The sequence below is a fragment of the Pan paniscus genome, chromosome 1 (genome assembly GCF_029289425.2).
Source record: "Pan paniscus chromosome 1, NHGRI_mPanPan1-v2.0_pri, whole genome shotgun sequence".
NCBI lineage: Eukaryota > Metazoa > Chordata > Mammalia > Primates > Hominidae > Pan > Pan paniscus.
The window spans coordinates 135,992,201-136,136,379 of record NC_073249.2 but is presented as its reverse complement, the minus strand read 5'-3'; the positions used below and the strand labels follow the sequence as shown (position 1 = coordinate 136,136,379).

At 36.8% G+C, this 144,179-nt stretch overlaps 1 protein-coding gene and 1 pseudogene across 20 annotated transcripts; one reads left to right on the top strand and one right to left on the bottom strand.

The window, feature by feature from the left end:
• Positions 1–24,137: 24,137 nt before the first annotated feature.
• On the bottom strand, positions 24,138–137,227 carry ZNF644 (zinc finger protein 644). Of its 20 annotated transcripts, none has more exons than XM_063606970.1 (9): positions 136,874–137,169; positions 136,157–136,230; positions 134,867–135,124; positions 91,099–91,159; positions 47,100–50,137; positions 46,313–46,918; positions 44,237–44,359; positions 26,884–26,986; positions 24,138–25,824 (listed from the first exon to the last, which is right to left on the bottom strand). In XM_063606970.1, the coding sequence occupies exons 4-9, from the start codon at positions 91,140–91,142 to the stop codon at positions 25,632–25,634; spliced, it is 4,107 nt and encodes a 1,368-aa protein (XP_063463040.1). In that variant the 5' UTR covers positions 91,143–91,159; positions 134,867–135,124; positions 136,157–136,230; positions 136,874–137,169; the 3' UTR covers positions 24,138–25,631. The 20 variants fall into 20 exon arrangements, with proteins under 20 accessions (XP_063463040.1, XP_054972211.1, XP_008958734.2 ...); XM_055116236.2 differs by lacking the exon at positions 136,157–136,230 and adding an exon at positions 135,521–136,085; XM_008960486.6 differs by lacking the exon at positions 134,867–135,124 and having other exon boundaries at positions 136,874–137,227.
• A 1,232-nt stretch (positions 137,228–138,459) lies between these two features.
• LOC100973462 (large ribosomal subunit protein uL18-like) lies at positions 138,460–139,731 on the top strand (annotated as a pseudogene).
• Positions 139,732–144,179: the final 4,448 nt, after the last annotated feature.

The window sequence follows — 144,179 nt, the reverse complement described above, 5'->3', positions numbered from 1 at the left end:
TTTGATTTCTAGGCAGAAACACCAGCCATTTGGGCATTCAGGCACTGGAGAAGTTAATGCCTTTTGTTTCCTTTACATCAAGACTGAAGATATGAGAGATACATTTCCTGGAGTCACAGAGATACATGTAGGTCCAAGAATGAAGATAGGAGGTGGGCCATAAACTGACATGTTAACTGAAAGTTCTACTCTTTCAAAAAATTGGCAAATAAATAATATCCTGTAATGGCTATGAAATGTTTCTAGTCGGGCTTTTATCGAATGGTACGTAGTATTTCCCAATGTGTTGAGTTTTTAAACACCTAAATACTAAAATCCAAAATAGAACATCCAAATTATTTTACTTTGAAGGGTGGGCTTACTGCTTCTAAGAATCAGTTCTTCTGCTGACTGGTAAACTGATTTTTCTGTTTATATCAACCAGAACTTTAAAGGCCTGAGTGACACACTACAAAGAGCAGTATCACGGGGAAATCTTTTTGAGAAATATTAGTCTCTATGATTTAAAAAACATAGCTCTGAGAAGTCCTGTGTTTGGTTTGCCCAGGCTGGAGTGCAATGGCGTGATCTTGGCTCACGGCAACCTCTGCCACCCAGGTTCAAGCGATTCTCCTGCCTCAGCCTCCCCTGTAGCTGGAATTACAGGCATGCGCCACCAAGCCTGGCTAATTTTGTATTTTTAGTAGAGACAGGATTTCTCCATGTTGGTCAGGCTGGTCTCGAACTTCCGACCTCAGGTGATCCGCCCGCCTTGGCCTCCCAAAGTGCTGGGATTTACAGGCATGAGCCACCACGCCCGGCTGGTTCACTTTTATAGTTTGTGACAACGTGGGAGGGAGAAGTTCTACTTGGTAATGACAGTGGTAGCTGTCACTGAGTGACAGTCAAAGTGATGATTCTGAACTTTGGTGTTCTATGTATACTTGACATAGGACCACTGGTGTGCTGGAGCAATGAGAGGTGAGTGTGCACAATTCTTCCCAACTCTGCTTTTGGTGACTTCATTTTGGTAGCTTGCAGTCAGCCACAGCGAGAGCATTTACATCATAGAAATTGGCAAATGCTACAAATTAGGTACCTGTGCACATAACCACCCCCAACCCTTGCCTGGAAAACCAGTTGTTAAACACTGACTGACACATCATTGCATCGGAATAAATTTTTTTTTGTTTTGTTTTTTGAGACAGTGTCTCACTCTGTCACCTAGGCTGCAGTGGCGCAATCTCAGCTCACTGCAACCTCTGCCTCCGGGTTCAAGTGGTTCTCTTGCCTCAGCCTCCTGAGTAGCTGGGACTACAGGTGCACACCACTGTGCCTGGCTAATTTTTTTATTTTTAAGTAGAGACGGGGTTTTGCCATGTTGGCCAGGCTGGTCTCAAACTCCTGGCCTCAAGTGATCCACCCGCCTTGACCTCCTAAGTGTGGGGATTATAGGTGTGAGCCACTGCGCTCGGCCCAGACTAAACTTCTTGAATGCTATTCTTACTGATATTGAGTCTATGATTCTTAAAGTACAAGAGGGTACAGTTGTTAACAGGTTGTTTGAAGTCTTAAAATTTTAATCTAAAATACCACTAATATCTTCCTGGATCTGTATCAGCAGAAGTACTTCAATCTTAGGTATCCTAGTTCCCCAGAATCCCAGCCTTCACTGTAATATATTTGGTGCTGGTCTAATGCCCTAAGGTTCTCAGTCTCTAAGACAGTTTGACTCTTCTGGAAATCAAAGGCTGTTCTATAGAAAACAGACAGTTTGATTAAAAAACATTCTATTGATGCCAAATGTTTGTTTGAAAATTCTCTCCAGGAGAAGGCTCTTCCAGAAACTGTATACAGATCAGAGACGCCAATGAGACTCAGGCTCATTTAAAAATTGTGTCAACTGACAAGGCTAAAAATGAAGACTCCCTTACTATTCCAAGAGCACTGAGAAAATTTCCAGTTTAGTTAAATGCTGTCATTACATTGATACATACATATTGCTCTCTTATTTGTGTCATTATGTATTTTTGTGCTTCTATCTTGTTATTTGATGTTTGTACTGATCATTCTCCAGGTTCGGGATTCTCATTCTTGTGTAGCTCATCACATTTCTTACTACAGGGCTACCCGTGTCACAGATAGACAATAAATGTTGTGGGAGATAGTAATGAGTTTTTAAAAGACTTCCATAGAATAAGATTCACTCGGTAACCCACTTCAGTTTACAAGATTGTTCCTCATTCCTTGCCCAAATCCCTCACACTGAGGCTTATATCCATTTATTGTTTGGAACGCAGGGGAGATAGAGAACAGCTGATCACCATCTTCCACATAATCGCCCTTCATATTTGTATCTGGGTGGAGCTTACATTCAAGACAGAAGCTTAGGGCCCAGTATGAGACTGGCTGAATAGGCTTTGTTCTTTAAAAATGTTAAAACTGCCATCACTTGGCCTATTGCTCTTTTAAATGAGTTTTCTTTTTTCCTACACCAGTTTCAGCGGTTTTCCAGGGTAGGAAGTCCAAGAGACTAGACATCTGAATAAGCATTAATATGTTTTGCAGTCTTCATTCAGCTCACAACCCTTCAATATCATTTTGTTCCACAATAATTCAGGTCAATTCTTGAAACACAGTATGAGACATGTTATCAATGCCTTTAGCCCTGAAGAAGTCCAGCTTAAGTAGGCTTTTCCCAGAATCGTGTATTGCTTCTTACCTTACTAGTCATATGCACCATTTTCACTCTGGTTTTTAATGAACAGTTTACCTGAAATAAATTGGCAATAAAATTTATTAACATTTTTTGTTCTCGTATCATTTTGAACTTTGCTTTTCATTTATCAGACTATTTTCCTTCCTTTTTGAGTCTGTCTAGGCTGGGTGTGGTGGCTCATGCCTGCAATCCCAACGCGTTGGGAGGCTGAGGCAGGAGGATTGCTTGAGGCCAGGAGTTTGAGACCAGCCTGGGCTACATAGCAAGACCCCCATGTCTACAAAAAATAAATTAGAAGAGTCTGCTGTCTAAAGAATGTTGCTTATATATCCTTTGTATTAATTGCAGCTCAGTTCTTAGCAAGGTTTTCTCATTTTATTTCAATAAAGGGTCATAGTTTTATAGAACTTGGTGAGAAAATGATTATTTTTAATTTTATTCCAACTTCCATATCATGCTCCTTCTTTAGCATCTATTTTTATCAGAAAGAGTACCATAGACCACCAAAATTTTTTCTTACTATTTACAGGGTTCTGTAAATTTAGGGTGCTTTTGAAATATGAGATATCATCATCTCCTTCTTGCCCAACAGCCAACAAAATATTTAGCATTCTGAGGAATGCCAAAGAAGTACTAAAGAAAGAATATTTTCCATTTAGGCAAATCATATCTTGCTCCTGAAGTGTAAAATATTTCCAAAATAATACAGAATATAAGACACCCAATAGACTCTATCTTAGAGACAGGATGTGATTGCCTTTATTTTGAAACATGCCTGAAATCTCAGTTTAAAGTATAAACTAAGTTAAAACCTTAGAAATTTCTCCTGAGTAGTGCTCATTTGACACACTCTTCCCAGAAGGTTCTGACAGAGAACAGACACTCTAATTTTTGGAACTCTCTGCTCAAACTCCTGTGTTTGGAAGGCCAGATTACCTAGTTAGAAACAGTACTTTAGTTTTACTTAACTAAAAACAATGTTATTCTCTATTTTACCACATAAAGGATACATTTTGAAAGATATCTGGCTTCTCAATTTAAACTGAAATTTGTAGTATTTTTTTTTTTAAATTGTGGCTTCAATAAAGGAAAAAAGATCAGTGAATGTTTACAGGACTACCCAGAAGACAGTTGTTTTAATAATTTCCACAACAGAGTTTACAGAATATAAAATTAGGGTCATATTCAGCTTTTGTTATGAGAAGATGATGTGCTCATGGTTAAGCAAATTTGGTGCATCCCACTGGGTTATGTGTCATTCAGTGAGATGTGTTCTTAGTCTGGGGCCAGATGGTGGATGCAGAAGTCTTTTGCTAGAATACATCTCTATAGAGGAGGGTGTCGCATTGGACTTGGTGACCAGGCAGATACTGAATGCAACTCAGTCACGGTATTTAAATCACATTAAGACTGTCTTTTATTTATGGCTCTCCTTGTGATTTTGTCTGGCTTATGTCTAATTCGCTAGCTTCCATGTGGCAATATGATGTGCTACCAGTTCTGCTTTTTATGTTTACCAAAATGAACTCTGCATCCCTGTCAGAGGTATAGTTTCCAGAAAAAATTCATTGTTGCATAAACCTATTAAAATAAAGCATAAACTTAATTAAAACAACACCTTATTTTTACATGCTATTTTTCATCATCTTCATACTGTTCAAACAAATTTTATTAGTGTAAGTGTGGATACTTTTCTGTTGTAATTATATAATTTTAGAGGTGGAAAAACAAGATCAGGTAGTCTTTCTAGTGATAAGAAACTAAATCAATTGTGAATTTAGGGTCTTGTACTGGATAAAGCAGGGCAAAACCCAGGCGCAGACCTCAAGTTTTGATACCTGGGTTAGTATTCTTTCCACTACTACTCCCTAGCTTCGCTCTAACAACCACTACACTTAAACATCGCCTTCATCATCATCACTGTCATCATCATCTGACCACAGTAGGACATATCATTTGTTTCTTTTTTAAACCATGAAAAAAGGTCTTCTATTTGCATAATTTTATTCTTCCTATAGTCAGGGGGAAATTATATTTACTCAGTAAAGGAAAAAGCCAACTATGGTTTTATGATTTGGGTGCTTCTCAGTGTTGTAATATCAGAGACAGTAGCTGTGTGAAATCTGTGGCAATGACACATAGAGCTCTTCTCAAAACTGAAGCCTTCTTCCTGCCTTCATCAGTTTTAACGAATGTTTTCTGGAACACCTCCTTCTCCCTCAGCCCTCATCCATAGGAAGCAAAATTTGTTTTTCTTTTCCTGGCTGGCACTTCCAGCATATCCACTGTGTTGAGTCTGAAATTGCTTTCATGGAAGTCTCCTTTCTAACACCCCCTAGTGCTAGTTCTAGAATCTCTATGTTCTTTTAGAAATTAGATTCTCTTTGACCTGTCCAGCTTATCAAATCTCTCATCATGTTCTTGTTCAATTTATCTTTTGTCCTCACCCACACCACTGGCATCAACCTGAAGGACCTGTTATAAGATTAACATTTACCTTTTACAGACATAAAAAGCCCTTTCCTGTAGTAGGAGGTGGCATTATCCAACACAGGTACAACTGTATTTACCACAGTAAGACCTTGGGTCACAGATTCTTAAATTACAATCTTGGTCTTCATAATCCTTGATAATATTGATTTTCTTTAAGCTATCAATATGAAAACGCTTTATTTACTAGAATTAGTTAGGCCAAAGCCCCAGGATAGATGTCTAGTAAAAGGAATCAACTCACTTAAAAGCATATAGGATTTACAATTCTTAAGTCAAATCTCCCCAACAAAGTTATACATTTTCTTTAGAACCAAACAGATAAATGTTTCAGATGTCACTCCTAAAGGACCAGTGGGGTTTGTTCATTAAGTTTAGGCCAGTTTGACAAAATCACTCAGCTTTATCTTTTTTTAAGAAATAAAACCTGCACAATGGAAAGTAATCACTTGGGAAATGGTTGGATTTTCATTCCATCATGGTAGTTTTGTAGGTCAATTCTTTTTTTAATTATTATTTTAGTAATTTCATATTAACATCAGTTCCTTTTGTAGAGACTGGACCTTTCAGTGTAAACTAATAACATTTCAACATTTTTGGTACTGGAATGTAACTAAGACAAGTGGGGGTTCAGAAAGGTAGAACTGTAATGGGGTAAGGGGGATAACAATATGGCTGAAAAAAACTTGCCTGCTCTTTATAATAGGAATTTTAAACTATCTCTGACAAGAGTTTAACTTTTAAGAATGAACAACAAAAAAATCAATCAAACAAAAACCAATAAATAAAAAATACTAACAACTCCTCTCTAGGTATGGTAATAAACTCTACAATTTGACGCAGAAAAGGATTAAGACAATCATAGTAATCCCTTGCCAGTGACTGTTTAGGAAAGGGCATCTCTGCTGTGTCTGCCAATGACAATGTGGGAGAGGTCACCCAACGTTATTCTGATTTTTCCTTGCTCTTAACACTTAAAAATTGATTTTGAGGATTTACTGTTTAAAATTTTCTAAATCAATAGTTACAAAACATACATGCTAAATGTTTAACTGAATTTCTTCCGCTCCCAAAGGATAAATATAACAAAGAATATAAGATAAGTACAAGAAAGGAGTGACAAATAAATAATGGATTACAGGCAATTATTTAAGAAAGAAGTTCCCTAGGGATATATCAGATTAAGGTCTATAGAAAACAACTCCAATTGAAGGGTTTTAAAATTATGTCACTGGTAGGGGGTAACCCTTTGATAGAAAGCACAGGTGCCTGATTAAAAAAACAAATATCTACCACCTATTGCCACCACAGATTCCAAAGTAGCAATTGCAGAAGCAGCAATTCAGACAAAGAAGTCTTGCTGGTTACCAATCTGATTTAGCTTCAGGATTCTTTCTGGACTAGAGATCAGGGTGAAGAGTCTTCTCTAGAACTTCTTTTCCTGGGACCCCACTCTGGTTCTTGTTTGGCCTACGATGTGGTAGGGATAGGATGAGGTAGAGCTTATGCTTTTATCGGAGACAGGCAGTGTTGAGCTGAACTTACAGGAGATGTAAGCGAGAGATGAAAAGCATAAAGAAACCAGAAAGCACTAAGGTTACAAGAGAGAAAGAACGCTCAGCCTAGAAGCAATCACTTTTTAACTTTCTGATAACATGAAAAACTCCACCTTATAACAAACACAATGCCCAACAGCCAGGACCTATTAGCCCTGCTCCTCATGAGGAATGAGAACTGCAGTAGGGTATACTCGCTCTTGGGAGCTGGAGTGTACTGCTAGCTGCCTGCAGGAGAACTGACATTTAAAACACATTTTGCTTGAGATCCTAATAGTAAAGGGCATAGGCTCTGATGCCAGACCACCTGGATTTTTAATTTCGCTTACTATTGATCAGTTACTGAGAAAGTTGGTCTTTATGCCTCATTTTTCTCATTGTAAAAATGCTATTTTCTACTTCACTGGACTGCTGTGAGAATAAAGATTAATATATGTAAAATATTTAGAATGATGTCTGACACATAGCAAGTGCTCAATAAATATTACCTATAATTATAAATTTTATCTCTATATCATAATGCTATCTGGTTATGGCAAGAAGTTTTGCTTTAAAAGGAAAAACAGAAATGACTGATAGCTGGAGAAGGCAGGGGTCAAAAAAAAGGTTTTTTGTTTTAAGATGGAGGAAAGTAAGTGTGGAGAATGGTTTAACTGGAGTTGGGATTTTGCCAAGAGAGCACAGAAAGTGAGACAGACAAGGGAAGAGTGATTATAAGAGAGTGATCTTGATGACAGACCAACGAATTTGGGTAAGGAACTAAGGGAAAACATGGAGGGGGTGGATGGCAGCTGAGAGTCAGTGAAAAGGTGGTAACATCAATGGACTGTTAGGCCCTGGTGAGGTTGAAGAATTACTGGAGTCAGGGTTTAAGAGACAGTAAAATCAGAAGGATAAGAAGTGGTAGTTCAGAGAGTAGGAATATTGAAACTGAGAAAAAATAGGCTGCAGTTTCATGAAGACAGACAAGGTTTAGAGCATCATGATGAGAGTATGAGGCCAAGAAAGCGTGAAGACTAAGTCTGTTAGAGACATCCTATGATCTTACATTTCTTACAATGACACAGGCCCTACATGACCAGCTCCAAATTACTTCTCTGACTCTATCTCCCACTTTTCCACTTGTTTCTCTCCAGCCACGGTGGCCTTCTTCCGGTTCCTTCAGAACACCAACCATGCTCCTTTGCACTTATCCTTCCTAGAGCCCAATACTTTTCCCCAAGACAATTATACTGCTAATTACATCACCTTCTTTGGTAACTTGCTTTAATGGCACTTTCTCTTGGACGATAAAATCTCAAGATTTAGAATGGGGTAGTGTTGTAGAGAGTAACCGGGAGCTAAAAATGTTCAAGGCTTTGGTATACTGGGGAATTGTCAGTGGTATAGCCTGAAAGCATGAGCTTCAAAGCTGAGGATTTTTAAAGAAGACGAAGAAGAGTTTAGAAATAACAATGAAGAATAAATACTATCAGAACTTTCCTCCCTCTCATATGAATTAAATTAAATTTACTGTTGTGTCAGCATTACCATTTAGAACCCTTTGGTTTTAGCAGTAACTGCATAAGAAAGTGATTTCCTTTTAAACTGTGTGGGCCCAACACCACACAGCAGACTGTATACTAATGTTCCCAATCACCAATTCAAATAGCCACATTAGCTCCAGTCTTAGACAGAAAGGGGCTGGGGCGATGGCTCATGCCTATAATCCCAGCACTTTGGAGGGCTGAGGAAGGAGGATTGCTTGAGGCCAGGAGTTCGAGATCAGCCTGGGTAACATGGTGAGACCCTGTTTCTAAAAAAAATTTAAAAATTAGCCAGGAGTGGTGGTACATGGCTGTAGGCCCAGCTACTCACGAGGCCGAGGTGGGAGGATCACTTGAGCTTAGGAGTTTGAGGCTGCAGTCAGCTACGACCATGCTGCACGCAGCACTCCAACCTGGGTGACAGAGTGAGACCTTGTCAAAAAAAAAAAAAAAAAAGAAAAAAGGAAGGGAGGGAGAGAGGGAGGGAGGTAGAAGGGCAAGGACAAGGGCATTTGCCTGCCCTATCAGAAGAGAAAATATGACACTAACAGATGTCTAACAGAAATAATAGACCTTTAACGTTATACATGAGCGAATATAAGTTCCATCTTCCTAGTGAATGGCCCTAAGTCTTCATTGTATTGGCCTCCTAAGTGAGAAGAGGGCCCATGAAGCTATGATCTATGATGTACAGACTTAAACATATTATACGAAATATTAGGAGGGTCTGCAAAAACCATGTTCACATGATATCATTCACCTTTGGTAAGTAATGTTTTACTTCTGAAATGGTACCATAACAAGTATTCCAAATTAGCAGCTTGGTTACCACCTTAAGCAAAGAGAAATGAATAGCAGTAAACATCACCTTCTAAAAACAAACAAAAAAAGCAGAATGCAGAATATACAACTTAAATCACAGGGTAAAAACTGTGTTCATTTAAATCACTTTATGTTTTAGGTTAACATATTACAAAAATACTTTTCCTCCTTATCTTTTTCTACGTATCTCATAAAAAATACATATCCAGTGGTTGCAGAGAGTAGAAAGACAGCATTGTTGTGATAATCTGAAAGGACTTTAAAAAGTTAGGCACAGAAAAAAAAATAGATTTGAGGCAGCTGAAAAAGAACACTTTTGAAGCATAACTACCATGACTTAGACTTGACTTTACAGTGGTTTAGGGAAATAATGTATCACTCATATTTACATGAACAATTCTTCAATCAATTAAAAAAAGAGACTATACTGCAGGATCCTCTAATCCCTAAAAACTGACATAAAGAAAAAATTTAAATCTGTAACAGGGTTGGGGGAAAAATAGCATATTTTGGTTAATAAAAAATTGTAATAACTGAAGAAACAGAAGGCAAAAGAAATCTAATAAAATGAGGAAATTAACCCAAATGATACATGGGAAGATTGCTACAACAGGTGGTAAAGGCTCTGGAGGCTGGGGTTCTCTTAGTTCAGACGTGGCAAGGCTATGACATTGCTCTACAATACCAAAAACAGAAACAGCCTCCATTTCTAGAAAACTCAATATTTATATGTTGTACTCTTTCCCTACAATCACCAGAAACTGGCTGAATTAATACAACGTTTGCAGAAAGGCTAGCAAGGAACCTAAAACATAAGATGAGCAAACAAGCACGAATCACCAAATATGTGAGGAAAACCTAACCCCAAGAAAACATTCAATAGAGTAAAGAGACTTAAAAACATGTATAATTCTTGAGGGCCAAGAGGAAATCATATCCACAAAACAAAATGGATCCTTAAGAAGAACAATTAAAGATCTTAGATATAGAAAGTGTTGAGTGCCAATAAACAAACAAACCAAAATATCAAACCCCAAAACAACTCATCAGATAGCTGATGAGCAGAATGCCCAGAGCTTTAAAGTCAACCTGTGATGGAAGACTGAGCTAAGGAATTCTCCCACAGGACAGCACAATAAAAAACTAAGAGAGACATGGAGGATAGATTTATAAGTCCTAATATACACCCGGAAAGAAGTGCCACCAAGGACAGAACAGAAATAATTAAGGGAAACAAGAAATGATAAAAATAAGTATCCCAGAACTGAAAACAGACATTGGTCCTCAAATTGAGAATGCCTACAAAGTATTGATCAGGATGAAGGAAAAATGACACATCTTGGTGAACTTTCAGAACATTAAGGATAAAAAGATAATCTTACAACTTTCATGGGGGAGGGTAGGAGATTGCCAAAGAAATTAGACCAGATTGGCACCAGACTATCCACAATACTAGATATAAGACAATGGAACAATCTTCAGAGGCCCAGGGGAAAATCTATTCTACCCCTAGACAAACTGGAAGTACATTTTCAGATGTACAAAGATTCAGAGAGCATACCACCCATAAGGTTACAGCCCTTTGTGAAAAAAGCTCCTTGAGGTTGTATTCTAACTATTCTAAGAGTAAAACATGTATAAAAAACCATGGAAGGTGAACTTAAGAATTAAATTACAAAATACTGATTAAAAAATAATATGGAAGTACAATAGGTAAACCCACGGAGACAAAATAGACTGGTGGTTGCCAGTGGCTGGGGGTAAGGGAAAATGGGGAGCAAGTGCTTCCTATGTACAGGGTTTCTTCTTGGGGTAATGAAAACATTTTGGAACTAGGTAGAGGTGGCTGTTGGACAACAGTGTGAATGCACTAAATGTCACTAAATTTTTTACTTTAAAATGGTTAATTCTGTTATATCAAGTTTACCACAATCTGCAAAAATGTTCCATAAAAATAGTAACTAGTTCAGCTTGGAACTCAAACTGCATATAATTTTCTTTGAAGCAACCACTACACTTCAGTATGCAGCAGAAATGCTTTATGCATTTTTCCCATTTCTTCACACAGAATATTAAGTAATAAAGGGTCAAGACTTAAAATTAATAAATTAAAAAAATATGGAAGCCAAATTTCAAGTGATCAAAAGGAAAAAAAAGTTGCTGAACATGAGGGAAGTAAAGCATACTAAAGTTCTTGTGTTGCTGGAGAAAAAAGATAAAATGCATGGGTGATTTCAATACAGGTTCCCTTTCCTCTACTCTTCTCCTAAGCCAGATGGTGACTGGGACTTGTAGTAGCTGGTGTAGATGTGTATGAGGCTTGGCGCTCTGCTGGGGTCCTATTAGAGAAAAGAGAACCAATATGCAACTTTCTTCTTCAAGTGTGGGAAGCTCAGTGTGGAGGACCAGAAGATGCACCTTGGGAGAGACTGAATATCAGGAATATGTAGGCTCCAGGGAAGAAGGTCAATTCTGGCCCACAAGTAAGTGTACTATGTATTTTTGAAAGAGTAAGTGGACTGAGTCCCCCTTATCTTGAGACCCAGAGATTATCTCCCAGAGAGCTCAGGGTGATAAGGGACCAGACACATCCTTCAGGTACTTCAGCAGGAACTGCCACTTCACTATCTACTGCTTGGTGGATTACTAACATGTAGGACACCACAACAAACGGGCCAGAATTCAATGAGCTGAAAAAGAAAAATAACCCATTTAAGGAGGCCCAGCAATAAGAGGAAAATGAGCAGAGTAATCAGAATACACCTTTAGTAAAACAGAAATGCTAGAGAAGATGAAAACATGAATAAAAATAAGAGCATTTAAGGTGATTCACGTGCAGCACATACACATACACGCACAACTTCCAAAAGTTTAGTAACGTTATTTTTTAAATAGATTTTTAAATGAGGGCTATGCATGGTGGTTTGATCCCAGTTACTTGGGAGGCAGAGGTGGGAGGATCACTTGGGCCCAGGAGTTCAAGGCTGCAGTGAGCTATGATCCTGCCACTGCACTCCAGCCTGGGTGACAGAGCGATACCCTGTCTCTTAAAAAAAAAAAACAAAAAAAATTTAAATGATAGTTTTAAAAGGAGGATGGTCACTAAGCACAAGAAATATCTCAAAGTACAAAGCAAACATATGTAAATGGAAACTGTGAGGGAAAAGATTTAAAGAATGGATCAAAGAAATCTAACATACAATGGGAGTTCTAGAAGGAGACAAAGGAATAAATGAAAAAAATAAAATTATTCAGCAGGTAATAGTAGAAAATTTTACCTGAGTTAGAGAAAGACTGAAATCTACTCAGTAAGTCCCAAGCTGTACATTTAGACATGGTTGGTAAAGTTCCTGAACTCTAAACAGAAGATCTTATAAACATCCAGGCAGAAAGAACAAGTTACTTATAAGGAAAGAGGTTACACTGGCAATGAAATAGCCAGTCTATCCACCCTGAGACAAACAGCATCTATCCACCCTGAGAGAATGGACTGCCTCCAGTGATCCTTTACCTGGTCAATTAATTATTCATCTTTCAGGGCAAAAGAAAGTAACTAGAAAAGAGGCCTCAAGATGGAATTAGAGAAAAGGAAACACTGGTTACTCATGTAAATTTAAATTTAATTGGGGAGGGATAGATTTCTTAGGATTATGACAATAAGGACGCAAAATTTAGAAGAGAAGGGTAGCAAAATCATTCTGAAGTTCTCACTGTGACAGCAGTGAAGGAGGTAAGTATATTCTCAAGAAGGACAGGGAACTGTTCTGCCATTATTAGAATATAGTATTAACTCTGCAATCAAATAAATATGGTATTGATTAAGAAAAAGACAAAAAGAATAGTTGAACAGAATAGAGATTCCAGATGCAGATCCTAGGTTACACAAGAATTTGATATGTGACAAAGTTGTTTAATTCTGTTAGACAAAGAAAAACTGTTCAGTAAGTGGTGTTGATATCCATTTTTGGTATAAGAAATGGACTCCTATATAATACTGTAAAAGCAAAAGTAAATTCCAGATGGGTTAAAAACAATTTTTTAAAAAAAAATCTAGAAAACTACATGTATTATCTAAGAAAAGAGGTATTTCTCTCTGTCCTATATTATTCTATACAAATATATGCATAAAAATTAGCCAAAAACTCCTCAATCAATCCAATAAAAGTTGGAAAAGGAATCATTAAGAAAGCACAATACATAGAAACCATAATATGTTAAGAGTAAGTGTAAACATATGCACAAAAATATGAATCGTTGTATTTACCTACTCATCTTAACTTGGGTGAAATAATAAGAAAATCTAGCTCTACGTCCAAAATAAACTGACATTAGGAAAGAAGGAAAAAAGATATCCCTCCTTTTTTTTTGTATTTTAAAAACTGAACAATCTACCAAGTAGATATAATAGCAACGAACCTCTATATACTTAAAAACAAGGTTAAAAAATAAACTGCGGTTTAGCAGAAACAGATACAATAACAATCACACTGAGATCCTGAACTATCTTTCATAGAATCTGACAAATTATATAGAAAATAGATGAGTAGGCCGGACACAGTGGCTCGTGCCTGTAATCCTAGCACTTCGGGAGGCCAAGGCGGGTGGATCACCTGAGGTCAGGAGTTCAAGACCAGCTTTGCCAACATGGCTAAACTCCACCTCTACTAAAAAATATAAAAATTAGCCACGCACGGTGGCAGGCACCTGTAATCCCAGGTACTTGGGAGGCTGAGGCAGGAGAATCGCTTGAACCCAGGAGGCGGAGATTGCAGTGAGCCAAGATTGTGCCACTGCACTCCAGCCTGGGCAACAGAGCGAGACTCCATCTCAAAAAAAAAAAAAAAAAAGAAAGAAAGAAAATATATGATTAAAATATAGATAATTAAAACAGCATCATTTAAATCCAGACTATATATATGATATAAATTATATTTTAAAATATATGTAAATAAACTATATATCATGTATATATAAAATTCTATACCAAAAAAACAGATTATACATTATTTTCAAACACATTAAACACTACCAACAAGTAATTACAGATCTTAGACCACAGAAAAAATTTCAACAAATTCCCAAAAGTTCTGTAGAAATTGGTTAAAAAGTAAATCAAAGTTGAAATATTATGTAAAAAGTAAATAACAATAGCTCTAGTATATCTACGCCTGTGGGATATCAAACTGACATGGACAGAAAAACATGTAGCCTTACATGTAATTACTAGAAAACCAGAAAGGTGGGAAATAAAATTTAGGTTGGAAGGTAGAAGAGTTAATAAATAAAATACCAAGAGTAAGTTCTTGTAAAGACTGAAAAACAAACACCCCAGAAAAAACCTTCAGTAAGTTTAATTAAGGAAAAAGAGAATCAAACATCAGTAAATGAGGAAATGACAGAGATTAAATAACTTTTAAGAGGATATTATCTAGAAGTTACTCCAAAATTTTGGAAAATCTAGGATAGACAGATACTCTTCTAGGAACGTATAACCAAAATTGGCTCAAAAAGAAGAAAAAAACCCTAACAATCTATGATTATAGAAGAAACAGTAAACTTCTCCAAAATATTGATCTCTCAAAAGGTAACAGGCTCAGATGAGTTTATGGATGAGTACGATCAAATCTTTAAGAAAGCAATATTGTCCATGATATGAAAACCCTGTCAAAGCATAGACAAATTTAAATTTCCTAACTCATTTTCTTAGGCTAGCCCAACTTAGATTCCAGACAAGTAAGGCAGAAGAAAGGTACAGGCCAATATTACTAATAAACATATATGAAAAAAATTCCTCAATGAAATATGGATTGAGTATCCCTTATCTGAAATGCTTAAGAACAGAAGTGTTTCAGATTTTGGATTTCTTTAGGTTTTGAAATATTTACATATATTAGATTTATGCAAATATTCTATATTAGATATGCAAATATTTCAAAACCCAAAGAAATTATTAGGTTATATACATAATCCTTATATTATTTACATAACATATTGGGGATGTGATCCAAGTATAAACACAACATTCATTTGTTTCATATACACCTTATACACAGTCTGAAGGTAATTTTATACAGTATTCTAAATAATTTTGTGCATGAAACAAAGTTTTGACTGTTTTAACTGTGACTTGTCACATGAGGTCAGGTGTGGAATTTTCCATTTGTGGCATCATGTCAACACTCAAGGGAGTGACTCAAGGATTTTGGAGCATTTTGGATTTTCAGATTAGGGATACTCAACCTGCAGAAACAAATCAATTGTACAGTATTAACCAACACAGCATGATTATAAAAAGGCATTTAAGGATGACTTAATGTTTAAAAGCCTATTAATATATTTTATTAGTATCAACCGATTAAAGAAGAAAAAAATCACATGGCAATCTCAACAAAAATTAATACTTATTAAAATCGATGTTTCCTTTGTTATTTGAAACAAAAACATGCAAAAACTCTTATCCAACAAGAAATAAACTCTTTTCAACTCAAACTGTTTACAAGAAACTTTCAGCAAAATTACATTCAATAATGACAGCAGTATCCTTGTTATAATCTGAAGCAAGAGAGAAATACCTGCTAATATATTGTTAATACTGTACTGGGGATCCTTCATAATATAAGAACACAAGAAAAAGAATAGGAATAAAATTGGAAAGCAAGAGATGATTTTTTGAGATGATTGGCTACTTAGAAATTTCAAGATAACTTACAGAAAAAATATTAGAATATGGGTTCAGCATGATAGGATTGAATGGATTCCTTTGTATCAATATTGAATTAGAAAATTCTGGTATAAAAACCCCTCTTTCACTAGCAACAAAAACAAAAACTAAGATACATAAAAATACATTTTAAAAGAAATGTGCAGTTCTCTATAAAGAAAACTATAGGACTTTCCCATAGGACATAAAATACAAAGATAAATGGAAAAACATATCATGTTCCTAAGAGGGAAGACTTATATTTTCCCGTTTTCCACAAATTACAGTGTAGTTCTAAGCCAAATCTCAGGATGTTCCCAAATTTGACAAACTAATTCTAAAATATACGTGGAAGAAAAAAACGCAATGCTTTAAAATAGCTAATTCACAGGCTGGGCGCAGTGGCTCATGTCTGTCTTCTGAGCACTTTGGGAGACCAAGGTGGGTGGATCACTTGAGATCAGGAGTTTGAGACCAACCTGGCCGATATGGTGAAACCCCATCTCTACTAAAAATACAAAAATTAGCTGGGTATGGTGGCAGGTGCCTGTAATCCCAGCTACTCAGGAGGCTGAGTCACAAGAATCGCTTGAACCCAGGAGGCGGAGGTTGCAGTGAGCTGAGATCATGCCACTGCACTCCAGCCTAGGCGATAGAGCAAGATTCAGACTCAAAAAAACAAAAAACAACAAAAACAAACAAACAAACAAAACTCAATCATTCGGTAACTACTGGATGCATGCTATATACCAGTACTCTTCTAGAATAGAAGTGAACAAAACATACAAAATGCCCAATCTCAGAAAATTTATAATGATTTATTAAAATGTTGGATTAATAAAAACAAAAACTTCATATAGGCATCAAAGAACTAATATGACAGTGAAGGATTACTGAGCCAAAAATCCAAAAGATACTTCTCCGCAGAGTTCACAGAAAAAAAAAAAATCTTAAGACAAGAAACTCAGTGAGGCCATCCAGCAGGGATACATTTTAGTTTTGCCCAGGGGGAAATGTCCGATCTGAATAAATAGCTATAAAACTAAATTGCACTTTCAATGGCCTCATGGGGCTAGAAGAACAAAACTATACCCACAGGGCAAAAGGTGAACCAGTTGTAAAACCAGCCTTCCCATGAGATAGCTCTTATAGCCTGACTTTGGGTCATCTTAGTAGGCCAGGTAAATGCAAGACATGAACTTGGATTAGGGTGTTCTGAACTAGTAGCACCCCTAGACACCTGGCAGAAGTAAATGAAAATCCTATGGGAGAAGATACTGTCCTAGGCCTGAAAATAGTTCTATAATACATTTCAAATACAATGTCCACCACATAGTCAAACATATGGGCATATAAGAAAACAAGACGCCATGAACAAGCAGAAAAAATCAACTACTAACAGAATCTGACCCACATTTTGGAGTCCCAGAACTATCAAACACAGAATGTAAAAATAACTATCTGCACCATATTCAAAGAAATAAAAGCCAACCTAGGGTACTAAAAACAATAAAAAGTATATCTGAAAAAGAGCCAATGGAAATTCTAGATCTGAATAATAGTATAACTGAAGTAACAGTCGCTGAGAAAATCAGGGGAAGAAACTAGAATGCAGCACAGAGAGACAAAGAGAAAGAAAACAGAGAAGACAAAAAATCTAGAAAGCACAGTGAGAAGGATTTAACTTATATTTAGAGTCCCAAAAGAACCAGAGAGAGAAAATGGGGCAGAAAAAACAGTTGAGAGATAAATAACAGCCAGGAAATTTCCAGAATCCCAGCAGAGATCTCAAACTTGACAACAACAACAAAAAATTCCCACAGACAGAGGAAAACTTTAAAAACTCGAGATTAATATAAATGTCTAAAAATCAGCCAGAAAATAGAGAACAGATTATTTTAAGATGAGCAACAACTGAACTTCCAAGAACAAGGCAGAAAATGATGGAATAGCCTCAATCTGTGAGGAAAAAATAACTATCAATATAGAATTCCATACCCAGTAAAAATATCATTCTAGAATTAAGTGAATATCCATACTAACTAAAACATCAAATAAACCCTAAACAGTGAAAAAAAAAAATTAACCAAATAAAGGCATCACCAGACATACAAAAGCCAAGAACATGTGCCATAAAATGACTAAAAAATTTAAAAGGATTTATTGGAAGTCACCATAAAGCAAGTGAAAAGTACAGTCACAAAGTAGAGGATATCTGCAATACATACAACCTAAGGATTAATGGAATTGCTAAGAGTCAATATGGAAAAAGACAGACACCCCAATAGAAAAAAATGGGCGATCAGTAAAAACATTTTTCAAAAGAGAAACATAGGTGGCCAATAAACCTAAGAAAGAATAATCAGCCTTATAGTAATCAGGGAAATGTAAATTAAGTTCACAATGAAATATCATTTATATGCACTAATGAGTAAAAATTTAAAAGTCTGACTGTATTAGTGAGAATACAGAGGAATAAGAACTCTGACACAGTCCTTCTGGGAGTAAAAACATGCACAATCATTTTTTAGAAAAGTTTGGCTTTATCTAAGAAGCATAAACTATATAGTCTATGACTAAAAAATCCCACTCCTTGGCATGTACCTTAAGAGAAACCCGCAGATGTCATCATGAGACATAATAAAAGTGTTCATAGCTCCATAGCTTTTAAAAGCCATAAGCTGAAAACAACTCAAATGTCTATCAAGAACAAAAATGGATAAATGTGTCATATATATATAATAATATACAACAATGAAGCCGGGTGCGGTGGCTCACTCCTGTAATGCCAGCACTTTGGGAGGCTGAGGTGGGTGGATCATTTGAGGTTAGGAGTTCGAGACCAGCCTGGCCAACATGGTGAAACCCCATCTCTACTGAAAATACAAAAAAATTAGCCGGGCATGGTGGTGGGCGCTTGTAATCCCAGCTACTCAGGAGGCTGAGGCAGGAGAATTGCTTGAACCCGGGAGGCGAGGGTTGCAGTGAGCCAAGATTGCGCCACTGCACTCAAGCCTGGGCAACAGAGAAGACTCCGTCTCAAAAAAAAAAAAAAAAAAAAATACAACAATGAAAATGAATAAACTATAGTTACTAACAAAAACAGAGATGAACTTCAAAGATGGTATTAAGCAAAAGCAACAGGTCACAAAAGAGGACACGCAGTGTAATTCCATTTCTATGAGGACAAAGCAGACTGCATGCTTTCTAAGAGGTCAAACTATTAAGAATGGTAAACAAATGATTATTAGAAAAGTCAGAATAATGGTAAACAGAAGAAAGAGAATTTAATTGGGGATGCTGGCAATGTTCTACATCTTGTCTTTAGGGTAATTAAGGTTATTTCTTTAAATATCAGAGTAATATATTTACGTACTTTATCTCACAATAAAGCCAATTTGGTAAGTGGCAATTTGTTCATACTTTAAACATTTTGAGTATTTATAATATTTAAGAATTATCTGGTCTATTAGCCTGACAGTTCAGCCTCCTAAATCCAATCTAAAAATGTGTAAATGAGTAATCAACATGGACTTGTACTAATCATTTTAAAGTAGAAATCTTATTAAGTTATCTGAGGCATTGAAATAGCCAAGATAATTCAAGGTTCTACATATTAAGACTAATTTGTTCTATTTATAAAAGATACTTATGTACTTGAAAAGGTTTTAAATCAGGGAACAGAGGTTCTTGAAATAGAAACTGAATATACTGAATTTAGAAATGCACTTTTAAATGTTTTTAAAATTCTACTAAGGTTGTAAATGTGACTACACATTATCTAAAAGCTCCTTACTTCAAAGTATTTGCTGAAATTTGCTAAACTCATCAATAGAAACAAACAAACAAACAAAAAACCACGAGTTTGACCTTAGAAACTTAAGAAAGAACTAAATCTCTGGATTTATATCCTTAAGAAATCATCTTTTTAGAGCAAACTTCTAAATAATATTTGTCTACCAACTTGTTCAGAAGACACAAAACAATTCACATTTAATGCTATTTTTCACATTATATAAAAGCAAATGAAAAAACCTATGCCAGAAGTTTTTTTTTTTAATTCCCAAACACCAATTTATATGCCGGAAGATTTTGAGGGTTAATTTTAATTAAAATTTGTCTAGGATTATACTCAAAAACACAAAACACTTGACAGTTGATATGGTGACATATGCTACTTTCAAAGAAGTTATTGTTTACTTTTTTGGGGGTAGGTGGGGGTCACAGAGCAATTAAGTGCTATGGAGCTCCCAGAAAAATGTATAGACACACCACACAATACAATAGTCAAAGATCTCTTGAAAAAGACTACAGGTTAAGGACGCTTAAAACTCTCCATTATCCTGGTGGCCAATTATGAAATCAGAGCTTAAGTTATTTTAGACATATTATCCAGCAAAATATAATTGTATGTATTATGTTATTATATATAATTATATTCATTTTAAATCAGAAAGGTAATGTCTTTAAGAACAAAAGTTCACATATTTTGTTTTCATTTACCAGTTAAAAATGAACACAATACCACTTTTTACATACTAAATAAGCAAAGTTTTGTTTCGTTTAGAATATACTGGCAAGGATGAGAGGAACTGAAACCAGTCTCCATACATTGAAGTTAGGAGAATATAGTTATATAACCTTTCTGAATAGTAATTTGGAAATGTATACATAAAGCCTCAACTGAGGAATATTCAACTCTTGATTAACTCTACTACTAGAAATTTATTCTAAGGAAATAATTTTGGATGTGTACAATTTACTGCAAGAATAATCATCAAAAACATTTTTTTTTGAGACTGAGTCTCACTCCGTTGCCCAGACTAGAGTGCAATGGCACGATCTCAGCTCACTGCAATCTCCACCTTCCGGGTTCAAGTGATTCTCCTGCCTCAGCCTCCCAAGTAGCTGGGATTACAGGCGCCTGGCACCATGCCCAGTTAATTTTTGTATTTTTAGTAGAGAAGGAGTTTCACCATGTTGATCAGGCTGGTCTTGAACTCCTGACCTCAGGTGATCTGCCCACCTCAGCCTCCCAAAGTGCTGGGATTACAGGCATGAGCCACTGTGCTGGGCCGACAAAAGTATTCTTTATGATGCCCAATCCTGGAGACAATATAACATGAGTAATAATGGAGGAGTAAATAATGTATAGGATAATGGAAAATTGTAAAAAATTTAAGTATATTTAAGATGAATATTTAGTGGCATGAAAATGCTCATGGATCTACTGCTAAGAGAATAAAGGGTCAATTTCTACATAGCAAATTCTTTTTTTTTTTTTTTTTTTAAAGGAAAAAGTCTACAAACAGAAAAAAAAGACTAGGGGGCATATGATGAATTTTTAATGTGGGGAATTATAAGTATTTTTTTCTTTTTCTTATCTAAAATTGTAACAAGAAATAAATCAATAATTTATTAGATTATATGCACTCTTTGTTCACCTTGACTTCTGGTCTAATCTAAGAACCATGCAGTATGAAGAATCAATTCTGTAAATTTTATTTATTATTACAGTTGTCGTTTGCCTAAACAATTACAGGTATTATTCAATAATTTGTGATAAGAAAAACCAAGGTTGTAGTAAAGGTATGGCTACTGATGAAAGATCTATAATTGAATGTGGCTGGCCCTCAAAATAAGAAAACAAGTTCCCATTGTTGAAATAAATATGATAGCTATCTTCTGCAGTGGGGATGAAAAGTGATTCTAGTCTGTCATTTGAAATATCACAGATGGGGACTGGCTTCTGTCACATTCAAGGGTTAACATAAATTTATGTGGTATTCAAAGGTTAATCTATACAATACAGCAACTGAATTTAAAATTAATGGTAAAACAAGATACGTTATAATACATTCTGATCATAATTATATTGAAATAGTAAGATAGATAAAAGAAATAAATGTATCAAGCTATTTAAAAGTAGGTATCTTTGAGTGATACTATCACAGGTGATTTCCCCAATTTTTATTTTTTTGTTTTTCTAATATTTTTTAAATGGGCATAGATTACATTTTTTTTTTTAAGAGACTGGGCCTCACTCTGTTGCCCCAGTATGGAGGGCAGTGGCATGGTCATAGCTCACTGTGTTCACCTTGAACTCCTGGGCTCAAGCAATCCTCCCACCTCAGCCTCCTGAGTAGCTGGGACTACTGGTGCACACCACCATGCCTTTTTTTTAAATTCTTTCAGAGATGGGGTCTTACTATGTTGCTCAGGCTGATTTTGAACTCCTGGGCTCAAGTGATCCTTCTACCTCAGCCTGCAAAAGTGCTGGAATTACAGGCGTGAGCTACTGTGCCTGGTCTATTACATTTTCTTAGTGAGGAAAAACCCAGAGTGATCCTTTGGACTTTGTATTCTAATTGGACAGTCCTTGAGAAGTTATGTATATGTCCTTTAAAAAAGTTTGTCTAGTAAATTACTGAGAAATCATTATCTCCCCAACCCATAATTAAATAAGTAAAATCTAAAATATAGATATGAGTTATGCCACAGTTCTAATATACTCTAAAGAAGTATAGTGGAAAATAATACATAGAAGTTAACCTTTTTGTCTTGAAGCCATTAAATAAATCAACACTTCAGCCTGGAATTTTTTTTTTTTTTTTGAGACGGAGTCTTGCTCTGTCACCCAGGCTGGAGTGCAGTGGCACCATCTCAGCTCACTGCAAGCTCCACCTCCCAGGTTCATGCCATTCTCCTGCCTCAGCCTCCCCAGCAGCTGGGACTAGAGGCGCATGCAGCAACGCCTGCTAATTTTTTTGTATTTTTAGTAGAGACGGGGTTTCACTGTGTTAGCCAGGATGGTCTCGATCTCCCGACTTCGCGATCCACCCACCTCGGCCTCCCAAAGTGCTGGGATTACAGGCGTGAGCCACTGCGCCTGGCCCAGACTGGAATTTTTTAAAGCCCTAATTTAGCATTAGAAGCTTGCATATCTCAGGCAATGGTAAAAGAATTAAAAGAAAATTAGTCAATACTGAATGATAAATCAGGCCATATGCTGACATAAAAATCTATCATGTAAATTGAGACAATATTTTATACTTTTCTTCTAGTGGGAACCAAATGAAAACATATTATTAATTTTCTAGTTGCCAAATAAAAGATGAATTTTGAATGCTTCCTAAAGAATTCTTTAAATTTTGTAACCCAAATATCTTTACTATGGAAAATGCTCTTTGCTTAATTTACTTTTCAGGAGTCACTCTAGTCTACTGTTTCTGATATGAAATATTTTATTCTGATGACTGAATTCTTTATATAACTAGAAGGAGAAATAATTGTTTACATATAGTTCAACATATTTTAAAATTAAATGTAGTTTTGATTCCGAAACTTGTGGTCAAACTAATTCTTCTACTTGTATTCACACATGTTGGTATTTGGCCTGATAAGACATCATAGAAGTGTAAGAATTAGGAGGCCAGGTGTGGTGGCTCATGCCTGTAATCTCAACACTTTGAGAGGCGGAGGCGGAAGGATCTCATGAGCCCAGAAGTTCAAGCACAGCCTGGGCAACATGGTAAAACTCTGTCTCTACGAAAAATACAAAAACTAGCCAAGAGTGATGACATGTGCTTTTAATTCCAGCTACTTGGGAGGCTGAAGTGGGAGGATCACTTGAGTCCTGAGAGGTTGAGTCTGCAGTGAGATATGATCACACCATTGCACTCCAGCCTGGGTGACAGAGTAAAACTCTGTCTTTAAAGAAAAAAAAAAAAGAATTAGAGTGGAAAGGGGCTCTAGTGATTACTAGCCTTCCCACAAGATTCCTGCTATGATTTTTTTTTGTTTGTTTGTTTTGTTTTTACTTCTGGACTCCACTTGCTATGTAGTATGTCTTCCAATTTAAAAATATATATTCAAAGACATATAACTATCAACAAAACTTGTTCAGTAAGAGATAACCAATATATACAGACTTGGTATATTTTCAGTCAAAAGTAAAGAAATGGGATGTTTTAGTTAGTTTTGTCACTATAGACAAATACATAGTTTTTATTGGGACTTTTGTAAAATTGAAAATAACTTACAAGTACTATTCCCTTATCTATTAACCTAAGGATCAGGAGACCCTTGGTTGGGAATGATCCAACTAGTCCAACCTTCTAATTTTGCATATAAGATGGCTCTGAATTTAGAGGTTTGATTAATCATGAAAGGGGGAAAATGATTTTTCTCACATACATTATATTGACCAATGAGGTGATTCTAGAAAAACTATGCTCTGTGATCCAAGTAACCTGGCAAGTATAAACAATTTAAATCCAATGAAACACAACCTGAAGTGAACTATTACCACCAATGATAAAAATAAGAAATGTTTCACATTTTAATTTTCTTTAAACCTTTTTTTATTTAGAGATTTTTCTGGTAAGGAGATATACCATAGGAAAGCAATTTCACTGGCAGTGAGGTATGTATATACTCTACCAAAATACTCCTTATTTTAACTGTTTTTAACTTTATTTACATACGAAGCAAAGAATCAATGCATATCCTTGGTTCAACTATAGTATTAGCCATACTACATGAAATAAAATGGTGCTTGCATACAAAAACTTGTTGTTTGTAAAGGAATCTGATTTCAGATTAAAATACCTAATTGTTTTTGGAAAAAATTTTTAAAAAGAATCACAATTTATCATGACCAAGACACCTGCACCATATTTTCCATTCCTCACAGCACATTTATTTCAGTAATTCTGTTATGTCGGTTCTTAGCATGAGCATAGTGTTACACGATTTTCGTACATATAATCACATCCAAAACAAGTTCTAAAATTTAAATTGTAAACATTCTCATATGTAGAAATATTTTAATTGGTGTATTAAGTTTTGCTAACTGATCAAATTTGGAAGATAATATAAATGAGAACGTCTATTCTAAACTGTGTAGTGAGCATTGTTTATTAATTACATTTCTACAATGTTAAATAAAGTAAGAGGCAAACCTGTCCTGTAAGCATGTCAAATTTTAGGTAAAACATTAAAAAGAAACAAACCTGTTAACAAAAGAATGTCTTGCAATAAAGAACATTAGATTTTTAAAATCTATTATGATACAAAAATGTAAAGGGTAAATAGCATCTTTGTTGACAAAGTAGGAGGTAGCATGGATGCACCACTTTATTGTCTGAGAAATGCAACTGGAGTAAAGAATATTTCCTTACCACAAATAATTTCCAGAACTATGTACATATTTCTTTTAGAAATACTTGTTTAAACAAATCTCCCTCCACTTTTTAGTATAAAAAAAACCGTTCCATGTGATTTTAAAAAAAACACTTACACATCTAGATAGAATAGTACTCTGCCCTATTTGAGTGAACAGTCTCAAACTATGAAGTACATGATATTTAATGCCCTAATTTGAGTAAATTTAGTCAGCGGTTCTTGGTATTATACAAAACACTAAATACATACAAACAAAATATAATATCTTATTTTTCTATGCAAGTCTTGTGGGGAATAAACAGAGCCTTGATTCTGGTAACACTGCAAAAAACATAATTGTCCAATAAGTCTGTCTATAAGTATCCATGTGCAACAGTTTATTAATGGCTGCTTACATGTACTGCTCTTTTATTGAGTGAACACAGTTAACCAACAAAACTTCATAAACCTTAAAAACACATCTTCCACCCTATATAAAATATATAGACTACTTACTGTTTTAAGTATTCAATTTGCTCTGATGTCACTGTAATTCACTTTCCCCCCATTTTCCTGCTTTAGTATTTATAAACAGATAATTTAATGTGGCTTAAAAAAAAAGAATTTCAAATTTACATCCAATTCAAATTGGCTATTTAAAAGGTTTCCTGGTTCTATGAAGCTGCTTCGGCCATTAGTAGAGAAAATGAAGTTTCTGTAATGGAGGCAGGCTTTTTAAGTAGTGACGTGACTTCCACCATGCCAGCTCCAGTCCGTGGAAGATTAGCGTTTACAATATGTCGTTGTAAGTGCTTAATCCAGTCTTCCTGAACAGACAAGGGTCCTCGAAAGACTAGGCCACAAAACCTACAGAAAGATAACAATTCTCTTAACATGACCAATTCTCTTTAAAACTAATTCACACAAAATACTAAAACATAAGGAATAAACTTTATCATATTTTAAAGACAGCAATTGATAAAGTTTCTAAAGTCAAATGATTTAATAAAACATCAAAACTCCCAATTCATATGTTTATTAACAGCTATAATAAACTCCAGTAATCTTTGTATAGGTGGGAGCATTATTATTTTAAAATTAACATCTACACATCTTAATTCACTTGAAACAACAACTATTACTCCAAAATATGTCATTCTTTAGAAAAGACCCTTCCCCAGTTTAGCATTCCTTAAATGGCATTGTGTCTATGTTTCTTCATGTGTGTTGTGTGTGAGTGTGAGTACGGAAGAAGGCGTGACTATGAGGGGAGAGAAAATGTGTTCCCAATAAGCGAGAACTCAAGACAACAAAACATCAAACCAAACAAAATTAAACCATACAAACCAAATAAACACAAGGAAAGCCAGTTTTTTTTTTCTTTTTTCTGAGACAGAGTCTTGCTCTGTCGCTCAGGCTGGAGTGCAGTGGCACGATCTCGGCCCACTGTAACCTCTGCCTCCTGGGCTCAAGCAATTCTCCTGCCTCAGCCTCCCGAGTAGCTGGGATTACAGGCACCCGCTACAAAGCCTGGCTAATTTTGGTATTTTTAGTAGACACGAGGTTTCATCATGTTGGCCAGGCTGCTCTTGAACTCCTGGCCTCAAGTGATCCACCCATCTTGGCCACCCAAAGTGCTGGAATTACAGGCATGAGCCACCACACCTGGCCAAGCTACTTTAATAAATCACAGTATAATAGATTTACATTACTATTGGCTAATGTAAAAAACTTGATTCATTAGTTGTTGAAGTACAGGATATTGTGAGCTGAATTAAGATTTTAAGCCTATCTCCAAAAGTTCATTTATAACTTGATTGTTGAGAATGCACTCTGCCACAAATTAAAAATCCCAAATGAAATAGCTAATATGTTTCAAAGCAAAGTATGAAGAAACTGATCAGATTTGGCAATATAGGCATATACCTGCATCGGAGAATGTAAACCTCGTCAGCACCATGAGGTAATGTTAGCATTTTCTTCTTGCTTCCAGATCTTGACCTTGATTTCTTTTGCTTACAATCTAAGGCTAAAAAGGGGAAGAGAAAGACTTAACATTCCTTATATATTTCAAAATATACATACACACATATTTTTCTAGAGAGGTCAGACAGACCATCTAAATCAGTTAGAAAAAGTCTGCATTCATTTCCCTATTCCCTGAAGCATGCATTCAACTTGCTGATTCTGTAATAGCAGTAATATTATCTGTACTGTACAGCGGTATTATCTGTACTGAAGAATACTATCTGTATTCTTCCTATACTGCCTTTTCAAATAATGCTTTACCACACCAAACTAGAACTGAGAAAATGTAACTAAATAACTTGAAAGTACTAAATTGGTCAATTATTACAATAATGGTAATCTTTACTTTTATAATCATACATAATTTTAATATCTGGTTTAATCTTATTTCCAGAAAAGTAGAACCTTTTATTTGAGATCATTAAATTAAGTTTGCATTTGATTACTGCTCCATTAAGTAGGTCTTCTATACTTGGAAAACTTCGTAAGGGAATATGGATAATGTAATTAAAAGCTCAAGGAAAAATCAATTTTCATAGTGATTCACCATGAATTTTATAATAAATAGCTCTTAAAATTGCATGCTGGCCCTACATTTGAAAGGACAAAAAAAGCTCAACTTTCATTTTTGAACTTAACTTGTATTGCATATACAATAATCAATTATGCAATCATGTTTTATTTTACTAGAAAATAAATATAAATCCATATTATCTCACGTAAGTTTACAATTGGATCTGATGTTCAATGCTAACTATTCTTTACATATTTTTCATTTTACATTTTCTCCAACTGCTTATTTTAAAATGTGATTTGAAAAGGTAAAAAAAAAAATTAAAATAGACCAAAATTTTATGTGAACTGTTCTTGAAATTTTTCCATTAATTGACTTTTCTTTTATTTATTCTAAAACAACCTGATTTTAAAAAGAAAAAAAGGTATTTTTTATAGGTAGCAATAGATAGCACATAACATTTTATAGGTCTTTGAATACAGCTACACCATTTCTTTGGACAAAGGGATGATAGCAATCCAGGGTGCTGCTGGTCAATTAGCAGGAAGAGAAGGTAAGAATTTATCTGTAGGGATCCAAGGGGGGAGGGATACAAATGTAACAGAAGAGTTACCCAAATGGCTTTTCTTCCATTATCCTGCCATGTGAAAAATTCCCTGGAAAAATTCTAAGTAAGAGAGAAGGAACTGGCTGTTCAATGACTCTGTGAAACGAATTGTTCAAAGTCCAGATTCCAAAAGAATAGATGCTACTATTACAAAACCAGTAAACATAGTACCTTAGTCAAATGGCAATGATAACAGAAATGTCATATAGAAAATTCAAAACCACAAGAAACCTAAATCTCATTGAAGCCACTGGTTTCAGCTTCCTGTCACCTGCCTATTCAAAAGTAAAATCTAGGACACAGTCTTTTTCTGTTTATCCTTAGAAGAAGAGTCTAATAAGTAAAGAACTACTAGAAGTCAAGTTAGGTATTAAAGAATGGGTAATTCAAAGCTAAACAACCAAACTCTGGAATAGAAAAATCTTACAAGGATCTTATTAGTTATCTCAGTCAAGAGCCTCGCATGTAGTAGGAACTCAACAAATAGTTCTGGAGTAAAAATAAAGCAAAACTCAGTAATTTAACCATTGATATTTAGACAGCCTATGAATGAAAATGTTTTACTCCTATTTAATACAGGTAATATTCCTGTACAACACTGTGCATCATTTGTTTAAATATGTTGCTGCAGTCACACATACTTCATTATCCTAGATATAAATCACTGACCAGCCAGCTTATGTACAGAAACTAGGTTATTCACAACAACTACAAGAGTGAAATACCTTATGCTTTGTACCCAGTAGGAAAAACCTTTTTCCTAATCGCTTTGGTGAGCAATCTGAATTTAAGTGGGTTATGAGTGATTCATACACTAGAAATAGAGTTCAGGGAACTCAAAGAGTAAGTGCTACTAGATGTCAGCTATTCTTTCCATCTGTAAAGATGGATCCTTGTCTGTGTTAGGCAGAATAGAGCAGGCATTTGGTGTATCATAAGATTACAGGTAGAATCTTACTTTGATGAGCTTGCTGGTTGTCAAAATTGCCACACTGTATTCAAACTCCTTTTAAAATGCAAATAAATTACTGTAGGATACAAATAGAATACATTATAACAACCCTTAAAAATTTGTTCACAGAATGTTAATGTTAGGGGTGTAAAGCAAATTGAGGAAGAAGGGCAGGAGGATGGTAGGGAAATATGCAAAAGAACATTTTATCAGTTACAAAAGCATTTAAATTTACATGTTGTTAATATTTTAAAAATGGAACTGGAAATGTTTATTCTAAAATACAGAAATATTTTTGGCTTTTTCTTTAATAGGGAAAAAAGAATTATTTTATGGCTTTTGATGCTTTATGGACTGTGGAAACTCTTAAGTTTAGGCTGTTTTATGAATGATCAGATCTAAACTTGAAATGAGAATGCCATCATTTTTGTAGCAATGATTATTTGAAGGTATTATAACCTTGGAAAGCAGGACAACTCTGCCAGCATATGACTGATCAATCATCCCTAGAACCCAGGGCTCCAAAGTTAAGGTTACAGAATCTCATGCACTGAGAATCCCTAGAAACTTATTCACAAAGTTAAAATATTAAAAATCTGGGAACTTTGGAAATTGAAATCTAAATGCCTCAGTGTTTTAATATCTTCATCAATTCTAGATTTATTATCTCCTGAAATGTTATATTTTTGAGCAGGTGAAACATGAACATATTTTACAATAGTTTTTCTAATGCCAATATCCAAACCCACTCCTGTGATATTGCCCATACCTTTGGGAAAATCTGTTTAAAATTGAGTATTTAACATATTAAAACTGCACAAAAAGGGGACATCCATATAGGATCCTCTACATAAAAGGATGATTTACACAGAAAATTTCAATAAATGAAAAGGATGAGGTAGAAACATGTCTGTTATACCAATATTCTCACTTAAGAGATTTTATTATATCTAGAGGGAAAAGTAGTTTTGTTCTGGACTGTACCAGGAGCCACTAGAACATTAAATACAGATCACTAACACATTCAGTTTTAATATAATGCAGCCCATCAGTATCTGTGATAAACAGCCAAAGCTTTAACAGAGTTGTTTATATGAATAATCTGCCAAATAGATAACTTTGTTACACAAAGCCTTTTTTTGTAATAGGATTTTATTTGCACTTGTTAGTGACCAAAAAACTCCAAGGAACTTAAAAACAAAAAACCCACACACTCTTTTCTCTTTACAAAGTATTTTAAATCTAACATTGTTTCTATACTTTAAATATATTAAAAAATTATTTTTAGAAAGTATTAATTTTCTTCTCAAGCATAAGCTTCTATAGAAAGAAACAAATCCAGTCATCCAAACCTTCCTAAGATTACTATTCAGTGGGCAGAAACTGTTTAAGTGATCGATTTCAACCAAAAGACTGTTAAAAATCTTTCAAGTTACCTGATTTATAAAAGATCTAAATTGCTACTGAGAATATTTTACTCATACGGAGAATAAATTGAGCTGTAAGGTCAAATGCAAAAAAAAAAAAATAGAATATACCTTTCAGTAAGATATTTGTCTTGGTCAAATACAAATATGAAAGAGAAATACAATAAACTCATGAGTCCTCAAAAAGAACACCACACTGCTATGCTATGAATACGACGACCAATGACCATGACGACAACAACATGCCAAAGCACTAAACCAGACTGGTGCAAAGCAAATAAATAGATAACACAACACATAAAAATTCAAGTCTGTTTTCTGAGCCATTATTTAGTTTTATACAAAGAAGATTAAGAATTTACTTTTGACTTTGACATTAAAATCTTTTGCTCTTTCCACCTTTCTGCTCATTTTATACAATAATTGCTTCAATGAGTTTCATTTTCTTTTTCCTTCACGATATAAATGACCCAAGAGAATGAGATTTCATAAAAACATCTGGAACTTCTTTGATAAAGCACACCATAACTAAATTAACATTCGCCACCAAAGTATTTTTATTTGTAATCATTCTCACCTGCCCAATAACTTAAAAGTCTTGTTTAATCCATTTCTTTTCTAATTGGTTGCTGGTATCTCTAGGACAAAGTGAAACAACTGGGGTATCTATATCCAAAGTAAGAGGCACAGTATACCCCTACGAGAGGGAAGAAAATTTCTTCTCTAAGTGGTTGGCCTGTGTAAGTTTGGTGGACAATATTAGCTATGAGCTCATTCAGAACTACAGTAGGAATAAACATGACACGAACAGGTAAATCATCATTCTATCACTATTAAAAAGTTGGTGCTGGAGGTCGTGCTGGCAGTGGTGAGGTGGGAAGAGGATGCACACATGCCAAAGAATACACAAGTGTAAGAAAAATAAACTCAACTCTTTTTTTTAAACCTTTATTTTAACTTCAGGGGTACACGTGCAGGTTTGTTATATAGGTAAATTGTCACAGGAGTTGGTGTACAGACTATTTCATCACCCAGGCAATAAGCACAGTACCTGATAGGTAGTTTTTTTTATTATCTCCCTCCTCCTACCCTCCACCCTTAAGGTAGGCCCCAGTCTGTTGCTCCCTTCTTTGTGTCCATGTGTTCTCGTTGTTTAGCTCCCATTTATAAGTGAAAACATTCAGTATTGGTTTTCTGTTCCTGTGTTAGTAATAAATTCAATTATAACTGTTGTCACTAATCCTTCAAGGTTCATAAGCCCCAAGCATATAAAAAGACTGCAAATATAATTTTCTTTCCTTTGGCCTCAAATGAAAAAGAATCAGGGCCTTTTTTTAGAAAACAACAACAACAACAACAAAAACATGCTAGCTTGTGTAAAACAGGAATGGGGTAGAGAAAGCCAATTGCTGAGAAGCCAAAGTTTCATTTATTCAGCTTTTATCTTTCTTTCTGTACAAAGTGCCTAGGAGACCAGCTTCATGGGTGTCCAACTTACACAGTCACATAGGGAGAGCCCCACACTCAGTTTAATGCTCTACTGTTGCAGCCTTGAAACTATTAATTTTTGAACGAGGTCTACCACATACTCATTTTGCACTGGACTTTGCAAATAGCAGCCCTGGGACCTGAGTATCTACTATCATAAATGAGAAAGGCTGTATTCAGTTCCGCCCCTCAATCTCTCGGCCCATTCAAAAAAGGAAAAAAAAAAGGCTGAGAAAAATTGTTAAATCCCCATTCTACACAGTATTAAAATTGAAAAGGACTCCCCTACTCCTATCAACATCAGTTCTTTGCTCCTAGCTATACCACTTCATTATTCCCAAGATGAGTCGTTTACATTATAAAAAGCAATGTTTCCCTTACAGTCAGGCATGAAGTATAAAGATACACATTTGGTCACCTCAAAAGTATTTATTTTCATCAACATTTTCCCTTGATATTTTCACTCTAAAATTGGGTAATTTTTTAGTACCCTAAATAACTTTCATTAATTTTTAGAGTTTCCACTCCCAATGACTGAAAAAAAGATAAGTAACTCAATCACACAGCAATCAGTGGCAAAGTTAACTAGTTCCTGCTTGTTTTAATAATTTACCTGGAAGAGGATGAAATGCAAAATACCTGGAAAGCAGATTTCCTTTGCTTTAAGAATTAGGTTTGTGGTTTTACAATTATTAGTCCACAAGGACTGGTTGCTTGAGTTTGTCCTACAAAGTAGGAAGTTAAATTAAGTATAGTCAACAGCCTTATAGTTCAGAGAAAGAGTTAAAGGAAATGGAAGTAGCCTTTTATTTAAACTTGAATGGATTCAGTTAAAGAAAAAGTACAATTTGTAGAAGACTCCACTATTTCAAAGTAGAGGGGATGATTACTAAAGGGTATTTTGAGCAAGTATTCTCTATGTAAAGGGAAAAGCTGGACATAAATATGATACTTCATCACACATTTTTATAAACAGGAATTAGAGGCAGGCTAGTTTTATCAGCTTACCCAAAGCTAAAAAAGCTAACAATATCACAACTACAAGTGGCTTACTGGTCAGTTGAGTTGATAGGATAGCAAACGTATTACTTCTTTGTGGTAACAGGTAAGAAAATAACATTTAAAATTTTCTTTTCAATTAAGTTGGACTTGTATGCCGTTTTATTAAGCAAAATAGGCATTAGCCATCAACATCAACCACTTTTGTAAGACACATCTGAAATCAGAATAAACATTAAAGTACATAATGACAATCTGCTTTAAGTCACTTTTGTTTAGAATTACAAACAAAATAATCACAGTCCCTGCCCTCTAAAATCTCCATATTTCTGATATATCATTTCAGATGTAGTAACAATAATTAAATTGTTCTTGATCATAAAATTAGCTAAGAAAACCACCTAACTTTAAAATTTCCTTTAAATTATTTTCAATACAATCATATTTACCTTAAATTAGATAGGACTCACAACAATATATTAGTAAATCTAAATGGCACAAATCCATGGTCGCAATGGATCTGATTTGGCTTTTTATAGTTCTCAAGAGCCTTACACATTCCAGCCAAAATTCAAACTATAACCAAACATGGTATTGATCAGATATTTTCTGTTTTAGCCAACTTCCAGCTAAGCTACAATTAAATACATAAACCTTGGATAACAAGAATTAACCTCATTCTTCAAACCCTAGGCATACCAAAAAAAAAAAAGTAAATTCTACTTTTCTACTTTTTTATACTTCTGCAATAAGTGAGGAACTACCTACAGCCATCCTTTTGCCCTAACCTCCAATAGAGAAAGTCTGAGTGTTATTTTATTATTTCCGTAAAGTCAATTAAAACATTACCTAAAATTTAGCTCTGGCCAACCACATGCCTTGTTATATTATAAGGGCTAATTCTATCTTAATCCAGATTACAAACCGCATTCAAGAAATTCATGTTACAGAGAAGGAAAGCAGCTCAGCAGTCAGCTATGCACAGTGTGCAAGATTTACCAGGCCCAGAAAGACTGGAGTAGGGGACTTCAGTCACTTGACTCTCATGCCCCCCACTGAGGGGAGGGCAATTGTTTAAACTAGGCATTCATTATGTTCCTGACCTGATGCCTCACCCATTATTTTTATGTTCCTGAAATCTGTGATACAAAGAACAATGTATAGCCAATCGATAGCTTACGTTATCTTAATGTAAATTCTTGGTAAATAAACATAGAAACCACTTTTTTTCTTAAAAACTCACTTGTAACTGCTGCTAATCACAGTGTATATCCAGGGCAACTTGAACCTATGCTCCCAGGTGGCCATCCTCAAGCTTTGGGCTTGAATAAACTCTATACCTAATGATATTTTCTGAATCTCATTATTTAAGGCTTAGAGAATAAAAATCATAGCAAACACAAACATTATAACTGAAGATAGAATTAGATATATTTAAAATTCCCAAACATATATTAAAAAAAAAAAGCAAAACCCAGAAACTTAGTAAATAATTAAACCAATAGTAATGCTAGGAAACTAGGTAAGACTTGCATGAAAAACAAGATGTCAGTCAAAATAGATCACCTTCCTTATGAAACCAATGAGCAGCAAAAAACAAGCATCATAAAATTTAAGTATTTTATGCTACAATGGTGTAACTCTTAGGCTATATTCTCCTAAAAACAAACTTACTGATTCAACAAGTGTGGTTATTTGCTTTTGAGAAATAAAAATAAAATTCTAAGTTCTACAGCAGACTGAATGGACACCCTCCTCTTTGCCAAGGTGACCCCAGAGAAACCTTAAAAATTGAGTTCCCAGCCATGATGGGACAGGAGGTGAAGCAAGTCTCGTTAGGTCCCCTCCCTCACTAACCACCATAAAACTTTCCTTCCTAAGAGTTAAAAAGAAACCAACCCTTTCAAAAGACTTGCTCCCCACTGATATCAACCAATTGCCTAACTCAGAAGCCAGACTCCTCTCTGTTTTTGTGGTTTTGAACTGACCAGCATTCCTTACTGATTAGAGATCACCAACTGGTTCTAGCTGGTCCATGAAGGCTGCACATAGGATGCCTATGAACTCTGTTTCACCTTTTGACATGTAAACCTTAATTTTACTATGATTAAATGTTAGGTCTCCACCTCAAAGTGAACATGGGATGTATGTAACATGGTGTGTGCACACTAAGCATGTGTGCACCCCCCATGAATATTCATAGCTCCTCCTATAATCTGTTGAATATGTATACTTAGCCAACCCATTCAACGTAACTTCCTGTCTCACCGTTCCTCCTTTGAAGGGCTTGCTTTTGGTCTCTGTCTGAGGATACACTTCCAAGCCTGCAGGCTTCAAGCTTCCTAAGAAATAAAGCTCTCTTTTCCAAATTTGTAGATCTCCTGCTTTTAAGATGACACTTTGTTATAGTGGATAGCTGGATGTTGAAGTGTTGCTAGTAAATGACAGAGAAGTAATGAAGCCTGCCCTTCTACCAGACAGCATGGTAGCAGATTGATTAACTGTACTGGTATAACCATCCTCCTCCCACTCAGATTTAAAATCTTGAGTCATCTCTTAACTCTAATCTACCATATCCTGCTTATTTTATTTCCATAATATTACCCATACATCTAGTACCCCTCCTTTACATTCTTAATATCACTGACCTGGTACAGGACCCTTAAAATGATCTACCCTGCAATTTTTCCTCCTCTCTGCCAAATCCTTTATTTAAAAAGCAATTTCAAAAGCATTACACAAATTCTGCATTCAAATAGTTCCCCACTACAAAGTTAATTCCAACATCTTAGACTAGCATTCTACGTCATCTATCTGACTCACTTTACCAGTCCAACTCAATTCCCTTACCTCCTACTTCCTAGTATTTCCAATAAACTTCCCACATTGTTCCACCTTGCTCCCTCCTTCAGGCATTTCTCTTCCCCACCCCTGACCCCCATTTCCATTTCAGTTAGCTATACATCAGGGTCCATTCAAATGCTAATTCCAAAAGCCTTGGGAGATCCTAGTCTAGCTGAAAGTGTCTTCCTCTTTCTCTGAAATTCCACAGTATTTCACGCATACCTCTCCAATGGCACTTAACAATTTGTCTTGTATTACAGTTATGCATATATGTGCTTCTACTGTATTGTAAGATCCAATGTATCTCTGCATACTTAGCACAGTTGGAGGTGGAAAAAGTGCTTGTTGAATTAGTGAAAAAATCAGCCGATCATTTTTTTGTATGGTGGAGAAATAGCCTAATTCTTGCTGGAATAATAAAACAATTAGTAGAGTATCTATAAGGGTTACCCAAAATACTCGATTAAATTACATCCAAGCTACTCAAGGCAAAAATAAGAACAACATTTTGGAGCAATAACCACCAAAATGGTTAGGAAAAATCAAGTTATTAACAGTTAAAGGACTATTCTTCAGTCACCTAGAGAATTTACTCAACTCAGATAATTCGTTACCTTGCTAATCACTTATAAATGATATGTTACTGTGCAGATAAATGTATACACATATATGCTCTTAATGAAGAACAATACTATAGAAATAAGTTATAGCTAAGAAATATAAAGACCCATCTTTTCTCTGTCTCATGAATGGCTTTTTAAAATATAAGTTTGACCATACCATTCCCTTATTTTTCTTCTCTCTCTCTCTGCCCTCCCTCTCTTCCTCCCTCCTTCACTTCCTTCTTTCCTTCCTTCCTTCCTTCTTTGGAGATGGAGTCTTGCTCTGTTGCCCAGGCTGGAGTGCAACGGCATGATCTCAGCTCACTGCAATCTCCACCTCTCAGGTTTAAGCGATTCTCCTGCCTCAGCCTCCTGAGTAGCTGGGATTACAGGCGCCCACCACCACGCCTGGCTACTTTTTCGTATTTTTTAGAAGAGACGGAGTTTCACCATGTTGGCCAGGCTGGTCTCAAACTCCTGACCTCAGGTGATCCGCCTGCCTCGGCCTCCCAAAGTGCTTGGGATTACAGGTGTTGGCCACGGCGCCTGGCCTATTTTCCTTTTGTATTTATTTATGAGACGGAGTCTCACTCTGTCGCCCAGGCTGGAGTGCAGTGGCACAATCTTGGCTCACTGCAACCTGCACCTCCCAGGTTCAAGCAATTCTCCTGCCTCAGCCTCCTGAGTAGCTCAGATTACAGGCGTGCACCACCACACTGGGCTGATTTTTTTTTTTTTTTTTTTTGAGGAGTTTTGCTCTTGTTGCCCAGGCTGGAGTGCAATGGCACAATCTCGGCTTACTGCAACCTCCAGCTTCTGGGTTCATGCAATCCTCCTGCCTCAGCCTCCTGAATAGCTGGGATTACAGGCGCATACCACCACGCCTGGCTAGTTTTTTGTATTTTTTTTTAGTAGAGGCAGGGTTTCACCATGTTGACCAGGATGGTCTCACACTCCTGACCTCAGGTGATGTGCCTGCCTCAGCCTCCCAAAGTAATGGGATTACAAGTGTGAGCCACCACGCCCGGCCTCCTTATTTTTAAAACATCCTTTAATGACTTCCTAATTTTTTTTTACCAAGCATTCAAAGCACCAACCCCACCTTTCTGGCACTACAATTTTACCAAACATCTGTAACCAAATCTTCTGACACTTGAACTCCAAGTTCCACTCCTGACACTTGAAGTCCAAATTTCATCCCTTTGTGTCCACACTATGTTCTTCTCTACCTGAAATATTCTATACTTCATCTCGTCTTCCTAAAACTCTACTGCATCCTTCAACTTCAGGGTCTGGCTGAAACCATATAAACCCTTCTGTAATGGCATACTTGATCTTTTCCCACTGGGTTATATTATGTTTATGCAGCTGGAGTGCAGTATCTTTACTGGCTCAGCGATGAACAGTCTTGGTACAAGAACTCAAACTTTTGTTGAATGAATAAAATTTTGTATGGCTGCTAGTTTTGTTGTTCTCTTGCATTTAAAAAGTGACAAGAAGCATACCAGCATGAACTACTTTTATTTATTTATTTTTTCTGTTTTTTACAAGCTCTAATTCAATGAGACAAACAGTAAGGGCATCAGAAAAAAAAGGAATCTCAACTCCCAGCTCCCCTCAAAAGGAGGCTTAGACTAAAATAATCAACCTGAACTCCTACAACACTTAAAGCCGATATGCCATTTAGTTGTATACTATCTTGCACAGTTTTCAATTTTTGATAGTTTTATGTATGTTGTCAACAATCCTTTCCTAATTTCTCTGACAGCAGAGACATGTCTCATACTTTTCACATACCCTCCTCAGCCCAGTCTGGAAGAATTATCAAGGAGTTTGCTTTAAGCAGAAGCAAGTTTGCTCATTTGGAGTTTAATCTTAATAAGAAGATCAAAATTTTCTACTTACACTCTTTCAGTCTGAATGAACCACTAAGAAAACATGCAATTTTTCAAACATGCAATACTATATTATTTTTAAAAGACACTACAGTGACACTCATGAATGAACAAATAATTTAATGCACATTGGGAAGCTTTCACAATACTATTTTTTCTATCACATCAGAAAGTGCTCCCATAGCACTTTCCACAACATAAGAATGACTTTTCTAGTGGCTTACAAACCCATTCAGCACTTGATACTGTGCTATATGTTCACTAGTACTTGTTACAGTCCTGTGTGGCCAATTATATCATTAAAGCTGAAAACAGGCAAAAGAAACCTACTACGATTACACTTAAAAGTAGATGGTATGAAAAATAAAACACTGACTTGATTTTTTAAAAACGTTAATATATTGCACTAGTGGTATTGACCTCATCAGAAAAGTCAAATAATTATGATGGATAAGTCATTTGTTGTAGAATAGCAACAATTGGGCTTTACTTCCAAAACGTATCAAGAAAGTGTTCTGGGCTGGGTGCAGTGGCTCACGCCTGTAATCCTAGCACTTTGGGAAGCCCAGGCGGGCGGATCACCTAAAGTCAGGAGTTCGAGACCAGCCTGACCAACATGGAGAAACCCCATCTCTACTAAAAATACAAAATTAGCTGCGCGTGATGGCGTGTGCCTGTAATCCCAGCTACTCAGGAGGCTGAGCCAGGAGAATCACTTGAACCTGGGAGGCAGAGGTTGCAGTGAGTCGAGACTGCACCATTGCACTCCAGCCTGGGCAACTAGGGTGAAACTCCGTCTCACACACACACACACACAAAATTGTTCTGAAGATAATGAAATGAAGCCCCTCCCAAATATAAAAATATTTTTCTTGCATTAATTTTAAATGAGTAACTAGAAATTTCCAATTACTTTAAGTCCCAGAGGTTAGCATTTGATTTACAAAAGTGATCTAGAGAGAAAAATGTGGATAGAATGAGTACAGAAAATTCACCTGCTGCCACAGAAGAGTTATGACTTCTAAGATACTACTACCATTGGTCAGTACCAACCCCTAAGAGAAAGAGGCAGTTAGGGCAGTGTCTTCAATCTATGATAGTGACTTCTTAAGTGGGTAGCAAATCAATTTACTGGCTCATGACCAGCATTAATTTTTCACAACAAAGAATATAATAAAAAAGAAAATATTAAAGTACATTTAGGTGAGTACACAAGGAATTGTGTGTTTGTATTAATGTAAATTTGTACATGTGGTCAAGATATAAAATAAAGTCTCAATTAAAATGCTGACTGCTACCATCATTGTTTCTTCTTTACAAAAGATAACAACATGCTATCTACCATAGAAAAGCATTGTGGCATTCATCTGACAGATCCACTTCCTTTAACAACATTCTCTCTACTCTGTATTTCCCTTTCCCTACCTGTTGAAATTCACTCTTATTTTGACCTCAAAATATATTTTTTTTCCTGATTGCAGATTAGGTTGATAGAATATGCTTTACCTTAATTTTAAATGCTTTAGCAATTTTAATAACCAGGATGATTAATTTATTATTCAATCCAGGACACTTATGAGAGTAAAAGAGGCACTAGTACTTAGGTGTGGCAACAAGGTAAACCAGTATGTATAGTCACTCCATTAATAACTTAATAGAACTATGTTCTTAATATGGCTAGCATAAAAATACATCATTTAATTAAAACATTAGGCACAAAAAAAGCTAATCAGTAAAATAAAAAGTCCAGAAGTAATTAATATAAGCTACATTATAAAATTTCAATATTTAATGAAAACTATATAATGTTCTCATTAAACTGTATGGAAAATTAACCAGAAAAAAATCTGTATGAGCATGTAAAACATTAAAGAGAACAAAATCTCAAAAAAAAAAAAAACCCTACCATTACTGCATTCCATAAATAACTAGAATAAACTCTTGAATAAGAAGTCTGCCTTAAATTTACAATATAGGATATAAAATAAACCCTTTGATTCTAGTCTATTTTGATAAAGATTGATCGGGGAAAGGAAGTAAAACAGCTTCATAAATTATCTACAAGTGAAGACAGAGAAAAATTATTAAACAATTTATTTGAACCTACCCAACAGAAGATAAACTGGGACAGTTCTGGGCAAAACTTTAATCTGTGAAATTATTCTTTTATGACAATTTAACTCTCCCAAGTCTGCCTACCTCTTCCAAATCTTCAATTCTAAATCTTTCCTATTTCCTCCATCGGTTCCTTTTACAAATATTAGGGAAGATAATGACCCCACAATTAGTTTTGCTATTATGCAATTCTTGCATTTTAAGCATCTTCTGCTCTTAAAAAAAAAAGAACTTCTTAAGGCTTCTGATTCCTAGTTCTGTTTCTACTTTCCTTTTATTCTGGCATCTCTCCTTTCTCAATTTGCCATCAGACAAATTGGTGATAGCCTTCAGGAGATACGCAAAGCCTATACACACAAAAATTTTTATCTGAGAACAAATAAGTGCATGTTTCTGGGATGGGGCCCACAGCTTTCATGAAATTCTCAAAGATGTCGGTGACCCCAGTAAAGATTGAGAACCATCACATTAGAAGTATTTAAGTTACCAGTAAACAGGTATTTTGGGAAGAAGAGGGATATCCTTTTCAGTGTATTCAGGATACTTGAAGAGATTATAAGTTAGAAGAAATATTTTTCTTCCCTCAAAAAGTCACCAGTTCCCACAGAAGAGACCAGGAGCTGTGGCTTCTAAGAAGGCTTGAAAGTTTATTCTATCACAGGTAACCAAAAGCAGGCCTTTACCATTTAGTCTGAGGGTATCTAAGCTTTGTATTCAACAGTGGACCACACAACTTAAAATCTACATGAATTAAGATTGCTTAAACTAGAAATACACATACTGGACATGGTTAGGGAGGCTTTATTCCTATCTACTTTCCCTTTACATTGTTCCAATTTTGTGATATACTAAGGTAAGATTTTATAAAAATGAATTTGCATTTTATTCATTAAAAGATCATGTGTTCTTGAAAAATGATGCCTGTTACTCATATGAATTAATGAATCACTTATAATAACCAAGTGGAACCTTCTAGGGCCATAGGTTTTTAGGAACACTGCTTTATAACAGTGATATTGATATGGGGGACAATTAGTATGTGGAGTTTGTAAATACAATACAGAATTCTCTATCTGGAAAACAGAAAAGTTAATAAAGCTTGAAAAAAAACTTCTTAGTTGGCATGAATAAGCAGCAAAGACATCTGTATAGCTCTACTGATCAAGAAGATTTTTTTTAATGAGGGAAAAAATGTTTCAGAATTTCCAAGAAAAAGAAGCATTAGTTTTTAAAGTTTCTCAAAAGTGGCTACTGGGTGTGGAAAATAAGACCCTAGGCTTTCTTCAGTTTCTCATTTTCCTTTTCTTTGCCTAGGACTGCCAAACACACGCTTTCTATTTCCTAGTACTTCTAATATTTTGGTAGTACTTAATCATATTTTTAAAATAACACCCTCTTTTATTCTTCAGGACCTAAACATATTCCCAGTCATCCTACATTACTTTTCTCTCTGATAATGAAGATTTTTTAGATAATCTTCATAAGTGCATTCTTGGTAAATGGAGATTTACTACCAGTTATTTATAAGTAATTAATCCTGTGTTTTGCAGAATTTTCAGATGAAGTAAAAGCATTTTTTTAATGGACTAATAAAATCTGGACTGGAGATATCTTGCCTTATTGGATATTTGCATAATCTGCTTGAATAATCAGAATGGAACATTAACTCCTCTAAAGTCTAATTTAGGCCTAAGCACTTCTTGGATCTCTGCTCTTTTTAATCAGACTCTTATTTATTCAGTCTTCACCAGAATAGTCCCCATTTTAAACCCACCTTCAGGCCAGGTGCGGTGGCTCACGCCTGTAATCCCAGCACTTTGGGAGGCTAAGGCGGGCAGACTGCCTGAGGTCAGGAGTTCGAGACCAGCCTGTCCAACATGGTAAAACCCCATCTCTACTAAAAATACAAAAAAATTTGCCAGGCATGATGGCGTGAGTCTGTAATCCCAGCTACTCGGGAGGCTGAGGCAGGGGAATTGCTTGAACCAGGGAGGTGGAGGTTGCAGTGAGCCGAGAGCGCGCCACTGCACTCCAATCTGGGTGACAGAGCGAGACTCCGTCTCAAAATAAATAAATAAATAAACAAACAAACCCACCTTCATTTTAGAATTTTCCATTGCTTATTTTTATTTCAATTTCTTATTTTAAAAATAAGAAATTCAAAAATAGGCCGCCTGTGTAAGGTAGAGAATAGTGATTAAAAACAAAGATTAGGTAAGATAGCCCTGATTTGAATTACAACCTTGCTACTTATTAACTGTGTAAGTTTGAGCAAATTAAGTTCTCTAAGTCCTAGTTTCCTATAAAACGTAAGAGAATTCCAGTACCTACAACTTGTATGGCTGTTGTAAAGATTAAATGTTATGCATGTAAATTGCATAGCATAGTGCCTGACACATAGTAAATGTTCAATAAAAGTTAGCAAGTATGGTAACAATAATGATTTCCTACTTGTATAGTCTCTTATTTTTATTGTTCCCCACCTCTAATGTCTGCAATCACTTGTCATGCCTGATAAAGGTGAGGGTATATAAAAATTATAATCTCAGAGTAGGAGGCCTAATCCAGTAGACTAAAACTCACCCCACTCCTCTCTTTTTAATATAAATTGTCAACATTCATCCCTGGTCATTTGTATATCAAGTTAAGGAAGAATGCAAAGAAGCAGAAGAAAGACACTAGTATAAATATAAGTGGTTTTTTGAAAGCAAGAACATATTGGATCTAAGTTCTAGGACATGAGGAAGAACAAAAAAGCTGGGAAAACAAGTAGAAGAAAGCAGGAGGCAGTGATCTAAAAAAGAGCAAGAGAAATAAAATGATTGGAAAGAATTTTAGGCAAAAGAATTTATGTAGATCTATGTCAAAAAGAGGGTATATTTTAAGATGTGAGGGAAATGAGATTTGCTGAAGCAGGGTAGCTTAAAAGACTACAAATGAAAGTGCAAAGCATTTTGTAGGTTATAAGAAGCGTATTACATATAAGTAAGCGAATAAAATTTTCACAGATGAGCAGTATTAAGAGGTATCTGCAAGGCTGGGCTAACCAACCAAAAATAACACAGAAATGTGCATGTTAACACTTATGTGCATAGCTAAATTTATTAATCCTTAATATATTTAAGAAGTATTAAAAGAAAAATCTATTCACTTGTCAACACAAGCCATTATTAAGGCTCACCCCTTCAAAGATCTAATCTATAGACTAATGAAAATTCATTAGTTTGCTTAGTTTCCTAATCAAGTCTACATTTTGAAATTTCCCTATAATTTCCTTTTCTAATAAAGGATTTCCCCAAGCTAGAACTACAATATTTTTATGCTATGTTGCCCAGGCTGGAGTGCAGTGACTATTCACAGGCACAATCATAGCACATTATAGCCTCTAACTCTTGAGCTCAAGTGATCCTCCTGCCAGCCTCATGAGTAGCTGGGACTATAGGGACACACCACTGAGCCTGACTAGAACTATAAAGAGAGGTGTTTTACTGGAATCTAAAATCAATTTAAAAATCAAAAATAGTATTCTAAAAAAGAAATGGGATTAAGGTAGACTCAAAAGTTCCACACCTCTTGGGTTAATTTTTTTTTCCCCCAAATTAAGTCAATAAGAGCCAAAAGAAAAAGATTAACTTGCTTAGAATTACATCTAACAGTTTACAAGTTGCTGAAATTCAATGTGTATTCAGACTCAACTGCAGCTTACCAAAGAAAGCTATAAATATGATCTGAATTAACACCAGTCTGGTGGGGAAAAAAAAAGTGTATTGTATCAAACAGACTTGCTGTGATATCTGTTCAAACATACCTGTACCAGTCAAAAGTCCAGCACTCTTCTTTCGTGCATAAGCGCGTAAGTGGTTGGACAGGCTAACAGCACTTGTAAACGTCGTATTGCAATGCACACATGTTCTAAGCTTCACAGGCATACCTATCATTCAAAAGAAAACTATAATCCAGTTCTCACTTCAAAAAGTGAAATTTTCTTAGCTTAAAGAGTGTAGAAAAGCACCACAATAAAGATGGTTTTCAAAACGTTCAATGAAATAGGTTAACTTAAAATAAGGAGGGGAAATTAAGTTAACTGTTATTAGTTTGTAGTTAGTATTTAGAGTCAACTCATGCTCTTTGGAAAGGTAGAAGAGGAGTGACTTGAACCTTTGAGCTCCTCTGGATATACACCTATTATTACTTCCTTGCAGATTTCTGTGTTACGCAGATTATTTCTTAAACCTACTACAATACAATCCTGTGATTTGAACACCACGGTTCTGTTGAGAAGTTTCAAAGCTTACAACATTACCAATAAAAAGAATTAAAAAGTCTAGTTGACAAAGTGGTAATTAAAGTGTTTTACCCACAAAACCATAAAAGTCTCAATACTAAATTAGGCTTTCTGATGAAGGCTGGGAGAAAAGGTGGTAAAACACACCACTGAACAGCTGTTAGACACAACATTTTATTTAGGGTATTTTATGTTCATTACTCTGAATGCGCAATCAATAATGAAAGTTAATGATTTAAAGTTTTTTGCTAAAATCTTTGTGCTAAATAAATGATCAACAAGCTAACATCTTAGTCATCACAGGAAAAACATGTTCAAACAGTAAGAAACTCCTAACTTCTCAGACAATCCTCACTCCCCCAACACATTTCAACTGGTTTCTTCAGCATTACTGTGATAGCCACAAATATGCTTTCCATCTCTGAAGTATACTACCCCTTGGTCAACACAGCTAACACATCTTCCCTGCATTTTATCCTTCTGAAAAAATTTTGAAAGCTATTGACTTTCAGAGACTCTTTATTCGAAAGAAAAAGCCGGATTAAACAGAAGCTCATACAAGATAAACTGCTTTCCAGACCACTTACAATACAAAGTTATCTTTCCTTAAATCAAAATTGCATTACAACTATTTGGGATATCACAATGTCTGCCCCAAAGCAAATAAACAACATTACTTTACAGTAATGTTAGTCGTTATTAATCCATTAACTATTACCTCCGACACATTCAACTTAGAGCTCTAATCATGAGACCATTTACATAAACCTTCAACATTAACCTTCAAAAAGAAATCTAGAAAAAACACTTAAAATTTTTCTAGTCTAAAAGTATAAACCACACTTGGCAATACTGAATAAAGTTTGGCTACTTTATTTGCCACATTATTTGCCAATACATACAAAATATTCCTTTCAAAAGGAAAAACTATTGGTGCACAAGCACTAAGCTAAATCATCTGTTCTGTTCCATTAGAGCACTATCTTAAAACCTAAAACCCCAAACAAATATGTTTTATGTTCACAACTGTTCTCCAAAACCAAACTATTCCGCAATACCATGAGGAATTGGAGAGGGAGATGTTTCTTTGGGTTAATCACAACAGACACCAATCCATTCAGCTTTAAGAGTCTGTTTTGTTTTACCTAAGCAGTGGAAAAACCAACAGCTAAATCTTGAAAACATGATCACCTTGGAGAACTGGCAAAAATATGACAGAGGTATGCCTTTTCAATAATGCTATGCTTTTGAACATCAACCTCCCATCCACAACCATCCTCCAGCCAGAGCAAGTTTTATTTTTACAGATCAGCTTTTTGTTTGTTGTTTTTATTGTGTGTGTGTGTGGTTTTCTTCTGCTTTTGTTCTCACCTTACATTCAGACCAAGAAAAGAGGCACAGAGAACTCAGTGCTAATGAGCATCAATTGATGAGTTATACAGAAATGACAGTAGAATAACCAATCTGTGCTCTGTAAAAAAAAAAAGCAGCTTAAACAGGAAGATTGTGAGAAAGTATTTTCCACATAGATTCCATTAAAGAAGGCATAATTGAACTGCATGTAAACTGTGTATAGCATAGTCATAAACGTCCTCTTACCTGAGTGCATAGTCAAGTCCATTTTTTGTGGCTGATACATCAACGGACTATCCTCATTTAATGGAAGAACGCATTTCTGAACGAATCTCTTTCTTGCTGTCTGATTATGGATCTTTTGAGGAGAAATAGCAGAATTCCTTTCTTCTCCCATCCTTTTATTTTTAAGAAGTTCTATGAGTGTAAGAGACTGATTCTTTTTCCCACTGGGCAGTTCTGGTTTTGTTTCATCATATTCATTTAAGAAATTCAGCCCTTCTTCTTCTGATGCAGACACTGACAGAGCTTCAGTCTTTAGGCCATTACGGTATGCTTCAAGAGGTATAACATTTTGAGATATAAAGTCATCACTTGATGCAAGTTTTTGAGCTACAAATGGTCTGGGAATAATACGACGACTGTTCAATGCCTTTAAGATTTTTTCGTATTTTTCTTCATTTTGCATCATCTCATTCAGAACACAGATTGGAGATTTGTGAGCATCCCATTTCGTCTTTCCAAGTCTTTTCAAGTGGCCTCTAACATGATTTGATAATCCAATTTTAGTATCAAACCAACCACCACAGAGCTGACAAGTGTGTTCAGAAGTGGTTTCAGACTTCTCTATAGCTAGAAAAAAATTTTTAAGAGTAATATCAGACTTTCTTATATAAACTGACCACCCTAAAATGAGTTAATTCTGAAACATAAAATTATGATTCTAATAAAGACTAAATTCAAACAAAACTTTTAAATCTTCAGAATTAGAACACAGACCTATCAGCCCAAATCATCCCCATGGAGAACTTACCTTTTCTAACTCGTTTAACAGGTGTTCCTGTGCCAGTTCTTTTGAAATGCTGCATTTTGTCACTTGTGGCTATTTGTTCCGGTGATACAACATGACGGGCTTCATAGCTTAATCCTGCTCTGTGAAGATGCCCCCGGACATGATTTGATAACCCAACACCTGTTTCAAATGTTGCTGGGCAATAAGGACACGATTTCTTCTCAAGAGACAAATCAGTCCAATGAAAAACAGAACTATGCTTTGACAATGAAGCGTCTGCAGTTTCTAAATGCTGAGGATCATGTATCTCATGCAAAAAGTTGTTACTTCCAGCATCTTCATAGTATTCAAAATAAAAGCCATCGTTTTGGTCATAACTAAGAGTAGCATTTTCTCCAGGCTCCTGACCTTCCACTTTGCTCTTAAATAAAGGGAATAAATTTACATGCTCTTGATTAATATCACTATAGGTTTCATCTTCTATGGCCTGTGTAGTGTAGTCTCCTAACTCAACATTATCCCAGGAACTTTCATCTTCTGTTTCATAACTATCTTTCTTTTCAGCAGAATTAAGTTTTTGCAAAACGACAACAGTCATTTTATGCAAAAAATCCGGATAGCTATCCAAGTCTTCCCCTCCCACAGAACTTTCCTTCTTAGATTCCTTAACTACTCTCTTTACAGCTACACGTCTGTGATCTTTGAAGCTTTCAGGCCTTTTGGTGTCAGGCTTATGAGGGTCTGAAATAAAATTGTTGTGAGAATTACTTGATGATGAAAACAGGTGTAAAGAATTTAATGAACTAGCTTCTTCTTTTTTGAAATGCACAGGATATGATTCACCTGATTTTTTGATCATCCTATAGTTTTCATATTTGTGTCTATACAAATAGTGGCTATTTGCCTTGGCATTAGACTTTTCTTTTGCTGCTTGATGGAAATACTTAGGTTTTTGGTCAACGCTGCTTTTAATTGTAACATTCTTATGAGGAGAGCTGTTTTGATTGCACATGTTTACACCTGATTGGGCAATGCTTTTCCGAGCTTTCTGTATTCTGTGTGGCCGCTTATGAATTTTTGAAAAACTACTTGATTGTGAGGTTGATCCAAATGTTCGCTTCACATCTTGTTTTAAAGCAGAGTTCTTTGGAAACGTGGTTGACTGTTGTTTAGTTAATGGTTTAGTGCTATCACTATCTACAGGTTCTTCAAGGATGTCATTTTTTCTTTTATCAAGTCCAAGAGGACTACCAAATGAATCAACACATGATGATGAATGCAAGTACTCCGTGTGCTTTTTTAAAACACTTTTGGCTGAAGTAGTAAAAGGACACATCTTACATATGTAGGTAGCTGATTTTTTGGATGATCCTACTACAGAGTCTTTCATGAAAGTCTTTTTTTGTGTTTTTCTCTGGGCAATATCAGAAGTGACCATAGGGCATTTTACCACTGCCCCATGTGCAATGCCTCGATGGCATTCCAATTCATTTTCTGTCACTGCCATGAAGTTACACTCTTCACAGCAGTAGTACCTTTTATCTTTTTCATGGGTTTTAGCATGTTGCACAAATGTTTTAGGGCAATTGGTACCAAACACACACTGAGGACACTGTAATCGTGCACTTCTTCCTTCATCCTGAAGTTCTTTCAATTCACGAATTTCCTCCATCAACTTCTGTCTTCTCTCCTGGTGAATAATCATATGTTTTAGAAGTGAATTGCGATCTCGAAATGTCCGTCCACATTCTCTACAAGCATATGGCCTTGGGACATTAAGATGGCGAAAGTGACTATTCCCATCTAAATGATACATCATATGCCTGTGGAGGTGCTTCTTCTCCCTAAAATTCACATTGCACTTTGTACAGGGGTAGAATGATGGCTCTTCGGTACTGAAAGTAGCAGGTGACTCAGAATCACTCTCTTCACATTTCTTTTTTAAGGTATTTGAAAGAAAAGTGCTAGTATGAACAGGTGAACTCTCTTCTCCACACTTATCTGGGTTATAAATTAGATGTTGGAAGGCATCCACAGATTCTAAGTCTTCATCAGTTGATTCAGGCTTCACTTTTGATAATGCATATTTCTGTGAGTCTACTGCTTGTAGCTCTTCATTTTGTTCTAGAAAGTCTACTTCTTGCATTTTTGATTTATTGGGTACACAATTAGAATCACTAAAGCAATCCTCGGTATAACGAGTTATCTTGCTTACATCCATTTTTCGCTTTCTTTTTTTTTCTAGACCTATTTTAGAATGAGGTGGAGCTTTATCTACTGTTTCCTCATTAGTCATAAGAAATTGAATGAACTCTTTTTGGGGATCCCAGTTTGTATCATTTTCTGACCTAAATCCATCTGTACCTGAGGAAATTCCCGTTACTGTATTGACACAATCATCTTTCACCAATAAATCTTCACCATCCTCACCCACCTCTACTTGATTTATTAAAGTGCCATCTGACTTTATATTACTCCCTACTGAATTCTGAATGTCACAACCAACTGAAGCAGAGGTAGGTAGTTTTTTATTGGAATGGGTGGGATTCTTAGCATGTGCTACATCTGATAACAAAAATAAAACTTGGTGTTGACTTGCTTTCTGTGGTGTAGACAGCTGAAGATCAGCTGCTACCTTCAAAGTTGAACAAGATTCTGTTGTTGGCTGATCCACAGGCTGTCCAGTGGTTAATGAAACACTGCCTTTATTCATATTGGAAGTCTTAGTTAAGGAGGAGTGTGAAACTGGTCCATTAACAGCAGCTCCTTTAGGCAAGATAAAGTTTTCACTAGAAACAGTAGGAGCACCAGCATGTATAAATAGACTAGACTGGCCTCCACTTAAGGCGTTTTCAGATTTGTCCTTTGACAGTTCTTCAGGCAGAGTCAATGTATTATTTTTCTGAAATGATGTTTGACAATCTTTTGGCTTATGAACTCCGCTCTCTTTGTCTGAGATAAAATTGTTGTCATCTAGGAGTTCTTCTTTAGCACCAGTAATATCGGTGTTTATCTTCAAATCATCCATATTGTTGGCAAGCCCATTTAACACATTTAGTCTAGAAAATGGAAAAAAAAAATTTAGATTTGCATGAAAGAAAAAATACTATTAGAATGTATGGAGAGTTGAAAGTACATATTTTTATTAGTTTAATTTTCTACTCTTTATATTGAGATTCTAATAATTTTCCAAGAATGAAAGAACACAAACATATTGAAATATTTAAAAAGCACCTCAAAGGTTAATATTGTTCTTCATGCTAGGCAACAACAACAATCCAATACGTCATGTATACAAAATGTCTAGGGAAAAGCAACATACACAAACACACTAGGGAAAAGCAGCATACACACAGATACACATGTATACACACTCAAAAACAATATAAATATGCTACAGACTGAAAAAATTTTAAACCTCACGTGGAGATTGCTAATACAAAGAAAATTCTTTCACTTAAGTAGGTTTATCAGAGGTAGTCACTCTATTCTAGAGAACAATATAAATTATCAAATATTGCAGAGAAGTAAAAGATTTGTCACTTATAAGTTCATTCCTGAAGGTAACAAAACACCATTCAGTAAATAACTTTATTGAATGAACATATTTGCTATCAACATCAACGTTTTATGTATGAAATAGTCCTTTTTAAAAGACTGCTTTGCTCTCAAGATGCTTAATGTTCTCCCAACATTCTATCAATTGTAAAAATGCTTTATTCATAGTTTTGTTCATTCCTTATTCAAATTAACCTTAACTATAATTTTAACTTTAGTAAAGTTAACTAAATTTTAGTAAAGCGAATTTTAACTTTACTAAAGTTAAAATTAATGAAGGTTTATGTCAAACTTTCATATGTGGGGCCCCAAATTCTAGGCGTTCTCTAAATGCAGTTATCCCACTTATGATCTGGTGGTCTAGTGCAATGGCCTAACACATTTTACAATAGAATAGCATAAACATATGTTTTAAATTTATTTCATATAAAATGTAGATAAAACTTTTCTAGGCATTTTTGATAAGATATTTAATCATTATGAGAAAAAAGTACAATATTTTTAAAGGAAACAGTATTTCTGAATGTTTGGGGTCCATTCACACCATGACCGTAATGCCTACCCCCACTATGAAAAGTTCCCTTGCAACCTGTTTTTTTCCTGCTCTTAGAAATGGCCACATTGGAAGTATCTGCCTTCTTCAAAGAATGTCAGCTCTTTGAGGGCTGGGAATGTAATCTAGTCACTATCATATCTCTAGAACCTAGTACATCACTTGGCATAGGTGCTCAGGCAATATTTGTTGAATAAAAGACTGAATAAGTATTGGATTAATAAAAACACAATTTCAAAAATCAAAGTAAAAGTTCCTAAAGTGTAAAGAAGAAAAACAGTTTTGTTCCTATGAAATTTGGATACCCCATTCAAACACAAGTTCCATCAGGTTCTGATTTATTAACTCAGTAATTATAATAAGGTCCTCAAAATATCCAGTAATTTTCATGTACAATTTAAAGAACCTGCTATTTGGCAACCCCAGGTATTAACTAATTGAAGTACTGGCATAAGCTTCCATATTTCTTCTCCTTTTTTGCAGTTATTCTCCAAATATTTCCTAAGCACTTAGTAGTGCCATGCATTGTTCCCGTATTCCAGATATAATGGTAAACAAGACAAGTTAGGTTCCTGCTCTCAGATAAAGAATGAAGCCTGTATATTTTTCTTTTGCAGTATTTTTAATTTGCATAACAAGTAATACTATTTTAGGGCAACAGGACCTTACAATCTAACATTTAGAAATCAAAACATGTTCAATATAGTTCAATATTTCTACTATCCTTTAAGGGTACCAATTTCATGCTTTGTAAAACATTAAATCTAATTCAAGAATAATAAAATTGTTCTTAGGCCGGGCGCGGTGGCTCACTCCTGTAATCCCAGCACTTTGGGAGGCCGAGGCGGGTGGATTACAAGGTCAGGAGATTGACACCATCCTGGCTAACACGGTGATACCCCGTCTCTACTAAAAATAAAAAAAATTAGCCAGGCGTGGTGGTGGGTGCCTGTAGTCCCAGCTACTCGGGAGGCTGAGGCAGGAGAATGGCGTGTACCCGGGAGACAGAGCTTGCAGTGAGCCAAGATCGTGCCATTGCACTCCAGCCTGTGCGACAGAGTGAGACTCCGTCTCAAAAAATAAAAAACAATAAAATAATAAAATTGTTCTTACATTTTTCTTATTTTATAACTTAGAACAAGCACTTATAATCTGATCTTATTCTTTCCATAAAATGTTATTTAATACAACAAATACCTATTACCAGTATCTTTGACATTGTTTTTTATACCAACAATCATTTTTTCCACCCCTCGTAGGTTTTAGAATTCTGTTTTGAGACTGGCAAACTTCTGTGGTAATAAAAATAGACTTCCAATAAGATCACATTTAATGATATCACTCCAAAATGGTGCTAATGCATCACCCAGCAGGAGTCTCTACATCACATACACAGAAGTTAAAAATGGGCAGCACATAAACATGTGTTAGGAAAGGGTGTGCAAATGTCAAGGGAAAGAAAAGCAAGCCTTAATGCTACACTACTATTCATTCCTGATATTTCTCATTAAATTAGGTAGAAAACATAAAACGCTTCAATAGCAACAATCTCATAAATCTGAAACGAACGACAAAAAACTAACTTGAAAGACAGTTACTTTCCTTTCCGTTCCCACTTATTATAATCACAGAGGTGGACAAATATATGCTAAGTCAATTTGAAAGCCTATATTAGTTTTTCTCAACAGGAAGCAATGTTGCTAACGAAGTGGTAAATTCAGTGTTAATGAGTGGCTTCACTGTTACCACCTCAGAGGTAAAACCTTCCATGTTCTATGTTCCACCCATCTGTTCTGGTGTTAAGAGGTTTAGAGATGGAACAGACGCTTCCCATTTAAAGCAACTTCATTGGTACCCCCTGAACAGCAGGGTGACAAACTATGAGAACATCATGTCAGCTTGGAGACTGCATCCTCATTACTGGAATGGCTTTATAAGAGCTTTTCATAAGTTCACATTCTGAAGATATCAACCTGTTTTGTTCAAAAACATAGAAAAAATATATGTGCATAACAGATATTTTATCTACAAAACACATCTAGCAAAAAAAAATCCGATTAAATATTGTTAAAATATAAAATGAAGTCTTTAACAATGAAAGTTTTCCTTCACATCCACATAATAAAATATGGCTTACTTACCCCTAAATTATTAATTATCTCTACTCAAAAATAAAAGATGTTACCTTCTGCATCAGTTTGAAAATATGTTACAAAAGTTGACTTAGGAAGCTTTCTAGGTCACTTGGTAATTCTGATTAGATACAACCTTCCTGTCATCAAATCTATACTGTCCATTTTCTGTTCATGAGTAATTCTTTACTGAGAGAAAATTAGCTTAATTTTGTTCTTTTATGTACATTATTAACTGCATTTACTACAAGTAGATTAACGTTTTGTGGGTACTTATTTTAGGAACAATTAAAATGTTCAGAATATATTCTAATTACACAATGCTCCAAATATACTTCTTCTTAGTAACAGTACTCAAGACTCATAGCTGTTGTGCTGAGATACAATGCAGAACCATGGATCATCAAAATCTGTTGCACTGAATAATTGATACAGAATTTTAACATCATCAAAAATTATTTTACTACATTCATGTTGGGTTATGTGGCATCTAGGCAAGAAAGCATTTGACTCGAGTTAATTTTACACCATCTCAAATAGTTTTTCAACTACCTTTGTATAGTCAAATGTATATATAACAGAGACATCAATACCAGTTTAGGTTACTATAACAAAGTAGGAACATATTTGAAGGTGGGCATTATTCATTAAGTTTAAAAAACAGAAGCTAATAAATTAAGATAAATAAACTGATGTTTGGACTCCTTATATATCAATTAAGATTTTTAAACACTGTTTAGACACCATTACTAAATCTTCCCCATATAATCATATAACCATAGAATTTTTCTTTTAACTGGTTTTTAAAATAGTCTTTAAAAAATTCACACACCTTTTTAAAAAGCTGCAAACAGAACTTGAAATCTACATAAAATATATTTCAATTTCTAGAAAATCATAATGAGTTCTACAGCTATAACTGCCTCTAGTTATATACTGTGAGCACTAAAAAAATTGTACAAAGGTCAGATCTGTCTTCAAGATGACAGATCATCACTTATATGCCTCAAGCTAGACTTATTGTCTCAGAAATCTCAAACATCAGTATTTTTGCAAACTATCAGCACTTGCTATAACACCCTCACTACACTACATCTTGAGGTTACTACAGAAGAAATGAGGTGATAATTGCATATTAACATAATTATTCTGTAATCCCTCTGAGCAAGCTTCCTAGGTCACTCAGTAATTCAGATTAGATACAACCTTTCTGTCATCAAATCTATGCTGTCCACTTTCTGTTCACGAATAATTCTTTTCTGATAGAAAATTAGCTTAATTTCATTCTTTTATGTACATTATTAATTGTATTTATTGCAAGTAGGTTAACATTTTGTGGGTACTTAACTACATAATGCCAACCTTTGTTGTGTTGTATAATTTCATGCAAAATATAGTACAATTTGCCCTCATTGTATATTAGTTCATTAATTGCTATATTACACAGCTATAAATAAATTATAATGCTGCCCACTAGCTGAATTATAGTTAGGATCTGTCAGGTTTTCACAAACCCTATGTTCATTTAAATTATCCTTGCGAACACATGACAACTTCAGTTAGTAATGTATGAGATTGGGTCAAGAAGAGAAAACCATTCACAAGTGTCAGTCTAACTGTAAAACAGATCTTAATTAACTGAAATATTATATTTAAAATTATTGCGGCATTTAAACCTATATATACCATACACAATGTACAAACATATATACCTAAATCTCAGCTAGTGCACACTTCAAGAGAAGACAGAATGTATCATCCAGGTAATAACTTATTCTGGATGTCACATTGAGAAGAAACACTAAAAAAATACAGAACACTTGTAAGGGTATCCAGCATGAGACTGACTTTAAAACCAAGCCAAATAATAAAATGGTTCAGAAGGTTAGACTGCTTACTTGTCAAGAACATTACAGACAGGAATATGGAGTTGAGGATTGAATAAGATGATTTCTAAAGTCCCTTCTAATATGTACTACAAATGTTTAGTACTTAGTTATTACATAATTAACATTTAACATTATTTGAAATAATGAGCAAAAAAGTGAAGAATTACACTACTGAGCCTTAAAAGTATTCTTTAAATTCACAATTACCTGAAATAATCCTTTAGTTAACTTATGATCTGTCAATAAATTGATTCTTGAACAATGAAAATATGACATTAAATGACCAACACACTGCCACAGAGCTAACTGTATCATGAAAACTCAATGTTACAGCCAGAGATTTTTTTTTTCCTTGGCAATACCAAAAAACAAAACAAAACAAAAAAGGCACTGAGTTTGATATATAGATTGCAATTTAAAAAAAGCAAACAAATTACACTGAACCTGTTGAACAGCTTGTTCCTGATGCCATGTACCATCCTCACTTGTTAACAGGAAGGCAGATGTTACAAAGTCAGGTACCAGACCATAAACACCTAATAACTCAAGATCATTCTTACTGCAAAGTATAGTAAATACTAAATATAATCTAACACATCTAAAGAAGCTCCCATGTGGTAAACGGAAGCAGGTAACTGTGTGGATGAAGGCAAGGAGGGCAGGGAGGCCCTACAAAGACATAACTTTAAAGACATGGTAAAATTATGTAACAATAAGAATCAACAGTAGAAAATCAAAAGGATGTTCACTAATCAAACATTAATTTCCTAATGAAGAATTCTGCAACTGGAAGAAGGCAATAAATTACAGCTGCAACCAAAGGAGAGTACTAAGTCATAGTTAGCACAGAATGACTGTTGTGTTGTTTATGCTTTCATGTAATTAGAATAAGTGATGGTCTCAGCTTACATCGTAATAGACATATATGCACGTGGCTCCAACAAGACAAATTTAAGCATTTAAGCATTTGAAATGAGTGATATATATGTAACTGATCAAATATTTTGACCACATTTGTGTAACATGGGTCAGTTCACTATAAAACATATCTGTTCAAATTATTAACTGTGAAACTTTCAAAGAAACCAATGTACCTAAGTACGTCAATCCCATACTCCAGGGGCAGTGTGTCAACTTTGCCCTCCACAGAAAGTATTATGCCATAAATTGTCATTTTACTTTGAGCCTTCTGGTATTCTTTAACCTATGATGGGTCTGCTGTTTATGTTCAGTTTTGAAATATTATATAAATACTAAACTATCATATCTAATAAATTCAAGAAAAGTGAGAGTGTTCAAAGTCCTAGGAATACAAAGCATATACAGATGCTCCTTTACATATAATGGGGTTACCTCCCAATAAACCCATGATAAATGGAAAACATCATGTTGAAAATGCATTTAATACATTTAAACTATTGAACATTGTAGCTTAGCCTACTTATACATACTTACATTAGCCTACAATTGGCCAAAATAATCTGACACAGTCTATAAAAATTTTATAATAATAAAAGATAAGATTAAAAATACAGTCTCTACTGAATGCACATTGCTTCTGCACCATTGCAAAATTGAATCATTGTCATTGTAAGTCAGGGACTGTATGTAATTACATAAATGAAAATAGAGACAATTATACGTAAAGAAGTGAGATAAATATATGTGCATATGGAATAAATTGCTTCAGAATAGAAATAATTTTAAAGGGCAAAGACAATTTCACCATTCAAAAAACTGCTATACCTATAAATTTCACAACAATTATCAAGACATAAAGAAATAACAAAAGAATGGTTTTAGAGTATAGAATCAGCATCAAGTCAGATATCTATTTGCTTAATGTTTATTCAGGAAATGCTAGGAATTTGTTGAAGAACTTAAAAGCTAAGAATGTTCAAAGTGCTGTTGATGAAGCTTTTGCCCCAACCATGTATATTCCACAGGATCAAGGCACACTATAGTATGCACAACAAAGTTAGTGGCATGACTGCAAATGCAAACATGGTGGCTTTAAAGAGATTCCTTACAACAGCTGAAGAGATAACTGGTGCCTTAATAGATTGTTAATGCGGATGAAACTACTGTCATCCCTCAGTATCCATGGCTGATTGGTTCTAAAACCCTGGTGGATACCAAAATCTACGCATACTTAAGTCCCCGCACTTGACACCATCTATGGATAAGATAAGCAAGCCCTCCATAAATGTAGGTTTCACATGCCATGAAGACTGTATTTTTTATCTGCATTTGGTTTGGGTGCGGATGCAGAACCCACAGATACAGAAAGTCGACTATATTCATCGAAAAAAATCCACGTTTAAGTGGACCTGCACAGTTCAAGCTCATGTTGTTCAAGGGTCAACTGTATTTCATTTTTGGGAAAAGATGACCAACAGAACCCTTACCAGCATGTCTAGCCTGATGCTCGGAACATAACGAATGTATACTAGTTTCCTTCTAATACCTCAGTAATTAAGTTTTTCAAATTCAAAGGTTCACAGATTTTATTTAATATGTAGACTTCTTAAACTTCTGTAGATTTTAATAATCTGTCATTATAAAAGTTCCATAAATTAATTTGCTTAATCTCATATTTAGAAAATATAAAATTAAAGTCTAATGAGAAATAGAACTTGAATAATATGACATCCAGGATTGAATTATTTCACTGATTTACAATTTAATCTATTGAAGGAAGGATTTAAATCGTAAACAAATTTCTGTAAATCTGTAATAATCTATAATGAGTACTTAACCTCTCACCTGTATTATATACATTCAAACTCTACTATGTAAATTCAAACTTATATATTGAATTTATATATTTATATATTTGAATATATTTATTCCATATATTCACATGGAAAAGTATGACATCTTTGAGAACTAAAAAAAAGAACAAAACTGAAAGTGCTACTTCAAAGAAATGTTTTGTATTAAATGTGAACTCTTGAAATGTTATTATCCTTGCTCAATTTATTTTTCTGAAACCAGAAAAAATCCAATTATCATCTAAGAAAAATATTTCAAGATAATCACTATTCTACAAGTATCTTAATTTAGGATGGTAATAATTCAAATACAAGAAATTTGCTTTTCTTGAAACAAAATATATTAGTGTGCTTCTCTCTCACATTATTGTCTTAACAAAAATATACTTGGCTCTCTCTGTGGGTTTTGCATCCTCAGATTCAACCAAACTCAGATCAAAAGAAATAAAAAATAAAATTACAAGAATAAAAAATACAAATAAGAAACCAATGAAGTATAACAACTACTTGGCATTTACACTGTAGTAGGTATTACAAGAAATATATTGATGATTTAACATATATGGGAGGATGTGTACAGATTATATGCAAATACAACATCATTTTATGTAAAGGTCTGGAGCATCATTGGAGTTTGGTATTCTTGCAGGGTCATGGAACTAATCCCACATGGATATCCAGGGTTGAATGTATGTTACCGATTTTTAGTTAGCAGCTAAATTTGCGTGTTTTTAGCAATAGGATTCCCAGTATGTGGCTAAGGAGAATGTTTGCTTATACCACCAAACACCGTTCCTGAATCCTTTTTGTTGTTCATTTATTGATTCAAAAAAATAGTGCTGGGGCCGGGCGCAGTGGCTCACGCCTGTAATCCCAGCACTTTGGGAGGCCAAGGTGGGCAGATTGCCTGAGCTCAGGAGTTCACGACCAGCCTGGGCAACATGGTGAAACCTCGTCTCTACTAAAATATAAAAAATTCGCAGGGTGTGGTGCCGTGCACCTGTAGTCCCTGCTACTCAGGAGGCTGAGGCAGCAGCATTGCTTGAACCCGGGAGGCAAGGTTGCAGTGAGCCGAGATCGTGCCACTGCACTCCAGCCTGGGCGACAGAGTGAGATTCCATCTCAAAAAAAGAAAAGAAAAGAAAAGAAATAGTGCTAATAATAGTGCTTTGTTGTTGTTATTGTTAGTAGTTTTTTTAATTTCAAAGTGTTTTGTCAGCCTCCTCCCAAAAGCAGATTGTGTTTCTTTATTGAAAACATACTAGTTTACAGAACCTGAGGATATTAAGTACTAGGCCTGGTAATGATGAATCTTATAAATTAATAAAGTATAGAGATATTCATGAATCTCTTGGCACACAACAAAATGGCTATAAAATATAAAAATAAAAAACTTTTACAAGTACAAAGAAAAACTGACAAATCAACAGCCACAGAGGGAGGCTTTAAACGATTCTCCCAAAGGTTAACAAATCAAGCAGACTTAAAAAGTAAAGAAGAATACAGAAGATTTTAATAACATAATTACTAAGGTTGATCTGAACAGTGGTCTTCAAACTGGGCTACGTATGCCCCTGAAAGTACAGACAGACTTCTCAAAGAGTATGCAGGTCAAGTATTAATTTCTAGTTCCTCAACTTCCGTATGTACTCTTTCCCTAAAATTGATCTGGATGTTATATTTGCAATACTCTAGTTCTTCTTACCCATCTCCCTTTTAAAGATCACCCTTCTCTCACTGTACAAAAGAAAGGTTCCCAAACACATATCTAGCAGCCTTCCTCATCTATATCAGTTGTTCAGGCCAATAACCTTGGAGCAACCTTCACTGTTCTTGTTTACTCACACCTCATATCTAAACCATCAGGAATTCCTACTGCTATTATCTTCAAAATACATCCAGAATCCAATCACTTCTCATCACTGCTATACCCAGATCCACTAGGACTTCATCAGCTGACTAATCTGGTATTAGTACAAGGACAGATCCTTACACACTTACCATCTATTCTCAACACAGCAATCAGAGTGATCCATACAGATAATGTCCCTCAAAACTCTAAAATGACTCCCTGTTTTTCTCAGATAAAAAAGGAAAAGCCCTTACAATGACCTGAAAGGACCTACAGAGAGATACTACCTAGTAACCCTTTGACTTCGTTTCCTACTCCTCTCCCCAACTCACTCACTCTGCTGTAGACACATTGGCTTTTTTGTTGTTGTTTTGTTTTTACTATTCTTGAATATGTTCTCTACTAGCGTAAGGCCTTAGCATTGACTATTCCTCAGATGGAATGCTCTTTCTCCCAGATAGTCTCATGGCAAACTATTTCATCTTGGTTCAAGTCTTTGCTCAATCATTATCTTCTGAATAATGCCAACCTGGACCACTCTAGTTAAACTGACACCCCAAAACCCTTACCTTCTCCACACTGCTGGCATTCTCAAATCTACTTATACTAGTTTATCCCTTCCCCCGCCTCCCATAACACTTAATTAACACCATCTAACACACCATGCAATATATTTATTTACTGTGGTTGTAGTTTGTGCATCCCTCCTCTAATACTAAGTTTCACAGGCAAAGATTTCTATGTACCTTGCTAACTGAATACCTCAAGGGTCAAGAAGAGAGCTGCCCAGAATCTTAGCATTGCGCAAATGCTCCAGTGTGTAAAAACCTTTGGGGAACCAAATAAAAGGTTTGAGAATACAGAGCTCCTTAGGCAGAAGGCCATTGCAGCAAAGCACATAATAGGAAAATTTGAAGGCTACACAGTCTTAGTTAATCAAAAAACAGCTCAAGGGAAGAGTTCAGTATCTGTCTCTCTCTCTCTCTCCATACTTCTCTCTCACCCCTCTCCCTGACTCCCAGTCTTAGAATTAAAATTCAGAAATGAAAAGGTCATCAACAGTGATACAAATACATTTATTTGAATTTTTAAAATGAAGCCATTTTTACTGACAAAGGGTCACCTTGGTTTAGCTGTAAAGACTGGCTTTGTTAAATGTTACAAGACAGACATTTTCTGTAACCTTGATGAATTAAATCTACAGTACAAAGATTCTGAAGAAATGAGATGTAAATTATGCATACAATGTACTGTATAAACATGTAATTATTCTCACTTGTGACAAAAATGTCAGATGCCACCTTAAAAATACCATAGTTTTCCAAAATTATTTTAAGAGGTGTGTGAAGAAAACAGTATGTAGACCACTGATCAAACATATAGGGAGAGGTCTATACAACAACTAGACATTCTTTTTTTCAAAACACAGAACATTTATAAAATCTGAGAATGTATTACAATGACCACTGAGAAGCTTCCAACAGAAACAGAAATCACTGTAGACCATATGCTCTGGCCACTATGTAACAAAGCAGAAAGTTGATACAATTAAAGAGATAATTAGTGAACTAGAAAAAGGTCAATACAAAGTATATTGAATGAAGCAAGGGGAGACAAAAGGATGGAAAACAGAGAAAAGAGTAAGAGCTGAAACTGATATGGTAAAAGATCACACATACATTCCAACATCTAGTTGGAATCCCGGAAGGAAAGAAGAGAGAATATAAGACAGAAGCAATACTTCTGAGATAATCGCTGAGAATTCTGTAAAACTGACAAAACACATCAAGCCAAAGCTTCTGGGAGCACCTGGAACTCTGAGATGAATAAATAAAAACTACACCTAGATACATCACAGGAAAACTAATGAAAATAAAAGACAATGAGAAAAAAAATCTTAAAAGCAGCCACAGAAAAAAAGAATACCTATAAAGAGACAACAATTAGACTGAGGAAAAAAAAAAAAAAAAAAAGCAGCTCCCGATGTCCAAGAGCTAATCTCATGCTATCAGACTATCTGATGTTCTGTCACAACGTTGCCTTAAGAAAAAAATAGTATCTCATAAAACATCCATGTCAGACAAGGTCATTGTGCAACACAAACTACCAAACATCTCCCCCCCTCATTAAAATGAGTGATTTGTCACTTTCTTTACCAATTACAGGAATACCTTGGAGATACTGTGGGTTCAGTTCCAGACGACTGCAATAAAGTGAATACTGGAATAAAATGAGCCACCATTTTTTTTTTTTTTTTGGTTTCCAAGTACATATAAAAGTTACATTTAACAGACATGGGGAGGGGAACACACTGGGGCCTATGGGGTAGGGGGTGAAGGGAGAGCATCAGGAAAAATAGCTAATGCATGCTGGGCTTAATATGTAGGTGATGGGTTGACAGGTGCAGCAAACCACCGTGGCACACATTTACCTATGTAACCAACCTACACATCCTGCACATGTACCCTGGAACTTAAAAAAAAAAAAGTTATGTTTGTACTATACTGTTGTCAATTAATTACGCAAAAGCTATTATGTCTAAAAAACAAGGTATATACCTTAAAGTATTCTATTGTAGCTGGTCCCAGTGGCTCACGCCTGTAATCCCACACTTTGGGAGGCTGAGGCGGATGAATCACCTGAGGTCAAGAGTTCAAGACCAGCCTGGCCAACATGGGGAAATCCCATCTCTACTAAAAATACAAAAAATTAGCCAGGTATGGTGGCAGGCGCATGTAATCCCAGCTACTTGGGAGGCTGAGGCAGGAGAATTGCTTGAACCTGGGAGGCAGAGGTTGCAGTGAGCTGAGATCGCGCCACTGCACTCCAGCCTGGTGACAGAGCGAGACTCTGTCTCAAAAAACAACAACAACAAAAATAAATAAATAAAATAAAATACTTTATTGCTTTAAAAAAATGCTAACAGTCATCTGAGCATTCAGTGAGTTTGATTCTTTTTGCTGAGATTTTTGCCTTAATATTGACAATCAGAGTGGCAGATGCTGAAGGTTGGGGTGGCTGTGGCAACTTCTTAAAATAAGACAGCAATGAAGTTTGACACATTGATTGACTCTTCCTTTCATGAAAGATTTCTCTGTAACGTGCAATGATGTTTGATAGCATCTTACCCACAGTAAAAACTTCTTTTGATATTGGAGTCAATCTTCTCAAACCCTGCTACTGCTTTACTGACGTAATATTCTAAATCCTATGTTGTCATTTCAACAATGTTCACACTATTTTCACTACGAGTAGACTCCCTCTCAAGAAACCACTTTCTTCGCTAGAGAAGCAACTTCTCATCTGATCGGGTTTTATCGTGAGATTGCAGCAATTCAGTTACATCTTCAGGTTCCACTTTTTTTTTTTTGAGACAGAGTCTCACTCTGTTGCCCAGGATGGAGTGCAGTATTGCCATCTCAGCTCACTGCAACCTCCACCTCCCAGGTTTAAGCAATTCTCCTGGCTCAGCCTCCTGAGTATCTGGGATTACAGGCTTGCACAACCACGCCCGGCTAATTTTTGTATTTTTAGTACAGACAGGGTTTCACCATGTTGGCCAGGTTGGTCTTGAACTCCTGACCTCAAGTGATCCACCTGCCTTGGCCTCCCAAAGTGCTAGGATTACAGGCGTGAGCCATGGCACCCAGTCTTCAGGTTCTACTTCTAATTCTAGCTTTCTTCCTATTTCTACCACATCTACAGTTACTTGCTCCACTGTAGTCTTGCATCCCTCAAAGTCATACATGAGGGTTGAAATCAACTTCTTCCAAACTCATATTAATGTTGATATTTTGACCTCCTCCCATGAATCACAAATGTTTAAGTTGCATCTAGAATAGCTAATCCTTTCCAGAAAGTTTTCAATTTACTTTGCTCAGATCCATCAGAGGAATCACTCTAGCTACAGCAGCTGTAGCCTTATGAAATGTACTTAGTGACTTCAAGGTCAAAATTATTCCTTGTTCCATGAGCTACACAATGGATGCTGTGTTGGCAGGTATGAAAACAACATTCATCTTGTACATCTCCATCAGAGATCTTGGATGACCAGGTGCATTGTCAATGAGCATATTTCGAAAAGGAGTCTTTTCTAGCAGGTCTCAACAGTAGGCTTAAAATAGTTCATAAACCATGCTGTAACAGGTGAACTGTCATCCAGGCTTTGCTGATTCATTTATAGAGCACAGGTAGAGATTTCATATAATTCTTACGGGCCCTAAGATTTATGGAATTGTTCAATGAGCATTGGGCTTCAACTTAAAAGTTACCAGCTGCATTAGCCACTAACAAGAGGGTCCGCCTGTCTCTCAGGCTTCAGTTTTGAAGCCAGGCATTTACTTTTCTCTAGCTATGAAAGTGCTAGATGGCATCTTCTTCTAGTAGAAAGCCGTTTCATCTACACTGAAAAATCTGTTGGTTAGTGTAGCCATTCTCATGAATTGTCAGAGCTAGATCTCCTGGGTAATTTGCTGCAGCTTCTACATCAGCACTTGCTGTATCACTTTGAGCTTTTATGTTATAACATGGCTTCTTTCCTTAAACCTCATGAATCCACCTCTGTTAGCTTCCAACTTTTCTTCCGAAACTTCCTCACCTCTCTTGGCCTTCACAGAATTGAAGAGAGTTAGGGTTTTGATCTGGATTAAGCTTTTGCTTAAGGGAATGTTGTGGCTGGTTTGATCTTCTATCCAGACCATTCAAACTTTCTCCATATCAGTAACAAGGCTGTTTTGATTACCTACTATTTGTGTGCTCACTGGAGTAGTACTTTTAATTTCTTTCAAGAACTTTTCTTTTGCATTCACAAACTTGGCTAAATGTTTGCGGCAAGAGGCCTACCTTTTGGCCTGTCTCATCTTGTATAATGCCTTCCTCACTAAGCTTAATTCTAGGTTTTGATTTAAAATGAGAGACATGTGACTCATCCTTTCACTCAAACACTAATAGAGGCCACTGTACAGTTATAAATTTGCCTAATTTCAATACTGTTGTGTCTCATGGAATAGGGAGGCCCAAGGAGAGGGAGAGAGACAGGCAAGGAAGGGCCAGTTGGTGAAGCAATCACAACACACACAATATTGATCAATTCAGTTCACTATCTTGATTGGGCATGGTTTGTGGTGCCCTAAAACAATTACAATAGAAACACTGAAGATCACTGATCACAGATCACCATAACAACATAAAAAGTTTGAAACGCTGTGAGGATTACCTAAATGTTATACGGAGATACGAATGAGCATATGTTGTTGAAAAAATGATACCTGTATACTTGCTTGATGCAGGGTTGCTGCAAAATTTCAGTTTGTATAAGACACAATATACGAAAAGCACAATAAATCAACACACAATAAAACAGGGTATGCCAGTGTAAGTTTATCTCAGCTTCAGTCTGCATTCCCTACAGATGAGATTTAGTATGATGGCCAATCTTGAGACAAACGAAAATGAAAACACAACATACCAATACTTATAGGATGCAGCAAAAGCAGCATGTAGAGGAAAATTTACAGCTGTAAATACCTACATTAAAAAAGAAGATGTCAAATTAGCCGTCTCACTTTATGCCTTAGGGAATTATTACCTTAGGAAAAAGAAGAGCAAACTAAACCCAAAGCCAGTAGAAGGAAGAAAATAATCAATCTTTAGAATAAAGATAAGAGAATATTGGTTCTTTTAGTCACAAATACTCAGGAGGCTGAGGCAGGAGGCTCACCTGAGCCCAGGAGTTCAAATCCAGCCTGGACAACACAGACTCTGTCTCAAAAACAAAAACAAGAAACCCCTACCTAAGCCGCCCTCTAATTAAAAAAATTAAGTTGGTTCCTTAAAAAGATCAACAAGATTGACAAAGGAATTGACAACAACAACAAAAGAGAGAAGAACACAAGTGAAAAATCAGGAATAGAAGTGGGGGAACACTGGTACCAACCTTAAAAATTAAAAGAATTATAACAGAATACTATGAATAACTGGATGCCAAAAAATTGGATAATCTAGATGAAACAGAAAAATTCCTAGAAACACAGAAATTACCAAAATGAAGTCAAGAAGAAATAGAAAATCTGAACAGACCTAGTACAAGTAAAGAGAATGAACTAATAATCAAAAACCTCCCCAAATGGAAAAATCCAGGACTATGCGGTTTCACTGGTAAATTCTATGAAACAAAATTAACACTAATTATTCTCAAATTCTTTCAGAAATGGAAGATGAGACAACACTTCCTAACACATTCTAAGCAGCCAGCATTACCCTAATACCAAAGCCAAAGATACTGAAAGAAAACTACAAATATCCATTATGAAAACAGACACCAAAATCCTCAACAACTTACTAGCAAACTGAAACCAACAGCATATTAAAAGTATCATATAACATAACCAAGTGGGATTTACCCCAGGAATGCCAGGGTAGTTCAACATAAGAAATGCAATCAATGTAACATATCACATTAATAGAACAAAGAAAAAACACTACATGATCATCTCAATGGATGCAGAAAAACCATTTGACAAAATTCAACACTGTTTCATGAAAAAAAAAAAAAAACACTCAGCAAATGAGTAATAAAAGGAAATGTCCTCAACATGACAAAGAGCATAAAAACCCATAACAAACATCATACTCAATGGTGAGAGACAAGTTTTTCCCCTAATATCAGTAAAGAGACAAGGCTACCACTTTTACCACTGCCATTCAACACTGTACTAAAAGTCAGTCAGAGCAATTATGTAAGAAAAATAAATAAAAGGCATCCAAATTGGAAAAGAAGTCAAACTACCTCTATTTGTGAATGACATAATTCTATTCATAGAAAATTCCTTAGCATCCACAAAAAAACTACTAGAGCTAATAAACAAATAAAGCAAACCTGCAAGCACAACAGCAACATGCAAAAATCAGTTGTGCTTCTATATACCAGCAACGAATGATCCAAAAAGAAAATTAAGAAAATAAATCCATTTGCAATAGCATCAAAAATTAAAAAATAACCAGAAGAATAAGTGTAACCTCATGACCAGCCTGGCCAACAGCGAGAAACCCTGTCTCTACTAAAAATAAAAACTAGCTGGGCGTGGTAGTGGGCACCTGTAATCCCAGCTACTCAGGAGGCTGAGGTTGCAGTAAGCTGAAATCGCACCACTGCACCCCAACCTGGGCGACAAAAGCAAAACTCCTAAAAAAAAAAAAAAGAAAGAAAGAATAAATGTAACCAAGAAAGTAAAAGACTTGTGCACTAAAAACTACAAAACATTGCTAGAAAAACTTAGAGGCTTAATTAAATGGAAACACATCTATGTTCATGGATTTCAAGACTTAGTATTGTTAAGATGGCAAAATTCCCCCAAAGTGATCCCAGATTCAACTCTATCCCTATTAAAATTCTAAAGGCCTTTTTGCAGGATTGTAAAAGCTTATCCTCAAACTCATATGGAACTGAACGAGTCCCTGAACAACAAAAACAGTACCGAGAAAGAAAAAGAAGGAGTACTCACACTCCCTGATTTCAGAACACTGATTACAAAACTATAGTAATCAATGTGGCAGTAGAAGAAGGGTAAACATACAGATCAATGGAATAGATTTAAGAGTCCAGAAATAAGCCCAATCGTCTATGGCCAATTCATTTCCAACAAAGTGCCAAGACCATTCAATGGGGAAAAGAACAGTCTTCTCAACAAATGGTACTGGGACAACTGGATAACCACGTGCAAAAGAATAAAGTTGGAAGCCTGTCTCACACCAGGTACAGAAACTAAATCAAAATGGACCAACAATCTGAACATAAAAGCTAAATTTGTAAAGCTCTCAGAAGGCATGGGTTGGATCCTCATGACTCTTGATTTGGCAATGGATTCTTTGACATCAAAAGCACGAACAGCAAAAAACAAAACAAACAAACAAAAAACAGAAATTGAACTTTATCAAAATAAAAATCCTTTGTATATCAACAGGTATTATTGAATATATTTGGTAAATATATTAATATCCAGAACACATAAAAAACTCAACAACAAAAAGACAACCTAATTTTTTAAATGAGCAAAGGACGTGAACAGGTATTTCTCAAAAAAAGATATATAAATGACCAAGCCCATAAAAAGACGTTCAACATCGTGGTCATTAAAGAAATGCAAATCAATACTACAATAATACCACTTCATAACCATTAGAATAGCTTTAATAAACAAACGAAAAAAACGAAAACTAACAATTACTGACATTGATGTAGAGAAACAGAGACCCTCATACACTGCTGGTGGGATAATAAGTATGGATAATAAGTTTGGCAGTTCCTAAAAGAGTTGAGCTAGATTACCATATGATCCAGCTATTCAATGCCTAGATATACATCCAGGAGAAATGTAAACTCATGTCCACAGAAAAACTCGTACACATATGTTTATAGCACTGTATTCATAAAAGTGAAATAGTAAAAATAACTCAAATATTCATTAAGGAATAATATGTAAATTGCGGTATATCCATACAATAGAATATTATTTAGCCACATAAAGAAATGAAGCACATGCTACAACTTGCCAAGTAAAAGAAGCCAGACACAAAAAGTCACATATTCTATGGTTTCTTTCATATGAAATATCCAGAACAGGCAAATATATAGAGACAGAAAGTAAAGGTTACTTTACCAGGTGATGGAAGGGGGCAAATAGAAAGTGATTACGTAATGAATACACAGTGTTTTTATGGGGTGATGAAACACTTTAGAAACTAGAGAGCTAGTGGTTGCACAACAGTGTAAATACAGTAGTCCCTCATCTACAGTTTTACTTTTCACAGTTTCAGTTACCTGAAGTCAACCACAGTCCAAAAATATTAAATGGAAAATTCAGAAATAAGCAAGTTACAGGTTTTAAATTGCTATTCTACGGAGCTTGATGACATCTTGCACCATCCCACTCAGAGGGATATGAATAATCCCTTTGTCCAGTGTATATGTTCTCCACCCATTAGTCACTTAGTAATCATCTTGGTTATCAGACTGACTGTCATGATATTGCAGTACTTTTGTTCAAGAACCTTTATTTCACTTAATAATGGTCCCAAAGCACAAAAGTAGTGATACTGGCAATTCAGATATGTCAAAGAGAAGCTGTAAGCCGTTTCCTTTACATAAAAAGGTGAAAGTTCTCAATAAGAAGAGAAAAAAAAATGCTAAGGTTGCTAAGATCTACGTAAGAACAAATCTTCTACTCGCCGAATTGGTAAGAAGGAAAAAGAAATTTGTGCAAGTTTTCCTGTTGCACCTCAAGCTGCAAAAGTTATGAACATGGCGCATTTTAAGAGCTTAGGTAAAACAGAAAAGGCATTAAATGTATGGGTGAAAGACATGAACAGAAACGTGTCTGACTGACAGCAATAAGGTTTGGTACTACCTGCAGTTTCAGACATCCTCTGGCAGTCTTCAAATGTACACTCTATGGATAAGGAGGGACTACTGTTCACTAAATACCAATGAATTGTACACTAAAAATGGTTAATCGTATGTAATGTGAATTTTACCTCCGTTTAAAGAAAGCCAATCATAAAATGTCCCATGTCCTGACAACACCCAATCTAGGACACATTTCCACTTCCTTAGACCCTCTCCAAACTACTCAACCAAAGCCCAAATCCTGTAATAGGTTCCTTCTAATATCCTCTTAGTAAGACACCCTAAAGCTCCCTTTAGTGTGTGATCTCCCTCATTGCAACAAGTAAAAAATGTGCTCAACTACAGGTGTTCTTGCTAGTCTTTTTGGATGGAGGACATTGACAAGACTAACAATTTCTCAACAGAAACAACAGAAGGCAGAGAAAACAAAGGAGTAACATCCTCGTTAAGAGAAAATAACTGCCAACTCAGAATCCTAAACAAGAATCATCCGAAAGTGAGGGTGAAATACAGAACATGACCAGACAACAAAAATGAAGAGAATTTCTCACTACAGACCTACACTAAAGGGTACAATAGAAAGTGTTCTTCAAAAACAGAAAATGGTCACAGATGAAGAAATGAAGATGGAGGAAAGAATAAAAAGCGATACAAGTGGTAAATATGTAGGTAAATCTACATAGCAAAACGATGATGACGTTTCATGGTGGCTAAAATATATATGGAGTTTAAAAACACAAGAGTATAGTGGCAAATAAGTTGAGTAAGGGGTACAGTATGGAAGGAAATGAATAGGATTAAAGTGTCTTAGGTTTCTTGCATTGTCTGCAAAAACAAAACAAATTAACAAGTTATCAATCTAATCTAATTTACTTAATTTATTAACAGTTTGATTAAATTAGGTCAAGGGTGCATGCTGTGATCTCTAGGACATGAGGTCTGAAAAGTGTGAGTTGTGGGGCCCAGGGGGCATCCCTAAGACCTTATTAGAGGATCTTCAATAAACAAAACTATTTTCATAATAATACTAACACCTTATTTGCCTTTTCACTGCCATTCTCTCACAAGTGTACAATGGAGTTTTCCAAAGGCTATATAATGTATGATATCTGAACTGAAGCAAGTATAAGAATCCAACTGTCTTCTATTAAGTGAGACATTAAAGAGATTTTTAAAACATGTAAAACAATGGTCCTCTTCTCACTAAATTTTGTTCTGGAATGTATATTTTTCTCAAAATGCTGTTAATGTTAACATGGAATATTATTATATTAAAATAAACTTATAAACATTTAAAATTTGTTTAATTTCAAAAGCAGTAAATATTGTTCTCAACTGGAATCAATACACTTGGAAATGTCTAGAGACTTTTTGGCCGTCACACTGGGTAAGTACTACTGGCATCTAGTGAATAGAGGCTAGGTAAAAATCTTATGATGCACAGATAGTCTCCATCCAGATAGTCCACTGAACAGAAAATTATCTGGCCCAAAATGTCAATTGTGCCAAGGCTGAGAAACAATCTTGATAAAAGCAACAAATAACCTGACATAATCATATAAATAAAAGTTATTTTAAAAAGTTCAAAGGGATCCTGAGAAGAAAGAATTTCAGTCTGAGTGAGCTAAATAAATGGATAATTTGCCACTCATGAACTATAAGACCTAATATCATAAAGATGTTAACTGTATCTCAATGAATAGATTCAATTTTATATAAACGATATGAATAAAAATTTATGGAAAGCAATGAAACAAGAACAAGGTAGGCCTTAGTGGATATAAAGACATTATTATTATTATTATTATGCCATGTAATTAAAACACCATAGTGTTGGTGCTTTAGATAGACAAAAGTAGACCAATGGGGGAAAAAAACAGAGTCCATAAACAGACCCATATGTATATGGTCACTTTATTTATGCCAAAGGTGATACCACAGAGCAGTAGGGAAGTGATCTTTTTAATAAATGATGTCATATAAAACATACATTCACATGTAAGAAAAGGTGATTCTATGCCTCACACATTATACAAAAATCAGTTCTAGATAGAAGGTAGATCTAAATACATAATAAACAATATACAAAATAATAATAATAAGTTCTAGGTAGATGGTAGAAAGCAAAATAATAAAGATCCTAGGATAATGTTTCTTAACCTCACCCACTAGTGACACCCTGGCTAGATGTTTGTTTTGTGCATTGTAGGATGCTTAGCATTCTGTACATTGTAGGATATTTAGCAGCACCACTAGCCCAACTCACTAGATGACCAGAGTACTCCACTCACTCAGTTATAAAAACTAACTATGTATTCACACTGCCAAATGTCCCACCCAGATGGTGGGAGATGTGTGGTTAGAGAGGAGGGAACTGCCTCTAGTAGAGAAGCATAGTTTCTGAGCCTAAGAGAATATCTTCATGTCCTTGGAGCAAGGAAAGACTTCTTAAATGGGACACAAGCAGCATTAACAATAAGAGCAAACAATGATAAAATGAACTATACTAAAATTAAGACCTTCCTTTCATTAACAGATAATATTAAGAAGGTGAAAGTCAAGCCAAAGTGGAATGTATATATTTTTAAAATGTAACTAACAAAGAGTCTGTATTTAGAGCATATAAAAACTCCTAAAAACAAAAGGAAAAGTACAGAAACTCCAATAGGAAAAATAGGGCTGTATGTATAAACCATATAATTCCTATAAACCAGTAAGTTAGAAAGCTCAATAGTAATTTTGTTAAGGTGGTGAGGATAGGAGAAGAGACGTTGCAAAAATGGATACCCAAACAACCAGTACATTTATAAAAGGGTATTCAATTCCATTTGGATCAGGGAAATGCATCTTTCAGAAGACTAAAATTAAAGAGGATATTAATACCGAGTGTTAGTGAGGATACAGAGCAACAGGAATCCTCATATACTTGATGTGATTGATACAACCATTTTGAAAACAATTCATGTGTCATCTTCTAAATTTGAACATACATACACTGGTCAAACCAATGACCCAGATTCTAGTCTTGGTATACACCTAGTATAAATGTTGCACATATGCACCAAGAAACATGTACAAGAATGTTCACAGCAGCATTATTCAGCCCAAATCTCCTACAGTAACATGACAAATTGTGATAAAATTATACAAGTGAACCATAGCGACATCTGACAAAATTTCCAACTCTCAAACATAACGTTGAACAAAATAAGCTAGACAAAATAATACTTCTGTATATTTCTGAAAAATTTCAGAAACAAGTAAAAAAAAAAGTTATTTTCTTTGAAGTCAGGCAAGTGGTTAACCTGGGAAAGAAAGAACAGGGATAGTGACTGAGAAAAGAGACATAGGGGGTTTCTGGGTTGCTGGCAGTATTCTATTTCTCGATCTGTGGTGGTCATGGAGTGTTTACTTTGTGGTGATTCACTGAGCTGTACCCTACACTTCATGCATTTTCCTGTATGTATTGTATTTAGATTTTTAAAAAGACACAGAGCACCATCTTTTATAGCTATATATGTGACCCTAGAAAACAATACATTACACAAATACCTTAACAATTATGGTATTAGATATCAAGTGCTAGGCAGCAAAAATTATGTCTGGAACAAAATAACTTTCTTGTTATACTTCAAGATCCTTTATCTAATTAAATGAAACAAATACAGTATCTTTAAAAGGGCTGCTTGATTTTTCAATATGCTGCAGGAAGACATCATTCAATATATTTAATTTTTCTGTTTTCCTTTAAGTTTTACATATTTTAATCATTTGAAAAAATTTCAATTTCTTAAGTTTATATAAGAGAAAATAAAATACATACCTTGGAAAATATTAATTACTATTAAAGTTGAAGATGTTTGTTTCTAATATTAAAAATCTATTTTCTCACATTTAGACAAAGAAGGGGATTAAGACAGAATGATAAATGACACCTGACCTAAAGGAGGTTTCTATCAAAAATGTATATACTTCCCTACCCAACAAACTAAGCCTTGGTTTATATTTTTATATTCCATGACATTTTAATAAAACTCTACAATACCAATTATTATTTTATTTACAGAAGAATCAAACATTTACTATATTAAGTTGCTCAGTATCAGTTTCCCTCTGAATTTAATCATTTACCTAGAACAGTATAGTTAATTGCATACAATGTGATTCATTTTTAAGCCACATAGTGCCACCAAGTGGTAACAAATTCTTTTTCCAAAATACCACACTGAAGCAACAGAAAAAGCTATACTGGAATATTATACTGGAATGGAAAAATCAATCTTTTGACAAATTTAAATAAGACTGTGAAGTATATTAGTATGAAACTTTAAAAATAGAAGAGGTCTTTTTTTTGGAAAAGAGTTGTGCATATTATCTTGTGATAGAATTTAGTTTTAGAGTTAAAAATTTTCTTGGAAGGCAAGGAACTATTATATAATGCTGTAGCATTTACTTTTTGTTGCTTGTTGTTTTTAAATTCCCCACATTTCCTTAGAAGACATAAGTTGCTTTACAAATTAATGAAACACACACACATACACACAAACACAATAAAAGACCTGGAACGTTTCATAACAATCTGTTACCCTTGTTAAGTATGGGGAAGGAGTGAGGAGAGTAAGTTTTGCTTTTTAGTTAATAACTGTATTAATTTGCTAGGATAACAGAAAAAGCTATACTGGATCTGTATAGCTAGAACTGCCTTTTAACAAAGTCCTGCAAGTGGTGGCTTAAATAACAAAAATTTATTGGCTGAAATATCTGGGAACTGGAAGTCCAAGACAAAAGTACAGTAGGGCTGCTTCCTTCTGACTGCTGTGAGGAAAGATCTGTTTCAGATTTCTTCTTGGCCTGTAGAGAGCCATCTTTTTCCTAGGTCTCTTCACATCGTCTTCCTTCTATTAGTGTCTCGGTATCCAAATTTCTCCTTTTTATAAGCACATCAGTGATAACTGGACAAGCCCACCCTAATGACCTCATTCAACTTGATTACCTCTATAAAGACCCTATATCTCCAAGTGAGGTTATAGTCTGAAGTAGAGGGGGACAGGATTTCAACATAAGAATTTGGAGGAGGATATAATTCAACCCTTAACACTACTCTTCTTTTCTGAAATTTTTGTATATTTTTCTTATTTAAAAGGAGGACAAAAAATAGTTCCTAAAAGTTGTAAAATAACAGAATACTATTTTAATTACATAAAATGTTATCAGCAAAAAAGGACTGAATTTTGATATAAGTAATGAGTCATATAGTTCATATCCAATGCACTTTGTCCTAGACCCCATCTCCCACTAACTCTCTTTCTCTTTTTTTTGAGATGGAGTTTCGCTCTTGTTGCCCAGGCTGGAATGCAGTGGCATGATCTCGGCTCACTGATACCTTCACCTCCTGGGTTCAAGCGATTCTCCTGCTTCAACCTCCCAAGTATCTGGGATTACAGGCGCCAGCCACCACGCCCAGCTAATTTTTTGTATTTTTAGTAGAGACGGGGTTTCACCATGTTGGCCAGGCTGGTCTCTAACTCCTGACCTCAGGTGATCCACCCACCTCGGCCTCCCAAAGTGCCTGGCTTATAGGCATGAGCCACCGCGCCTGGCCCCAACTCTCTTTCTCAATGTACTCATATCGGCCTTACTATTTCTCGACTATGCTCTGGTTATTTTGCACTTAATATTCTCTGCCTGAAGTTCTTCCTCCAAATATACTTACGGATCATTTCTTTCACATTTGTGTCCATCTCCTTCTTAGTTCTTCGTAGACCATCCAAAATAAAGTTACTAGAAGAGCACTCTTAGTAATTCTCTATGCCCCTCTCTGCTGATATTTTTCTTTATAGTACTAACACCTGATACATTATTATTTGATCATTTGTTTTTTTCTCCCCACTACAAAGTAAGCTTCTTGAGAAAAGAGACACATTTTGCTCACTGATGTACCCTTGACATCCAAAATAGTGCCTAGAGTGTTCCATTTTGAGCCATAGGTTAAGGTCTAAATTAAATCTGGGGAACAGGGGCCAGGTGCGGGTGGCTCATGCCTGTAATCCCAGCACTTTGGGAGGCTAAGGCAGGCAGATCACCTAATGTCAGGAGTTCGAGACCAGCCTGGGCAACATAGTGAAACCCTGTCTCTATTAAAAATATAAAAATTAGCCAGGTGTGGTGGCGTACACCTGTAGTTCCAGCTACTTGGGAGGCTGAGGCAGGAGAATCGCTTGAACCCAGGAGGTGGAGGTTGTGGTGAACCAAGATTGTACCACTGCACTCCAGTATGGGTGATAGTGAGACGCAGTCTCAAAAAAAAAAAAAAAAAAAATCTGGGTAACGGGCCAACTTCATGGACTAGTAGGCATTTTGGGAGATGGTCTTAAGGTAGCAGTAAGTAAGAGCTGAGCAGCTCACGTGATAGGAGCACTTTGGGAGGCTGAGGTGGGGAATTTGTGACTACTTTTTTGTTCATTATCATAAGCAGAAAGAGTTTCTTAAAGTTAATGCATGTCTGACTTCTAAGTAGAATCTACTGTTCCCCTTTCTAATCATTTTCTGCACCACAGGCAGAGTCATCTTTTCACTTCTCTGTAAAACACATTTTCCCTTCTCTCAGGATATAATCCCAAATCTTTTATACAGTTGAAATGGCTTTGCTGGGCCCTGCCTATCTCTCCACTGTAGTCTCAGATTCTACTCCCATCAGTTCTCAGTGATCCAAAGTACTGTCCTCCTCTCAAATTCCCCAAACATGTTCCTCTTCACCATAGGGCCTCTGTACATGTAGTTCCCTTGGTCTGGAATCCTCAGCCCTCCATCGCACAAATCTAGTTAACCTTAACTCATAATCTCATCAGATCACAGCTCTTAAAGTCACTTACTCTGTGAAGCTCTCCTCAACCCACTCTGTGTCAAGTTCCTTTGACAAATGCTCTTACAGAATGGTTCCTTTCAGAACTCTTTCAAATATTCAGCTGATGATTATTGATTTCTCTCTCCTAATGGTCCTAAGTTCCAAAACATAAAACATAAAAACCTTCCCTGTGATTCCAAGAGAATGGGAACCATGTCTTCTATTGCATATGCTGTTTTGAACAACTAATGCTGTTTTGAACAACTAAAAGGTAGTAGTCAACCTAATGAAGGAACACAGACAACATAGGCTGACTATAAATGAATAAAGCCCTGAAATCAGTCAATTATAGGAATTAAACACAACAAATTTTCCTTTTATTAACTTCAACTGGTTTCATCAGACACATTGCATATTTCTGGGTAGCCTGCCCCTAGCCACCAGTGAGTGCACAAAAAGATCCAAGCTTATGGCCAGGCACGGTGGCTCACGCCTGTAATCCCAGCACTTTGGGAGGTAGAGGTGGGTGGATCACAAGGTCAGGAGTTCGAGACCAGCCTCGCCAATATGGTGAAACCCCGTCTCTACTAAAAAAAATACAAAAAAAAAAAAAAAAAAATTAGCCAGGAGTGGTGGCAGGCACCTGTAATCCCAGCTACTCGGGAGGCTGAGGCAGGAGAATTGCTTGAATCTGGGAGGCGGAGGTTGCAGTGTGCCGAGATTGCACCACTGCATTCCAGCCTGGGTGACAGAGTGAGACTCCGTCTCAAAAAAAAAAAAAAAAATCCAAGCTTATTTTAATATTCAATCAGGCAATCAATTTAAAAGTGCATGAAAGGTAATAGAAATTGTCATTATACACCTTATCTCAATTAGTGATATACCTAATTCACATGCCTCATCACCAGTTATTTTGTAGGAATTTGCAGGAAAATTTTAAAAATTTCCTATGTATGTAAATGTACTGATATGCACTGAAAACTTAAAAGGCTGCCTATGAGATATAATTTACAATAGGGTAATGTCAAAATATAGTATTGCATAGGCAACTTTTTGCCCCCAAATTAAAAATTTGTCAACTAGCTAATTTGCTTTTAAACTGTATATAAGCATTCTAATATATTTCGGTTTTCGGGGGGGGAGCCTCTCATTTTAATGTGATGTGTGATAAACAGACTTTTTACAATGGTTCTAGTATCACTACTATTTCTCTGAATTGAGAAAATAAGGAAAATTTAAATCTCTGTCACATTTATTGTTGTATCATTAGCCTTCTGGTACCTAAACAATGACTATCTCCAGATTAAACTGTGTAATTTTAACAGACAGTACAAATTTTTACTGTTTCCTTAAATATCACAGTAATATTTAAAGTGGGTTGAATAAATTTTTTAAATAACTTTGTATAATAGATGACATGAAGGTATACTGTAACTCCCTTTCAGATTTATGATTCTTTTCCTGAATACTTTAAGGATACCTTTCAATATATACAGATAAATAGATATATTGATAGATACATTTATCAGTATACCTTGAATGCATATATGCACATCTAGATGCATTTATCCTATTTACTTGCCACAGCAAACCAAAAGTCACACATCTGACTCAATGCACCACATCTTGTTATTACATTCTAAAAGTATGGTTAAATATTCATTACAAAAATCAAAGTCATCATTTTTGGCAAATTTTCTTCAGTAAGCAGCATCTGATAATTCCAAATAATTTAACTCCACTCATTAATTCATTCGCTATAAAGAACAACACTTTAAATGCAATGTTACAGATTGAATTGTGTTCCCCCCCAAATTCATACGTTGAAGCCCTAGTACAAAGTTAAAATGAAGCCATTAGGGTAGGCCCTAATCCAGTCTAACTGGTGTCCTTATAAGAAGATTAGGACATACAGAGAGACACCAAGGATGGGCATGCACTGAGAAAAGGCCATGTAAGGACACACGGAGAAGACAGCCATCTGCAAGCCAAGGAGAGAGGCCTCAGGAGAAGCCAAGCCTGCAAACATCTTGATCCTGGACTTCTAGCCTCCAGAAATGTGAGAAAATAAATTTCTATTGTTTAGGCCACCCAGTCTGTGGTACAATAGTCACCCCTCATCTGCGGTTTCGCTTTCTGAGGTTTCAATTACCTATTCAACTATGGTCTGAAAATATTAAATCGAAAATTCCAAAAATAAACAATTCAAACCTTTTAAATTGCACACAGTTCTGTGTAGTGTGATGTAATCTCACACTGTCCTGCTCCATCCTACCCAGATTATGTATAAACCATCCCTTTGTCCTGTGTATCCATGCTGTAAATGCTCCCTATCTATTAGCCATCTTAGTTATCAAATCAACTGTCTTATCAAATCAACTGTCTAGGTATCGTAGTGCTTGTGCTAAGTAAACCTTACTTTACTTAATTGTTCTATTATTATTGTTTTAAATCTCTCATTGTGTTTAATTTATAAATTAAACTTTATCACAGATATGTGTATGTAGGAAAAAAACAGCCCATATAGAGTTCTGTATTGAGGTTTTCGCATCCACTGGAGGTACTGGAATGTATCCCCCACGGATTAGGTAGGTCTACTGTAGATTCTTATGGCAGCCCTAGCAGACTAATATGCTCAACTTGGCAGAACAAATGAGATGTTTTAAATCACACTGCATTTAAGTTCTACTGTGATATACATGAATATTTCTATCTTCTGAAAACACAAAACTAAGGTCATCTCCAACATGCTTTATGCTAAATGCTGAGATGTGAGCAGAATACCAGTTTAGACATAAGAACAAGTTTGCCTAAGAAAATATTTGGTGGTCCTGCCTATTCATATTATTGCAACCCTATACAGCAATTAGATTAATATCTGGATAAGCACCTATGTCAATTTCCTTAAGTAAACAACTTAGCTCCTGTATAATTGACATTTAAAACATATGGATCTCCTTTCAGCCCATACAATAGAAAACCTGTATTCAGGGCCCTTGCAAATGATCTTAATCAAAATAAATTGCTAACTATCCTTTCTTGTCGCTGAGAAAATTCTAGACCAGTACTAAGAACCTAGCTGTGCTTCAGATAAACTTGGGAAACTTTTAAAAATGACAGATTGTGCAACTCCTCCCCTGGAATTTGATTCCACTTTACCAAGGCCTATAGACTTTTTAAAGCACCCCATACAACTTGTATTTGTAGCCAAAACAATCTAGAGAATTTTTAAATATTGCTGTACTTGAAGACTTTTTAAAAACTACTAATGTTCAGTCCCCTTCTGAAAAATTCCAATCTAAATGACTCTGGCAATGGTGTGTGTGCGAATATCTCCTTTGACATTGTAAAGTGCAGCCATAATTGAAAACAATAGTCTAGAGTTCAGATATCATATGATCATCAAGTGTTGTAATTAGTGTGAAGCATATACAACCAAATACCAGGGTATATAAGTGATTATCTATTAAAAAAATATATGGCTGAGGAGGGCAGATCACAAGGTCAAGAGATAGAGACCATCCTGGCCAACATGGTGAAACCCTGTCTCTACTAAAAACACAAAAATTAGCTGGGCGTGGTGGCACATGACTGTAGTTCCAGCTACTCAGAAGGCTGAGGCAGGAGAATCACTTGAACCCGGGAGGCGGAGATTACAGTGAGCCGAGATCACACCACTGCACTCCAGCCTAGCAACGGAGCAAGACTCCATTTCAAAAAAAAAAAAAAAACACTATCACTTACATTCCACTGAACTATAAATATACACTGTAGTATGGCTTTATTATGAAAATTATCTGTATGCCTTCATTTATCCAGGTAGAAAAGAGATTGAGAACCTCAAACAAAATACTAGCAAACAAAAGTAAACAGCACATTAAAAGTATTATACACCGTAAGCAAATGAGATTTATTTCTGGAATCCAAGGATAGTTCATCAACATAAAAAAAAAAATCAATGTAACACAGCACATTAACAAAAGAATGGACAAAATCCCATGACCATCACAATTGATGCAAAAAAAAAAAAAGGCAAAATTCAATATCCTTTTGTTAATAAACAGATCCAACAAACTAGGAATAGAAGGAAACTACTTCAATGTAATAAAAGCAATATTCAAACATTTCTTTCTTTCTTTTTTTTTGGTGGGGGGACAGTCTCACTATGTCACCCAGGCTGAAGTGCAATGGCGTGATCTCGGCTCACTGCAACCTCCACCACAGGGTTCAAGCGATTCTCCTGCCTCAGCCTCCTGAGTAGCTGGGATTACAGGTGCATGTTACCACATCCAGCTAATTTTTGTATTTTTGGTAGAGATGGGGTTTCACTATATTGACTAGGCTGGTCTCAAACTCCTGATCTCATGATCCATACACCTCGGATCCCAAAGTGCTGGGATTACAGGTGTGAGCCACCACGCCAGAGCAAGAAAAGCCCACTTCTACGTAACATTGTACTAGAATTCCTAGCCAGAGCACTTAGGGGAGGGGATGAGGAGAAGAGGTGAGAAGGAGAGAGGGAGTGTGACTGCTCTCCCAAGTCTCACCTCCTTTCAATCAGATAGAAACCAGGCCCTTTTTTCATCATTTCTCAGAACACTTCCAAGTATTACTTCTCATTATTCTTATATTCTTATATTATTCCGTTTGCATTTTAAGCATACAGTGTAAAGGCTGGAAAACAATGAAACATGCAAGTAAGCAGCTGTAGTCCCAGCTACTCAGGAGGCTGAGGCATGACAATCACTTGAATCCAGAGGCAGAGGTTGCAGTGAACCAAGTCATTATACCACTGCACTCCAGCGTGGGCGACACAATGAGACTCTGTCTAAACAAACAAACAAACAAAGACTAATTGAACTTTGTGAAAATGTAAAAATTTTTGTGCAACAAAAGATACAGAGTAAAGAAAACCAATGGAATGGGAGAAAATATCTCTGCAAATCATGTATCTAACAAGGGATTAATATCTAGAACATATACAGAACTACAACTCAACAGAAAAACAACATGATTAAAAAATGGGCAAAAGACTTGAATAGACATTTCTCCAAGGACATTCATATGGCCAATAAGCATATGAAAAGATGCTCAACATCACTAATTATTAGACAAATACAAATCAAAACCATAATGACACATCATAGCCACTATCAAAAAACAAAAAACAAAATGTCAAGTGTTGGCAAGGATGGAGAGAAACAGGAACATTTGTGCACTGTTGGTGGGAATGTCAAATGGTGCAGCCACTACAGAAAACTATGGTGGCTCCTCAAAAAACTAAAAATAGAATTACCATATGATCCAGCAATTCCACTTCTAGGTATATATCTTTGAAAATTGAAAGCAAGGTCTTGAAGAGATATTTGTACACCCATGTTCACTGCAGCATTATTCACAATAGCTAAATGGTGGAAGCAACACAGGTGTCCACCAATGGACAAATAAACAACATGTGTTACATACATACAATACAGTATTATGCATTCTTAAAATGGGAGGAAATTCTGCAAAATGCTGTAACATGAATGAACCGTGAAAACATCACACTTGTGAAATAAGCCAGTCACAAAAACACAAACACTATATGATTCTGCTTATGAGACACTTAGTCAAATTCAAAGAGAGAAAAATGGTGATTTCCAGGACCTCAGGAGCAGGAGAAATGGAGAAATTGTTGTTTAATGGGTATAGAGTTTCAGTTTTGCAAGACAAAAAGTTATGAAGATGGATGGTGGTGATGAGTGCACATTATAAATGTATATAGGAACACTGAACTGTACACTTAAAAATGGTTAAAATGGCAAATTTCATGTTACATATAGTTTACCATAATAAAAAAAAACTAGAAAAAAATTACCAATGGGGATGAGGTGGAGATCAATAAATAACAAGTATGTCTGGGTTTGCTCCAGAATAACCTGAGAGGGAGGAAAAAATGGGTGAGAGTATAATACATAAATGGGTGAGAGTATAATAAAGTAAGAGTATACATGTAATTATGTATTTTCCTGTGTAGTATTTCTTGTGTTATTTCACTGAATTATTTTAATATTTACTAAATTATTTTACCACTCTGTTGAGAGCAGTATAACATAAGCCTTTAATAGCAGACTCTCAAGTTAAACTACCCCGTTCAAATCCTAGGTCTTCCATTGTTAAACTCATATTTTAGTTTTGTTATCTGTAAAATGAGGATTGAGTTAATATTTAAAAAGTACTTATAACAGTGCCTGGCAGATAGTAAGCACTATATAAATGTTAAATAAGTCTGCGTTTATCATGGTTTTTATTTTTAATCCATCAGACAAAAAATATCTGTGTTAAGCGTAGAAAGAGTAAACATCATATAAACTTTTGCTTAAGAAAACATATATATATATAAGGTAACCACGATTTTTGTTTTTACCAGTTTAAAAAATAGAAGAGCCCGTCATCTATAGAGGGTACTGCAGGAGACATCAATATTTAGCACTTCATTATCTTGTGATACTTTTAAGTCATTCAATTTATAGGTGGCTCAGTTTGCAATCATAAATATCAAGAGAAAGTGACTTCCTAGTAATGAGATGTAGGAAATGCTGCCCCCAAAATATGGCACCTTGGCATTTGAGAAAACAGCAGAAGCAGGAAGGTCTCTCTTCTGACTTTCTCATTTTTTTCTCCCCTGAAGTAAGCCATAAAATCTAGGAAAGTCATTCTCTGACTTTCTCTCCCTTCTCTCCTAAAACTTTTATGGGATAGGTGTCCGTATAGATGTGTCACACAGAGATGCCAAGAAGAATCTGAACAAACAGGCTTTGCTAAGTCCACCCCAGTTTATCACCATTAGATCATAACCTTTTGTCCTCTAATCATACTCCTGCATGACTGTCCATCTCTACTAAAAATACAAAAATTAGCTGGGCAAGGTGGTGGGCGCCAGTAATCCCAGGCTGAGGCATGAGAATCATTTGAACTCGGGAGGCAGAGATTGCAGTGGGCCAAGATTGCGCCACTGCACTCCAGCCTGAGGGATACAGCAAGACTCTTGTCTCAAAAAAAAAAAGAATTTGAGGGACATTAAGATTTCATGCTGATGATTCTCACATCTCGAGTTATAGATAGGTCTCATATCTAACTGCCACCTGACATTTCTACTCAGAAGTCCTGAGCTACTTAAAGCTTAATACATCTAAAATGTAGCTCTTGTTCTCTCCAAATGTTCTTCTTCACAGTTCCTATCTGTGAATAATACAGCACTACTGCCCAGCTAGAAACATGAGTCATACTTAACTCCTTTCTTATTCTCCTACTCCCACCTCCATTACAATTAACCACCAAAGCTGGTCTCTTTTGCTGTCTAAATCTCTCTCAAATCCAACCACATCTTTCTATCCCCACTTCTACCACTCTCAAGTCAGGCCAGCATGCTCCCCATACTAACTAGTCATCCTGAATCCAATCCAGCTTTCCCTGTGATCTGTTCTCCCCATTTTAATTAGGTTCATTTGCTAAAACAGATAGAATAAAATCATTTCCTCACATTTAAACTCCTTCAATGGTTTATAAAAACCTCAATAAAATAGCCCAGCCTTACTCTCTCATCTAATCTCTTGAGACTAGCCACTTCCCCACATCCACACCCCACGGTGAGCTCTACATTCAAAACTTACATTTATTTCAGTTCCAGCAATCTTCCCTTTCTGTTACCTCTCATCCTTTGCACATGCTATTTCTTCTGCTAACAGTCCTTCCCCACATTTTTTATCCACATTAATCACCAACAGTTCCTCCAAGTTTCAGTTTAAGTGTCACTTCTGGGAGGCCTTGCTATATTTCCATCCAGTCATTAAATATTTATTAATTGTCTATGAGTAAAGTATTAGCTATATTAAAGTACTGAATATATCTTAAGAAATAAAACAGACATGGCCCTTGCCTTCCAGGAACAGAGACTATCACAGTACTAATGATACTTGATTATAATTACATATTTAGTTATCTTTTCTCCTCAGACTAGTAAAGTGTGATCTAAAACCAACTTAATTACAATCACCAATTCATAAAACATCAGATGAATCAATAAAATATTAAACAAAAATTTACTGAGCCCACGGGCTTCAGCCTAGTTAGAAGACCCTAAAAGTTTCAAATATCTACTTTTTTTTTTTTTTTTTTTGAGACAGAGTCTCGCTCTGTCTCCCAGGCTGGAGCGCAATGGCGTGATCTTGGCTCACTGCCACCTCTGCCTCCTGGGTTCAAGTGATTCTCCTGCCTCAGCCTCCCAAGCAGCTGGGATTACAGGTGCCTGCCACCACACCCAAACAATGCTAATTTTTGCATTTTTAGTAGAGACAGAGTTTCACCACATTGGCCAGGCTGGTCTTGAACTCCTGACCTCAGGCAATTCACCCACCTCAGCCTCCCAAAGTGCTGGGATTACAGGTGTAAGCCACCACGCCTGGCCTCAAATATCTACTTTAATGGTCATCTCAAAAGAATAGTAAATCAGAGGTCAGAAGACTTAGGTTCCAATTCTGTTTCTGCAATTATCTACCTGACCTCAAGCCAGTCATTCATTATTTCTGAATCTCTTACCCTTAAGTGTAACATTAGAATAATCAAAATAATGATGAGTATGAAGGCTTTCACAGTATCATTTATTTCTTGGCGGATTCAAAAAAATTAAACTTGTTTAAACAGTTTGAAAAAATAGCACAAGGAAACAGTTCAAATAATAAATTCCTAAGCTGTGGTAAAATGTGAACTTCAGTACATTTAAGAAACTGCCAGTAACTCTGGCAATATGGACATCCAGTTAAATGAAACTGTTTTTACGAAATAATGTCTAGCAACTAAAATAAGAGCTTTAGTTCATGCCCCCTCTGCCCATATTTTCCCAAGGTCAAAATTCTATTCTTTTTTTCAACTCTAAATGATATCTTGCTCTATGAAGCCTTTCCTGACTTCTTCCTTAAAGACCTCCTCCTCAGACCTACTACTACACTATACTACTCAGACTTGGCAGTATTGTGTTCATCACTTGTACTATAACTAGTTGCATGGTACTGGGAATTCTAATGACTAATGCATCCCTAACATATAGCACAGTGCCTAGAATATTAGATTTCAATAAAGGCTTACTGAATGCCTTGTTTTATTTAGCACTTTTATTTATAGTTTAGACCAATCATAGAAGGCTAAAGTATAGCCATGGCAAAATTCTTTGGTCTGAAGGAGCAGTTTTATGGTTTCCGGTTCACATATTGGAATGATATTTGCCACTTAGCCTTTGTTAGGTTTAAAAACATTTCAGATTTGGATAGAAACTTTTATACTAAAGACAAGCATGGCTGAAACTTTCTTTGGAAAAACTACTGACAGCTCAACTTCAAAAGAGAACAATGTAGCCTCCCTTTAAACAAATTTAACAGCACAGTGAAACCAAGGGTGAGTTTTAAGAGATGTAGATCAAGACAGACAGATATACAGTTGACCCTTCATATCTGAAGGGGATTGGTTCCAGGACACCCCCCTAGATACCAAAATCCACAGATGCTCAAATCCCTTATATAATATGGCATAGTACTTTAAACATATCTAGGAATAAAGGCATCACACTAGAAAATACTATTAAAAAATACCAAAATATGCCAATTTGTAAAAATAACTCAGAGAAATCCATCACAGAAACATTAAGGATTTTCTCAGCTCTTTTTTTCTGGTTGTAAATTTAAGTATTTAAGTTTTCTAGAATTAAATACTTAAAAAAAAAAAGGAGTTCACTCACATTAAAGCTGGAATTAAGACTAACAACTGTAGCTTATCATACATAATAAGGATAGTAAAAAATAACCACAAAGAAGCAAAGTATTCTAATGATTGCGTTGTAAAAGACAACAGATTTTAAGCAGTCTGCTATCAATCTAGACTTAATGAACCTAATATTTAGTAATGGCTTTTATTTTCTTTTTATTTACAGGCTATGCTGATGTTAGTTTGTAGCAAACTATAAAGAAATTTACCATAAGGAAATATTTATCCTAAAAAAATAGTATGAAGGGAAAAAAAGGCAAATAATCTGATTATTCAATATTAAATAACTTTGACTGTAATACCTAAAACACAAAGGTATGTTAATTGATGGAACTGATGGACTTAACAGTAAAAAATAAAAATCTTCACACATATTCTCCAGTAGAACTTAAGTTGTAATGAAGGTGATATTTCAAACCTTTGAGCACTCTCACAATTTAAAAAATGCCCAGTAAAATAAATACCACTTTCCACCAATTAGACTAGCAAGGATAAAACAAATACTTAGCAGAATGTGGGAAAACAGATATTCTCATAAACTAGCAATAAGAATATTAAGTGGTACAACCTCATTGCAGTTTTATTACATCAGAAGTTAAAGGGCACATATCCTTGATCCAGCAATCTACTGCTACAAATTATCCTGACATTCTCACACACTCCCGTTAATACCATCAAAAATATTTATTGCAGCAGTACTTATATACAGGCAAAAAATCCTGAGACTTACCTAATATTAATAAGGTAACAGTTATAATAAATGTGGTAAATATATGGAAAAATGTCCAAAATATATTGATAAGCAGAAAGAAAAAGATGTAGAATACATACCAGCTATTTTTGGTAACTTATGGGGAGTATAGTGCTGGGTGGGAGAGAAGAGTTTTACTTTTTACTTTAAACATTGCTGTACTATTTGCTCATAAGGTCACATGTGACTTTTATAAAAAATTTACATTTTGAAAATACTAAATGTGGCCAGGTGCAGTGGCTCACGCCTATCATCCCAGCACTTTGGGAGGCTGAGGCCAGTGGATCACCTGAGGTCAGGAGTTTGAGACCAGCGTGGCCAACACAGTGAAACCCCATCGCTACTAAAAATACTAAAATTAGCCAGGTGTGGTGGCATGCACCTATAGTCCCAGCTACTCAGGAGGCTGAGGCAGGAGAAACGCATGAACTCAAGAGGCGGAGGTTGCAGGGAGCCAAAATTGTGCCATTGCACTCCAGCCTGGGCAACAAGAGCAAAACTTTGTCTAAAAAAAAAAAAAAGTGAAATACTAAATACTAACTGTTACTTGGCAATACAGCTGGAAAGGGTCAATGTACGTTGTACAATCTCATCTAGAATGAAGGACAAAGAATTTTATTAATTAAAAAGTCTTCTTTTTCATGCTACAACAAAGGGCAGCACATCTACAATGCTACTAAAGAAACTGAAGTACAGAGAGGTTAAGTTAAAAATTAGAGAAATTAATCTAAGACAAATATCCATAAAGAATTTCAAATCCTTGGATTTGGGGATTCTGCAGTCTTAACAGCAGCTGCCTATGTTAAATATTGAAGCACAAAATGAAGACGAAGACTCTGCAACGGAGGTACAGCTAGCAGCCTCTGAGAAGAAAAATTAGACTAAAGTCTTTGTGGAGACATGTAAGTTAGGCAATCTCAAGGTTAAATTTCTCTGGCTCCTCAACTCTAACCAACAACATGACTAAACACACTTCACAATCAGGATTTAAAAAAAAAAAAAAGAACCAAGGTCTATATACGGTAAGAATCTATGTCTAAGAAAACCCTTGTGGGAAGACAGAAGGAACAGCATGAGAAAATGTCAACGTCTAACTCTGTGTTCAAACATTATGGCAGAAGCTGCAGAAAGGAAAAGCAACAAATTGATCCCTGTGGGGAAGAACCTCTTCTTGCTTTGGACTTGCTAGAGGGCAATCAAGCTTCAGGCATAAAAATCTCCAGATGATTACTATAGCCAACCCAACTAGCCAAATTTCAAACACAGAAAAAAAAAAAACCACTAGTCAAAATGCTTTAAAATTTAAGAAGTGTGTTATTTCTTAAGAGAGTATATTGTTTAGGCCAGGTGCAGTGGCTCACACCTGTAATCCCAGCACTTTGGAAGGCTAAGGAGGGTGGGTCACCTGAGGTCAGGAGTTCGAGACTAGCCTGACGAACATAGTGAAACCCCATCTCTACTTAAAAAATACAAATTTAGCTGGGTGTGGTGTCGCATGCCTGTAATCCCAGCTACTTGGGAGGCTGAGGTAGGAGAATTGCTTGAACCTGGGAGGCAGAGGTTGCAGTGAGCTGAGACTGCGCCATTGCATTCCCACCTGGGCAACAAGAGCGAAACTCCATCTCAAAAACAAAACAAAAAAAGTATATAGTTTATATATGCTATATTACATATGTACAATTTAAAAAAATTTAAGTACCTTTAAACAAATAGCAAGCTTCCTAAGCTGTGGGAATCAAAAATGTTATTACAGTTCTAGGCTATGATTCTACAATTTCTTCCTCCATCCTAACAGTTTTTTACCTTCAGAGAAGTAAGGAAAAGTTTTCTTCACTTCTTACATGTGTGACTAGTGTTCCCAATCTTCTACTCGTATTAGTCTAACATTCCAAAATCTTTAAAGAAATAACTAGTACAAACCCACAAAGAAAATACTCTTCATAGCAAACACTTCAAATTTCTGCAACATGGATTAATACCTCCACTTGGGAATACTAATCAAAATCAACAATGACAGTCTTACTTTAGGTCTGAATTAAGAATGTTTTACTAGCCACTGTATTTCAACTGGATTGAATGAAGACTTGGGAAATATTTTATTTCTCTTTCTAAAATGTCTATAATGCTGTCTCTGGATTATCCTCAGTGGCTCCTTCCTATGGCCCAACAGCAACTCAAGTGCCAATGCCCCCATCCCATTCCAGCTAGCATTCTGAATCTCTATTTGCCTGGGAGAAAAGAACTCTTTTCATTGGTCAATGTTTAACAAAACATTTACTGAATGCACACAGTATTCCCAGCACTGTGCTAAGATAAACGAGACATGGATGGTATCTACCTTCAAACTCATACTCTAATAAAGAAGACAAACTACGGCCAGGCATGGCTTAAAGGATCAGATGATGCTTCAGATAGGCTATTTCAGAAGATAAGCTGACAACTAGCAAAGAGGTCTCTGGCAAATGGGGAGGCATGGGATTGAGGGAAAGTGACAACATGTACCTAGGACTAGAACTAGCAATATGAAACATCATACTTAGTTTATTCATATAATCCTCAGCATTCTGGCATAGCTACGGTGAGATAACTGCATGCCGTGTTATAAGGTTTACTACATTTTATTCTGAAAGTGATGGGGGACAATTAAAGAGACAGGTAGAAGAAGGAAAAGAGTATAGAAAAGTTAGCAAGTAGGAACAGAGATATGGAGAATCCAATAAACCAAATCACTGAGAAAACATAAATACTTTGTAGTGTGTTCATACAACGGAATATTACTAAAAATAAAACAGCAATAAAAAATAATGAACTGCTGACATAGTCACAACATAGATGAAGCTCAAGAACATTATGTTGAATGAAAAAGCCACATACAAGAGTACATACTATATATAAAATCCAAGAACAGGCAAAACTAAATTATGCTGACAGAATTCAGAAAGATGATTACTTCAGGGGAAAAGGCTATTGGACTGGAAGCGGGGAAAGCACAAGGAACTTTCCAAAGTAATGAAATGTTCTATATCTTGATCTAGATGGTGGTTACACATATGAATGTGTATGTGAAAAGTCATTCAGCTCTATACCTCAAATTTTATGTTACCATATATATGTAAACTATACCATAATAAAAAAGAAAAAACTACATATATAAGCATGGTGAAAAATAAGGTCAGAATAAGTTAAACCAGTGTCATCCCACAAGCAATATCAAACATAGAAAATCAGAACAAAAGTTTTAACAGACACTGTATATTCAACTAGAAAACAAACCCTAGTAAGACCTTCAAGTACAAAAGAATGGCTTCTTCTCCACTTTAAGAAGATACATAGGCAAGTGTTATTTCTAATAAATGCTACAGAAGTAAATTATTATTCCTAAAGAAAAATAGCCCACTATAAAGCAAAAAATAAAATTTTTCTACACAACAAGAGGAGGTACTATAACGATCAATAAGGTATGACAAGCACTTAACAGAATTTAGAGCACAATAAGTACTCTTCAAACTACCACTACTGTTATTATTATATAATAGTAATAAAAGCAAAATTTTGCTTCAAAACATGCCCAAACCACTGACTGAGATTTCCTTCAGTGCATATTACTGAACTACAGCACTTTTCATCCTAGACTTTTTTTTTCTTTAACAAACATTGAGATCAGCAAATTTTTGACAGCTGAAACATCTGGTTAGAGGGAAAACCAAGTTAACTCCAATTTTTTCAATGTTCTTTTTCCCTTGTTTCCGTTTTGAAGCCATATTCACTTACCAATAAATAGTAAATGTATCTTTTTAAAACATGTCAACGGCTTATATTATTAAAAAGCATTCTTTCACATACCAAAGTACATGATGCCAATTCAATTTTTTAAAAGTGAACAGCCTTAGAAAGCTAATCAGAATGCTATATTAGAGAGGTCATTCAGTAGAGACACCCACTAGGAAAACATTAAAACAATAATTTACAATTTTGAATACTATATTAACAGAAAGAAATCACAATTTGGCAAATTGATCCCATTTGGGAAAGTGCTTCCTTAACAGTAAAAATGAAGCAAAATTCACAAAAGCAATGACTATTCATATACTTTATCAACAAAGGAGAGAACAATGAAGTGACACAATAAATGTCTTACTGAAGTGGTCAGAGTTCAATAAGAGTGGCTGAACCAAACATTAACTTGATTTTCTAACATGTTAGAATATTCACTGGAAACTTGAATGCTTTAGTTAACCTCAACACAAAAGAAGGAAACTAAAAATTTAGTTCCACAATGTGATAGTTATAATTTTACTCCCATCAAATCAACTGGACCAAGTGTGTCAAAAAGTCAATTATTTGCATTTCAAAATTTTACTTAAAAACTCTTTGGTTCTGAACTCAACACCACATTTTTAAGACATAATTTTTTTGTATTATTCCTACCTTGATATGTACATTTAACAAAGCAGTCTTCTACTTACCTAGATTTTGTCTTATTAACATCTTGCTGCAAGAACGATCTCATCCAAAATTAAATCAAACCTGAAAGAAATACACACAATGACCAAGGTTTAATTTTTTGTTTCAGGCATGAATAACTATAGCTACAATACACTATTATTTTAAATGAGAAAACACAAACCAAATTATATTTCTTGATATAACATAAAAAAACCATTCAACCAGAATACCATCATTTTAATCTTTAGGAAACTATTGCTAAGTGCCCCCCAACCTCACTGCTTTTTTTGAGAAATAATAATCTATTCAAATGAGAAATTGAAACTAATTCTTTTTTTAAAAAAAATTCTAAATTGTTTTCATTAATTTTAATAGTATGGCAATGGCAATAATTAAAATAATTACTAAAACACACATCTTTCTAGATCAGTATTTATTTAATATTATGTACATATCAAGACACACACCAAACAGCTGAAGACAAAAATGTTATAGTATTGGAACACATAAAAGTATATACTAATAGTAATTATCATAATAGCCAACACTGATTACTTACTAAATGCCAAGCATCATTATTCTAGAGAATAGAATGTATCAATACTCCCCATCTTCAATTTAATCTTTAATCTAGTATAAAGTGACTTCTACACCAACAATCCACTGAACATGCATTTGCCAAAAATATATCTACCATTACTAATTTTACCATATTTCAGAAGTTCTGAAAACTCAGTATGTCCCACACTCTACATATCTCCTCCTCCCCATACCTGAAACTAGCTTGTGACTCTTCTAAATTCTCTATTCTTTAAAAAATAGCACCACCACACCTACCTCTGTTCTCAAGCTAGGTTACTTTAACTGTTTTATTTCCAAACTATCATCTCTGATTTGTCCTTCCTAGAACCACAGACCTAGAATTTTCTGCATCGTATCTAGAAAAGATGAGATATTTTCTCTGCCACCCAATGCCATCATCTCCCACCAACCCAGAACTGGACATGGGGGCCTGTTAAAAACTAAACTATAAAATAAAAGTAAGAACATTAAAAGTCTATTATAAACGACTGAGTGGGATAAGCTGAACTATTGCCCCACAAAAGACTTCCACACCCTGATCCCTGAAATCTGACAATGTTACCTCATATGGCAAAAAAAAAAAAAAGTCTTTGTAGATATGATTAAATTAAGGATCTTGAGAGGGAGGATTATTCCGAATTATCTGGGTGGACCACAGTGCAATCACATGTATCCTTATAAGAATGAGACACACACTGAAGGCAATGAGAAGACAAGCGGAGAGGCCGGGCACAGTGGCTCACACCTGTAATCCCAGCACTTTGGGTGCAGATCACCTGAGGTCAGGAGTTCGAAACCAGCCTGGCCAACATGGTGAAACCCCGTCTCTACTAAAAATACAAAAGTTAGCTGGGCGTGGTGGCACGCGCCCGTAGTCCCAACTACTCAGGAGGCTGAGGCAGGATAATCTTGCTTGAACTCAGGAAGCGGAGGTTGCAATGAGCCAAGATCACGTCGCTGCATCCAGCCTAGGCAACAGAGCAAGACTCTTGTCTCCAAAAAAGAGGAAGAAGAAGAAGACATGGCAGAGAGAACTGAAAATGCTGCTTTCGTAGACTGGAAGGACATGGGCCATAGCCAGGAATGCCAGCACCCACCAGTATCAGGGAGAAGCAAGGAATGGATTCTCTTCTACAGCCTCCCTCCAGAAGGAACAAAGCCCTGCCATCACCTTGATTTTGGCCCAATAATACTGATTTTGAACTTCTGGCCTCCAGAACTGTGAGAGAATTAATTTCTATTGTTTTACACCAACCAGTTTGTGGTAATTTGTTAGAGCAACCACAGGAAATTAATACACTGAAGACAGCAAGTTCTCAAGGAGATAAACTGGAAGCACCCCTATATAAAAGATGTTACGAACTGCATTGGTCTGCTAGGACTGTCATAAAATACTACAGACTGGGTGGCTTACATAACAGAAATTTACATTAGAGCGAGAGCCTTTCAGGAATCAAGTTAAATAAGGTAACTTACGAGGCCTTTACCCAATATGACTGGTGTCTTTTTTTTTTTTGGAGACAGAGGCTGACTACAAACTCTGTCTCCCGGGTTCAAGCGATTCTCGTGCCTCAGCCTCCGAAGTAGCTAGGACTATAGGCACACACCACCATGCCTGGCTAATTTTTTATTTTTATTTTTAGTAGAGACAGGGTTTCACCATATTGGCTAGGCTGGTCTCGAACTCCTGACCTCAAGTGATCCACCCGCTTTGGCTTCCCAAAGTTCTGGGATTACAGGCGTGAGCCACCACGCCCAGCCTGACTGGGCTGGCTCTCTGCAAAAGAGAGATGCCTCAGGAGAAACAAAACCTGCCAACACCCTAATCTTGAATTTCCCGTCTCTAGAACTGTGAGAAAATAAATTTCTGTTGTGTAAGCCACCCAGTCTGTAGTATTTTATGACAGTCCTAGCAGATCAATGCATATTTTTAAAAACTATATATGGTTGCACAAACGATATAAACATACTTGAATGCCATAGAACTGTACACTTTAAAATGGTAAATTTTGTTATGCATATTTTACCACAATAAAAAATAAAGGCATATACAAACACCACACACATACAAACTTTGACTTAAGCTGTTTAATTTTACCTTGCTTTGCTCGTACTCTCCAAAATCTGAAAAAAAAACCTTTTAACTGCATTTGTTCCCCACAAACCTAAACCAGCACATTTTAGACACTTTATTTTTATTTTATTAATTCTTAATTGACAAATACTAGTTGTATATATTATCTATTTATGGGGTACGATGTGATGTTTTGACATATGCTTACATAGTAGAATGATTAATTCATGCTAATTAACAAATCCATCACCTCACACTTATTTTTTTGTGGCAAAAACACTTAAAATCTACTCTTTTAGCAATTTTAAAATATACATGCATTATTACTATATTTCATAATTCTGTGCAATAGATCACTAAAGCTTATTCCTCCTGAATAAAACTTTGTACCATTTGATCAACATCTCCTCTTGCCCCATCCACTCCCCAACCCAGCCTCAGGTAAACACCATTTCACTCTCTACTTCTATGAGTTCAACTTTTTTAGATTCTACATGTAAGTTAGATTACGTGGTGTTTGTCTTTCTGTGCCTGGTTTATTTCACTTAGCATAATGTCCTCCAGGTTCATCCATGTTGTTGCAAATAACAGAATTTTTTTCTGTCTTAAGACTGAATAGTGTTCCATTGTGCATATATACCATGTTTATCCTTTCATCCAATGATGGACACCTAGGTTGCTTCCCTATTTTAGCTATTGTGAATAATGCTGTAGTGAACATGGACATGCAGATACCTCTTCAGCATACTGATTTCAATTCCTTTAGATATATAACCAGACGTGGGACTGCTATATCATATGGTAATTCTATTTTTAGTTTTCTGAGAAAGTGCCATACTGTTTTCCATAATGGCTGTTTATTTTGCATTCCTAACAAGGTACACAAGGGCTCCCTTTCTCCACATCCTTGCCAACATTTGTTATCTTTTGTCTTTTTGATAATAGCAAATAAATTTTTTTAAAAAAAGATTTTACAAACAAGTATGATAGAAAGTATTTTAAAATCGACACCTAAGAAATATAATTGGAATATTACTTATATAAGTGGGAGGGGGTACAAACAAAGAGAATAAAACTTAAAAGCAGTTGGCACCGCTGGTTTTGCTTCAAGCAGTATTCTAAGAGAACACCTGAATACTAAAATGTCAAGTATAACACATCCTCCCAAAAACCCATAACCACAGTCTGATCATGAGAAAAACATCAGACAAATTCCAATAGAAGATCATAGAGTATATCTGACCAATATTCCTCAAAACTGTTAAGGTGAAAAAAAAACAAAAAACAAAAAAAAAACCTCATAAGGTCATCAAAAACAAAGTCTTCAGAAACTTAGGAAGAAACGACAACTAAATGTAATATATCTTGGAACACAAAAAGAACATTGGGTAAAAACTAAGAAAATCTGAATAAACTATGGTCTTTAGTTAATAATAATGTGTCAATATTGGTTCATTAACTGTAATAAAGGTACTGTACTAATGTAAGATGTTAATAACAGGGAAAAATGACAGTTGGAAGGGGTGGTTAGAATATGGGAACAGTATACTGTCCTGCTGAAATTTTTTGTAAATCTAAACTTTTAAAAAAGAATGTCTATTAATTTTCAAAAATATTGTAAATATGCTGAAGAGACATGAACATATTTTAGAAAACTAAACACTGACAATTCAGAAAAGTCTTCAGAATTAACTCCGAAAGTTCAGAAACACATTAAAATTATATAAAAGGTAGGTCACAAAACAAATCTGAATAAATTTAAGACTGAAATCATACCAACTATCTTCTCTAATCACAGTGAAATGAAACTAAACACCAATAACAGAAGGAAAACAAGAAAATCCACACATGTGGAAATTAAAAAACTTACTCTTACCCAACCAATGGGTCAAAGAAATTACAAAGAAATTTTTTAAATATCCGGAGACAAAAACAAAAACACAACAAACCATTACGTTATGAGATGCAACAAAAGCAGTACTAAGAGAGAGGTTTATGGCAGCAAAAGCTTACATGTTAAAAAAAAAAAAAAAAAACCCACAAATTAACAACCTAACTTTATATCTCAAGGAACTGGAAAAAAGAGGAACAAACTAAACCAAATAGTAGCAGAAGGGAGAAAAATAATACATATTAGGGCAGAGATCAACTAAATATAGAACTGAAGACAAGGAAAGAAAAAAACTCAATGAAACCTAGAGTTGGTTTTTTTTTTTAAAAAAAAAAAAGATCAACAAAATCAATAAACTCTTTAGCTAGACTAAGAAAAAGAGAAGACTTGAAAAATGAAAATCAGAAATGAAAGAGGGGACATTACAACTGATGCCAGAAGAATTATAACAGAATATTATGAACAATTATACATCAACAATTGAATAACCTAGAACAAATTGGTATATTCCTAAAAATGTACACCTAGCAAAACGAGGACATGAAAAATAAAAACTCTGAATGGCCTATAACTAGTAAACAGAGATTGGATGCAGTTATCAAAAACTTACCAAATAAGAAAAGCCCAGGACCAGATGGCTTTGCTAGAGAATTCTACCAGACATTTAAATAAGAATTAACACCAATCTTCCTCAAACTCATAAAGAATTCAAAAGAAGGGAATACTTCAAATTCATTCTATAAGGTCAGCATTACCCTGACACCAAAACCAGACAAAGACACAACAAGCAAGAACAAAATTATAGACGTATATCTGTGATTAATACTGATGCAAAAATCTACAACAAAATAGGAGCAAAACAAATTTAGCAGCACATTAAAAGGATTACACATCATGACCAAGTGGGCTTTACTCCTGGAATGCAAGGACAATTCAACATATGAAAACAAAATAGAAATAGGAGGAAAGTTTAACATAATAAAAGCCATACATGAAAAGCCCACAGCTAACATCACACTCAACAGTGAAAGACTGAAAGCGTTTCCTCTAAGATAGAGAACAAAGCAAGGATGCCTACTGTCACCATTTCTATTCAACACAGTAGTGGAAGTCCTAGCCAGAGCAATTAGACAAGAAAAAATAATAAAATGCATTCAAATTGGAAAGAAGTAAAATTACCCTGTTCTCAGATGTGACCTTATATGCAGAAAACTCTTAAATTTTCAAGAAAAAAAAATGTTAGAAGTAATCATTTCAGCAAAGTTGCAGGATACAAAAAATAAAAGCACACAAACATGCAAACATCAATTGTATTTCAATGAGCAATTTGAAAAAGAAATTAACACAATTCCATGTACAATAGTATCAAAAAGAATACAATATTTAGGAATTAACCAAGGATCCAACAGACTTGTACACTGAAAGCTATAACACACTGCTGAAAGAAACCATAAAATATACCAATAAATGGAAACACACTGTACCCACAGATTGGAAGATTTATTGTTAAAATGTCCATACTACCCACAGCAATCTACAGATTCAATGCAATCCCTGTCAAAGTCCCAATGGCATTTTTGCAGAAACAGGAAAACCTATCCTTAAATTCATATGGAATCTCAAAGGACCCCATAGAGCCAAAACAAACTTGAAAAAGAACAACAAAGTTGGAGGCCTTACATGTCCTGATTTCAAAACATACTAAATACAAATAGTAATCAAGACAACAATGGTGCCAGCATAAAAAGACATATAAACCAATGAAACAAAATATAGACAGCCCAATAATAAACCCATGCATTTCTAGTCAAATGGTGTTTGACAAGGGGGCCAATACTATACAGAGAGGAAAGGACAGTCTTTTCAACAAATGGTACTGGGAAATCCAATATCCACGTGAAAAAGAATGAAGTCGGACCCTTACTTACACCACATACAAAAATTAATTCAAAATGGATAAAGACCAAAGCATAAGAACTAAAACAATAAAACTATTAAAGAAAACATAGGGGAAGGCTTCGGGACATTGGATTTAGCTATGAATTCTTGAACATGACACCAAAAGCACAGGGAACAAAAAATGGAATTACATTAAAAGTTAAAAACTTCTGTACATCAAAAGAAGTAATCAATGGAGTGAAAAGACAACCTACAGACTGGGAGAAAATATTTGCAAATCATGTATCTGATAAGAGGTTAAAATCCAAAATATGTAATATAATGAACTTGACAACAAAAAAAGAAATGACTGAATTTAAAAATGGGCCAAGTATTTGAATGGACAATCCTCCAAAGACAGCATATAAAACAAGCACACGAAAAGATGCTCAGCCCAGTGTGGTGGCTCATGACTATAATCCCAGCACTCTGAGAGGCTGAGGTGGGAGGATCGCTTGAGCTCAGGAGTTTGAGACCAGCCTGGGCAACATGGCAAGACCTTGTCTCTACTAAAAAAAATAAACAGGTGTGGTAGCACGTGTTTGTAGTACCAGCTACTTGAGAGGCTGAGGTGGGAGGATCACTTGAACCTGGAAGGTCAAAGCTGGAGTGAGCCATAATTGTGCCACTGCACTCCAGCCTGGGCAATATAGCAAGACCCTGTTCCAAAAAAAATATTGTAAGAAAGAAAAGATACTCAACATCACCAGTCATCAGAGAATGCAAATCTAAACTACAAGATATCACCTTACATCCACTAGAGGCTGTTATTTTTAAAAACCCAGGAAATAACAAGTGTTGGCAAGAATGTGGAGAAACTGGAACCCTTGGTGCACTGTTGGGGAAAATATAAAATAGTGCAGCCATTATGAAAAACATGACAGTTCCTCAAAAAATTTCAAGTTAAATTACCATATGATCCAGCAATCCCACTTCTGGGCATATACACAAAGAATCCAAAGCAGAATCTCAAAACGATATTTACATGCCCATGTTCACAACAGCATTATTCACAAGATCCAAGAGAAGGAAGAAACCCACTGTCCACCAATGTATAAATAGATCAAGGGAATGTGTATACATACAATGGAGTATTATGCAGCCTTAAAACAGAAGGAAATTGCGTCACATGCTATAGTATGGATGAACCTCAATCACCTCAAGGGCATTATAACTGAAATAAGCCAATCACAAAGGACAAATACTATATGATTCCATCCATGAGGTACCTAACATAGTCAAAAATCACAGAAAGTGGAGTGGTTGTCAAAATCTGGGGGAGAGAGGAAGTGAAATTAGTGTTTAACAGACACAGAGTTTCTCTTTTCCAAAGTGAAAAAGTTCTAGAGACCTGTTACACAATGTGAATACACTTAACACTACTAGACTGTATACTTAAAAACAGTTAAGATGGCAAATTTACTGTTATGTGTTTTTTACCAAAATAAAAGATAAATATGAAGAGTAGAAAGTACATATAAGAGCCAAGGTGGAGTAACAGGAATTGGGTTTGCCTTCCTCCCTGAAAACTCAAGAAATCAGAAAACATATGAAACAATAGTTTTCATATATTAGACATTAGGCAACCCCTGATGGTGAACCCTGAAAGGGAAACAAGGTGAGCAAACTACTGCCTGGAGAAAGTACAGATCCCTGCCCAAGGAAAAGAGTATCTATGCAGAATCTGGTGGTAATCCTTGAGTTGAGGAGACTGAGCTAAAAGCCTAAAGAAGTCATGAGGGCAGAGTACTGAAGAGAAGATAATTCCACAAAGAACGCCCTCAAGTATCTAGCTACATAATGATTAGAGCAACTCTGTGTGGAAACTATCCAAGCAAGGAAGAGTCACCCAAAAGGATGAAAGGGAATTGCCCTAGTCTTACACAGCACCAGAAATAGTACCTGTTTTCTTAAGAGTGGAAAATCTCTTGATTCACGTTAACACCAGACAAAAAGGAGTCTTGCCTCAGTGGGAAAACAAAGTAATCCTGAACTATATGCTGTTAAAGAGACAGACCCCCAAAAAGGAACGTGGTGGAGAAGAAGAATTACAAAGTGGCACCAGGAGAACTTTTGGGGGTGACGAATATATTCATCATCCTGTTTGTGGCCTCCTGAGTATATATATGTGTCAAAATTTTTCTCACTGTATACTTTAAATATGTGTACTTTATTACATGTCAATTATGCCTCAATAAACCTGCTTTTAACACCTTCAATAATAAAACAACCCAATTACAAAATAGGCAGAAAATTTGAAGCAGCACTTCGGCAACAATACATGAATGACAAGCGTATCAAAAGATGCTCAGTATCATTTGTTACTGGGAAAGTGCAAATTAAAGGCACAAAGAGTTATCACTACACAGCTATAAGAATGGCTAAATTAGTACGACCAACCATACCAAGTGTTGGTGAACAAGTGGAGGAACTAAAACTTTCATACATTCATATGAGAAGATAAAATGGTACAACCACTTTGTAAAAGTTTCACCGTTTCTTAAAATGTCAAACATACACCTACTACAGGATCCAGTCATGGAGTGGAAACTCCTAGGTATTTGTCCAAACAAATGAAAGCATATGTCCATACAATGATGTATTAGTCCATTCTCACACTGCTATAAAGAACTACCTGAGACTGGGTAATTTATGAAGAAAAGAGGTTTAACTGACTCACAGTTCCGCAGGCTGTACAGGAAGCACGGCTGGGAAAGGCCTCAAGAAACCTGCAATCATGGCAGAAGACAAAGAGGAAGCAAGCACATCTTACCATGGTGGAGCAGGAGAATAAGAGTGAAGGGGGGGAAGTGCTACACACTTTTAAACAACCAGATCTCGTGAAGACTCACTCACTACCACAACAACAGCAAGGTGGAAATCTGTCCCCATGATCCAATCACCTCTCTCCAGGTCCCTTCTCCAACATTGGGAATTACAATTCAACATGAGATTTGGTAGGGACACAGAGCCAAACCATGTCAAACGATTTGTATGCAAATGTCCATACCATCCTTATTTGTAATATTGAAACACTAGCGGAAAAATGTCCACCAACAGGTGAATCCTCACATTAAACACCTGCAACAGAATATGTAGGACTGAACTAATGATATATGCAACATGAATGAATCTCAAAAAAAATACGTTGAGTTAAAAAAAAACTCCAAACAAAAAGAGTACATACTGCATGTGTTGATTTATGTAAAATTCCAGAATATGCAAACCACCTTATAAATGACCTAAAGCAGATCATTCACTGTCTGGGCAAACAGGAAGAATACCAACAGGCATAAGGAAACTTTTTGAAACTAAAGGGTATGTTGCTTATCTTGAATGATTTCATAGGTATATACAGACGTCAAATCTGTTCAAATTGTTTACTTTAAGTGTGATTTCTTAATATGTCAATTATACTTCAATAAATCTGTTAAAAATTCACAGTATACAAAGAACAAATAGAAAAAAGTCAAATCTCGAAGTTAGAATAATAAATGTACACCCAAAAAAAATCATTTATAACCAAAAAAAAAAGATATAAATGAATCACCTTTGAACAACTGCTAATTTACCAACATCTACCTACAACTGGTAATTCAGTGTATAAACAATGCTTCCAAAATCTCATCCGACCTGATGTATGAAACAAATATAGCAAAGAGTAATCTGGACTACTGGACAGATTGATATACAAAATTTGTACCTGCCCCAATTTCTATATGCAAACAATTCTTACTGAAATATGAGTTCAGAATTAAACATTGAAAATTAATCTAATTTTACCAACTGAAACAAAAAGCCTGATTGTGAATAGCCCAATTCTGTTTCACCTCGTTATCCATGTATTTGGCAAGGAAATTTTGTAGTTTCTCTCATCAAGAGGTGGTCCGCCAGGTGCAGTGGCTCATGCCTGTAATCCCAGCACTTTGGGAGGTCAAGGCAGGAGGATCACTTGAAGCCAGAAGTTCAAGCAGCCTGAGCAACACAAGGAGACTCTGCCTCTACAAAAAATACAAAAATTAGCCAGGTGTGGTGGTGCATGTCTGTGGTCCTAGCTACTCAAGAGGCCAAGGCAGGAGGATTGCATGAGCCCAGGAGTTCGAGGTTACAGCGAGCTCTGACTGTGCCACTGCATTCCAGCCTGGTCAACAGAGCAAGACCCTGTCTCTTAAAAAATAAAAAGAAAAAACAAGTAGCATCCTCTCCCTGATCTCTTAAATCTGGGATTGACCTTATAAGAAACACCAGTGGAATCCAGCAGATTTCAGTTTGCCAGTTTTGAGCTTAGGCTTCAAGAGACATTGTATACTTCTGCTCTCTCTTTCAAAACCTTGCCACCACCATGATAACAAGCCAACTCTCATCTGCTTCAGAATGGGAGGGTATCCCAGACGTCACAGCACATCCTAGACCAAACTACAGCCAGCTCAATATAGGCCATCCTAGATCAACCTTATGGCCAGTCAATGCCCAAATATATCAGAGAACCCAGCCAAGAGAAGCAGAGCCACCTTCCTGACCTGCTGCTAAATGCAGATTCACAAATGAGCCCAGTCAAGACCAGAAACGCCACCTGGCTGACTCACAGACTTGTTCTAATCAAAATGTTTATTGATTTAAATCACCAAGTTTCAAAGTAATTTGTTACACAATAATTAGCTAACTGACAGAGCAAGTCTATCTTAACAATACCATAATAAATTTTTCTTAGCCCTAGGAATTATTTTATATTGACATTTGATTTAGGTCTCTTAACTTTTGAAGACACGGGGGGAAAAAGGAACAAATCTATTTCATTCTTTTATTAGCAGTAACTCTACAAGACATTCTGTCACAAAATTTTTCAAACTCAGAGACATATAAACTGACCAAAATCATTTTGTAAGTAATGTCACCATTCAATTATAATTTTTTTGTGAAATATTGTTCCTAGACAACTTTACTGGATCCAGCAATACAAGGAAATTTTTCAGGACACTCCAAAATCTATAAAAACTGTTATAGAGCAATCTTCTATTTCTAATATTGCCTCTATTTTTACTAATAGTAACCTTAATTTCCAGATAGGGACACATTCTTACTCAACTATTACAGTGGCCCCAATCCTAGGCACCTGAATGGAAGGATAAACAAGTGACTCTCAGGCTGATCAGATTACCCTGTTCTCCTAGCACAGTAATTTGTTCATGGATGGGACTAAATGGGAGATGTAGAATGCTTCTTAGTACATTTGCAAAAACTATTGGGAAAGTGTCACTTGAATCCTCAGCGGAAAGAGTTATGAGAACGATGTAGGTTAGAGCAGCCAGTGGCTATCTTTGCCACACTTCATGGAGAGAACATGTTCAGGGATGAAATTACTATGGAAGAAATCCAAGCCAAAAATAAAGACATCATCCTATAGATACCATATGCACTCATCGATCCTTCAATCCCTAAAATTTAATTAAAGTAATCACAGAATGCTAGAGACCCCACAAGCACACAAAAATTATCTCTGGATAAAGACAGTATCACCATAGGGCTCTGTATTCAGGCCTGAGAAAACAGCTAGAAATTTAAATGGGAAAAACATGGCAGTCAGAGAACCAGAGGGGTGAAACAAAAATTCTAGGTATAAACTTTGCCCAAATAATTGGATGACTGATAAACCAGTAGGCACAGAGAAGACCTGAAGGGATTGAGGAAAAAGTAGGCAGAAACTAGAAAGAATGATGCTACACTTGAAAATAGCACTGTATTACTGAATTTGTTGCCTTTCAACAGAGTGCATTCCCCAACTATGCAGTGTAGGCAGCAGGAAGCTGCAGCTCTACAAGGTTGAAGTACTAGTGAAGGTTAGAAGCTCTGCAGAACAGCTGGAAATTAGTAAAATTCCGAGAAGCAAGAAAACCACAGGGCAAAATTGGACTACAATCTCCACAAATCTTTGGGTAACAACCAACTTACTCAGACACTGGGAGACCCCCAACAAGCCAAGCCAAAAAAGCAGCAATGGAAAGCTAGAAGAAAACAGAGATGGCCGCGGCTGCATACATCAGGGGAGACCAACTTTGCAGTCTGGGCCCAGGTAAGTTAACTATCTACCTTTAAAAAAAGACCTGCAACTCTAAGAACATTAACTGAATCATTCATTAAAACATACCATAATGTGCAGTTTCAGGAAAAAAATACATGATATGCAAAGAAAGAGGAAAATGTGACCCAGACTCAGGAAAAAAGAAAAGTAAATCAACAGATACTGATTCTGAGTCTACCTGAATTAATTCAAAGCAGTTATTCTAAGTATGTTATGAAAATTAAAAGAAATTATGTTCAAACAATTGACAGAAACTTAAAAAAAAGAAAAAGCTGAAAAATACAATAACTACAATAAAAAATTCCTCAGATGAGTCAACAGAAGATTAGAGATAGCAGAAGAAAGAATTGGTGAGTTTGAAGACAGGGAAATAAAACTGTCTAATCCAAAGAACAGAAAGTAAAATAACTAAAGAAAAATAAACAGATCCTAAGAGACCAGTAGGACACTATTAGGCAGTCCAACATATATGTAAGTCCCAAAAAGAAAGGAATGAAATGAGCATAAAAAATTTTTTGTTGAAGAAATAATGGCCAAAACATTTCAAATTCAGTAGAAAATGTTGACTTAACAAATCCAAGAATCTCAACAAATCCAAGCAGAATATACACAAAGAGCCACATATGCATATATATCATAGTCAAGCTGGTGAAAGCCAAAGAGAAACCTTGACAGCAGCCAAAGAAAAATGACTGGTTACATATCAAAAACAACAATACTGTTAATGGTTGACCTATCAGAAAAAATGGAGATACTGAAACAACATCTTCTATATCCAATGATATTATCCTTCAAAAATGAGGTGAAAAATAGTTATTTTCAGAAAACAAAAATTGGGTTTGTGGCCAGCAGATAAAACAAACAACAAGAGTTTTAAAAGGGGAAGGGGAAGGAAAGTAGTAACAACACTAAATCAAAAACATGACGTCAGAGGCTCAGAGCCCTCATCAGAACCTGACCATGTTGGCACTCTGATCTCAGACTTCCAATCTCCAGAACTGTGAGAAATAAATTTCTGTTGTTTGTAAGCCACCCAGTCTATAGTACTTGTTACAGTAGCCCAAACTAAGACACAGACACATAAATACTGCACACATTCTTTCCAAAGACACACAAAACATTTATAAAACTTGGCAATACATATATTAAAAGGTACTCAGTCACATTTGGAATCAGGGAAATGCAAAATAAAAATCACTACGAGATAACCCTACATACCCTCTAGAATAACAGAAAATATTTGCCAACTATATACTTAACAAAAGACTCATATCTAAAATAATTTAAAACTCCCAAAACTCAACAATAGGATATAAGCAAAAATTTCAGAATAAGAACCTTCGAAAATCATCTCCTCCATAAACCCAGCAAGATCACTGGCAAAAACTGTGAAAATCAACATTCTGTGAACTCTGGAAATTAGCCAAAGGCTTGGAGCAATGTAGGAAGAGTGATAGATGGCTGAATCTTATTTGGGAAGACCAGCACACTTTAAGGCATCTTATCTTGCCCTATTCCCATTCTCCCCCATAGTAGCTTTGAAAATTAGCAGCCTGGGGGATCAGGCCCAGTGGCTTATGCCTATAATCCCAACTACTTGAGAGGCTGAGGTGGGAGAAATGCTTGAGTCCAAGTGCTTGGAACCAGTCTGGGCAACATGGTGGTACCCCGTCTCTAAATAATGTTTAAAAATTAGGCATGTTGGCATGCATCTGTAGTCCCAGCTACTCGGGAGGCTGAAGCCAAAGGATCAGTTGAGCCAAAGACTTTGAGGCTGCAGTGAGCTATGACCATGCCACTGCACTCCAGCCTGAGCACAGAGCCAGGCCCCACTGCTTTATAACTAAAAGCAAAAACCCAACAGCCTGGCAGGCACTAGGAAAGACAGAAGAGGTTTGGAGCTCTTTTAGTACCTCATTCCCAGAGAACTGTCATTATTTAACACATCTGGTGGTCTCCTGGAAGGCTCTACTCGCTAAGCTATCTTAATTTGACCTGACTCAGCACTTACCTAGTATAAAAAGCTTCCCCCAATACCCTAGGACAACCAAAGGACATTTGTCAAAAACAATCAGAGGTAATTGTTTCATATTGCAGCTGGCTGAGGGAGAGAAGAACAGCTGAGGCAAACAATAGACTAAAAGCTTTAAAAAGAAAAGCTGGGGGCTTTGTAAAGCTCCAACATATTCCTGAGACTCTAGAGAGCCACATGTACAGAAAGGGCTGTATGCACGCCCAGGAAAGACCTAAGTGCTCACCTCTGGCTAAACCTGAGGCTCTGCACAAGCAGGAAGTAAAAAGTAAGGCACAGTTGTAAACTGCCTGGTTAAGTGTTGAAGGAGCGTCCCAACACACACATAACTTCAACAAAAAGATTTATTGCTCCCAGGCATTTAACGAAATCTCTGTCCAATCATTAGCTGACCACTAAGCCAACTGAGCAGAGATTTCAGTGCCCATATGTGACAAAGAATATAGATTTGATAGAATTAGTTTCAAAAAAAAAATCACTAAAATAACAAACAACACTGGGGCAGAGAGGAGAGGAGAATCTGATTATCAGAGTTGTGACATTATTTTAAATGTGCAGTATTCAACAAAAAATTACAAGATATTAAAAAAAAAAAGGGGAGGGGGGCGGTTCCAAGATGGCTGAAAAGGAACAGCTCCAGTCTACAGCTCCCAGTGTGAGCGATGCAGAACACAGGTGATTTCTGCATTTCCAATTGAGGTACCGGGTTCATCTCACTGGGGAGTGGTGGACAGTGGGTGCAGCCCAACAAGCATGAGCCAAAGCAGGGCGAGGCATCGCCTCACCCGGGAAGTGCAAGGGGTCAGGGAATTAATTCCCTTTCCAAGCAAAGGGAAGCTGTGACAGACGGCATCTGGAAAATTGGGTCACTCCCACCATAATACTGCGCTTTTCCAATGGTCTTAGCAAACGGCACACCAGGAGATTATATCCCGCGCATGGCTTGGAGGGTAACATGCCCATGGAGCCTCGCTCATTGCTAGCACAGCAGTCTGAGATCGAACTGCAAGGCAGCAGCGAGGCTGGGGGAGGGGCACCCACCATTGCTGAGGCTTGAGTAGGTAAACAAAGCGGCCAGGAAGCTCGAAACTGGGGGGAGCCCACCACAGCTCAAGGAGGCCTGCCTGCCTCTGTAGACTCCACCTCTTGGGGCAGGGCATAGCCGAACAAAAGGCAGCAGAAACCTCCACAGACTTAAATGTCCTTGTCTGACAGCTTTGAAGAGAGTAGTGGTTCTCCCAGGATGGAGTCTGAGATCTGAGAATGGAGAGACTGCCTCCTCAAGTGGGTCCCTGATCCCTGAGTAGCCTAACTGGGAGGCACCCACCACTAGGGGCAGACTGACACCTCACACAGCCAGGTACCCCTCTGAGACGAAGCTTCCAGAGAATGATCAGGCAGCAACATTTGCCGTTCAGCAATATTTGCTGCTCTGCAGCCTCCGCTGCTGATACCCAGGCAAACAGGGTCTGGAGTGGACCTCCAGCAAACTCCCAACAGACCTGCACTGAGGGTCCTCACTGTTAGAAGGAAAACTAACAAACAGAAAGGACATCCACGCCAAAACCCCATCTCTACGTCATCTACATCATCAAGGACCAAAGGTAGATAAAACCACAAAGATGGGGAAAGAACAGAGCAGAAAAGCTGAAAATTCTAAAAATCAGAGTGCCTCTCCCCCTCCAAAGGAATGCAGCTCCTTGCCAGCAACAGAACAAAGCTGGACGGAGAATGACTTTGACAAGTTGAGAGAAGAAGGCTTCAGACAATCAAACTTCTCCGAGCTAAAGGAGGAAGTTCGAACCAATTGCAAAGAAGCTAAAAACCTTGAAAAAAGACTAGACAAATGGCTAACAGAATAACCAGTGTAGAGAAGTCCTTACATGACCTGACGGAGCTGAAAACCATGGCACGAGAGCTACGTGATGAATGCACAAGCTTCAGTAGCCAATCTGATCAACTGGAAGAAAGGGTATCAGTGACTGAAGATCAAATGAATGAAATGAAATGAGAAGTTTAGAGAAAAAAGAGTAAAAAGAAGCGAACAAAGCCTTCAAGAAATATGGGACTATGTGAAAAGACCAAATCTACGCCTGATTGGTGTACCTGAAAGTGACGGGGAGAATGAAACCAAGTAGGAAAACACTCTGCAGGATATTATCCAGGAGAACTTCCCCAACCTAGCAAGGCAGGCCAACATTCAAATTCAGGAAATACAGAGAATACCACAAAGATACTCCTCGAGAAGAGAACTCCAAGACACATAATTGTCAGATTCACCAAAGTTGAAATGAAGGAAAAATGTTAAGGGCAGCCAGACAGAAAGGTCAGGTTACCCACAAAGGAAAGCCCAACAGACTAACAGCGGATCTCTCAGCAGAAACTCTACAAGCCAGAAGAGAGTGGTGGCAAATATTCAACATTCTTAACAAAAAGAATTTTCAACCCAGAATTTCATATCCAGCCAAACTAAGCTTCATAAGTGAAGGAGAAATAAAATACTTTACAGACAAGCAAATGCTGACCGATTTTGTCACCACCAGGCCTGTCAACAGCTCCTGAAGGAAGCACTAAACATGGAAAGGAACAACCGGTACCAGCCACTGCAAAAACATGCCAAATTGTAAAGACCATCGATGCAAGGAAGAAACTGCATCAACTAATGAGCAAAATCACCAGCTAACATCATAATGACAGGATCAAACTCGCACATAACAATATTAACCTTAAATGTAAATGTGCTAAATGCTCCAATTAAAAGACACAGACTGGCAAATTGGATAAAGAGTCAAGACCCATCAGTGTGCTGTATTCAGAAGACCCATCTCACGTGCACAGACACAAATAGGCTCAAAATAAAGGGATGGAAGAAGATCTACCAAGCAAATGGAAAACAAAAAAAGGCAGGGGTTGCAATCCTAGTCTCTGATAAAACAGACTTTAAACCAACAAAGATCCAAAGAGACAAAGAAGGCCATTACATAATGGTAAAGGGATCAATTTAACAAGAAGAGCTAACTATCCTAAACATATATGCACCCAATACAGGAGCACCCAGATTCATAAAGCAAGTCTTTAGAGACCTACAAAGAGACTTAGACTCCCACACAATAATAATGGGAGACTTTAGCACCCCACTGTCAACATTAGACAGATCAACAAGACAGAAAGTTAACAAGGATATCCAGGAATTGAACTCAGCTCTGCATCAAGCGGACCTAACAGACATCTACAGAACTCTCCACCCCAAATCAACAGAATATACATTCTTCTCAGCACCACATCGCACTTATTCCAACACTGACCACACAGTTGGAAGTAAAGCACTCCTCAACAAATGTAAAAGAACAGAAATTATAACAAACTGTCTCTCAGACCACAGTGTAATCAAACTATAACTCAGGATTAAGAAACTCACTCAAAACCGCTCAACTACATGGAAACTGAACAACCTGCTCCTGAATAACTATTGGGTACATAACGAAATGAAGGCAGAAATAAAGATGTTCTTTGAAACCAACGAGAATAAAGACACAACACACCAGAATCTCTGCGACACATTTAAAGCAGTGTGTAGAGGGAAATTTATAGCACTAAATGCCCACGAGAGGAAGCAGGAAAGATCTAAAATTGACACCCTAACATCACAATTAACTAGAAAAGCAAGAGCAAACACATTCAAAAGCTAGCAGAAAGCAAGAAATAACTAAGGAGATTTTGGGCAGAGACGATGAGGTTTTCTAAATATACAATCATGTCATCTGCAAACAGGGACAATTTGACTTCTTCTTTTCCTAACTGAATACCCCTTATTTCTTTCTCCTGCCTGATTGTCCTGGCCAGAACTTCCAACACTATGTTGGAAGAGAGCAGAACCGAAGGAGATAGAGACACATTCAAAAAAATCAATGAATCCAGGAGCTGGTTTTTTGAAAAGATCAACACAATAGATAGACCACTAGCAACACTAATAAAGAAGAAAAGAGAGAAGAATCAAATAGACACAATAAAAAATGATAAAGGGGATATCACCACCGATCCCACACAAATACAAACTACCACCAGAGAATACTATAAACACCTCTATGCAAACAAACTAGAAAACCTAGAAGAAATGGATAAATTCCTGGACATATACACCCTCCCAAGACTAAACCAGGAAGAAGGTGAATCCCTGAATAGACCAATAACAGACTCTGAAATTGAGGCAATAATTAATAGCCTACCAACCAAAGAAAGTCCAGGACCAGATGGGTTCACAGCCAAATTCTACCAGAGGTACAAGGAGGAGCTGGTACCATTCCTTCTGAGACTATTCCAATCAACAGGAAAAGAGGGAATCCTCCCTAACTCATTTTATGAGGCCAGCATCATCCTGATACCAAAGCCTGGCAGACACACAACAAAAAAAGAGAATTTTAGACCAATATCCCTGATGAACATCGATGCAAAAATCCTCAATAAAATACTGGCAAACCGAATCCAGCAGCACATCAAAAAGCTTATCCACCATGATCAAGTGGGCTTCATCCCTGGGATGCAAGGCTGGTTCAACGTACACAAATCAATAAACGTAATCCAGCATATAAACAGAACCAAAGACAAAAACCACATGATTATCTCAATAGATGCAGAAAAGGCCTTCGACAAAATTCAACAGCCCTTCATGCTAAAAACTCTCAATAAATTAGGTATTGATGGGACGTAACTCAAAATAACAAGAGCTATTTATGACAAACCCACAGCCAATATCATACTGCATGGGCAAAAACTGAAAGCATTCCCTTTGAAAACTGGCACAAGACAGGGATGCCTTGTCTCACCACCCCTATTCAACATAGTGTTGGAAGTTCTGGCCAGGACAATCAGGCAGGAGAAAGAAATAAGGGGTATTCAGTTAGGAAAAGAAGAAGTCAAATTGTCCCTGTTTGCAGATGACATGATTGTATATTTAGAAAACCTCATCGTCTCTGCCCAAAATCTCCTTAACCCGATAAGCAACTTCAGCAAAGTCTCAGGATACAAAATCAATGTGCAAAAATCACAAGCATTCTTATACACCAATAACAGACAGAGAGCCAAATCATGAGTGAACTCCCATTCACAATTGCTTCAAAGAGAATAAAATACCTAGGAATCCAACTTACAAGGGATCTGAAGGACCTCCTCAAGGAGAACTACAAACCATTGCTCAACGAAATAAAAGAGGACACAAACAAATGGAAGAACATTCCATGCTCATGGATAGGAAGACTCAGTATCGGGAAAATGGCCATACTGCCCAAGGTAATTTACAGATTCAATGCCATCCCCAACAAGCTACCAATGAATTTCTTCACAGAATTGGAAAAAACTACTTTAAAGTTCATATGGAACCAAAAAAGAGCCCGCATCGCCAAGTCAATCCTAAGCCAAAAGAACAAAGCTGGAGGCATCACGCTACCTGACTTCAAACTATACTACAAGGCCACAGTAATCAAAACAGCATGGTACTGGTACCAAAACAGAGATATAGACCAATGGAACAGAACAGAGCCCTCAGAAATAATACCACACAGCTACAACCATCTGATCTTTGACAAACCTGACAAAAACAAGAAATGGGGAAAGGATTCCCTATTTAACAAATGGCGCTGGGAAAACTGGCTAGCCATATGTAGAAAGCTCAAACTGGATCCCTTCCTTACACCTTATACAAAAATTAATTCAAGATGGATTAAACACTTACATGTTAGACCTAAAACCATAAAAGCCCTAGAAGAAAACCTAGGCAATACCATTCAGGACATAGGCATGGGCAAAGACTTCATGTCTAAAACACCAAAAGCAATGGCAACAAAAGCCAAAATTGACAAATGGGATCTAATTAAACTAAAGAGCTTCTGCACAGCAAAAGAAACTACCATCAGAGTGAACAGGCAACCTACAGAACGGGAGAAAATTTTTGCAATTTACTCATCTGACAAAGGGCTGATATCCAGAATCTATAATGAACTCAAACAAAGTTACCAGAAAAAAACAAACAACCCCATTAACAAGTGGGCAAAGGATATGAACAGACACTTCTCAAAAGAAGACATTTATGCAGCCAAAAGACACATGAAAAAATGCTCATCATCACTGGCCATCAGAGAAATGCAAATCGAAACCACAATGAGATACCATCTCACACCAGTTAGAATGGCAATCATTAAAAAGTCAGGAAACAACAGGTGCTGGAGAGGATGTGGAGAAATAGGAATGCTTTCACACTGTTGGTGGGAGTGTAAACTACTTCAACCATTGTGGAAGACAGTGTGGTGATTCCTCGAGGATCTAGAACTAGAAATACCATTTGACCCAGCCATCCCATTACTGGGTATATACCCAAAGGATTATAAATCATGCTGCTATAAAGACACATGCACACGTATGTTTATTGCGGCACTATTCACAATAGCAAAGACTTGGAACCAACCCAAATGTCCATCGATGATAGACTGGATTAAGAAAATGTGGCACATATATACCATGGAATACTATGCAGCCATAAAAAAGGATGAGTTCATCTCCTTTGTAGGGACATGGATGAAGCTGGAAACCATCATTCTCAGCAAACTATTGCAAGGACAAAAAACCAAACACCACCTGTTCTCACTCATAAGTGGGAATTGAACAATGAGAACACTTGGACACAGGAAGGGGAACATCACACACTGGGGCCTGTCGTGGGGTGGGGGCCTGGGGGAGGGATAGCATTAGGACATATACCTAATGCTAAATGATGAGTTAATAGGTGCAGCACACCATCATGGCACATGTATACATATGTAACAAACCTGCACATTGTGCACATGTACCCTAGAACTTAAAGTATAATAATATCAAAAAAAATACAAAGAAAAAAAGAAGGAAGTATGGTTCATACACATGGAGAGACAAGCAGTTCACAAAACTGTCCCTGAGGAAACCCAGACATAGGACTGACTAAACAAGACAATGTTTTTAAATCAGCCACTTTAAGCATATTCAAATAACTAAAACAAACCCATGTCTAAAAAACTAAAAGAAAGTATGAGAATATCAATAAAAGATAAAAAATTATGAGAAAAAAACAAATTGTAGAATTGAAAAGCACAATAACTAAAATGAACAATTTACTAGAAAAGTCAGCAAACCTGAAAATAGATCAACTGAGATTATCCAGTCTGAGGAACAGAAAGAAAAACCAATTTTAAAAATCCATAGGGCCTAAGAAACCTGTGACACACCATTAAACATCCCATTGTATACCTCATAGGAGTTCTAGAAAAGAGGGGAGATAAGAATGAGGCAGAAAGAGCATTTGAAGAAATGTGACTAAAAATTCCCCCAGTTTGATGAAAAACATTAACCTAAACATCCAAAAAAGCTCAAGGAACTACACAGAGGATAAACCCAGAGAGATCTACACCTTAGACACATCATCATAAAACTGCTGAAAAAGGAAGAGAGAATCCTAAAAGAAGCAAGAAAGAAGCAACTTGTCACAGACAAACAACTTTAGTAACATTAACAACTAATTTTTCATGAGAAACCATGAAGGCCGGATGGCAATGGTGTCAAAGTACTGAAAGAAAAAGACTCGACCATGAATTCTACAACTATTTTTCATAACAGAAGGAGAAATTAAGACATTTACAGATTTAAACAAATACTAAAGAGTGTCCCTCAGGCTGCAATGAAAGAACACTAGATAGCAATCTGAATCCATCCGAAGAAATAAGGAGCATGGTGAAGGTAACCACATAGGTAAATATAAAAGACAGTATAACTGTTTTCTCTTTGTAACTTTTTCTTCTCCTGTCTGATTTAAAAGGTATAAAAGGATGTATGTATGGCAATAACAGCACGAAGGAAGGAGAGGGAATAGAGCTATATAGGAGCAAAGTGTTTGTATATTATTAAAATTTACAGTATTAATTTCAACTAGACTAAAATTAAGTTGTTAATTATAATTCCCAAGGCAACCACTACAAAAATGAACTAGAAGTATACAGTACAAAACAAGTGATTTAAGTGATACACTTGAAAATATCTATTTAACACAAAAGGCAGCACTACAGGACTAGAGGAATAACCACCCCAAAAAACAATGAGACACATAGAAAACAAAGAGCAAAACAGCAGATGTAAATTCCACTTTATTGGTAATTATATTAAATGGAAATTAATCAGGCACTCCAAACAAAAAGCACATAGGCAGAAGGGGTAAAAAACATAATCCGGGGAGGAGCCAAGATGGCCGAATAGGAACAGCTCAGGTCTACACCTCCCAGCCTGAGCGACGCAGAAGACGGGTGATTTCTGCATTTCCATCTGAGGTACCGGGTTCATCTCACTAGGGAGTGCCAGTCAGTGGGCGCAGGCCAGTGCGTGCGCGCACCGTGCGCGAGCCGAAGCAGGGCGAGGCATTGCCTCACCTCGGAAGCGCAAGGGGTCAGGGAGTTCCCTTTCCGAGTCAAAGAAAGGGGTGACGGACGCACCTGGAAAATCGGGTCACTCCCACCCGAATATTGCGCTTTTCAGACCGGCTTAAAAAACGGCGCACCACGAGACTATATCCCACACCTGGCTCGGAGGGTCCTACGCCCACGGAGTCTCGCTGACTGCTAGCACAGCAGTCTGAGATCAAACTGCAAGGCGGCAGCGAGGCTGGGGGAGGGGCGCCCGCCATTGCCCAGGTTTGCTTAGGTAAACAAAGCAGCCAGGAAGCTCGAACTGGGTGGAGCCCACCACAGCTCAAGGAGGCCTGCCTGCCTCTGTAGGCTCCACCTCTGGGGGCAGGGCACAGACAAACAAAAAGACAGCAGTAACCTCTGCAGACTTAAATGTCCCTGTCTGACAGCTTTGAAGAGAGCAGTGGTTCTCCCAGCACGCAGCTGGAGATCTGAGAACGGGCAGACTGCCTCCTCAAGTGGGTCCCTGACCCCTGACCCCCGAGCAGCCTAACTGGGAGGCACCCCCCAGCAGGGGCACGCTGACACCTCACACGGCAGGGTATTCCAACAGACCTGCAGCTGAGGGTCCCGTCTGTTAGAAGGAAAACTAACAAACAGAAAGGACATCCACACCGAAAACCCATCTGTACATCACCATCATCAAAGACCAAAAGTAGATAAAACCACAAAGATGGGGAAAAAACAGAACAGAAAAACTGGAAACTCTAAAACGCAGAGCGCCTCTCCTCCTCCAAAGGAATGCAGTTCCTCACCAGCAACGGAACAAAGCTGGATGGAGAATGATTTTGACGAGCTGAGAGAAGAAGGCTTCAGACGATCAAATTACTCTGAGCTACGGGAGGACATTCAAACCAAAGGCAAAGAAGTTGAAAACTTTGAAAAAAATTTAGAAGAATGTATAACTAGAATAACCAATACAGAGAAGTGCTTAAAGGAGCTGATGGAACTGAAAACCAAGGCTCGAGAACTACGTGAAGAATGCGGAAGCCTCAGGAGCCGATGCGATCAACTGGAAGAAAGGGTATCAGCAATGGAAGATGAAATGAATGAAATGAAGCGAGAAGGGAAGTTTAGAGAAAAAAGAATAAAAAGAAATGAGCAAAGCCTCCAAGAAATATGGGACTATGTGAAAAGACCAAATCTACGTCTGATTGGTGTACCTGAAAGTGATGCGGAGAATGGAACCAAGTTGGAAAACACTCTGCAGGATATTATCCAGGAGAACTTCCCCAATCTAGCAAGGCAGGCCAACGTTCAGATTCGGGAAATACAGAGAACGCCACAAAGATACTCCTCGAGAAGAGCAACTCCAAGACACATAATTGTCAGATTCACCAAAGTTGAAATGAAGGAAAAAATGTTAAGGGCAGCCAGACAGAAAGGTCGGGTTACCCTCAAAGGGAAGCCCATCAGACTAACAGCGGATCTCTCGGCAGAAACCCTACAAGCCAGAAGAGAGTGGGGGGCCAATATTCAACATTCTTAAAGAAAAGAATTTTCAACCCAGAATTTCATATCCAGCCAAACTAAGCTTCATAAGTGAAGGAGAAATAAAATACTTTACAGACAAGCAAATGCTGACCGATTTTGTCACCACCAGGCCTGCCCTAAAAGAGCTCATGAAGGAAACGCTAAACATGGAAGGGAACAACCGGTACCAGCCGCTGCAAAATCATGCCAAAATGTAAAGACCATCGAGACTAGGAAGAAACTGCATCAACTAACGAGCAAAATCACCAGCTAACATCATAATGACAGGATCAAATTCACACATAACAATATTAACTTTAAATGTAAATGCACTAAATTCTCCAATTAAAAGACACAGACTGGCAAGTTGGATAAAGAGTCAAGACCCATCAGTGTGCTGTATTCAGGAAACCCATCTCACGTGCAGAGACACACATAGGCTCAAAATAAAAGGATGGAGGAAGATCTACCAAGCAAATGGAAAACAAAAAAAGGCAGGGGTTGCAATCCTAGTCTCTGATAAAACAGACTTTAAACCAACACAGATCAAAAGAGACAAAGAAGGCCATTACATAATGGTAAAGGGATCAATTCAACAAGAGGAGCTAACTATCCTAAATATATATGCACCCAATACAGGAGCACCCAGATTCATAAAGCAAGTCCTGAGTGACCTACAAAGAGACTTAGACTCCCACACATTAATAATGGGAGACTTTAACACCCCACTGTCAACATTAGACAGATCAAAGAGACAGAAAGTCAACAAGGATACCCAGGAATTGAACTCAGCTCTGCACCAAGCAGACCTAATAGACATCTACAGAACTCTCCACCCCAAATCAACAGAATATACATTTTTTTCAGCACCACACCACACCTATTCCAAAATTGACCACATACTTGGAAGTAAAGCTCTCCTCAGCAAATGTAAAAGAACAGAAATTATAACAAACTATCTCTCAGACCACAGTGCAATCAAACTAGAACTCAGGATTAAGAATCTCACTCAAAACCGCTCAACTACATGGAAACTGAACAACCTGCTCCTGAATGACTACTGGGTACATAACGAAATGAAAGCAGAAATAAAGATGTTCTTTGAAACCCACGAGAACAAAGACACAACATACCAGAATCTCTGGGACGCATTCAAAGCAGTGTGTAGAGGGAAATTTATAGCACTAAATGCCCACAAGAGAAAGCAGGAAAGATCCAAAATTGACACCCTAACATCACAATTAAAAGAACTAGAAAAGCAAGAGCAAACACATTCAAAAGCTAGCAGAAGGCAAGAATAACTAAAATCAGAGCAGAACTGAAGGAAATAGAGACACAAAAAACCCTCCGAAAAATCAATGAATCCAGGAGCTGGTTTTTTGAAAGGATCAACAAAATTGATAGACCGCTAGCAAGACTAATAAAGAAAAAAAGAGAGAAGAATCAAATAGACGCAATAAAAAATGATAAAGGGGATATCACCACCGATCCCACAGAAATATAAACTACCATCAGAGAATACTACAAACACCTCTACGCAAATAAACTAGAAAATCTAGAAGAAATGGATACATTCCTCGACACATACACTCTCCCAAGACTAAACCAGGAAGAAGTTGAATCTCTGAATAGACCAAGAACAGGAGCTGAAATTGTGGCAATAATCAATAGTTTACCAACCAAAAAGAGTCCAGGACCAGATGGATTCACAGCTGAATTCTACCAGAGGTACAAGGAGGAACTGGTACCATTCCTTCTGAAACTATTCCAATCAATAGAAAAAGAGGGAATCCTCCCTAACTCATTTTATGAGGCCAGCATCATTCTGATACCAAAGCCGGGCAGAGACACAACCAAAAAAGAGAATTTTAGACCAATATCCTTGATGAACATTGATGCAAAAATCCTCAATAAAATACTGGCAAACCGAATCCAGCAGCACATCAAAAAGCTTATCCACCATGATCAAGTGGGCTTCATCCCTGGGATGCAAGGCTGGTTCAATATATGCAAATCAATAAATGTAATCCAGCATATAAACAGAGCCAAAGACAAAAACCACATGATTATCTCAATAGATGCAGAAAAAGCCTTTGACAAAATTCAACAACCCTTCATGCTAAAAACTCTCAATAAATTAGGTATTGATGGGACGTATTTCAAAATAATAAGAGCTATCTATGACAAACCCACAGCCAATATTATACTGAATGGGCAAAAACTGGAAGCATTCCCTTTGAAAACTGGCACAAGACAGCGATGCCCTCTCTCACCACTCCTATTCAACATAGTGTTGGAAGTTCTGGCCAGGGCAATCAGGCAGGAGAAAGAAATAAGGGGTATTCAATTAGGAAAAGAGGAAGTCAAATTGTCCCTGTTTGCAGATGACATGATTGTTTATCTAGAAAACCCCATTGTCTCAGCCCAAAATCTCCTTAAGCTCATAAGCAACTTCAGCAAAGTCTCAGGATACAAAATCAATGTACAAAAATCACAAGCATTCCTATACACCAACAACAGACAAACAGCCAAATCATGAGTGAAATCCCATTCACAATTGCTTCAAAGAGAATAAAATACCTAGGAATCCAACTTACAAGGGATGTGAAGGACCTCTTCAAGGAGAACTACAAACCACTGCTCAAGGAAATAAAAGAGGATACAAACAAATGGAAGAACATTCCATGCTCATGGGTAGGAAGAATCAATATCGTGAAAATGGCCATACTGCCCAAGGTAATTTACAGATTCAATGCCATCCCCATCAAGCTACCAATGACTTTCTTCACAGAATTGGAAAAAACTACTTTAAAGTTCATATGGAACCAAAAAAGAGCCCGCATCACCAAGTCAATCCTAAGCCAAAAGAACAAAGCTGGAGGCATCACACTACCTGACTTCAAACTATACTACAAGGCTACAGTAACCAAAACAGCATGGTAGTGGTACCAAAACAGAGATATAGATCAATGGAACAGAACAGAGCCCTCAGAAATAACGCCGTTTACCTACAACTATCTGATCTTTGACAAACCTGAGAAAAACAAGCAATGGGGAAAGGATTCCCTATTTAATAAATGGTGCTGGGAAAACTGGCTAGCCATATGTAGAAAGCTGAAACTGGATCCCTTCCTTACACCTTATACAAAAATTAATTCAAGATGGATTAAAGATTTAAACATCAGACCTAAAACCATAAAAACCCTAGAAGAAAACCTAGGCATCACCATTCAGGACATAGGCGTGGGCAAGGACTTCATGTCCAAAACACCAAAAGCAACGGCAACAAAAGACAAAATTGACAAATGGGATCTAATTAAACTAAAGAGCTTCTGCACAGCAAAAGAAACTACCATCAGAGTGAACAGGCAACCTACAACATGGGAGAAAATTTTCGCAACCTACTCATCTGACAAAGGGCTAATATCCAGAATCTACAATGAACTCAAATAAATTTACAAGAAAAAAACAAACAACCCCATCAAAAAGTGGGCAAAGGACATGAACAGACACTTCTCAAAAGAAGACATTTATGCAGCCAAAAAACACATGAAAAAATGCTCATCATCACTGGCCATCAGAGAAATGCAAATCAAAACCACTATGAGATATCATCTCACACCAGTTAGAATGGCAATCATTAAAAAGTCAGGAAACAACAGGTGCTGGAGAGGATGTGGAGAAATAGGAACACTTTTACACTGTTGGTGGGACTGTAAACTAGTTCAACCATTGTGGAAGTCAGTGTGGCGATTCCTCAGGGATCTAGAACTAGAAATACCATTTGACCCAGCCATCCCATTACTGGGTATATACCCAAATGACTATAAATCATGCTGCTATAAAGACACATGCACACGTATGTTTATTGCGGCATTATTCACAATAGCAAAGACTTGGAACCAACCCAAATGTCCAACAATGATAGACTGGATTAAGAAAATGTGGCACATATACACCATGGAATACTATGCAGCCATAAAAAATGATGAGTTCATGTCCTTTGTAGGGACATGGATGAAATTGGAAACCATCATTCTCAGTAAACTATCGCAAGAACAAAAAACCAAACACCGCATATTCTCACTCATAGGTGGGAATTGAACTATGAGATCACATGGACACAGGAAGGGGGATATCACACTCTGGGGACTGTGGTGGGGAGGGGGGAGGGATAGCATTGGGAGATATACCTAATGCTAGATGACGAGTTAGTGGGTGCAGCGCACCAGCATGGCACATGTATACATATGTAACTAACCTGCACAATGTGCACATGTACCCTAAAACTTAAAGTATAATTAAAAAAAAAAAAAAACATAATCCAACTATAACTGGCTATAAGAGACACATTTGAGATTAAATAGATACAAATAAACTGAAAGTAAAAGATAAAAAAAGTTATACCATGCAGAAAGTAACCAAAAGAGAGTTGATGCAGCTATTCTCATAGCAGAAACAACAGACATTAAGACAAAAAATTGTTACTACAGAGAATGTTTTGTAACAATAAAAAGGTCAATCCATCAAAATTACATGCCACTTATAAACATGTGTACACCTAATAAGAGAACCCCAAAATATATGAAGTAGAAACTGACAGAATTGAAAGGCAGAATATAATTCAAAAATAATAGTTAGAAACCTTAATACTTCACATTCAGTAATGGATAGTATAGATAGAAGATCAAGGAAATAGAAGACTTGAACACTATAAACTCTACAGAACACTCCACCTAATGACAGCAGAGTAAGGAATGTTCTTTAGTATGTACTAGGTGTTAGGCCATCAGACAAGTGTCAATAAATTTTAAAGGAAAGAAATCATAGAGAGTACGTTCTCTGACCACAATGGAATGAAACTAGAAATCAATACCAGAAGGAAATTGGTAAGTTAATATGTGGAAAGTAAGCAACAAACATCTAAGTAACCAGTAAGCCAAAGAAATTGCATTGCAAATCAGAAAGTATATTGAGAAAAATGAAAACAAAAACACAACATACTAAAACTTACAGGATGAAGTAAACGCAATGCTTACAGGGAAATTTATAGCTATATATGACTACATTAAAAAAAATCTTAAATCCATAACCTAATTTTCTAAGAAATTAGAAAAAGACAAACTAAACTCAAAGCAGACAAAAGAAAAAAATAAAGAACACAGCAGAAATAGAGAACAGAAAAACAGTAGAGAAAAAAAAATCAATCAACCCAAAAGTTGGTTCTTTGAAAAGAACAAAATTGACAAACCTTTAGCTCAACTAAGAAAAGATTTAGATCACTACAGTGAGGAATGGAAAAGGAGTCATTACTACCAACCTTATATTAATAAAAAGGATTATAAAAGAACACTATGCAACTGTATGCCAACAAATTACATAGTGTAGATGAAATGGACAAATTCCTAGAAAAACCCAAACTGTTGAAACTGACTAAAGATGACATAGGAAATCTGAATAGACCTAAAACAAGTAGAGAGAACTTCCCACAAAGAAAAGCCCAGGACCTAGCCAACCACGGCGGGCAGCACCTGTAGTCCTAGCTACTTCAGAGGCTGAGGCAGGAGGATAGATCATTTGAGCCCAGGAGTTCGAGGCTGCAGTGAGCCAAGACTGTGCCATTGCACTCCAGCCTGGGCAACAGAGCAAAACTCTGTCTCATAAAAACAAACAAACAATCCATGACCAGACTGCTTCCCTGGAATCTGGGGAACATTTCAATAATTAACACTATTCCTTCTCAAACTCTTCCAAAAAATAGGAGGGAACACTTCCTAACTCATTCCTATAAGGCCAATATTGCTCTCATACCAAAATCTGACAAAGTTATCACAAGAAAACTACCAACAAATATCCCTTATGAATTAAACCAAAAAAGTCTTTTTTTTCTCTAAAGACATGCCATCTAGATCCCTTCAACCTCCTGTCCCAAGCTGAACTGATTACTCTTCAGACCTCCTGTACAGCCCTATCCTTGAATCTCCCTTCATAATCATCCTAGAAATTCTCTTCACTCTTCTCCTGTAATGCATCCTACTTTCTGGATCCCCCCTCTTTTTAGTTAACCCATCACTTTGATGGAGCCTGTGCCTTCTAGTAAGTTCCTGATATAGTACTTTTGAAGTAAATATTCTAACAACCTCATGTTTCATATTTTTAGCCTCCTCCCACACTTGATAGCTTGGTAGGGTATAGAATGAATAGTTTGGAAATAACTTTCCTTCAGGATTTTGAACGTATTATTCCATTACTGATTACTTTCCAATGCTACCTATTTCTAATCCCTTCTTTGTGCTCCATTCCTGAAAGCTTTCTTGATCTTCCCTTTATTTCTGGTGTCTGAAATTTCACCATGATGTATCTTGATGTGGTTCTTTTTTTCAGTCACCGTGTTGAGCATTCATGAGCCCTTTCACTGTGGAAATTCACATTTCTTGTTCAATTATTCTTAATTTCTTCCATTTTCTTTTTTTTTTTTTTTTTTTTTTTTTTTTTGAGACAGTGTCTCGCTCTGTTGCACAGGCTGGAGCACAGTAGTGCCACCTCGGCTCACTGCAACCTCCACCTCCCAGGTTCAAGCGATTTGTTGGGATTACGGGTGCATACCAACATGCCCTGCTAATTTTTGTATTTTTAGCAGAGACAGGGTTTTACCATGTTGGCCAGGCTGTTCTTGAATTCCTGACCTCAGGTGATCCGCCCACCTCGACCACCCAAAGTGCTGGGATTACAGGCGTGAGCCACTGCGCCCAGCAAATTCTTACTTTTCATATGTTGAACGTGCATGCAAGTGTGATCCTCTAGTTTTCTTATTTTCTCCCACTTTACAACTCTTTTTGTCCTCCTCCGTGGGAGTTTTCTCAACTTTATCTTCCAACCCTCTAATAAGAATTTAATATTCTGAATTTCCAACTCTTCTATGAAGTGTTTCATATTCTAAATTTCTAGAAGCTCTTGTTTTCTGGGCACTGCTTTTTCATAGCATCCTTTCTTGTTTCAAAGATGCAATACCTTTACTTCTGAAGAAATCAGTTAACTTTTCACAAAAACTTGTCTTCTTCTTGAAGTATTTCCATTTCCCTCTTCTCTTTCATATTAAGGTTATCCTCAAATGTTTGGTGATCCTTAATCTCATATTTAAGATTGAGGCACTTAAAAGTTGCCTAGGGATTCTGTCTTAATGAGTAGACATACTGTAGGATTATCAATCTGGGCCACATCTGTTATCAGTTAGATATTTTTCCTGATCTCAGCAGTTTGCTGTCACAGGATGAATCTTTTAATCTCACAGCTAGATGGGGCAAGAACTTGTCAGCCAGTATTCTCAGAACTGGGAGGGAAAAAGAGACTGGGAATAACTCTCAGATCAACATGCAGATTTTTATTTAATTCTCCCTGTTTTCCAGTATGATGCCCTTACCCTGAACTATGCCTACTGTTCTCAAGTACAGAGATCCTCAGGTTGAATGTCAAAGAAGAAAACTTGGATGAGGCAAGAGATCCATTCCTGAAACCATGAGTGTTGCTTACTAGTTATACAGACTTTTAGACAATTCCTTCAGAGGTCCCTGCAGCCACCAATTCCTGAAGCATTCCAGGGCCCTATAGCACCAGTTCTAGACTAATTCTAGGCCTTCTCCACTGACAGCAGAAGGTTCAGCTTTCTCTCATCTACAAATAAATGGAGGTAGGGCTATTCCCAAGAACTCTGGAGCCATACACAGGAATAAAAAAGCAACTACTTAAGCAAGCAATTCAGAGCAGCGTTTTCAGAAAAGCTTCCTATACCACTAGTTCATCAGGATAATCAGAAAACAGTTGATAGTTCTGCTGTCATTCCTTCTCACCCATACTATCATACAGAAACCCCATTTTTCAGAGATGTAGATGAAATCTCTAGGTCCCAGTGATAGTAGGGAGCAACCCACTGTATTTTGCTTTAGCTGATCTGCCTCATCAGATAACTTGGACAAAGTCAAATATACCTCCCGATTTTACCACATTCCCAAAAACCTCACTATTAACGTCTTTACTTGCTGCAGTTAAATGGTAATAATTGCGCAGATGAAGGTGATACATGAATAACCAAAGTTGAAAAGCACAGTAGAAAGACAAAAAATTGACAGCAGGAATAACAGAAGGCTGTGTACCCAAAGCTGGAAAGGACTTCATCAGTACTGACCATCAGAATTAAAAGAAAAGGCTGGTCTCAGCAGCTCACACCTGTAATCACAGCACTTTGGGAGGCCAAAAGGACTGCTTGAGCCCAAGAGTTCAAGACCAGCCTGGGCAACAAAGTGCGACCCCATCTCTACAAAATAATAATCATAATAGAAAAAAAAGAACGGCTTATGAGAGCTTGGGCAATACCTGTTGGAAAGGAGCGAAGGGGAAAGACTTAGTGCCAGCAGAGAACTACTACATACTAAATCCTAAAAGCTTAATATTTCCAAGTTAAGCCTATATTAACTGTGAGAATGTTTAAAATGTAAATGTTATACTAAAACGTGGTATCTTAAAACTCTAAAACTATTAGTTCCCAAGCTTCTGTTCTATTTCCTAACTCTTAAAAAAAAAAAAAGAGGATTTAAAAAACTGTATTACTTCTATTTTTCCTGTTTTTCTAATTCTTCTATTTTAAAAATGACCTTTACCCATAATAAAACAATGTACACTCAATTTAGGAATTATTAAAAACTCTACATTTTAAGAACATTATTTTCCTATAAAAGCAGAGTATTCCCAAATGTTCCTAAATTTTAAAACAAGTATCTATTTAAAAACAAATATAAATATGTAGTCCACATTGTTAATTTTTATTATTTCCTGTTTTCCTGCCAGCTCCAATACAAATTATAATGTCTCTTAAGCCATGGCTAAAATACAGAATTTTAACTCAAAATTCAGCATACAAGTACAAGCTCTTCTTACCAGTTACCTTAAATATTTTTTACTTAGGAAAACACCATTATAGCATAACTTTATTGGTTTTCAAAGTAAACTTAACAGAAAAAAAAGGCCAAGCCAGTTTTTTTAAGAAAAAGGCATACCTCAATTAGTGCTAGTAAGTCATATGCAAACTCTATCTCCATTTATTTTGAATACCAGAAGATAGTAAAATTCTTTCATTCTTATTTTAGCTCTGCACTACAAACTGAGGAGCCACAATATTTGATTTGACTTATTTAAAACTATGCATCCTTACTCTTAATATACCCTTCCCACTCACAAAGATAATAATCACCAACTGGCCTTCCTCACTTCAATCTCCCTCCAATCACGCTGTATCTGGCTGCTAATCATATGTCTTCATGTAATTCTATTCAATGATCTTCAGTAGAACTCCTTATTTCCAATTTCTAATCCAAACTTCTTTAGATCCCTCCAGCTCATGCCACAATCTTATTACTTTTTATTATATGCATTTAAAATAGACTCTAACCAAGGAAAACGCTTGCATTCCACAATTCTCATGTCTGTGCCTTTTTTTTTTTTTTTTTTTTTTTTTTTTTCTGAGACGCAGTCTCACTCTGTTGCCCAGGCTGAGTGCAGTGGCACAATCTCAGCTCACCACAACTTCTACCTCCCAGGTTCAAGTGATTCTCCTGCCTCAGCTTCCCGAATAGCTGGGATTGCAGGCACCCACCATCACGCTTGGCTAATTTTTTTTTTTTTTTTTTTTTTTGTATTTTTAGTAAAGACTGGGTTTCACCATGTTGGCGAGGCTGGTCTCAAACTCCTGACCTCAGGTGCTCCACGTGCCTCAGCATCCCACAATATCTGTGCTTTTTTAACATGCTCTTCCCCCTAGCTGTTATCTCCTTCCCTTTCCACCAACCTATACACACCACTTCTTCAAAATCTAGGTAAAAAATTATTTTTGTCAAAAAGCTTTATTAATCTTATTACAGATCATTCATTTTATTTTGTCAGCTCAGTAATTTAAATGTTTCATAGTTAAGTACTCTTCAAGCTATATCTTAGATCATGAGCTCTTTGGAGTAGAAGCCACATCCTGTGCTCTATGTATATGCAACCCTACCCCTAGTGGAGCATTAGCTGAATTTTGTATGACAACTAACCCAGTTAAATAAAAGTTATGAAAATTGGGGGAAATACAACCAGACAAACAAGACTTTTCTGAATACAAAAAAACTGAAATCTCCCAAAACTAAATTCAAACATAACATTCATTTTTGTCAAAACAACATGTAAACATAGAACACAAACTTGAGTGTATTTTTTTCTACATAGTCAGTTCTGAAAACTATAATTAAGAACATTCTAATTGTTTTATGTTAGTGATTTTCTAAATCTAGCCCCCAAAAGCTGTTATGTGTAAAGTTTTAATATTTTGGAGATAATAATCATATACTTTTTTCAATGTCTAATTTAACCAATTTGCTTTAGCCTTCTATACTTCACAAAAGCTACAATAAGAAAAGTTGACAGGTGAGATTTTATTATTTCTTCAAGACAAATACTGAAATCCCTGGAGCAAGAGTATATTAAATGAACTTATTACAAATTCCAAAAGACAAAACTTCTTTATATAGAGTAAATATTTTCATTTATAAACTCGAGCATTCACAATCCAAATGTTAATGAGAAAGTCTTTTCATACCCATTTCTGCGCAATTTACATATTCATTCTTCAAAACCAGATATACTAGAATGTGAAGATATATTTTTTATTATATACGTTTAACAACTTTATTATAATACCCATTTCAGAAAAAATTCTTTATCTGCAAAGCACCAATTTAATACTGCTATACTACAATAAGGTTTCTACTGCTCAGTATTTACGAAAAATAATGCTACAACTATTAATTCCATTTGGGGGAAAAAAACTGATTCAAGCACTAAAAGTAAAAATCATGATCAACAATTCTATTTCAGTTTTCCATTTATAAAGTCTCCTACATGGGCTTTAACCATTCACACTTGTAAGCAACTGTCCATAAGGTAACATTCTAGTTATATTCTACTTTTCTGTTGAACAGGTAGATGCCTACCTATAAAAAAAGTACACCTATTTATTCCTACCTCTAAAATTACAATCAGAAATACCCAAATACCTTAATAAGCAACCTAAAATGCCTAATAGCTAACTGACATAATGCCTGGAAGCTACCATCAAAGAGGCTCCAAAAACCATCTATATAAGGAGGCAATCCACAACTTCCTCCACCTACTTCCTGGCTATATGCCTAGAGAATACTGTAATGACAGCAAGCCAGGCTACTATGTTATCGGTGGAGGCAAATTCAAATCTCTGCATTCTAAACAAAATATCAAGTCATAAAACTAACCTCTAAAGGATTACTATTAATGAACACTAAGAAGCACCTCTCTGATTTTGTCACTGGGGGGAAAAAAAGGGCCATAGTACCAAATATCACCTGATTTACCTCCCAATTCATAACAATACCAAACAAGGACAGAAGAAAAGAGAGATGGATTCAAGCATCAATTCTCACTACCCTTGGGAGGGAGGACAAATATGCCATAAGAAGTTTAGAAACAAAAACTCCAGCCCGGGCAACATGGTAAAACCCTATCTCTACTACCAAAAGAAAAAAAAAAAATCAGCCAGGCATGATGGCATGCACCTGTAGTTCCAGGTACTCAGGAAGCTGAAGTGGGAGGATCGCTTGAGCCTGGGAGGTGAAGGCTGCAGTGAGCTGAGATTGCGCCAATGCACTCCAGCTAGGATGACAGACTGAGACCCTGTCTCAAAAGAAAAGAAAAGGAAGGAAAAGAAAAAGAAACAAGCAAAAACTAATTTATGGTGATAGAGGTTAGAGGTTAAAATAGTGGTTACTTCTGTAGGGAGAAATTAATAGGAGGGAGCACAAGGCACCTTTAATCAGTGAAGAAAAATATTCTACATCTCTATCTGGGTATTTCATTTAAAATAGGCTCTAATCACGGAAAATGCTTGCATTCCACAATTCTCATGTCTGTGCTTTTTTCACATCCTCTTCTCCCCAGGTGTAACCCAGTACCTCCCACTACCTGGGAGTTACCTAGGTATACTTATATGTATAAATTCACTGAGTTGTACTTAAGATTTGTGCACTTCACTGTATGTTATACCTAAAAAAAAATACTTAAAAACAAGTAACCAATTAATAGCTAAATCTAAAAACCTTTTCTCAATTCTCATCCTTCTTTATCTCCATCATATTATTAATCATAGAACATCAATATTCCCTAAATGAAACACTTTCCCTTTTGAAGATCCACAAGGCTTTGTTAGGATGTTTTTTCCAGCATTTTCTGTAGTGTCATATTAATTCTCTCTAAATATTAATTCCATATTTATCTTTTTTCTTTTGTTTTTTGGAGACTGAGTCTCACTCTGTCGCCCAGGTGGGGATGCAGTGGCATGATCTTGGCTTACTGCAACCTCCGCCTCTCAAGTTTAAGCAATTCTCCTGCCTCAGCCTCCCAAGTAGGTGGCATTATAGGTGCACGCCACCATGCCCGGCTAATTTTTGTATTTTCAGTAGAGACGGGATATTTCATCATATTGGCCAAGCTGGTCTCAAACTCCTGACCTCAGGCGATCTGCCCACCTCAGCCTCCCATAGTGCTGGGATTACAGGCGTGAGCCAATGCACCCAGTTAATTCAGTATTTATCAAGTGCTCATGTATGAGACACGAATTAGGCACCCTCCAATATATATTCCCAATCTCTCTCTCTCTCTCTCACACACACACACACACACACACACACACACACACACACACACACCCCAACCCACATTCCCTAAACTGGATTCAAGCCACTCTATTACCTGGTATCAAACTGTATTTGCTGTTTTAATTCCTATCACTTCTTTATGGGAATATTCTTCTCAAGCATTTTCTGTTCTCAGCCATCCTTTACGGTTCAGTTCAATTTCTATGTTATTCTTTCCCTATACACCATAGGACTTACTGTCTGTAATTGTACTGTCCAATACAGTAACCTCATGTGGCTACTGAATACCTGAAGTCTGGCTAGTCTGAATTGAGATGTGCTTTAAGTATGTAATACTAACAGATTTTGAAGACTTAACACGGTTAAAAAAAGAAAAAATGTAAAATAGTTCAATCATGTTTATATGATGAAATAATAGTATTTAGATACTGGGTTAAATAAAAATCCATTAATAAAATTTCAACTATTTATTTTATTTTTTGATGTGGCTATAGAAAATCTAAAATTGCATTTGTGGCTCAACTTATATTTCTATTGAGCAGTGCTGACCTATACAATCTATTTATAAATGCCCACAAATTACCTTTTTCTTCTTCTTCTTCTTAAACTGATAAATACAAATTGTATATATTTATGGTGTACAACACATTTTGAAATACATATAAATTATGCAATGGTTAAATCTAGCTAATTAACACATGCATTACCTCACATAGTTATATTTTGTGGTGTGAACACTTAAAATGTACTCTCCTAGCAACTTTCAAGTATGCAATATTAACTATAGTTACTATGCCCCACAAATTATCTCTTAACATATAATGTCATCTTCCCGATGAGTGCCAGAATTCAACATTAAGCTTTTTTCTTTTATGAATTAAATATTATATTAGGAATTACTAATAGTAACTAGATAAGTTTTAAGTGCCATTTGATTTTAATATCCCTTTAAGATTTTTAACAAGGAAGTGTAAGGCATTTCAAAGTGTTCAAATATAAAAAAAAAGTTGTTTTCAGATAGCTATAAATTATACAATTTGTCATCTATATTTTACTTATATACAATTCTAAGTCAAATGTCCCACCAGCAAGGATAGATAGCATGATTAAACCTGTAGCAATCCAAATCCCATAAAGTATTCGTTCTGATTAAGCCTGATTTTTTTCATCTTAGTCACTCAGTAAAGGGCAGCATCCATTTTGGTCAACATCATTGTACCAATGTCCAGCAGCCAAGACAAAGAGCCTTTATATGGTGGTATGAATAGACAATGAGAGCAATACGACACCACTTGAAATAAGGGGAGGGAGAAAAATGTTTTTATAATGCTAAGTTTTAAAACTAGGAGATGAAACTTACAAATTGTGTAACAACTAGGTAAAAGGATATATATGTAAGAAGAACAGGAAGGTAGAACAGAAAGGTCTCCTCTCTAGACCTTCTCAAGATATACCTAGGTTCAAACTTGGCTACTCCATTATTAAGTGGATGTGTTTCCTCACATGTAAAGTGGGAATATATACATCACAGGATTATTAAAAGAATATAATAGACGCTTAATTAATGTCATCTGTCTTTAATACTAATAATTATATAATGGTAATAAGATTATGGGTGACTTCCCCTCCCTCAGTTTCCAAATTGCTGTATTTTTCAAGCATAAATGAAAAACTTACAATTTCATACTAGTACCCCTCCTCAAATGAACCTAAAATTATTTTTACTAGCTGTCTTTGACAAATTTGCTTATAAGCTTAAAATCCGTGTTTGTGCTAGGAGGAGGTTGGTGGTAGAAAGAAAATTAAAGAGGGGGAACTGATAACTTTAACACCATACCAGCACAGACATATACAAAACAAAATGTGGAGAGGAAAACAGCAAAAGGAAATGCTGTTTGGGAAATTCCCAACTCAGACTATCCAATGAAAAGATTATATTCCACCCTCCTCAATCTAGCTACCTACCAGCCACTCCTCACTCTCATCTTGGGTTTATACGTACATTACAAATACGCATAGCCACTCACCTTCTTCTCTCTACTAATGGTCACCACATGGCCTCACAGTCAAAAATTGAAAGGAGAGTGAAGAAATTCAGCATGTTATAACAAAGACAAACCAATGCACTGGCTGGGAAATAACTTCATTAAAATGTACTCATTCCCAAGTGTATCTACTCATCTGCTGACAGTGCTGGGAATGCATTCCTGAAATATTTAACCTGGTTATAAGATTCTGCTGCTAGAATCAGAGAAGGCACACTTTGATGCCTACCTCTCACTTCCTCTATAACAACCTTGTCTTTATCAGCATGGCTTAAAATGGGACATTAGCAAAAGTATACAACTGCAAATCACTCACAGGTGAAAATCTCAAGTTAATGTAGAAAGAATAATTAAACAATGGTAATAATAACTATTATTACTCTAACAGGTAACACTTACTTTACTCAGCATTGTATGCCAGAAAGCTAAGGACTTTACATGAATTATGTAATATCAACCCTAAACCTCTTTGAAGATGGTAATTACTAATTCCACTTGCCTAGTGCTCACACAGCTAAATCTGAACCCTGTCAATTTTACTTCAAGGCTTACACTTTTAAACTTTATCATATCCTGCCTCTTTATATATGCATAATTACAATTGCAATTGTGATTCTATGTGTGTGTGTGTCTGTGTGTAAAGTATTTGGTGAGTCAGTAGTAAACAAAAGGCAATTAATTCCAACTCTGTGAAGCCTTTTACCCACTTTCACAAACCAACAATAAATTGGGAATTACCCCTCTCCTCCCCAATAAATGGTGCTCTGAAAGTACTAGTTTTACAGTCATACATCACTTAAGCATGGATGTACATTCTGAGAGATGCATTCTTAGGCAATTTGGTCACTGTGCAAACATCACAAAGTGTACTCAAACAAACCTAGATGGTAGAGCCTACTTACACACCTAGGCTACTTGGTATAGCCTATTGTTCCTAGGCTACAACATGCTCCTGTAAAGCATGTTATTGTACTGAATACCACACAAAATTGTAACATAACTGTTTAGTATTTGTGTATCTAAACATAGAACATAAAATACAGTAAAAATACAGTATTATAATCTTATGGGACCACCATCGTAAATGCAGTCCACTATTGACCAAAGAACATCATTATGCTGCACATGACTGTATTTAATATCTTCCTCAAGAAACTAATGAAAGAGATACTTTTAAGTAAAATATTAATCTTTTCAAAAAATTAGATAAAATAATTGATAGACTACAGGTAAACATGCTTTGTAAAGTGTAAAGAATTTTAATCAACATTTTATTAGGTATTTTTAATTTTCAGTTGTCTATTTGGCTCAAAATATACTTATGTTTCTAGAGTTTGTACAAAGTCTTTTTTGTTTGAGACAGGGTCTCACTCTGTCACCCAGGCTAGAGTGCAGTGGCACGGCATCTCTGCTCACTGAAGCCTCTGCCTCCTGGGTTCAAGTGATTCTCCTGCCTCGGCCTCCCAAGTAGCTGGGACTACAGGCACGTGCCACCATGCCCAGCTAATTTTTGTATTTTTGGTAGAGACAGGGTTTCATCATGTTGACCAGGCTGGTCTCAAACTCCTGACCTCAAGTGATCCACCCACCTCGGCCTCCCAAAGTGCTGGGATTACAGGTGTGAGCCTCCACACCCGGCCTATATAAACTCTTTTAAAAGCTGTATTTTCAACTTAAAAAAAAGATATACATACCAAAAGGATTAACACATAAAATCTGCCTTCATCACTCTAACCCAGCTTCAATTCTACCAAAATCTAGGCTAACAGAATTAAGTTTCAAGGAACAAATCATTTTATCTTTATTTTTACTTACAAAATCTCAGTTCAAAGGATTCCAAATGAAATGGGAAGACCACAGCTAGCAGACAGAAGAGGTAGGGCCAAGATTAGTAGGAGAGGGGAAAGAAAATCTCTCAGAAACGCTAATCTTAATCCAGTCTCACTTTCTCCCAACCAAGAGAAGTGTGCACTGCTGCTACTTCTGCCCTGGCAGGCTCCTCCTCCTCTTACTCTTGAAATCCTCTGCTTTTTTCCTCCTGGAAAGTTACTCTCACAGGGCTGTTTTTCTTCCTAACATCTCTCAATTGTCAAAGGATTTCTTATCTTGAAAGTAAAAGAATAAAAATATACTAACTTTCCATAATCACATAAGAGTTCCCAGGAAGTTCAAAAAGGATAGTAACTCCTGCCAGGTGCGGTGGCTCACGCCTGTAATCCCAGCACTTTGGGAGGCCAAGGCGGGTGAATCACCTGAGGTCAGGAGTTCGAGACCAGCCTGGCCAACATGATGAAACCCCATCTCTACTAAAAATACAAACATTAGCCAGGTGTGGTGGCCGGCGCCCGTAATCCCAGCTACTTGAGAGGCTGAGACAGGAGAATCACTTGAACCTGAGAGGCGGAGGTTGCAGTGAGCCAAGATTGCACCACTGCACCCGCGCCTGGGAAACAGACCGAGACTCCGTCCCCCAACCAAAAAGAAAGAAAGGATAGTAACTCCATGGTTCAACTTGGCAGATCTGCAAAAAAAATTATAATGCAGCAACTAAGGCCTTAGAGACAAGAAAACACCTTTTTCATGGAAACTTCCTCTCCCTGAAGAAAGATAGAATTTAATTTAGAGTCTTACTACCCTCTGGGTCTCCTGTGATCTTCATGTTTGTTTCTTAACGGGAAGAGGAGAAATCTTTTAGCCAACCAGCAGGGTGAGCTAGTGCTAGCATCAGTTCCATGATTCTCAAATCTCCCAAAACTCAGTGGTGTAAACGGCTTGCACTATTAACAGCAGCTATTTATTTCCCTCTAATAAACCTGAATCAAAAACACCACTTCTAGAACTGCTTCAGTTAATGCTATACCTGACAACTTTACTCAATATTTACAGATTCTCCATATACGAAATAGACATTCTCTCTACCAGAAAGATTAATAAGTGTAAATAAAAGCTCATTTGAATATGTATCCATACTATTACAGTATCCACTCTTCATTCTCGTTTTATTTTACAAGGTTACTAATTTAAAACATTTAGAAAACAGTTTAAAAAATGGCTAAAACAAGTGCTCTATAAAATCAGGGTTAGATAACTCAACATGCCAATTTCTCCATTTGCTGCAAGCTACAATCGTCTTAAGACCTGACTGAAAAGCCTTCCCAAGAATAAGACTCACTTTTCCTTCCAGAATCACATCTTGAGAAAATGGTCTAAATAAGTAACACTAAAAAACAGTATTTAGGATGACAGAAAAAAAATGGACCTGACCTTTCTCTAGATTGCAGACATCCCACCACTTCTATTCTCTTTGAAACTTTCTTTTCTCCTCCTGCTACCCATTAACAGTCTCAATTCAACCAAAACACTCTTATAACTTGAATGACAAACTAAAACTGGAAAATGTTTAAGGTTGGCAGGTGACAGACCACTTTATAACTACAAATAACCTGAAAGTGACTCTAATTTTCACAAAATGAAAGTGTAAGTAAATCCACTCACATAATGTTGAAAATTATAAAACAGCTTATCAACTTACAAAAATCAGTAATTTAAAAGCACCTTATATGACCCATAAAAACTTTTAAAACCTTAAAACAATTTAACTTTTTGCTAAATCTGACATTCAAAGAAGTTAAAGATCACTATAGGGTCCCACCATAAATGACTGTCACTACTTGTTCAATTTCCTAACAGACCTTAGAGGTACCACTCAGTAGAAGTAGTAGTCTTAAAAAGTTGTTTTAAAGAAAGGGAACATTCTGAGTGGCACATTCGTTTATCCAACCAAAACACTATTACAAAATGAAAGACACCATTATTTTCAGCATTGATCTCATTTCTTTTCCTACATAGTAACTGGCAATAACAGCAGTTATTTCAAACTTTCAAAGAAATTTATCAAGTCCCTGGTTGTTGTTTTTTAATTTTTCAATTTCTGGGTCAAGACTGCATTTGGAAAACCTTAAAATTCAAAAGCAACATTGCTCTGAAACTATCTGATATTTCTGTATTTTGTACCTGATTTTGTTTCACTGAAAGTCACTTTAAAAACCAAGTTACCACAGAATATGAAAGTTTTTTTGTTTTTTTGTTTTGAGATGTAGTCTCGCTGGGTCACCAGACTGGAGTGCAGTGGCACGATCTCAGCTCACTGCAACCTCTGCCTTCCGGGTTCAAGTGATTCTCCTGCCTCAGCCTCCCGAGTAGCTGGGACTATAGGCACCACCACGCCCAGGAAATTTTTACATTTTTAGTAGAGACGGGGTTTCACCATGTTAGCCAGGATGGTCTCGATCTCTTGACCTCGTGATCTGCTCGCCTCAGCCTCCCAAAGTGCTGGGATTACAGGCGTGAGCCACCGTGCCAGGCCAATATGAAAGTTTTTAACTTATTGTCACAGAAGTTCTCATGAACCTAACAATATTTAATTAACAAGTATTCTCAATAACATTCCCTTGTTTTTTTAACCATTAGTTGTAGATATTCACCTTCTCATCCCAGCAATATGACAAATACAAACAGCAATGGGTAGAGGCTGAAAGGCAATTTTCCATTATGCCACTAACTTAATCATCTCTGGTCCTCAATATATTGTAAAAGAGGAGGGTAAGAGCAGTTGTTCTTTGATATTTCTTCCACTGTAAAACTTTATGATCCAGGAATACATTTGCTAATGTTAATGCATTTCCTATTCATTAATACAAGACTGTTCTGTATTAGAAGCTAAAAAAAGAGAAAATATATATCTGAAAAGAACAAGGAAATGAAAGTTAACTAATGTTGAAAAATTCAAATTTCAGTTTGAACACAGAGATCTACACAGTGATCTAATGTGTTTAAATATCCCTCCAACCAAGGAATTCTGTTAATTGCCAACACAAAACATTAGGTGTTTCAAAATTTTGTACTTCATGAGTTAATACCAACACAAAGTATGATATAATTGCAGTATAACTTTAATTTGCTAGAAATTGTAAGACTTTTAAAAGCAATACATACCACTGCATTAATACTAATCAAGCTTTATGCTTCACCAATTAAAATGTCTAGGCTAGATTACAGCCTTATTATAAAAACGAGGTTTTTCTTAGCAAGCCTACCAAAATGCAAGATTACTGCCATCAAGTTCCCTAGATACTTACACATGCCACTGAAGGCAAACAGCCAGGTTTCCTTTCTTTGAGAAACTTTGTCTATTTTTTGAAATGTTTTCCTTCTCATGGGACCAAAAAATGTTTACAACTAAAGCAAACTACTGCAGGGAGGGAATACACAATTAAAACAAATCTACCATCCAGATGCAACAAGCGTGGAATTAGTCAGGACTGGACAGGATAGTCGGCGGTGTTGTGATACTTCTGTTGAAATTATTAACAAGACAAAACCATCATTCGCCCCCAATTATGTTTATCCCCTCGTTGAGTTTGATGATCACACAAAATCTGAAGTCTAAATATAAACGTTTTTATATTCAAAGTCAATATTCAAGAAAACTTTTCCACTAATGTTGCTAAACCATAGATGGATCCCAACAAGAGTTGTCTGTAGAAGTCTCGTAACAAGTAACCTTTAGCTCCACCACCTAAGTTTCCAATCACTGAGAAGAGTCTGGGACAACTCATCTTCAGGTTCACGGGAGAAGTGGAGCACACCTGCTTTCCTCTGGCAGAGTAACTTCCCAGGGACACAAAGGCCAGAGAATCAGACCTGGAGAGGCAAAAAGCTTTAGCTGGACACCCACCAAGCCCCTGGCAACCCAAACACTTCGAGCGATTTACCTCTTGCTGTTACTTCCCAGGCACCTAGCCGCATAAGATCTTGCAGGACGGGGGGAGGAGAGGGCTATGCGGTCCTGTCCCAAATAAGGGGAGGGGTGTAGACAGTTAATGCCAGAGCCAGCGTTTCTGGCCACAACCGAGCAGCCTCAACGAGAGGGGTTGGTGACTGCTCTCGGCCCGCCCCGTTACTCAGTGCATTGCAATGGCGACCGCCAGGCTCCCCAAGCCGCCTGATCTCGGCCCCTTCCCCCTACTGCTCACTGGCTGCTCGGCTTCATGTGACTAAACAAAACCCCCAAGTCTAGTGCCCAGCTCAGCCCCTTTGTGTCCGCTACCGGATCCTCCGACGCCGCAGCGGAAAGCCCCCCCCCCATCCCCCCGCCGAGTCCCGCCCCGCGGCGGCGGCCGCCGCTCACCTCAGGCTCCGTGGCCCCCAGCGACCGCCGCGGCCGCCGCCTCCCCGAACCCGGGGCCCGGGCTCCTTGTGTAGCACCAACTCCGCCTCCTTGGCCGCCGCCGCCATCTTAGCCTGTGCGGCAAAATGCGTCCTTTTGGATGGCTGGGACCCAGCCTAGGGCGTAGCTCCCCGGGCCCGAGAGCCGGAGGCCGGGTCCCCCAAGTTCTTCCGCCACCCTCAGTCCCGCCGCTGCCACAGCCCAGAGGCCCGAAACCCACTCGGGTCCCAGCGAATCTGACCAAATAACCCCTGAAACTCACAGTTTGGTGCCGTGTGCGTCAAACCGGGGCGACGTTGGGAGCGCGCGGCGTCCCCGCGTCACACGCCGCTCTGTACGCTACTCGGCTCCAGCGGCCCCCCTCCGCTCCCCGCTTTTCGCCTCCAGCCCCGGTTCCCACGGCGCAGGCGCGCTGCTTTCCCGCCTCTGCCGGGCTGCGGGCCGCGGGGGTGGCCAGCGAGGAGCTCCCGGGAAGCTTCGCGCTGGTGGAGCGTCTGGGCCAATTAGACAAACGGGGGCAGCGGAAACAGTGCACCACTGTTCTCGGGTGCCAGAAACCAAACAAGGTCACCTCCCCCAGCGCTGACCTAATCACTCCCAAGGAGGTTCCCGCCCCAAAGTAGGCACGCTCCAAATATGGTGGTGCCCAAACTCTGCAAGACCCAAGCACTAGGCATGCCTAGGCCCTTTAAGGTGGAACAGGCCCAGGTTTGAGTTCCACGATCACGAGCGTGCAAAAATCTCTGTTATTTTCCTCTTGTTGAGGAAAACAGCAATATTTGCCAATCACAACTGTGGAGTAATGGCAGAGGGAAGGTTTTAGGATCTTAAGGGGGCAGATTGTTGGGAGTTGCTTGATGGCCAGGCAAAGCATCAAGTGTGACATCTCAGTTACCCGGACAGCCTGCCCTGAAAGGTGGCCGAGGTTTGCTCCAGTTTGACTCTCTGAGGATACTCTCTCCCTGCATTACTGAAAGTGTCGTGGTTCTACGAATTAAAGTTATATAAGAAGCATGTGAGATGCTGGTTAACCCTTCAGAGAATCAGTCCCGAGAGGGTTCTGGAAATTTTCATTTTTAACAAGACTTCACCACAGGATCCTGGGGGCAGAGAAACACTGAGTGGGCTATTCTTTTGGTTTTCGACTGAGCCAACGAGAAACTGCTAACATGTTTAAGATTAACCAAGAGTTCTTGAGAAATCTACTGGTCCCGCCTTAATTATTTGGCTTCTCTGAACCTCTGTTTACTCATTTAAAAATTTAAAAATAAAAAAGTTTTCCTTAGTTGTACAGCTGTCATTACTGTCAAACCCTCAAGATGTTATTGACATTCGGAAGAATATACCATAACTGCATTTATTTGACAAGAATGAGAAACATTCTTTTTCCTATAGAATGATGCCTTCAGCAACAGCAAACGTAGATTCCAAACAACAAATATTTGACTAAACACATTAATTGCTTCATTACTTAATAGCTAACACTTTTGAGTGCTTACTGTGTACCAGGCATTGTTCTAACTTGCTCGATTTCATTGTAACCCAATGAGACAAAGAGAAGTAAGGTGATTTTCTCGAAGTCATACAGTTCTTTGGGCTCTTTAAAATGCAAATCTCCTGTCTTCATTTACACAAATGTGTAAACAATAAAATATAAATACGTATATATTTGCAGTCAATGGGGGAGGGGTGCCCTTTGGATCATTTCGTTTGCAGAATCCATTAAAATTGGACATTCTCAGTTTACTATTGGACTTACTACAAAATATTATGCACTATGGAAATTCTTACATTATATCACTGTAAAAGCAGTTACTAAGAAAATAACTGTTATTAATGTATACCACTGACTAATGTGCAGACAAATCACACAAGCAAATAGAATCATTCAGAACTCAGCCATGATCAGAAACTTGTCTCACTAATGAAGCTGTTTTTTACACTAGAACTCAGCAACTGAAGTGTAATACTGTGGAAGTCATAATAGCAGTAAAAGTAATCATAGTAATTATAATAGTAGAAGTAGTAATAGTTGATGAAACGCTGTACAAAATGGATCTCAAAAGCTTCTATGAATGGCAGAAAATATAATGACAGACAGCTTGAATAAGGTAATGCGAAAAGAAAAAAAAATACATGTGAGTTCTCTGTCTAGCCGCAGATGTGGGTCTCTGTTCTGCAGGATGGGGTTTGTAAAAGTTATTAAGAATAAGGCCTACTTTAAGAGATATCAAGTGAAATTTAGAAGACGACGAGAGGGTAAAACTGATTACTATGCTCAGAAACACTTGGTGATACAGGATAAAAATGAATACAACACACCCAAATACAGGATGATAGTTTGTGGAACAGAGATATCATTTGTCAGATTGCTTATGCCTGTATAGAGGGGGATATAATAGTCTGCACAGCATATGTACACGAACTGCCAAAATATGGTGTGAAGGTTGACCTGACAAATTATGCTGCAGCGTATTGTACTGACCTGCTGCTGGACCGCAGACTTCTCAATAGGTTTGACATGGACAAGATCTATGAAAGCCAAGTGGAGGCAACTGGCGATGACTACAATGTGGTAAGCATTGATGGTCAGCCAGGTGCCTTTACCTGCAATTAGGATGCAGGCCTTGCCAGAACTACTACTGGCAGTAAAGTTTTTGGCACTCTGAAGGGAGCTGTGCATGGAGGCTTGTCTGTCCCTCACAGTACTAAATGATTCCCTGGTTATGATTCTGAAAGCAAGAAATTTAATGCAGAAGTACACAGGAAGCACATCATGGGCCACAATGTTGCAGATTATATGTGCTACTTAATGGAAGAAGATGAAGATGATTACAAGAAACAGTTCTCTCAATACATGAAGAACAGTGTAACTCCAGACATGATGGAAGAGATGTGTAAGAAAGCTCATGCTGCTATACGAGAGAGTCCAGTCTGTGAAAAGAAGCCCAAGAAAGAAGTTAAAAAGAAAAGTGGAACCGACCCAAAATGTCCCTTGCTCAGAAGAAAGATTGGGTAGCTCAAAAGAAGGCAAGCTTCCTCAGAGCTCAGGAGCAGGCTGCTGAGAGCTAAACCAAACAATTTTCTATGAGGATTTTTCAGATAAAGACAATAAACTTATGGACAGAAAAAAACATACAGGCAACTGAAAAAATCCAAAGACAAGTTATGTGGCTCAGTGCCAAAATATTTAAGGAAATCACAGTTGAGAATGAAAGTCAAGATGTGGAAAACAGTTTGGGAGAAAATTCATAACACATTGTGAATAAAATGATGCTCCAATGAATACACCTGGTAAATGTTTTAAAGAAATAAAAAGCAAGATGCTGCTACTGGTTTTTGTTGCTGTTGTTGTTTTTAAACTTTTATTTTAGGTTCAGGAGTACATATGCAGGTTTGCTATATAGGTAAACTCATGTCACTGGGGTTTTGCACAGATTATCTCATGACTCAGATACTTAGCCTGGTACCCAGTAGTTATTTTTTTCTGATCCTCTCCCTCCTCCCACCATCCACCCTCAGGTGGGCCCTAGTGTGTGTTGTTCCCTCCCTTGTGTCCCTGTGTTCTCATCATTTTGCTCCCACTTATAAGTGAGAACATGCAGCCTTTGGTTTTCTATTCCTGAATTAGTTTGCTAAGAATAATGGCCTCCAGCTCCATCCAAGTTCCTGCAAAGGACATGATCTCATTCTTTTTATGGCTGCATAGTATTCCATGGTATATATATACCACATTTTCTTTATCCAGTCTACCACTAATGGGCATTTAGGTTAATTCCAAGTCTTGGCTATTGTGAGGGATACTTCAGTGAGCATACACATGCATGTGTCTTTATGGTAGAATGATTTATATTCCTTTGGGTATATACCTAGTAATAGGATTGCTGGGTTAAATGGTAGTTCTGTTTTCAACTCTTTGAGAAATTGCCACACTGCTTTTCACAACAGTTGAACCAATTTACACTCCCAACAGCATATTAGTGTTCTCTTTTCTCTGCAACCTCACCAGCATGTTATTTTTTGACTTTTTAATAATGTGGCTACTGTTAATATGTTAAAATCTGACCATATTAACACAGTGTATGAATCTATTAGTGATTACCAGATTATCAGTGAATGGAATTACCTGATAAAAAACATAAAGTGGCCGGGCACGGTGGCTCATGCCTGTAATCCCAGCACTTTGGGAGGCCGAGGTGGGCAGATCACGAGGTCAGGAGATCGAGACCACCCTGGCTAACACGGTGAAACCCTGTCTCTACTAAAAATACAAGAAATTAGCCGGGCGTGGTGGCGGACGCCTGTAGTCCCAGCTACTTGGGAGGCTGAGGCAGGAGAATGGCGTGAACCCGGGAGGCGGAGCTTGCAGTGAGCCGAGATCGCGCCCCTGTACTCCAGCCTGGGTGACAGAGCAAGACTGCGTCTCAAAAATAAATAAATAAATAAATAAATAAATAAATAAATAAATAAAAGTAAGTTGTGGTCTCAAATGACTTGCTCAAAAAGAAAATGCAGTTCAGTGTTGGATAAAAACAAATAATTCTCCTCATTCCAATGCTTTATAATTCCAAGCAAAAAGAAAGAAATGAAACATTAATCTACTAGTAATAAAGTCAAATCAAGTTTGGATTTTGCTCAGTATCCCACTAGTTCTGGATCAACCTCTTAATACCAAAACTGTAAAGCAAGTCACTCTTGTGGAACTGCAAATAGTTCAGTATGTTTGTTCATTGGAGTGGGGGTAGGGAGGATGTGTGGAGTAGAAAGAGAGATGATGTAAACAGAAACCAAGTTTTGTATTTATTTTTGTTCCACGCTGACCTGAGCACAGAGCTTTACACATAGCAGGTATGCGATAAATAATTCCGTTCAGTTCAACCAACATTCGTTGATTGTTTACTCTATGCAAGGTACTGCACTAGGCACTGTCAGAAAAAAATGAAGAAGACAGTTCCTTGAAGCTATTCAATAAATACTGTTGAATGAATGCAGTGCTTTTATACTTCAAAGAAAGAGCTAGACAAAAAGGTACAATCAACTCTCAATTTACCAGGGAATGGAGGACATAAGGAATAGATAATAAAGTTCTCCAAATCTCAGTTAAAAACAAAGGCTCATAAAACATAGTACAAAATAGATTTAGTATACACATATTTAATGAAAATTATATCTAATATTCAGAAACACATTTGCTATTCTACTCAGCATATCATTATGCATGCCCCCTGGAGGATGTGAAGGTAAATAGAACACACTCAGCTCTCAAATATTTTGTGGTGGAATGGATCAAAAGTTGCATGTTCATGTGCATGTGCAACTTGCGTGTTAAAGTTGACAAAGAAAGAGATCAGCTCATTGTTCAATTGGTGCTTCACCTAGTGATGATAATGCTGTGGTATCATTTTCCTCTGGAGTTTGGCTCTTAGCTTTGCAGGTTGAGAATCAGTTGAACCAGAGTTGATCAAGCGCAGATTGATGAAATGCGTAAGAGATTAATAAGTAAATCAAATGCTGATATATTAATTTACAGTAAAATTTTTGACTGCCAATCATAATGGAATACCTAAGCAGACTGGTCAGCACATTCCCTCTCTGTAGAGAAGGATGCTAGGAACACCAATTTACTTGCTTGATGAGCATAGAATTAGATGAATATGATCTCAGCAGATGGTATCATGAAACTTTGATAGCAAATTGCACTCTGCCATGATGATGTACCTGTCAAGGGAACTTGGACGGTTTAGTCTGCTTTCACCAGGACAATAACTCTTTTAAGAGTTAAAATCTTTCTTTTAAGATATATAACATACAAACCACAAGAAGATGAAGTATTTATAATCCATATTTCATCAATTCTATGACTTTTAAAAAAAATGTTGTAACATTTCAAATTGTGTCTTACAATCATAATTTGTAATTACCAGTTTTTTCTTTCGTAGGGGTTCATAAAATAAGGGCACACCTTTCAGTGGTATCTTAGAATCTAATGGAATATGATAATTGCATGACTTTTTTTAAACTCCCTTACTTCTGTTTTGGTAAATTGACTTTCATCAACTTAGTAGTTGCCCCACTACATCAGTACTTACACAGCCTAAGTTCAAAAACTATGTCAAGCTTTATTTTCCTCAATTCATATTCTGATCAGGCTGTCGTAATTGAGCTAAGTTCCCAAGGGATACAGGACACTGGAGGATAGTTCATCCACAGATGTATTCTTAGCTTCTAAAGTAACCCAGACTTGGCTGTGTGCAGTGGCTCACGCCTGTAATCCCAGCACTATGGGAGGCCGAGGCGGACAGATCACCTGAGGTCAGGAGTTCGAGACCAGCCTGGACAACATGGTGAAACCCTTTCTCTACTAAAATACAAAAATTAGCCAGGTGTGGTAGCAGGCGCCTGTAATCCCAGCTACTCAGGAGGCTGAGGCAGGAGACTCACTTGAACCCGGAAGGTGGAGGTTGCAATGAGCTGAGATTGCACCACTGTACTCCAGCCTGGGCAACAGAGTGAGACTCCATCTCAAAAAATAAAAAATAAAGTAACCCAGATTTCACTGGGTTTTGTCATCCCTTTTTACTGCAGGACCCTTAAAATGCCTGCAAAGTCTCTTAAGGGGGCATTTGTACTTAGGAACAGGTCCTATTAGCTACCTCATTCCCTCTCTGATTTGGCAAGCCATCTGCTGTGGCTACTGATGAGCCTTCTGCTGGAAACAACTGCATTCCACATGGCAGCACCATTTTATTGCCAGGCACCAATATGGCCATAGCTAACAATCTAGAATATATATGGTACTAAGTAAGCCATTATTGGAGTCTCTAGTCTAAGCTTTTACTTTTATGGACTGTTTTCTAAATGTGTCACTTAATATGTGTTGGGCTTTATAATAGTCACTGTAGAGACTACAGAGAAAAATCTACAGGGTCACTATGTACAGTTGTGGAGTTTGTACACAGTACAAAGATGCCAAGTAGGTGAATGGAGGCTGAAACTCAACCTGTTCCTTACTCACCAGCTCATGCCCCCTAGTGCAGGGCTGAATCCATCTGCAAGAAAGAGTGCCATTTTCTTCTGGCAAGGATACTTCTTATGAAGCAATCCTTGACCCCATGAGTCTGTAACAGCCTGTTTCTAATTCTTCTGCATAGAGAGTTACCTTCCCAATCCCTCTGCCCAGAGAGAGTCTTTCTCTAATCCCTCTTCCCTACTTCACACAGAGGGAATTGATATGCTACTGGGCCCTAATTACTCAGTCTCTATCTTCAAGGAGCTTACAGTCTAATGGGGGAAGATAAAGAAAAAAAACCATTGTGACACATGTGATAAGGATGGGCTAGAAATAGGCATCCAGTAGGACCTTGGGAACACCAAGAGGGAGTCCTAACCCAGTCTAGTGGACCAGGGAAGGCTTCTGGACGATGCCTTCTCTGCCTAGAATCATCTTCCCACTCCTTCACCTGGGCTAATTCCTACTCATTCTTCAAGTTTCAGTTAAATATCCCTTTGATTAAGTTCCTTAGTTTTGGATAGCTAATATCAACAATCCTTTGACCAATTTTATAGGT

Excerpts from the sequence above, each read along its gene's own strand:
- ZNF644 (XM_008960486.6), bottom strand. The coding sequence starts at position 91,142 with ATGAGATCGTTCTTGCAGCAAGATGTTAATAAGACAAAATCTAG. Across the intron at positions 44,360-46,312 it reads GGACTTGACTATGCACTCAG|GTATGCCTGTGAAGCTTAGA; the intron begins GTAAGAGGACGT and ends TTTGAATGATAG. Across the intron at positions 26,987-44,236 it reads TGGACTTTTGACTGGTACAG|CCTTAGATTGTAAGCAAAAG; the intron begins GTATGTTTGAAC and ends TCCCCTTTTTAG.